This window comes from Alligator mississippiensis, chromosome 4, assembly GCF_030867095.1.
Source record: "Alligator mississippiensis isolate rAllMis1 chromosome 4, rAllMis1, whole genome shotgun sequence".
In the NCBI taxonomy this organism is placed as follows: Eukaryota; Metazoa; Chordata; order Crocodylia; family Alligatoridae; genus Alligator; species Alligator mississippiensis.
In genome coordinates this window covers 241,810,581-241,954,759 of record NC_081827.1, presented here as the reverse complement: position 1 = coordinate 241,954,759, position 144,179 = coordinate 241,810,581, and positions in this window count along the sequence as shown.

Sequence of the window (144,179 nt, the reverse complement as noted above, 5' to 3'; positions counted from 1 at the left end):
GTCCGTGATGGACTGTATAACAACATGGGTTACACACAAATATTGGCCAAAAATTGCAGCAGCACAAAGCTACAGCTAGAAACTCTGAATCCGTTGAAATCTGAGAAATGCTGTTGTCCAATATGGCTTTGGGGGTGGGGGAGGAAGGCGGGGAGGAAGAACTCCTGAGTCTAATTGCAGCTCTACAGGGTGTGTTTACATGAGACACTTTACTGCCAATTAAACTAATCCATTGGGCAGTAAAGAGTCACTGTTTACATGTGTGCAGCAATTACTTCACAGTAAATTAGTCTAATATGCAGTTTGCTAGTATCTGTAGATACATGTGGGGACCCGAGCGGTGCTCACCTGGGGCACACCCCCAGCCAGGAGCATGGACCTTACTGGATGGAGATGTCTATGCTGTGGTGAGAGCTCCCTATCTGCCCCTGCCTGCCTTTACCACCTTGGCAGGTGAAGCGGATTGGTGGAAGCCCACAGCTGGGGCAATATCCAGAGGCCAGAGACAGAGCAAGGGGAGAGAGGAAACCGGCAGCAGATGATCAGGAGAAAAGAGCTGGGGAGCCCAAGATGCCGGGAGAATGCCCCATGGCCAGGGTAAGTGTCTGGGAGGGCACTGAAGAAGCAGCGATGGCCCCGCTGTGGGAGTGAGCAAGAGGGGAAGAAGGAAGATAAGAGGTGGCCTGGGGAAGGTGGAGAAGGTGGATGCCCCAAGCAGCCAGCTCCTCTTTTTTTTCTTTTAATTTCCTTTGATCCAGCATTTATCCAGAGGCAGCGGATCATTTGCCGCCAGAGTGAGAAAGGCAGAGACAGCCTTCCCTCCAGCCGTTCAGCTGATGATGGGAGTTCCCAAGCTCATTAAGTGGTTGCGCACCACCAATTAAGCTGGGCACAGCCGCAATTAGAATAGAAGGGCTGGGAAGCATGGAGCCATGGGGGAAACCCAGAGCCACAAAGAAGCCACCAAGGAGCCCCAGGGGACGTCTGGAACCCATTTCCCACTGGGAATAAATACCCCTTCTGGTTTTCACTGGGAAAAGGGGCAACAATAAATAAAAGGAAAAAAAAAGAAGAAAAGAAAGAGCTGCTTCAGGCTGGTTATTTTAGGTATCATCGCTTCTCCCAAAGCCTCAGAAACCGGGGTGGAACTCAATGGTCAGTCTAGGTGGAAGTGGATAATCACCACCTCCCTCTCATTAATAGCTTTTAAACATCAAAGTCGTGGCAGGTGGGAAGAGAGAGCACTGGATCCCACCTAGACTGATCAAACTGGGTTGCAGTCACCCTGAGGGGGCAGGTGTATGTCATTGGGACATTAAAGTGCACGTCTATACCTGGTGGCTACCCAACAATGCAGTTACTAGATTAACCACAAATTAAGTACTGTGCAGTAGCACATGTGTAGACAGCTGACTGGGAGCAAATTGCTCTGAGTCAGCCCAGGCAACAGGGGCCAGGGAGGTGTCTGGACTCTCCAACTGCTGCTTCCCAGTCCCATGCCTTGATCGGCTTTGGTAGCTGAGAGGATCCCAAAACTCATCCAGCCCACCAACCACTACCCTATGCTCCTTATCCATGTGGGCATGAATGACACGGCTCAGAGCAATCCCAGCCAGGTCATGAGATGCTACAGGGGTTTGGGACCGGGGCTTAAGGAGTTGGGGGCATAGGTGGTGTTTTCCTTGATCTTCCCAGTTTCAGGCTGTGGGCTGAGGAGGGAGAGGAGGATTAAGGTAGTTAACCAAAGACTGTGGTGCTGGTGTCATCGTGAAGGCTTTGGCTTCCACAATCACAGTCTACTCTTTGGTGAGAGAGGCAGTGGTCTGCTGGGAAAAGACAGCTTCCACCTCATTGCACTGGGAAGGAGGCTTTTCTCAGCCAGACTGGTTGACTTGCTTGACCAGGCTTTAAACTAAGCCCACCGGAGGATGGGGGGACTAAATCCCACTAGGTAACTTTTGCAAATCCAGCAGGCTAAGGCACTTAAGGAAACCCACCCCTACCCCAGCCCCAGAATGATATGTAGGGAAGGCAAGGGCCAAGGGGGAACTGGTCCTCCTGCTAAACAAAATGGATTATGATCTCATAGGGATAACAGTGACCTGGTGGGACTCCACTTATGACTGGGACGCAGGTATAGATGGCTATACCTTGTACAGGAGAGATCATGTGGACAAAAGGGGCTGGGGTGTAGATCTCTATGTCAAGGAAAGTTACACATCCCTGCAAGCCAACATTGGCACCCAGAGTGGATTGGAGACTCTCTGGGTTAAAATCCATGGTGAACATGGCACAGAGGACACAATGGTGGGAGTCTACTACAGACCTCCTAGCCAGAATCAAGAGCTTGACCAGGAATTCACCAGGGAACTAGCTGAGGCTGCATGCTCCCAGTCCATGGTTGTCATGGGAGACTTCAACTATCCAGACATCTCATGGGAAGAACACTCAGCCAAATCTGAACGGCCGCAAAGCTTCCTCATGTGTGTGGATGAGCTCTATCTGACTCAAGAAGTCTATGGGCCAATGAGAGGCAAAGCACTGCTCGACCTGGTACTGGCAATGGGGGATGACTTAATCAGCAACCTAACAATCAAAGGGAAGCTGGAAGACAATGACCATGAGCTGATTACCTTCACTATCTGCCGCAAAACTGGCAAGTAATGCAGTTAGTAAATAATGCAGTTAGCAAGTAATGCAAGTTAGTAATGCAGAAGTCCTCAACTTCAGGAAAGCTGACTTTGACAAGTTCAGGAGGCTTGTTGGTGAGGCCGTAAAGGACCATGACCTGAAGGGGAGGGGAGTTCAGGATGAGTGGTTGCTCCTCAAGGGAGTGATCTTGGAAGCACAAGCAATGTCTATTCCGTCTCAGAGGAAAGGCAGCAAAAGTGCACAGCAGCCCCCTTGGCTCTGCAGGGAACTAGTGGACCTCCTGCATCTAAAAAGAAACACCTATAAAGGATGGAAGACTGGATCCACCTCAAAGGAGCCACAAGGTCGGCTTGGAGGAGGAGTATTCTGCACTGGTCTACACCTGTGGGGCAGAAAACAACGGAATGCAATTCAACAAGGAGAAATGCAAAGTGCTGCACTTAGGGAGGAAAAATATCCAGCATACCTACTGCCTAGGAAATGACCTGCTGGGTGGCATGGAAGCGTAAAGGGATCTTGGAGTCCTAGTGGACTCCAAGATGAACATGAATCGTCAGTGTGACGGTCATCAGAAAAGCTAATGACACTTTATCGTGCATCAGCAGATGCATGACGAACAGATCCAAGGAGGTGATACTTCCCCTCTATCGGGCGCTGGTCACACTGCAGTTGGACTACTGCTTGCAATTTTGGGCGCTGCACTTCAAGAGGGATGTGGATAACCTGGAGAGGGTCCAGAGAAGGGCCATTCGTATGGTTAAGGACTTGCAGGCCAAGCCCTATGAGGAGAGACTGGGGCACCTGGACCTCTTCAGCCTCTTCAAGAGAAGGTTGAGAGGCGACCTTGTGGCTGCCTATAAGTTCATCATGGGGGCAGAGAAGGGAATTGGTGCGGCTTTACTCACCAAGGTGCCCCTGGGGGTTATAAGAAATAATGGCCACAAGCTAGCAGACAGCAGATTTAGATTGGACATTAGGAAGAACTTCTTCACAGTTAGAGTAGCCAAGGTCTGGAACGGGCTCCCAAGGGAGGTGGTGCTCTCCCCTACCCTGGGGTCTTCAAGTGGAGGTTAGATAGGCATCTAGCTGGGGTCTTCTAAACCCAGCACTCTTTCCTGCCTATGCAGGGGGTCGGACTCGATGATCTATTGAGGTCCCTTCTGACCCTAACATCTATGAATCTATGTAGGGAGTGAATCAGGAAGACCAAGGATGCAACTAAATTCCAACTGGTTACACATATCAAGGACAATAAAAAGTCTTTTTTTAGATATATGGGGAGCCAGAGGAAAAGCAAGGGTAACAGTGGACCCCTGCTAAACCATATGGGACAACTGACAACTGACGCCCAGGAAAAAGCCAACCTGCTTAATGGGTACTTTGCATCAGATTTTCACTAGCCGCAAGGGACGGCCCTGTTCAATACAGTATGGGAAGGCCAGGGTGAGGGAGAATTGTTAGCCTACGTCAATGTAGACTATGTAAGGAACACCTTGAGAGGCTGGACTCCTTCAAGTCAGCTGGCCCAGACAGTTTACACCCCAGAGTACTTAAGGAGGTGGCAAGCATCATAGCTTAGCCACTGGCATGGATCTTTGAGAACTCCTGGCGCTCAGGCAAAGTGCCCGAAGATTGGAAGAAGGCCAATCTGGTGCCTATCTTCTAGAAAGTAGATCTAGGGAGCTACAGGCCCATCAGACTGACCTCTATCCCAGGGAAGAACTTGGAAAAAATTATCAGAGACCATTCTTGATAAACTGGCTGGTGGCAACATCCTGAGACAAAGCCAGCATAGGTTTGTTGCAAGTAGGTCTTGCCTGACCAATCTCATCTTTTTCTATGACTAGGTGACCTATCACCTGGACAAGGGAGATGAGATTGACGTGATATATCTTGATTTTAAAAAAGCCTTCGATCTGGTATCCCATGATCATCTCATAGAAAAACTGGCCAACTGTGGCTTCGGCTACATCACAGTCCACTGGCTGGGGAATTGGCTCCGATGTCAGACCCAGAGAGTGGTAGTTGATGGAAGTCAATCATTGTGGTGTGCCGTGACCACTGGGGTCCCCCAAGGCTCCATCCTTGGGCCTATCCTTACCAACATCTTCATTAATGATGTGGACATTAATGTCAGAAGTGGACTGGCCAAGTTCACCGATGACACCAAACTTTGGAGTAAAGTGTCCACACCCAAGGACAGGATGATGATCCAGGCCAACCTTGACAGGCTCAGAAAATGGGTGGATGAAAACCTGATGGTGTTCAACATTGAAAAATGCAAGGTACTCCTCCTTGGGGAGAAAAACCCAAATCACGCTTTTAGGCTCGGCAGTGCTACGCTTGCTAGTACCACGTCCGAAAGGGACTCGGGGGTCATGATTGACCACAAATGAATATGAGCCGCCAATGTGATGTTGCAGCTGGTAAAGGAAGCAAAACTCTGGCTTGCATCCATAGATGCTTCTCAAGCAAATCCCAGGATGTCATTCTCCCTCTGTACTCGGCCTTGGTGAGGCTGCAGCTGGAGTACTGTGTCCAGTTCTGGGCTCCAAAATTTAAAAAGGATGCAGAGAAGCTGGAGAGAGTCCAGAGGAGAGCAATGCACATGATCAGAGGGTAGGAGAACAGGCCTCATGATGAGAGGCTGAGAGCCATGGAACTCATCAGCCTGGAAAAGCGCAGGCTCAGGGGGGATCTGGTGGCTATCTATAAGTATAGAAGGGGTATACATTAGGATCTGGGGGAATGCCTATTCACCAGAGTTCCCCAAGGGATGACAAGGTCAAACAGTCACAAACTCCTCCATTCCACTCCTCCTGACCGTTTCAGGCTGGACATAAGGAAGAACTTTACTGTCTGAGCCCCCAAAGCCTGGAACAGATGGCCACCAGAGGTGGTGCAAGCACCTACTCTGGACTCTTTTAAGAGACATTTGGACATTTAACTTGCTGGGATCCTTTGACCCCAGCTGACTTCCTGCTCCTGGGGCAGGGGGCTGGACTCAATGATCTTCCTAGGTCCCGTCCAGCCCTGAAGTCTATGAAAAAATCTATGAAATCTCTGTGGGGCAGTGGGCAGGGAGCTGTCCAGGCTGCCAGGCTGCTGTGTCCCAGTACTGCACCCCACCACTTTATACAGGACCCAGGATAGCTCCCTGCATGCCCTCCCCACCCTGCCCTGTGCAGATTGTGGATGAGGGCTGGGAAGTAGCTGGTGGGGAGCCTGGACAGCTTCCTGCTCCCTACCCCATGCAGATTACGCTGTGCGGCTGAGAAGCAGGTGATGGAGAACACAGACAGCTCCCCATGCCCAAGATTGCAGATTGGGACATGAACTGGGAAGCAGCTGCCCAGGAACTTGGACAGCTCCCCTGACCCAAGAGCCCAGGCCTGACCCCTGTGCCCCTGCCAGCCTGAGGCTGGAACCAGGGGAAGCCTGGAGTTCCCCCTGGCTGCTGTAGTGGGGCAGAGAAGGGCAGGAGCAGCTCTACACTGAACTGCTCCCATTGGAAGCTCCTGATGGATGCATGTGTAGACATGTTCCCAGGGAAAGCTTACTATGCCATATTTTACTGCGCAGTAGCCCTAAGGTGCATTAGTAGCACAGTTGATTGATTCTAAGTCCTCTGAGACTTAAAATGTACTTCTTGATGGGGCAGACAGTCCAGTGGAGGCAAGGAGGCATACTGGCAGATGCATATTCTGCAAAAGACAGCCTGGGAGTGTAGGACGGACTGAGGGGAATGACTTGTGCTGCTTCAATGAGCATCAGTCAAAAACATTCTTACCTGCTCTTTTGCACAGTGAAAAATGGTGTATTTAGCAGAGCGAGAGAGAAAAACCCCCAGAAGGTTAGGGTAAAAGGCCCATCATTTACCTAAGGAATAAGGAATCCATGTCAGCTCTATGTGTGTGTATTTAGTAGGAACAAACAATATAATTTCTATACTGGATCAATTCAACCTCTAAGTGTTGCCAATGTTGAGTTACCGCAAAAGAAGGTGTAATGTCTGCCCAGCTACCTCCATGTACAGCTCTGGAGTATTCACAACCTATTAGAAGAATACTATACCATCCTTGTACGTTAGGGTAGTTTGTTATATTTTATGCTTTAAAATTGCAGCTGCTTATAGAATGGTAAATTTTAGTATAATTTAACTTTTTTTATATATTCAGCCTTATTTAATCATTGCTTCAGTTCTGTATAGTTTCATAATTATCTGAAATTTTTCATTTTGTTTATCAGTTGGCCTTGAGTTGCTTTTTGTAGAGCTCATAGTGCTCATTATATCTTTTCTTTTTTTTACCATTGTGAGAAGATCTTTTAACATAACATAGCAATGGCCTTGTTACCAGCTCAAATTAATTGAATCTGGCACTAACCAGCTGACTCAGAGGGATGAAACAATTAGATATGCTAATGAAAGGTGATAAGGGAAACCAATGGGCAATGCCCAAAGTACGACACTGGAAAAAGGCCAGATTAAGGGGTGTGCTTGTGATGAGTCTGTTGAACAAAGGAATATGCTGAAAGGATGAATTATGGGCAGCATGCTGACCGCAGAAAGACCAATCCAAAAGCAAGGAGTCAAAGGAATGAAGGTGAAGAAAAGCATAAAAGGGGGCAGCAAGAAGATTAGGTGTTGTCATCGTTATCATAAATCCAGCCTTCAACACGTGTCTGGACCGGCCCGGCCCACGATATACCCTTTGCTTTCAGGAAACCTTGCTTTCTACTGAGCAAAGTAACATCTGGGATTGGGTAAGATTATTGTATTGAATTTTTTTTTTTTATCTCTGAATATAGAAACTGCTACTAATAAAGTTAGACTTTAATTTTAGGACACTGAGTTGTCTGCATGCGTATTTAAGGGTTAATTGTGCTTTAAAGATCCCTAGGCATTATCTGGTGGACAGTGGTGTTAACATGTACACCATGCCCATAGTAGAACATTTCACACTAGCATTTTTTGTGGGAAGTTTGTTTTGAATCTTAATCAGTTAGAAATTGGTTCTGAAAAGAGGGTAGTGCCCTCAACACTTATGTCTGTGGGACCTGCAGGGGGTCCATGAAAAGGGAAATAGCAAAACAAGAAACCATCCACAAACTAGAGTATGGTTTAAACAGGGAGTATGGATTCTTATCTCATTACCTGGATCACTTTTTGCAACCCCTTTTCTTCCTATAGGTTTACTGCTTATTACTTTTTCTCTCCTAGGACTGCTCCTTCCCCATCTTTCTCTGGTCTCCCACCACCCCCTTCAAACCTTATGTGGGCACATAGGCTGACTCACAGACAAGCCTTTAACAAATTACTCCTGTCCCGCAGTATGAAGGTTGATATTCCATATAACATTTTTAATCCACTTCGGGTTAACCCTGGATGATGAACTGATCATGCAAATAAAGGTCAAATCCTATTTTTGAAATCTTTTTAAGCTCTTTGTTTTAGCATCATATTGCAGCACTGATTTTCACAGGATAATGATGGGAGGTATTATAAAACCCTGTTGCATCTTAATTGCATTAAGCACAACCTTTTCTTGTATTAAGAGGTAGGGCAGATTGTGATGTCTACCCAGACTTTTTTGATACCATGTCATGTTTTGTGTTATGGGGAGGAAGGATGGTCTGAAACTGGAGATCTGTAGTTCAGTTCCTTATCCTGCCTCTGATCACTTGAGTGACCTTGAGCAAGGCACTTATGGGGCCCATGGAGGAAGCATTCATATTGCAGATTCTACCAGGTTACTTGTAATCTTCATGTCTTCTGCCACCAGTGTTACAATGGACACATCATGGATGAACCATTTTTAGATGCCTGTATAAAGTTACCTCTGATTTGTCTCTTCACTAAATGAGTCTTGCTTCATATGTGAAATATTCTTTTCTTTTAATTACTTACATTAACTGTATCTGGTCCTTTTCTGGTCATTAGAGTTATGATATTATGTTGAATAAAACTAGGCAGTATATTCAGGGTGAAAGTGCACCAGTAATCTGATTTATGATGTATTTTAATATTCGTATCTATCCATTTTGATCATATGATCCCATCTTTTAGCCAGTTGCCTATCACTGCACATGAAAGACATATTTTAATTGCTCTGTCCACAAAGTTACATGTGTAAATAATTCCATTTTAAAAGTTTTGATATTAAACATTTCATAGAAAAGTAGGCCTGGAAGGAACCTCAGGAGGTCACCCAGTCTAAACCATCCTAGAAAAGTGTTTGTCTCACCTGCTCTTAAAAACTTTTAAGGATGGAGAGTCCACAACCTCCTTAGGTAGTTCTTCCAAATATCCAACCTAAATTGTCACTGTTGTGATTGGAGACCACTGCTTCTTGTCCTGTCCCTATCAAACATAGAGAATATAACTGTTACAGTACCCTCAGTCTTATCTTCTCCAGACTAAATAATCCCAGTTTGTCCAGCCTTTCCTCATAAAATGTTTCCCAGACATCTAATGCTTTATTTATATTGAGTTATATTTGTGCATTTTTAGCCTCAGTTCAGTAAAGCATCTTATTCAAGGAAGGGCTTTCCTGAATCAGGGTCACAATTGCCAATCTTAGCTTGTCTCATTTAAAATGTTTCATAACACTCTCCAGATCTCGCCTAATAATTCTGTGATGTACAAATTTTGCCACTTCACTGTATACCTCTTCAACCTCATTAACAGCCATATTAAATAATGCCACTCACTGTATGAATTCTTTTTGCATGTCTGTAATCCACATTCTTAGCTATTAATGTAAGGTCTTACCAGGATGAAAAATAACCAATTATTCCCCTTCTCTTCTTTCTCTCTTTCATCCAATGTCTGATTCACGACAGAACTCTACCTTGCACCTTTTACTACTTAGTTTAGTAATTATCTTATCTCCTGAGCTTCCCATGCATGAATAAATCACCATAATTCATATCACTACATCATTTATTAATGAGAAATCCTTAATTAAGTCAATAAGAATTTCTGCTTAAAAATGGATGTCGTGATTACCCCCTTGTGCATATACAGACATATACATAATGAATACACAAGGCGGTTAGTACAGAGAAAGCCACAGTACGTATTTTCAGGTTGCTGGCTATTAACTATCAACAGTGTGCTGCTACAGCTACTCCTCGCTTAACGTTGTAGTTCTGTTCTTGAAAAATGTGACTGTAAGCGAAACAATGTTTAGTGAATCCAGTTACATCACAGTAGTTACCTACTAGCAGGCAGCAGCCAAACAGTGTTATAACTGAACATTGCATAACTTTAAATGAGTATGTTCTCCAATAGATCTGTGGCGTAAAAATGAAACAACGTTAACCGGGACGATGTTAAGTGAGGAGTACCTGTAACTTCTTCTGTGGATACTATTCTGCACTATTAGTAGCTCCATGCTAGTTGTAGTTCCACACTAGTTGTCCTGCTCTTGACTGAGATATAGATAAAAAACAGTAGGTTTGTTCTCCTTATTTTATGTTGCCCCAGATAAGAAATTTCTGAGTGTATTCTCTAATGTAGGTGAACCACTGATATAATTTTTCCCTTGAAATTATTATTTAATTATAGAAAGAAATGATTCAATGCATTGAACTCTTGCCTTAACAAACAAAAGAACATACAAAGTTTTTTATTTGCCCTTGACAGGCCAAGTGTATAAGCTATACTGTTAAGTAGGAACCTTTTACATTATAATTTTCAATATTACCGTTTCAACGTAATGTGTTTTGCAGCAATATCAAGATGACTGTGTCTGATTGGTATCAATCTCATTTAAATATGAGCTCTAGGATTAAAGATATCATTAAAAAAGAAAATATGACAGAAGGATGGAGAGGTTGCAGGAATAGTGCAGCAAAGAAGGAAGCCATCAGAAGCAGTGAAGATACACAAAAGCACAATTCAATAAAGACTTCCTTTCCTTTTTCATGTCTCTGTGACAAGGTATTTAGCAAAATTAACAGGTTCTTTGGAATGTGGCAGGGCCACCCCATGCACACTTCTGTGTCCTCAAGTTTACAACCTCTGGGTTATCAACTGTATGCCTTAGCACCCATGTCACTGCAGCCCCCATAAAAGACTTAGTGACCTAAAAGATTTGACCCTTGGTGATAAGCTAGGAAAGACTGATTTCGGTTCCTAAGGGAAAAAAGACTCAGTGAGGCGCGCACACAAAATGAAAAAGAAGTCATGGTTGCTGCTTCAACAGAATGACCAGAGCACGCATGGAAACACTGGGCACGTCTACACGAGGTGCTGACTGTGCAATAGCTTTATACTACTGTGCAGTAGCATCACGTGGCAAAAACCATGCTGAGATGCTATTGCACAGTTGCATTAGGCTACTGCACAGTAGCGTCACTTAAAAGGCATTTGCCGGCTGTACCTCACAGTAACTTTATTTAGTGCTTGCTTATATAAGTACTGTACTAAATAAATGCACAATAACCACTGCACAGTAGTGTCTTGTGTAGATGTGCCCGCTGTGTAGCTTATTCTAAAAATGGTCATCGCTGGACTGTACAAAGATGGGAGAGACCTGGGGCTGCAGAGCTGAGTGCTGACATCCAGGAACAAGGGACCACTTTGAGCACAGGCAGGGAGGGAATACAAAAAGCTCACTAGGTTGTGTTTGCAAGAGTTTTTAGTGAACTTTTCTGGCAGGCCAGTTTTCACACATTTGCAGCCCCATGAGAGTCACTTATTTTGCCACAAAATAAAAAAGAAACCTTGAACTATCCTCATAATTTTTTATCCTCAGAAATTGTAATAACTCCTGTCTCTTAACTGGCCTGACTACCTTTCCTAACCTTCACTTTTTCCCTGGGGAATGTCTGATGGCTTTTGTTTGTTCTCACTCCAGTCATCTTTAAAACGTTTTCTGTCAACCAGCAGTTTCCCAGTTGCTCGAAGGGCAGCTGGCAAGCTCCTTTCAATCCTACTTATCCAGGGACTGGAAAGGTAACTGTGGCCCACGTTCTGGGGAAATGGGGGATATGCTTCTGGTCATGATGCTGCTGTTGTTGTTCTGTAAGTCATCTAAGACTTTGGGGATGAGATAAGCCAGTATCAGAAATCAGTCTCTGAGAGAGAAAGGTTTCCTGGAAGAATGGTAGATATTTTGGGAGTCTACTTCAGAGCATGGTGAGCCTCAGCAAAGAGGTGTTGCTCCAGGGTGAATGATCTGGTACCTGCAACAATTTCAGGTTGTATGAAAACTTGGAGGCTTCAAGTTGTAGCTATACATAAAGAATCCATCTCTCTTTTCACATTTTTGGATGCTAGTAGACATATTTGAAACATCTTTTGCAAAGTCAGGACTGACAGGGTATGTTATGCCACAGGGTATGTTACACCACGGGGTATGTTATGCCCTGAGAATCCTTGGACAATAAAAGAGTTTGGATGGGCCAGTTCAATGTGCTTTCCAGTTTTTCACATTATACCTGCAAATGGATGTTTAAATTCCCAGTTGTACATGCATATAAAAGTAGGCATGGAATTGCATGTTTCTTAGACATAATCTGAAACATCTTTCTTTCCTCCCTGTTCTCCTCCCCACTGAAAACTGAGCAAGTCTCATTCATCATACATATATATTTGAAATATTTGACTCTAAAAGCTCATTGCTGGGGTAGACTGCTGGTCTTTGAAATGCTCTTTTTGTAATCTGTGTCCTTGAAAATACAACCTTGCTTCAATTTTTATTCATGGAATCACTATAATTAGCGTGCGCAAGGTTTTAGAAAGCTAATACAGAGTTTTAAACCTAGTTAGGGTTCAGGGATAAAATATTCCATGGCAGATTAGTCTAGTGGCCTGTATAACAAAAGACTAATCTTCGTTCTTTAAGAGAGAATGAAAATGTTCCCTTCTCCTTGCTCAACAGATAAGATGTTTCCTTCCCTTACCCTTCAAGCCTTTCAATTGTTCATGAGCAATTTGAAATAAATCTCTGTATAATAACACAATTAATGAATCATGAATTAGAGTGGAAATTCTGTTAATGTTATTACAAGATGTAAGTTGAGGAGGCTGAGCTTTAAAATAAAGTAACTGCGAACAGCAAAGCTGGAATGAGAAATGATGAGCAGACCCAGCCAAAGCTTTTGCTTCAACATATTTTTGGAAAAATATCTAGTCTTCACTGCATTTTCAAGTTTCTGTTAAAAATATGAAAACTAGAATCAAGTTTCTGTTAAAAATACGAAAACTAGGAAACTTTTTTGTTTTTCAGTGGAAACTTGAAAAGTTTTGGAGGAAAACAAATTGAGGAAATATATTTTTTAAAATCTTTGGCAGACTTGTCACCAGAACAAAAACATTTTCCAATCAGCAGTTGCAATGAAAAAAGTCAAACACTGTCTCTTACGTAGATGATTTGCAAGGTCACTGTAGCTTGGGATGCTCCAAATGTGTCATATTAGTCCTCAGTGTTCTTGATATTTTAAAGCTGGCCGGAGTGATAGCTGGTGATTTGGTTTGCATTTTCAGAATCGCCTGTAAGAGTTGGATATTCAGATGCTGTTGACTTTCATACCCTTGGAACTTGGAGTTCCTTTGAAAGTCCTAAGTGTACTTAGAAACTGAAGTAACAATGTTAGAAGAACATCGCTTTGGAAATGATGGAAAGCTTCTTATGAGTGTATTTATATTTAATGTACTCCTTTTTTTCATTGAGAAATCAACAGTAACAAGAGTGATGTCAGTTGACATTATTCAAGAATGCAGCAGAAGGATCAGAATTTTTTTTGGTCATTTGTTTGAACCAAGCATTGTTCATACCCAAGTGCTGAAGACTGTAGCTTTCTAAAACTTTAAAGGAAAATATCAATACTATTCTGTTTACTTTTTAAATTTTATAATTGGGGAAAAACTTGGAAAAGAATAAATTATCCAGGGGCTGTTTGTGCGTTCTTTTGCACTCCTCTGTGAATGGTTTCTTTCTTTACTGGGTGCAAGAGAAAAATAGGAAGGAAGCTCTATGCTTAAAGAAGATGACTGCAATATATGAGCTGAATGACTTTACTTAGCAAGTACAACTGAATAGTATTATTCAGATGTGTATAGAAGAATATTCAAGAAGATAAGAGACAGTCTTTATTGTGAAGTCCCAGGGAGCCATCGATTGGTACTTATTATTTGTTTTCCTTTATTTCCAAGGAAAAAAATAGAATAGAGTTGAAGCTTTAAGAAAAAAATGTAATTATGTTGACATTTCAACCCAACATTCTTGATAGTGAATGTTTACAAGTAAAAGACTGTAAGATACAGAAGCAAGAAATTGGAGCAAAGAATAAAGCCTTCAAAAATGATATTTTATTACTTGTAAAGTAGATCAGGATCAATGCTGTTGGTCACTCTCCCTATTTCTTTCCCAACTGTAGCCTATGTCACTAGATTTAATACCACAAGAGCTCATAAGAGTTAATTGATGTCTGCCATAAATCTGCCTAACAGATTGGAACTTGTGTTCATAGAGTTCAAACTTTCTAAAATATATGATGTGTCCTATAGAAAAAGAATTTCAAACATAATAAATAATGGAATAGAGAGTTGGAAAGGTATGGAAAGATTTAACAATTGCACTCACAGGGAGTGTCCACATGACCGCGCACGTGCCTCTTGCCCACCCCAAACCCCCTTGAGGTGGGGCAACAGGCATGTGTGGGAACAAAAAAATGTTCCCCACGCTGCAAACTTGCAGCATGGGGAGAAAATTAGACGTATAAAAAAATCGATGTTTAAAAAACTGGGGGAGGGCACGGTTCTGGACCATGCCCTGAGGCAACTGGAGGCTGGGTCCTCCATGGAGACACTCTGGCTGCCAGAGCGTCTCTATGGTTGGCTCCTTGCCCTGGTGCTGAAACAGCGGCTGGCCAGGCTGCATGTTTCAGCACCAGGGCTCCAGTGCCAGTGAGTAAGGGGTCGGGGGTGGGGGGAGGGGACCATGGGGGGGACCCCGATGGCCCTGCCCACTCCCCCAGCCCCCCCGAGGCCCCGACCACTGCCGCAGCTGGCCTCTTCCCCCACCAGCCCCCACAAGGCTCCTGACCCCTGCTGGGGCCGGCCCCTCCCCCTGCCAGCCCTCCTGAGGCCCCTGACCCCTGCCAGGGCCAGCCCCTCCACTGCCAGCCTTCCTGAGGCCCCTGAACCCTGCTGGGGCCAGCCCCTCCCCCTGCCAGCCCCCTCGAGGCCCCCAACCCCTGCCAGGGCTGGCCTCTCCCCCTACCAGCCCCCCGAGACACCCAACCCCTGCCCCCCCACTCCATAGTTTAAAAAAAAACAACCCCCCCAGAACTTACCTGCAGTCTGGCTGCCTCTGGCTGCCTGGGACCTTGCCTGCACAGTGCAGGGAGGGTGACAGCCCCAGCTGCCCCAGCCCTGCTGCCCCAACTGACCTGTGCTGCCTGGGGGGCTCTGCTAGGAGCCCTGGAGCCCCCCTCCTCCACGCCTGCTTCTAAGGTAAGCAGAGGGTTTTTTCCCCCTTTTTTTTTGTTTTTTTTTCTAGGTTTTTTTAAAGTGATGGTGCCTGGGTTGTGGGGGTAGCCATGAGGGTCTGGGGGTGCAAGTTGTGGGATGAGGCTGGGTGGGGCAGCCATTGGAGGGTCTGGGGGAGCAGGGGTGGGGCTGGGTGGGGCAGCCATTGGGGGGGCTGCAGCAACTGGTGGGGGATAGGGACAGGTAGGGCAGCAATCAGGGGGCTGGGGTGGGGCATGTGGGCCTTGCGAGGGGGGTGGTAGCCCCTGTGGGGGCCATTTGGCCCATGTTGGTGGGCTGAACCCCCTGTTGGGGGTGCAAACCCCTTGTGTTGGTGCTGAACTCCCTGTTGGGAGGCCAAACCCCCTGTTGGGGGGGAATACCCCTTGTGTGGGGGCTGAATACCCTGTTTGGGGCCCATACCCCTTGTTTGGGGTTTGAATCCCCTGTTGGGGTGCCAAATCCCCTGTTGGGGTGGCATACCCCTTGTGAGAGGGCTGAACCCCCTGTTGGGGGGCCAAATCCCCTATTGGGGTGGCATACCCCTTGTGAGAGGGCCGAACCCCTTGTGTGGGGACCATCGCCCTGTGGGAGGGCAGCAGAACATGTATTCATGAATTCATGAAACATATATTTAGAGTTCACTGTAGAGAGACTTGCTTTACCACTGTAGATATATCAATAAAACATTGTCCAACTGATCGCTATCTCTGTCTTGCTCTCTCTCTCTCTCTTTATAGTGGCCTGTTGTTTTACTTGTGGAGGAACATGGATTTGGGGGTATTTTACAGAGTGACTTTGGGATTTTGTTTTTATCAGGGATTTTTCAGTTTTCCAATAGGGAACACCAGAATTCCTGCTAGGGAGGCCAGTAGCAGGACCCTACTTGCTCAGAGCTGGCATCTTGGACCCATCTGACAAATGGGGCCAGGAGGACATGCTTTGACAGTTCAAAGTAGGCCACCACACCCAGAATATCTTCCAGGTGATAGCTGCCCAGATGGCTGGGCAGGAGGCACACATAGCAGTTGTGCCGCACAAAGGCCAACTCTGCAACCGCAGTCCACTGGCAGCTGGCCCAGAGGGGCAGATGCCTCTACTGGCTCTGCAGTCCCCATCCAAGTCTGGCAGGTGCACAGAAGGTCACAGCCAGGCAGCATCCCCCACTGCCAGACTTCTGCAGTGGGTAGAGGGTGCAGGGAACTCTCAGGGCTGCTTCAGCAGTCCAGCTGGCACAAGGGGTAGTGTCCCCAGGTACCACTTGGATGGGCCCCAGAAGCTCCTGAGAGCTAGTAGCCCTGAGCTACTTGCCAGGGTGGCTTTTTATACTGCTGGGGCCAGCACAGGTGCTGGCCCTGGGCTCTAGGTCCCCCTGGCTGCAGATCCAGGAGGAGCCAGGCAGGGTTATTTTGCCCCAAGTGGCACAATTTGCTGCACAGCAAAGTGCATGTCTGAGCACGTGCACTGAAGCAAAAAGCCCCAGCTCAAATTTGCACTGCTTCTATTTGAGCTGGTGCAAGCACACATGCTTGTATGTGTGGACGCACTCACAATAGAGAAAAACACTTAAAAGCCTGGAGTCAATGGTAGGCCACAGTTTAACATTAAATAGGTGCTTAAATATTTTTCTGGCTCGGGGCCTAAATAATGTTTGGCCCATAAAACATACAGTCAGTCAAAAAGCAATGTTTTCTTGACCATGCATGATATTGCAAAATTACTTCATTGTGTTTGCTGTGAAAAACAATGTATATTCCCCAGGTCACCAGGGTTAATACACAACCAACCTTTTCTTAGGTTCCTGCTAAATATGTGCACTATAGTCTCTGAATTACTTACAGTATACTTTAAAATAGATTTGAAATGGTTACCCAGTTTCTTTACTTATCAAGATATATCTGTTGCTGTCTTCCTGGTTGGTAATTGGTGTCCTGAAGTCTGGTTTGCAGTAATATTATCTTTGATATGTGAAATAGTGTCAGGGAGTCAATACATAATTGCATGCCATTTTAACTTGCTGCAAACATAGCTTTCTTGAGAGAGAGCTCCAAAATATTAATATTAGATTTTGGGGAAGAAAGATTTTGTGGACTCCTTTGTTCTCGGTACCAAAAATATGGAGGATCACAACAAGAAAATATTAACACAGAGGCTTTTAAATTCAGCTTGAAGTTTAAGTTCACATGGAGTTTCCCATTATATGAGGAGTTACTTATACTGTCATGTATCCAGGCCTGTTCTAGGATTATACAGCAATTATCAACCACATCACTGACCCTGCACCACATAAAGACAATAGCAAATTTTCATTGACTTTTTTGGCATAGGATCCAGCTCCAATCCCTCAGAGTTTCTGGAGTAGCTCTAACTCCCATTGACCTCAGTGTTAATATGGGACTAGGAGTTGACAAGGGAAAATGAGGTTCTCATAAAGAATAAAACTGAGGATCAATGAAAGACACAAACATTTTGTGAAGGGCCAGACCCATGCTCTTTTGCTCATTCATTTCAATCACATAATTCAAAATGTACAATCATAGGTGCCAACTTTTATTTTTGCCGGGGGGGCCTAAAATGATGGATGTGTGGAACCACATGAGGGATGCCTACTCTGATGTGCTGTAATTACAATGCGTTAGAACAGACTTGATTAATCAAGTCTGCTGGAGCATGCTAATTAGCAGTGGCCTTGGCATCTCAAGAATTCAATGTCCCCACACTTCAAACTGGAGGTGGGGGTGCTAGCTTCTCAGATTTTAGGCCCCGACAGCTCTTTTTCCAAGGGGGGGGGGCAGAGCCCTTGGGCCCCCACGTACTCGATGCCTCTAGGTACAATATAGTATAAGATCCACTCCCAAGCTCTCTACCCATACCAGTGAGTTGGTTTCCCTGTAATTATAAGTAGATCAAGTACCTTAATATCTTCTTGTCTCTCATACTTGCTTCCTGAATCCATGGTTGAGGTTGCATTTCTATCTGTCCACCATTAATATTCAATCTGCTTTTTCTGTGTTACCTTGAGAACTTGTTTTTGGTTGGTTTTGTCCACCTTGGGCCTATTTAACTGTCATTCTCTGACCCTTTCCATTTTGATCATTTTTTCCTTCCCTGAGTTGCTGAACTTTCCCTTCATCCTTCCCTTCCCTTCATTAGATATTCCATTTTCTGGATTCTTTTCTCATTTGTGGGCTATCACTTTGTTTCATTATTTTCTTTCAGCCTCTCGTTCATTTTGAGTAATGTGTTTTTCTCTACCTCTCCTCACTGCAAAATAGAGAAAACAGCAGATGGGGATGAAGGAGATCTCCTTTTCTCCTGCGTGAAAATCAAATCCTCAGCTTGACTGGTTCCATCTATCTCTGATTCCTTTGCAAAATATCAGGGTATTGCCTGGAAAGAAATATCTCAAATATGATAGACACCCCCTTGAGTCCAAGAGCATGATCAAATCCACATTTGTTGTATTAGTACTGGTCCCCATAATCCCTCCTTTATATCATCGTCTTTTTTAAGAAAATTAATTCCACATGATTATGCTAATATTTCCTTAATGAATTAGGAATGAAACCTGTGCAGAACATTAATGAGTCATTTTAACCCTCCCTGCTGTGAAATTTCAAGCTCATTCTTTCTATAAAAGTATATGAATATTAATATGCACCCTGGTAATTGGTACAAAGTTAATTACTGTAACTCTGCCACCATAAAAAATCTGTGTAATATACAATAATTGCTGGCTATTAAAATGAGAAACTTGAAGGTAAAGTATCAGTGATCCATGTACAGGAGGTGATACAAGAATACAATGAAGAAACATTTATTTTTGTATTAATAATCCAGTTATGCTCAGGGAATATAATTTGATTTTATATGGGTATAGTGACTGATTCAAAGACCATTTAAGTCCATTTTAGTCATTCAACTCCCCTCAGGGGACTTCAGCATCTGACAGGACAATTGTAGTAATTCAGACATCTTTGTGCAAAAATGAATAGTCAAGGCGTTATACGAATAGTTGAAATTAAACAGGTGGTATTATCTTTGAACCTTTTCGTGAGCATTAAGTAATTACCCATGCTCAAATGCTTCCTAGAAAAGGTGGACATATGGGGCACTTGTACACATGACAAAATTCTCCCGTTTTTGTGGTTTATGTCACGCTGTACATGTGCAGGTTTTTGTTTTTACAACTTAAATGAGTTTGTTACATTGCGAACTAAACCACATCTGCATGTAGTTTAGTTTGCAATGTAGCTATTTGTAATGTTGCAGCCTTTTGACAGCTTGCTTCCCTGCCATGGGAGAGGCGGGCTGAAGACAGAAGCAGTGAGGGGCCTGATCCTTTTTGGTGGGGGGGGGGGAGGGAGGAGCCTGCCCACCTCTCCTGTAGCTGGGGGGTGAGCTGCCAGCCAGCCCTGAGTTGCAGGAACCCCAGGCCTTCCCTCTGCAGTGGCGGTGCCCCCCCGGGGTCATCCAGATGGGCAGCCCACCCAGCAGCACCCAGCCCAATCCAACTGTTCACCGAGCCTGAGCTGGGGCAGCACCTGCACAGCTAGCAACCCGCCTGGCCAGCCCTGAGGGGGCACTGCTGCTGCAGAGGGAAGGACCAGGGCCCCCCACAGGCAGCTCGACCCTCAGCTGTGGGAGAAATGGGCAGGCTTTGCAGAAAAAAAAAGAAAGGGTTGGGCCCCCCACTGTACCAGTGATGGATGCTCCTAAATTGAAATGGTGGGTTTTAAATTATTGCAATTACAAACCCACCATTGCAATTTAGGGCTCTAACCCCCCCGTCATGTGTACAATTGTCCACAGCTTCTAGGTGTTACCACAATACAAGCAACAATCCTCTGGCACATGTGCCAGAACATGGCACGTGAAGCCATTTTGCTGGGCATGCCACAGCTTGCCTGGGCTCTGGACAGCTGCCTCTGGCCAAGGAGCCTAAGATGCTCACAGTGAGTGGCTGGGAGGCTGCAAGCCCTGCTTCAAGCAGCCTGGGCTCTGTGGTTGGCAGCAGCTGCCCAGCTGCACCAGGCTCCAGCCAGCACTGGCTCCACAACGGTGGTGGTGACTGCATGCATGCCTCTGGGCAGATGGTGGTGGAGGGGCCTGGGGGCATTGCAACCCCATCCCCTCTCCGGCTGTCTGCCCAGAGTCACTGGTGCACCCACCACCACCACAAAGCTGGTGCTGGTACTTTGGAGCTCAGTCCAGCTGTTTGCAGCCTACCAGCCATCTGCTACAGCTGCCCAGAGTCTGGGCGGGTTGTGGCAGGCAACTGGGAGGCTATAAACAGCTGAAATGGGCTCCAGAGCCCTTGGCTGGGTTCTGCAGTGGTGGCAGCTGCATGCACACCTCTGGGCAGATGGCAGGGGAGGGCCAGGGTTGTGCTGCCTCAGCCCCTACCCTGCCTTACATCCCAAAAAGTGTGCGTAGTCGTCTCTGTCACCAAGCTGATACCAGGTCTCTAGAGCCTGGTGCAGCTGTTTGCAGCCTCCCAGCTGCCTGCCACAGTTTGCCTGGGGTCTGGGCAGCTGCAGCCAGCAGTGGGCAGCCTGCAAACATCTGCACCAGGCTCCAGAGCACCAGCACTGACTCCATGCTAGTGGCAACTGCATGCACATCTCAGGGCACCAGGGTGGGTGGGGGGGGGGGTCTGGGGTTGTGTTGTCCATGCAACCACTGCCACCAGTGAGGAATGGGTTCCTTGTGGCTCTCCTGCAGTCTGCCCCTGGCATGCCAAATCAAAACATGGGTCAGGGTTGGGGTATTCTTGGCACTCCGGTCAAAAATGTTGCTGATCCCTGCCCTAGATGATGTCTCCCCCTCATGCTCTCGTAAGTGTCTCTGGTCTCTGTCTTCCACTTTTATGAGTCTACCAGATTTAGAATAGAGTATGAATAAAATGATATTGTTCCTAAAACAGCTTAAGGTAAAAGCTGTATAGCTCAGCAAGCTAAGATCCTGAACCTTCACCATTGCTTTGCATGATACTTTTCTGTGGACATTAGAGCCTTGGGTTCCATACTTTAAAGTAGCACAGTGACCCCCTGGATTTCTTCAATTGCAGCTTATTCCTGTGTCACTAAATTCCACCTTTAGATAAGTACAGAGGATGGAACAGGTACTGCTAATTTAGGAATATTTTTGTGCCAGTAAAACCGTTATGTAGAATTTTAATCCAGCTACTTTTGTTCAACTACTGTTTATGATGTTGCTGTCTAACCTGATATTAGCGCAGAGTTTTGAGTGGAAATTTCTATGCCTTCGGTATGTCTTAAGACACATAATTATTAACCAATTCAACTTGAATATGATGTTTCCTTCTTATCTAAAGACTATATATTTTCTACTCCTACTATAGTAACATTTAGTGGCTTCCTTCACGGCAGGCTTTTTACTTGTGCTAAGCCTACAATTTTCACATTATGTTACGGACTGTAATTAAAGAAACATCCATTTATTAATTTTCTATTAGAAAGTATCAACACAGTAGGACAAGACGCCCTATACAGAAATAAATGCATCTTAGAAAAAATGTTCTACATATTGAATATTAACTGGGGTGATACTCCCAAAGCCTTTCATTCGAGGATGCTATCATATAATAAAATGCTGGCTTAGGCTTATCTCTTGGCAGTTCTTTGCAGACAAAGATGTTAGGAAGGTAAATGCCCATGCCAGTTGTAGGCCTGCTGGTGACTAATCAGTCCAATTGCAGAGTGGCAAATCCTGCTGCAGTGGTTACACATGCATGGCTGATTGCTGCTAGATGAGGGTGTATCTTTCCACCTGCTCCTCTTCTCTTTGATGCTAGCTCTACGCCGACATTCAAAGAAGGCTGTTGCCTTTTTGATTTGGAGCTGCCAGGCATCACAATCTGCAGCCTGTGTTTCCCACAGTTTGTGGTCAATACCACAGGCTGAAAAGGACCTCTTCAGAGTGTCCTTGAAGTGCTTGTGTGGGGTCCTGTTGTCAGTTCCCTGTACAGCACGGCCTTTGGTAGGCGGTTGTCATCCATCCAAGTCATGTGGCCTGCCCACTGCAGCTGAGTTTGCAGGATAATCATTTCAATGTTGGTGGTATTGGCTCTTTGTAGCACCTCCACATTGGTGCCAGCAGAACTTAAGAATGGTGAGGAGGTAGTGCTGATGAAAGCACTCAAGGCAGTGTACATGGAAGTCATATAAGACCCATGACTTAGCACCATGCAGTAGGGTAGAGATAACAACACCTCTGTACACCTTGACTTTGGTCTGTGTATGCAGGCTATGACTATTCCAGACCCACTTATATAGTCTGCCAAAGGCACTGCTAGCTTTTGAGAGTCTGTTGTCTACCTCCTTGTCGATCGTGGCATCATACGAGATGGCACTCCCCAGGTAGGTGAACTACTTGACAGGATTTAGCTGGCTTATAGGGATGTTAAAAATAATATTAAGCAGGAGTTGACTTTGGATATTCAATTGGAAGTGTCTTGCCATGTCCTACATGGCCACATCTGGAGGCACTCAGGGAATCGAGGTGCTGACTGGGGTCAGGTGGAAGAAGCAGATTCCAGGGACAAGCCGGGTCAGCCAGGCACTCAATCTGAGAACAGCGTCTAGGATCAGGCCAAGCCAGAAGCCAGGGGATCAGGTGAAGGCAGGAGGGAAAATGAAGCAGCCTAGAATCAGATTAAGCCCTAATGCCCAGACACTTCCTGTTCCTGTTCTGGGTCTGAACTTTATATGGGGGAACTGTATGGTCAGCTGACCTTTGCTACCCACTCTAGTGTCAGTGAGTGGGTGGAGGGCTAGGCTTCAGAACAGCCTTGACCAACCTGGGTGAGCAGCTGTAGCATAGCAGGCTGGGATGAGCAGCTATGATAGTCAGGCAGAGGCTCTAGGTTTTGGGCCATGGTCTGACAGCAAGCCCCAGCACTGGAAAGATTACATTGACAAGGAGACAGGAGAAAAGACAGTTCAGGGAGGTCAAATGCAGGGTCTTGTTACACCTTATGTTGTGAGCCACACAAATGTTGACTGGCTTAGTGCTAGCTTGGAGTTTGGAGTAGTCACACCATCAACTTGAATGGCACATCCGTGGGGAGTGACCACGTCTTAAAGGAACAGGAGCTGGCTAATGCGGATCAGAGATAATCCAGGCCTGGAGTGGTGTAACTTTAAGCCATGTAACAAGTGCTTTAAGCCACTTTAAAGTGTTAATGTGTAGACAATTCAGGGGTTAGGAGCTCCAAGAGCTGCCCAAAAGTACTGTGAACCGAGGCTCTTACATAGATGAGCACATCACCCTAGTATATTACTGTATTCATAGTTTTTTTGTTTAGAATAGATTTATTTTTTGTTTTTGGCAATGGTATGTTGTGATGCATACAAATATATTCATGAAAATGGGAGAAATTATGAAAAATATGTAGGAAGACGGTTACTGAAAGGGCGTGGATCCTGATTTAGCAGTAAACCTATATACAATAAGAGGATTAAAGGGTTCTGTTAGAGAGGGCTGTGATTTTGATCTCCCCTCAGATTTCTGCTAGAGATTTTGACCTCTGATGAGGATTGTCATGGCGGGGTCCTCGCGGAGGGCCGTGATCTCCTTGAGGCCCTCTCACCGCGCTACTTCGGCCCGAGGGCACCCTCCATTCTCGCCCGCCACGTCTTGCTGGAATATGTAATAGGGAGGCTGCCTTGTGCTTCCTTGGGCACATAAGCTCCTGGACCCCTCGTGGGTCACCCCGTACGATGGGTGCTACTCAAGCACCCCAGCCTTATGGGCTATGCGTGGCTCCTACCAGCCTCTAATACCACGCCCCAAGCCTTGCAGATGTAACAGACATTGTTAGGTCTGTATGCCCGCTTCCCTGGCCTCCTCTAAAGTGTAGCCCACTCTGGGCTCTCTCTCTTGCACCCAGCCTCTCACTGGGACTCTCCTGATGGTGCGGTCCCGCTCAGGGACTCCCTAGCGGGCCCCGGCCCTTCCCTGGCCAACCGCACGGATACCCTCTCTGACCCCGGCTCACCGCGCTGCTACTCCCTGTCTTCTCGGGGGCAACCGCAGCGCCCTGCCTCGGTCTGAGGGGTGTTGCCGCACTAGCCTGCGGCCGGGCTCACTATGCCCATCTCAGGCTCCCCAATATAGCCCCTCTCAGGCTCCTCAATATCGCCCCACTCTAGGGCATGCCCGCCTCGGGCTCCTCACTATCTCCCCTCTCCAGGGCTGCTCAGTAATTGCCCCTCTCCAGGGCTGCTCAGTATGGCGCTCCCCCTCTTTGGGGCTCGCCGTGCCCACCCTGGGCTTCACAATGAAATCGCCCCTCGCTCTGGGGTCTATGTACCCCGCATGCGATCTGGGGTCTATGTCCCCCCGTCTGCAACCTACTGGTTGCACCCGCGACCCACTGGCCGCGCTCCTCGCCGTCAGTTGCTCCCGCACTGGCGTGCAAGCTGCGCCTTCACTGGCGCTGTGAAATTAATGCACCCTCTTGGCGCTAGGGCACCCCACACTCCCTGGGGTCCCTATGATTGAGGCCAACGCTCCTCTCTGAGCTCAACTGAGCCCACAACTCCGCCCTGTAAATCTCAGGGCCAAGCACGCCCTCCTGGGGCTAGGGCACCCCACACCAGCGTGGGGCCCTCTATGAGGCCTCCTCCAACCACTACAGCCTCACCCAAACCTCCGGGTGTAATATCACAATGTCAAAGCAAAACCACAAGCCCCTAGGCTGTAACACAAATGCAAGCTCAAGCCGTCTGGCTGTAACTCAAACCCGAAGCCCTATGGCCATAACAACATTGCTCCATATGACCATGGTACTTGCTGCTAGGCTCCTTTCCACATCCTCCCTCCCAGGCTGCTGGCAGAGAACTGCTAGCCTGGCTTCAGCCCTGGGCTTCATAAGGGCCAGGCCCTGCCCCCTACAGGCAGCTGGCTCCCCTTAGTTGCTCCGGCAACTTGCAGCTGTGCTCAATTGGCTCTGCCAGGGCTTTCTCCCTGGCAGTTTCTCCTCTGTAGGAGCAGGCACTAAGGTGCCCTGCGACAAGGATGAACTCTGTAATAGCAGAGTTGATCTTGCAAGACTGGATATAGACTTGTGAACTCACCTCAGCCACGGCTTGCAGACTCCCCCCCCCCAACACTTTCAGTATTTAATAGTTACTTGAATTTCTTTGTTTTTAAGGAGTCAGTTAATTTAAACACTGAAAAGTAACAGTTTCAAAAGCATGTTACTTTCTCTTATTTTAACATTTTTTCTCACTGTGTTAAGGGAAAAGTAGGGGGGAAAGACGAGGAGAGAGAGAGAGAGAGAGAGAGAGAGAGAAGGATTATCTGGCCCACAGCTTCAATATGAGAGGAAAAAAAAGGAAAATATAGAAAATATCAGTTTTCCCCCAACATTTTGTTTTGAAACATTGGAAGAATTTTTTTTTGTCAAAATGGTGAAAAATGGTTTCAGATTAAAAAAAAAAATCATGGAAAAAATGGTACTTATTCTGCTGCTCCCTAGTTACAACAGTTTACAAGCACCAAGAGAAAAAACGTCTCCTTGGCAGTCTGCCCCCACATTGCCTTTCCCTATGCTTTGGTTTCCTATTTAAGTTCTTCTTGCAAGATGCCTTTCCAAATTGTATAGCATTCTTTGTATCTTCCAAAATATTTTCATCTCCACTAAGTGACTGCCATGTAGGCGTGCCATTAGATACATCCAAATGACTGTATCTGTTATGCCAGGGGTTAATTTAAGCTCCCAAAGCAGCCAAGATTGACAAGATACAAATCTGGCTCATACCATTTCAGCTCCCTCCTGTCCTGGACTTTTAGGTCTGTGCTGCACATACTATGCCTGCACTGTCTTTGTCTGCTTGATTCCTTTGAGCTCACAGCAAATCCTGGAAATGAGACAGTGAAGATACCTTTGCATAGTCGTTCATATGTTCAGACATGCCAAGAAGTATGCCCAGGACTTAGAATGGTGGTGTAGGGTGAGCCCACAACTAGATAGAGTGCCTCATTTCCTGGACTTGGAGCTGAGCAGGAACAAGTAACCAAGGTGTGCTTCTTGGTGGCAGCCTTGGGCATGGATAAACCCAGAAGAGTAGATACATGGCACAGAATTTACCCACAATGCTTTGTATTCCATTTTTGAATGGGTGGAGTGACCATAACGCCTTTACATATTTTGCTACAGTCTGTACTACTGTTTTCAGTGTTTGCCTTGTACTGGTTGCTTTGTAGTTACTCAAGTCTGTGGTTTTTTTCCGGACAATAAATAGGGTACCGTAAAAACTGAATCCTGCCAAAATACTTGATCACTTGTTTGATTCAATTATGCAGTTAATGGCTTAAGGGGATACAGTCGATGTAATATATCCTGATTTTAGCAAAACATTTGACAGTGGCTGATGAAATGCCACTTAAAAATAATTTAAATTGGCTTGGCGATGAGAACTGACACGTGGATTAAAAGTTGTTCTAAGGACCTCAATCAAAGGGTGATGACAGAGGGGTCTGTGCTAGACCTAGTCTGATTTAACATTTTCATTAATTACCGGAAAGGGTGAAAGCATATTAATTACCTACAAGTATGCTACTAAATAGGAAGGTGTTATAAACAGGGGGAGGATGAATGATGGATGAAAACTACCAACAAGTATATTAACTGAAATTTCAAAAGGATTCTGCTTCAGCTGCATTTACATTGTGCTGGGCTTGGATTCTGTGAATGCTTTAATTCTAGTGGGAGGACTGGTTCAATTGAATGGTTTAATTTGGCTACTCCAGTACATTTCAAATTGCATAACAAACCAATGAGGCTTCCCCCATTTGAATTGTGGATTTTGAACCTTACATTCAAATCTGGGGTTCAGAATTCCTTCCCTTAGGCGAGGTACAGACATGCAATAAGCCCAAGGTGGAATGGACCAAACCTGTGTAGCTTTCTGTAAGCAGCATAGGTTAGTTCAAGAGTGAACAGAGCACACAGTCGCCCTTTGGTGGCGGGGGGCATGCCGGCTGCCTGCACTGGCAGATGCCAGCAGGCTGGGTCACTCCTGCATGCCCCCCAGTGGGCTCACTGGGATCTGGTACAGAAGTCAGATGCACCGGTCTAACATAAACTGATTAAGTTCAAGTGCACATCGATCCAGGTCTATCTTAGACTGGGTTCCACCATTTTTAGATCAGTCTATGTGCACTGAACTTCTGTGCACTGAACTTCAGATTGAGCAGCAGTTAAGGTAGAGGAAAGAAAGTTTGACCTGAACACCTAAATAAACATTAATGACCAAATCCTATTTCACTTTGCATCCCTCTATAGCTATATGGGGGGACTACCGCCACTGCTGGCCTGCTGAGCAATCCTTGCAAAGCCAGTGGGTCAAGGCACTTAAGGGAGCCCAACCCTGCCCCAGCCCTGGTAAAATCTGTGGGCAAGGAAGGAGCCCCCCAGGGGACACTTGCCTGCCTGTACACAAATGCCAGGAGCTTGGGGAATAAGCAGGAGGAGCTCATCCTCCTGCTCAATGCAAATAATTATGATGTCATAGGGATAATGGAGACATAGTGGGACTCCACCCATGACTGGAGCATGAGTATAGATGGCTATACCCTGTACAGGAGGGATTGTGTAGATAAAAGGGGCGGGGGTGTCGCTCTCTCTGTTAAGAAAAGCTACACATCCCTGCAAACCGATATTGGCGACCAGGGTGGACAACTGGAGATCCTCTGGGTTAAAATCCATGGGGAACATGGAACAGGGAACACAATGGTGGGAGTCTACTACAGACCTCCCACCCAAAGTCCTGAGCTTGACCAAGAGTTTGCCCGGGAACTGACTGAGGCTGCATGCTCCAGGACCATGGTTGTCATGGGTGACTTCAATTACCCGGACATCTCGTGGGAGGATCGCTCAGCAAAATCTGAGCAGTTGCAAAGCTTCCTCTCGTGTGTGGATGACCTCTACCTGACTCAAGAAGTCTATGGGCCAATGAGAGGCAAAGCGCTGCTCGACCTGGTACTGGCTACTGGGGATGATCTAGTCGGCGACCTAGTGATTGAGGGGAAGCTGGGTGACAGCGACCACAAGCTGATCACCTTCACCATCCGCCAAAAAGCTGGCAAGTCAGTCAGCAACACGGAAGTCCTTGACTTCAGGAAAGCCAACTTTGACAAGCTCAGGAGGCTTGTCAGTGAGGCCCTAAGGGACTGTGACCACAGGGAGAGGGTAGTTCAAGAAGAGTGGTTGCTCCTCAAGGGAGCAATCCTCAATGCAAAAACTAAGTCTATTCCATCTCGGAGGAAAGGCAGCAAGAGGGCACAGCAGCCCCCCTGGCTCTCCAGGGACCTAGCAGACTTCCTGAGGCTAAAAAGAAAGGCCTACAAAGGATGGAGGATGGGAGTCACCTCCAAGGAGGATTATTCTGCACTGGTCCGGTCCTGCAGGGAGCAAACCAGGAAAGCCAAGGCTGCAACTGAACTCCAACTAGCTTTGAGCATCAAGGACAATAAAAAGTCCTTTTTCAGATATGTGGGGAGCTGGAGGAAAAGCAGGGGCAACGTTGGACCCCTGCTGAACCAGATGGGGCAACTGACAACTGACGCCCAGGAAAAAGCCAACCTATTAAGTAGGTACTTTGCGTCGGTCTTTCATCAGTCCCATGGGACGCCCATGCCTGCTACAGGACAGGGAAGTCCAGGTGAGGGTGATCCCCTGCCCTTCATTAATGCTGAATTCGTGAAGGAACATCTTGAGAAGCTAGATACCTTCAAGTCAGCCGGCCCTGACAATCTTCACCCCAGGGTACTCAAGGAGCTGGCGAGCATCATAGCCCAGTCTCTAGCACAGATCTTTGAAAACTCTTGGTGCTCTGGTGTAGTGCCTGAAGACTGGAAGAAGGCCAACGTGGTGCCTATCTTCAAGAAAGGGAGGAAAGTGGATCTGGCTAACTATAGGCCCATCAGCCTGACTTCTATCCTGGGGAAGATCTTAGAAAAGTTTATTAAAGAGGCCATCCTTAATGGACTGGCCGACGCCAACATATTAAGGGATAGCCAGCACGGGTTTGTTGCGGGTAGGTCTTGCTTGACCAATCTCATTTCCTTCTACGACCAGGTGACCTATCACCTGGACAAGGGAGAAGAGATTGATGTCATATATCTCGACTTCAAAAAAGCCTTTGATCTGGTATCCCATGATCGCCTCTTGGTGAAACTGGCCAATTGTCGCCTTGGGTCCACCACGATCCACTGGCTGGAAAATTGGCTCCGTGGTCAGACCCAGAGGGTAGTAATTGATGGAAGTCACTCATCATGGTGTCTTGTGACCAGTGGGGTCCCCCAAGGCTCTGACCTTGGACCCATATTGTTCAACATCTTCATTAACGATGTGGACACTGGAGTCAGAAGCGAACTGGCCAAGATCACCGATGACACCAAACTTTGGGGCAAAGCATCCACACCAGAAGACAGGCGGGTGATCCAGGCTGACCTGGACAGGCTCAGCAAGTGGGCGGATGAGAATCTGATAGTGTTGAACGCCGATAAATGCAAGGTTCTCCACCTTGGGAAGAAAAACCCGCAGCATCCTTATAGGCTCGGCAGTGCTATGTTGGCTAGCACTATGGAAGAAAGAGACTTGAGGTTCATCATTGACCACAAGATGAACATGAGCCTGCAATGCGATGCTGCAGCTAGTAAAGCGACCAAAACGCTGGCTTGCATCCATAGATGCTTCTCAAGCAAATCCCGAGACGTCATTCTCCCCCTGTACTCGGCCTTAGTGAGGCCGCAGCTGGAGTACTGTGTCCAGTTTTGGGCTCCACAATTCAAAAAGGATGTGGAGAAGCTGGAGAGAGTCCAGAGAAGAGCCACGCGCATGATCAGAGGTCAGGGAAGCAGACCCTACGATGACAGGCTGAGAGCCCTGGGGCTCTTTAGCCTGGAAAAGCGCAGGCTCAGGGGTGATCTGATGGCCACCTACAAGTTTATCAGGGGTGACCACCAGTATCTGGGGGAACGTTTGTTCACCAGAGCACCCCAAGGGATGATGACTAGGTTGAATGGTCATAAACTACCACAAGACCATTTCAGACTGGACATTAGGAAGAATTTCTTTACTCTCCGAGCCCCCAAGGTCTGGAACAGCTTGCCACCAGAGGTGGTTCAAGCGCCTACATTGAACACCTTCAAGATGAAACTGGATGCTTATCTTGCTGGGATCCTATGACCCCAGCTGACTTCCTGCCCTTTGGGCAGGGGGCTGGACTCGATGATCTTCCAAGGTCCCTTCCAGCCCTAATGTCTATGAAATCTATGAAATACAACAACCTCTCTTCTGTGGCAGAATCCATTTCACCGAGCCACCCTCCCTCAGGTTTCTTCTTCTCCTCATTTACTCACATACCACACTTTTTTCTCGCTTACAACATGCCCTGGAATAAGATACACACCTTGTTTTAAAATGGTAGAATGAAGAAAAAAATGATCGTTCTTTGTTGGAAGTAATTGAGTAGTATCAGTTAGGGAGCTGAGCCATTGTTCTGCTTCCTGTTGGTGTATGTGGGTCACATGCAGACTTACTTTTGCTTTTTCCCAGCAGAAGCTTAAATGGCAGAAATGGCCATTACTGTATTTCCTTACTTAAAACACGCATTCCAGCAGCCATTTCTGGGGGGGGGGGGAATGCGTGTTATATGTGAGAAAATATGGTATCTTCCTTTCTTATTGCCCAACCATACAAACCTTTTCCATCTCTTTTTGATGTTATGCATGCACCAAATTGTAAAAATATTAACCAAAAACAATGCCCTTGTGCCTTTTTCTCTCAAACAAACAATGCAGAAGGTACAACTACATATCACCTTTCCTAGCATACCACTTTTCCAAGCTCTGTGGTTTACTTTGAGTTTGAGTATATAAGCAATAGCTTTGGGCCGTGTAAGAGTTATGCCCACTGTCCATCTCAGCCCACTTGTGAACTCATGGTATTTCAAAGCCATGTTTTCTTAGCTTACCACACCAAAGGCCTAGTGCTTACTGTGAATTGTCACTTTGCATAGTCTAGACACATATGCTTTCAAGCTCTGACAGGCTTACTGAGAAAAACCCAATGGTGATTGTACATCTTAGAAAGTAGAAAAACTTGTGAACATTCAGAAATAAGACACATTGACAACATGACAGAACCCAGAACATTGGTAATAAGAATAAAGACAAAGATAAGTACTGAATTGAGACAAATATCGTTGCTGTCTGTCAGCTCACACAGAGATAGTAGTGATTAATATTTGTAACTGAATACGGAGAGGAAAATCAGACATAGAAATTTCTAGCATAATAAGTAGGCCCCCTTCCTGTGTAGAATTAGCACTTTGGTTGCAGAAACACAAAATTCCTCAGTTCACATTCTCCCAGATAGAGGTTCGGTCCCATTGCCTTTCGATTCAAATTCTATTACGAAGGACGGAAATTCATTGTTTTGAGGGAACTTAATATTTTCAATATAACTCAGGAAAAAAAGGAGTATCTTCAAGTCATGTGGAAATTTACAGTAAATAATATTGACTGGTCTATACCTTTCTTTTTAGAACAAAACTGTTAAGTGCTATTACATAGCAATGTTTTATAAGAACTTATTTTAGAAAGTATCTGATATATCAGAAGGTAAGTATTGTGATTGGAGATCTCTATGCCTTTTTTGTACCAGATTGTACACATATGTTTGGGAGTTCACCTTAGGTCAGGGGTGGGCAATTATTTTGACTGCAGGGCAGCTTAATGAGTTTTGGTGAGATGACAGGGCCGCAAGAGTAGCCCCATCCCTTGACAGGCGCCACACCCCCTGGTTGCTGTGTTGGGACTGGAAGTCTAACCCCTAACCCCTGACCTTTGCCACCAGAAGTCCCTCCCCATTTCCCAGAAGTACTCTTTTTGGGAGTGGGGGTTGCCAACTTGGAACCAGAACAAAAAACCCACATCATATATTAAAAATCAAACACCTCCTAAATCATAGTCATTTGAAAAATGGATAAAATTCAGAATTTAGAAAGTAACATACAGAAATGGAAATCCATAAGGCTATGCTTATTTTGTGACATTCATATGGCAATATAATAAGAGTAGAAGTACTGGAGGAACAGGGAAATTAAGTAAATTTAAAAAAGGATTTCCTTTTGGTGTGTGACCAAAGCAAGTGATAGTTGTTTGATATAATTCAAGAAACATCTTCTCTCATATGGCAGAGTGACTGGAGACATTAATTATTCCAAAACCTACTTTTTGCTTCTGGATAATCCCCAAACTGTCACAATAGCAAGCAAACACAGTCTGTTGGTTTTTATTTAATTGTGTATTAACAGATCTTGACTTGTCATAGCCAGTTTGTACATAAAGGGAGGACAATCCACGAGAGGAGAACAAATATAACTCACAAAAGGCAGAAAAGAACCTGAATGAGGATTACTCTGAGGAGCCAATCTTTTCTTGGTTGTCCACTATAGTATGAAAGCAACTTTCAAACTGCTTAACATTAACTGAGCTCCCATTGAAATCCTGTGACTTTAGTTGGAGAAAAGATTAGGCTAATCATGGGTACTTCAGTGTTGCCAACTCTCATGATTTTTGGCATTGTTCTCAAAGTCTACCCTTTGGGAATATGAAAAACTTAGTTCTTTCATATATATATATATATATATATATATATATATATATATAAGAAAGAGCTAGGTTTTTTACATTCCTGAAGCATAGACTTTAAGAACATTGCCAAAAAGCATGAGACTTGGCAATACTTCTACTTTTAAAATGCCCACCCAGGATGCAGAGATGAGCATGAGTCTGGGGGTTGAATCTGGAGTCAAGCCTAAATATCCACTAATGATTCTGGAATTCAGGATGCTGTATGTCCTCCTCTAGTTTCTGACTACTTGTAGTAATCTGTGCATTAAGCTTTTGTTAAGTTTCCTTTATTCTCAGTTACTTTTTCATCTTCTCCCTCCATTTTTCCAGTTACCAAAGTCTAACTAAAATGAATATTCACTAACAACAACAACAACATAAAAAGGTCATCCAAACCCATTGGTTTGTTCATTACTTTTTTTTTTTTTACTCTCACCCTCCCTCATTTAAAACACTGCAGGTTACCCCTCCAACTTACATTCCTTACTTCAGTTACTAGAGCAATGCAAAGCTTCAGTCCCTGATTCGATTCAGCTGAGATTTGGCCTGATTCAGTGGCCAAATCTCCAAACTGAATTGAATCAAAGGAACTTTTAATATCTCTGAATCAGATCAGAACCTTCTGAATCGATTTGGCGAGATTTGGAAAAATTTGGTGATTTGGACAACTTTAAATCCCTGTAAGCAAAGACGCCATGTCCACTTGGAGACGAGCTGTAGGCAGCCAAAAACATCATCCATCCTGAGACAGTAGAGACAGAAACGTCCTCCTGTTGGAATGGCACATGATCTGTCATCGCTCCCAGGGAAGGACTGAGGTCTACGATATGTTTTCTGCCATTTCTAATTTTCAAAACTTCTGCCCAGACATCCTTAAACAGTCTGCAATGCTAAGAGCTCTTCACTGATCCCATGACCGAGTTGAATGAAGAGTTTGGGAATTACCTAAGGATGGGGAAATTGCTTTGGATAAAGTTTTCACTCTACATTTGGACCATTTCTCCACATTTTTTCCTCATCATATCTAACCTCTACACTTCTGATCAGAAGCAGAAAATATTGGTGGTCTTGCAAAAAAAACAATCGACTCTATATCCCCAACTAAACTTTTAGTAAAAGATTCAAATACATATTTTTGGCTGGATGCTTAGCTGGTGTCAATTAGCATAGCTTCAGGTGTATCCTACATGTGACAGGGTTTGTTTGTTTGTTTTTTTTGTCTATATATATATTTTTAAGCCTTACTGAGAGGTATTGGGTCTTGGCCATAGCCAAAGCTGAGGGTTTTTACTGGGTTGTGCCAATGTTTCTGCTGGGATGTAAAGCCAGAGGTTCCTGGCTAGAGGGTCTTGCTCCTCTGCTCAGGGTCAGACCAATACCAGTCTGACACCAGTCTGACCATGGGGTAAAATTTCTTCCTGGCCCCAAACATGGCATCGGTCTTTTATAGAAGCAGGATGTTGTCTGCCGTGATCCCCCACTGTATCTGTGGCAGGTTCGGGTGTGATGCCTTGTGTCATGTCAGGGTTGACGGTAGTGTTAATAAGACATTAAATTATGCATTAGGATGGCCTGGATAAGGATGATCCTGCCTCAGGAAGGGGGTTGGACTAGATGACCTCTCGAGGGTCCTTCTAGCCCTGCTTCTCTATGATAAGTTGCTGTACATAAAGATGGCCAGCATGCCATCAAAATACTACACCCACTATAAAATACACACAGCTGCTTTAATGTCAAGGTAATGTCTTCCTTCTCATGATTTTCCCCTTAGGTTTTACAACTACTGCCCAGGGCAGGCGGTCAGACTCGATGATCTACTAAGGTCCCTTCTGACCCTAAACATCTATGAAATGTTTTTTCTACATACCTCTAGGTAGCAAGCGCTTATGAGTACTGCAATGCTGGGGCGCATGGAGTGACCCACAGGAGCATATGCGGGGGGGGGGGGGCAGGCTCCCTAGCACGCTTGGCAGCAGACCTGGAAATGAACCAGAAGCACTATTGGTCCACTTCCAGATCTGCTGGGGGGTGCACTGGAGGGCTCCCTGTACCCCTCCCCCTGGTTCAGCAACTGGTGCCTCCTGGGTCTGGGGAGCACCCAGGGGTCTCCCTATGTCTGATCACCGGGCACATGCTTCCCGGCAGATCTGGAAGTAGACCAGAAGTACTTTTGGTCCACTTCCAGGTTTGCCGCCAATCATGCGGGGGGGGGGGGGCTCTGTGCTCCAGCATCACAGCAATCTTGAGCTGTTCCTGCTACCTCAAGGTATGTAGGAAAAACTTTTAAAGTTGCATCTATGTCCAAATCACTGATTCTCTGAATCATCATCAAATCTTCAGATTTGGATTTGGCCAAATTGAATCAGGGACAGTGATCCAAATCAACAAATCAAATCACTGTCTCCAATTTGGGCCATATCTGAATTGAACAGGGGCCGTTTCGCACACCCCTATCAGTTACTTCCTGAATTTTAATGTTTGCCAGTTTCATATTTACCAGTTCTAACATTTTTTTTTCAGACAGTGTCACCTTAGTACCAGCACTGGTGGCAGTTAATATCAGTACTGATGGTTGTATAGTAGTGTTTCTGCCTTCCATGTAGGAGATCTGAGTTCAAGTCCCAGCTGGGGTGAGTGATGTAACAGGGAGAAATTCTTGTTGCAGTGGAAAGGGGTCATTATGTATTTTGGCTCTCTAGGGATCTAGCAGACCTCCTGAGGCTAAAAAGAAAGGCCTACAAAGGATGGAGGATGGGATTCACCTCCAAGGAGGAATATTCTGGACTGGTCCAGTCCTGCAGGGAGCAAACCAGGAAAGCCAAGGCTGCAACTGAACTCCAACTAGCTTTGAGTATCAAGGAAAATAAGTCCTTTTTCAGATATGTGGGGAGCCAGAGGAAAAGCAAAGGCAATATTGGAACCCTGCTAAACCAGATGGGACAACTGACAACTGACTCCCAGTAAAAAGCCAACTTATTAAATGGGTACTTTGTGTCGGTCTTTCATCAGTCCCATGGGACGCCCATGCCCACTATGGGACAGGGAGGTCTGGGTGATGGAGATCCCCTGCCCTCCATCAATACTGACCTCATGAAGGAATACCTTGAGATGCTGGATACTTTCAAATCTGCTGGCCCTGACAATCTACACCCCAGGGCACTCAAGGAGCTGGTGAGCATCATAGCCCAGCCTCTGGCACAGATCTTCGAGAACTCCTGGCGCTCTGGTGTAGTGCCCGAAGACTGGAAGAAGGCCAATGTGGTGCCTATCTTCAAGAAAGGGAGGAAAGTGGATCCAGCAAACTATAGGCCCATCAGCCTGACCTCTATCATGGGGAAGGTCTTAGAAAAGTTTATTAAAGAGGCCATCCTTAATGGACTGGCCAATACCAACATCCTGAGGGATAGCCAGCATGGGTTTGTTGCGGGTAGGTCTTGCTTGACCAATCTCATTTCCTTTTACAACCAGGTGACCTATCACCTGGACAAGGGAGAAGAGATTGATGTCATATATCTTGACTTCAAAAAAGCCTTCAATCTGGTATCCCACGATCACCTCTTGGTAAAACTGGCCAATTGTGGCCTTGGGTCCACCATGTTCCGCTGGCTGGGAAATTGGCTCCATGGTCGGACCCAGACAGTGGTGGTTGACGGAAGTCAATTGTCATGGTGTCCTGTGACCAGAGGGGTCCCTCAAGGGGTCCTTGGACCCGTATTGTTCAACATCTTCAATAACAATGTGGACATTGGAGTCAGAAGCGAACTGGCCAAGTTCACCGATGACACCAAACTTTGGGGCAAAGCATCCACACCTGAAGACAGGAGGGTGATCCAGGCTGACATGGACAGGCTCAGCAAATGGGTGGACGAGAACTTGATGGTGTTTAACACTGAAAAATGGAAGGTTCTCCACCTTGGGAGGAAAAACCTGCAGCATCCTTATAGGCTCGGCAGTGCTACACTGGCTAGCACTCCGGAAAAAAAGAGACTTGGGGGTCATCATTGACCACAAGATGAACGTGAGCCTTCAATGCGATGCTGCAGCTAGAAAAGCGACCAAAATGCTGGCTTGCATCCATAGATGCTTCTCAAGCAAATCCTGGGACATCATTCTCCCCTTGTACTTGGCCTTGGTGAGGCCACAGCTGGAGTACTGCGTCCAGTTTTGGGCCCCAAAATTCAAAAAGGATGTGGAGAAGCTTGAGAGAGTCCAGAGAAGAGCCATGCACATGATCAGAGGTCAGGGAAACAGACCTCACAACGACAGACTGAGAGCTATGGGGCTTTTTAGCCTGGAAAAGCGCAGGCTCAGGGGTGATCTGGTGGCCACCTATAAGTTTATCAGGGGAGACCACAAGGATCTGGGGGAACGTTTGTTCAACAGAGCACCCCAAGGGATGACGAAGTCAAATGGTCACAAACTCCTCCATGACCGTTTCAGGCTGGACATAAGGAAGAACTTCTTTACTGTCTGAGTCCCCAAGGTCTGGAATAGCCTGCCATCGGAGGTGGTTCAGGCACCTACATTGAACACCTTTAAGAGAAAATTGGATGCTTATTTTGCTGGGATCCAATGACCTCAGCTGACTTCCTGCCCTTTGGGCTGGGGGGCAGGACTCAACAATCTTCCGAGGTCCCTTCCAGCCCTAATGTCTATGAAATATGTGAAATCTTTGGGCTCTTCTTACTACAAAATTTACTGGCCACATAGATTCTCAGTTAAGGCAGGGTAGCTCCTTTGAATTTCTGACAATTATGCCATCCAACCTTGTTTCTCTATACATTTTATTAATCCTATTGTAATTTAAAATCCTCTATATTGGGTCACCTGAAAATAAATAAAAATTTCAGCTCTCTTAAATTTTGTTCACAAGTTAGTTCACAAGTTAAATTTTGTTACAACTTGGTAAATCTTGATGGAAGACTATCCTCAGTTCTTAGGCCAATAAAATATAGTAATTATGGTTCTAGAAATCTGACACCTATCTTGGCCATCTTCTAATACCACCTGGTTTCTTTTTTAAACTACAGTTGTGCATTGCCTGATGATTGCAATGATTTTTCAACTAAGCCTCTTTAACCCCTCTTCTAAGCTAGTGCATAGGGTGATTGGTTGCTTGTTCCTACAGATATCATATTGTTTTGTAAGCTATCTTGAACCATGCTTTCCATCTGCCAGGCCAATGATGTGAATGGTCTGAATCTGCTAAAATCTGGTTGCTTTGTTTCTTATTTGTTCTATGTTCAGTTCCATTATGCACGGATACACAGTTCTTGGGACAAATTCACCACTTTCTTTCCAATACCAGCAACCATAGGAATAACAAATAAAAGAGGTTTAAAATATACAACACTCTTAAGTCCTTTCTCACATACCTGATTTTTTGTTTTGACAACTACAATTGATCTCATGTTCTTACACCAATTTCCTGTGTAGTAACCCCCCCTCTTTCAGCTGCTGTTGCATGACCCCCTGCAATTAATCTTTCATGTGAAATCTCATCAAATACTTTTTGAAAATCCAAATATACTTAGATGAATTTCTATTCAATTTCCACTCTATATAATGGCTGTAATGTCAGAAACTTAAGGAGATTAATTAAGCATGGCCCCCACTGCCTTGATACATGCTTGCTAAATCTAGCCAAAGTAAATTTAGAGCTACTCTCAAGTAGGTGGGTTTAGTGATTAAGACACCAGTCAGGGCTTAGGAGGTTTATAATGCCCATCTCTGCCACAGACATTTTTGTAACCATGGGAAAATTACATAATCTTTTCTCTGTTTTTGTTTTCCTCTATGCAAGAGGTGAAAATACTTTCATCCTTGGTCTCTTTTTTTCCATTTAGGCTACAAGGGCAGGTGTTCCCTTATTTTATGTATTTGTCTGATGCCTAACTTAACAGGGACCTAATCTCAGCTGGGATCTGTAGATGCCACTGCAATGTAAATACTATCTCAGGATCAGTTCCCTTAAGACATTTTCAAAGATTTTCCTGATAACAGATATTTTCAGTTAATTTTTGTTATAGTTTCCTTGCCCCTTACATAGGGATTCATACTTATTAAATATTGGGCTTATATATAACACCTTTAAGAAATTCATTCTCTGTCTAGAACTTTAAAAATCATGCTTCCAAAAATGATCCTTCAAAAAATTTACTAGCTTCTTAGAAGATTTTTGCTCCTAGAAGGTTTTTTTTACCAGTGATATCAAACTGATTAGGGAAAGTCCAATTTGAATACATTAGATTAAAGCAGCAGTAGGACTAACTTGATAAAACAACAGGCCAGATCCTTATGCTAGGCTACAGCTGCTTTAAACTTCCTAGGGGTTGTAAGGGCTCCATAAACCATCTGCAGATGCTCAGTAGAAAATACCCTTGGAGGACAGCTGCCTATTGACATATCCACACCATAAGTAGGCCCTGCCTGTCCTCAGCTCCCAGTTGACATTAAGGAGCTCTGCCCTCCCATGTTAGTTCTCCATTTAAGTACATTAAGGACCCTAAACCAGTAAGAGAACTTTGCTGACTAACCAGCAACTGCTCTAAGCCATGTCAAGACCAGCCTGATGTCATTAAAACAGTTTGCCAGTGTACCATTAACCCTCCAGATCAGGTTCCAAGTTTTCAACATCTGGGGTAGTCTGAACCAGAGATTTGGTCTGCTGTTAATAAAGATTATCTGACAAGGGTAAATGACCTCTGCGTGAGGAAACAAAGGGTTAATTTGGCTCAGCTGCCTCTGCCCCTTACACAGGTGCTCTGTGGAAGGGTAATGGGAACACCCATTTAGGAGACAGAAGAGAGAAATGAAGCTTTGCGAGTGGCAGTTTGCTACTCAAGGTAAAAGAGGAGCACTTTGACACGCAGCCCGGTATCATCGTGTAAGCCGTTGTAGTCAGTACTTTTGAGCTATGTCAGGCACAACAAATGTCCATTGAGGAAAAGAGGTAAATGTAGTATAATGTTATATGATGTATGAGTCTGTCAGAGCCAAAGCTCTGATTGTACTTTGTCCTGCCCAGAGTATCAATTGTCTTCAAGTTACAAACTCTAGTGATGAAATGATTAAAAATAAAATAAATTAAAATAAAAGCGACTAGGCTTGGAAAAAGGATTGCATCTGTCTCTCTGAGCTGTGCCTGTGTTTGTCTTAGAACAAAAATACCCTGGGAGTGGCATGTATGTGCACTGCTCTTCTAATCAGGGTTTTGTGAGCAGCTGAATGCAGTGCTGCTTTTTTTTTACCATGGATTAAGTGATGCAATCCCATGGAAACAGTGGATGCACTTTGCAATATCCTGGCATAAACTGATGCTACCTCTTATGCAGAAACCCTTTTTAGGGTTTATTTTGGGACAATAGATGCAGTACATTTGTATTTTGTCCTGCGATAAAATGGTTCATTTCAGGTTAAACATAATGTTGGTTTGCAGCCTTTGTTTAAAAGAATTGCATTCTGATCCTGCAACTTGCAGTGTGCAGCATAGTTTGATCAGGAGACCACTCTTCCTGTTGAATAATGCTGCCTTCTAGAAACAGTCCCCCTGACATCAATGTGATTATATTCTCTGTAAGGCACTACTTGCCTGTAAGAATATCACAGTCTAATGCTCAGATTATGAGACTGAACAGCTGACTTTCAAAGTAGCATTATTATTTGTCCTGCAGAAGTGCCTAGCTGCCTCAGGCCTGGATCAGGGTTGACTTCTGTACAAACGGAGAAAGGGTGGCCCAAAGAGGTCACAGCCTTAAGGGTATGTCCACACTGCAGTGACAGCAGGGCTGTATAAAACAAATGCATCGTGTGGCAGAAGGCCATGCCTGTTTCTCCCCAAAAACTGCTCTGTGACAAGTTGGTTAGGATGGGCCCAGCAGAGGATACACACCTTACCCTATCTCTTTAGGTAACCTGAGCTGGATACATTCCTGATGGAGGGGGCAAACCTGCTCCCTCTGCCTACGTGACTGGCATCACATACCTGGGTGAGGGGCTTGGGCTCCCTGGGGAGCTAGGAAATGCCAGTCTGCCCAGCAACCAGTGATGCATTTCAAACTGGTTGGCTGACAGCCAACAGGTGCTGGCCTCCATTGGACCAGGTAATTGAGGTAATAAGAGCTGTATAAGTTAAGGACTGCCCGGGAGGAAGGGGTAGCAGCCATGAGGAAAACTCAGAGAGAGAGAGAGAGAAAAGAGCTGAACCCTCTGAAACTTGCTCTGTCTCCCTAAACTCATGATCAAGGAACTGTCTGCCTCCAGAGGGAATCTCCATCTGCCTCTGGATGATATTTGTGGGTAAGCTACCTGAGATCTAACTAGATATATAGCTTGCAGGAACTCAGATGTGTGATCAAAGGCTACTCCAGCCACTCTGTTTGCTCTACGGGATTTCTCTGATACTACTCAACTCTGTACTCTATTCCAACCCTACTCCTTTGTACCTAGCATGGGAGACTTATTGGGAGTGGGCCTAGATTATGCTTTGGGGTCCCCTTGGTTTGGCTGACTAAGGGAGACCACTACTTGTGCTTCTGACTGAGGGAAGCATCCCAAGTTCTTGAAGTGTCAAGTACCCTCGAGGGCTACTAGGCCTGTGTTTCCAAGGGGACACTGTGCCAGAATCAAGCCCAGCCCTGGGTGGTGGCAGCTCTATCCCCATAGTGGGTGTGCTCCAGGAAGGGGGTCGACCAGACGTGAGGTGCTCTCAGGGAGGCACTCGGAGCCTGGAAGGTGGTCGGGCACAGTGAGGTGGGTAGCTCGACGTGGGAGCACCCCCTACTGGCCCGCCACACATCTGATCTAACTTTAAACAAGCGATACCTTTAACAGGCAAGCTGCAGCAGTATGGAGCTGAGTGCAAGTTAAATTACCCCGTTTTGGGGTGGGCTTTGCTATCACAATCTGCTGTAGTCCCTGCTGTTGTAGCTAGACTGTTGAGAATAACAGGCAGACCTTATTTATCATACAAGAAACAACAGAGGTATGAGGGAGCACAAAGAAACCACTCCTAATATATCAGGTCAACTGACACACTTCTAAAACTCATTCTGGCTTTGGAATGCAAATGCCAGTTGACACGTTAAAACAGTTTCCTTGCATTTTTCATAACCTATCAAGAAAAGCTTTGCAGCGTGGGCTCAAGAGCCTTGTAAATTATTGCAGAGAGATCCATTTAGCAATATGCGTTGTTGTTAATAATAATGATGTAATATTCAAGTTTGAGTTAAAAGTCAGTTATGTGACTACTTATTGAACAGGGAGAAATCAATAAAAATGTTGCTCGGCTCTTGTGCCATGTAGGCACAGAATGCATTTTTCTGCTGTGCTGTATTTAAGATGTTCACATAGAAGCAGTATTTTGGGGAAGTAGTTTAAGAATATGTTTCAATGAAGCACTGCCTCCATATTTGAACTGTGGTACAAGTGCATTTTTCTGGCTGTCAGTGATGATGATAATCAAATCTGAAATGCAAAGTGTTAGCGCTGTGCAGGGTGCTTAATTCATATTGCATAGTAATGTTTACAAGATGGGTTCCTTGGGGATATTTTACAGTGCTGGACAATGTATAAAAGCTTATTGCTTTTCTCATCAGCTTCTGTTTCTGCTTATAAATTCTAGGCAGGCTATATACCCGCAGGAGAGTATCTTCATTAAAAACAAACTGCTTGATAAACAAGACTTTCAGTTACAGTCCGAAACATGTGTCATTAAACTCATTGGGAAGGTCAAAGGATGCAAATTTTGCAGCTGGTTCACGCTTTATTTTGTGCATTTGAGCCCTGCTTTCACACTAGGCTTTTTCTAATGTGACCATACAAAACTAGGCCAGGCAATACACTTTGCAATACTGGAGTACTTTCCTAAATGCTATTCATCAAGCCTCACCTCTCCTCTCGTGGTGTTTCTTATCCACGTACCTTACCGACCAACCTGTATCTGATGATCGCAGATCCCAGGGCATCTATATCCTCAATATGCACAACCCAGCACCAATGTTGTATCATGACCTGCCATCACACCATTCCACAAATAATGTAATGGATTTTTTTGTACTATAATTAAGCTCATATTTTATAGAAATACAAATGAAAATCACGGACTGCAAGGGTTTGTGGTTTGAAGCCGAAAAAGAGCGTAGATTGACTTGACATTAAGGCAACACTGCTCTGAACTGGGGTATACATGCATCTCCTCTACATTGTGTTCAACAGTGCTTTTTAGTGTGACTTTTATGTTATTTAATGTTTTGTTTTTTTTTTCTAAAAGATCCAGCTCCTGATGTCACACAGTGGTGTGTGACTTCCAGCTTTCATTTAAAGGTAAAATAATGTTCTACCCTTATAGATGGTGTGGAAACACTTGAGGATATGGCAAATAAGAAATAATGCAAAAATATTTTTGAAATCTCATGGGCTTTTTTCATAGAATCTCAGGCCCAAGAACAATATTATATAACTTATACTTACTTTTGATGCATTACAGATCATTAAATATCATCTAGTTACCCCTGCGGAGCCCAATACCTGTATTTTGTTAAAACATACTGTGCTATTCTCAAAACACCAAGGAGTTAAACTTATAAAATGATAAAGCTTTATTCAAAGAGCTGCCTTGGCCTACTGATCTGCTGTTCCCTCCTGCAATCCCAGGGCCAAAGTAACAACTTATACATGACACTCTTAAAGGCATCCACACGCATACGGACCAGAAATGTATGCAGTATTGATCTGATGACATGAAGAGAGAGAATTCATCACTTCCCAGTTCTTAATTTTGTGCTTGGGGAGTGTTGGCTGTAGCCGTGTTTGTCTAAGGACACGGGTCTTGGGGTAAATGTGATAGGTTTTAAAAAGATATCACATTTCCCCAAAGAACCTTGTTGGCCTCATTTTGTTTTTTATTTTCTATTTGAATATTTCTTGCCTTAGCTTCTAAGAGCCTTTGGTTCTTGGTTTGTCCTTTTCCCCACTAGATTAAAAAGTCCTGTAGTACCTAGTTTTTATTCCCTGGATAAGTATGCATGCACTGTAATCGTCAAACAGATAAACAGATCAAACTTTAAATCTCTCACTGTAAGACATTTGCACCATCCATCAAATTATTTTTGTAGCTTTTCGCGCTGTTTGGTTCTTGAACATGCTTATTTAAAATGTAAGTGCCATAATTATATGTGGTGTTCTTGTGTCAATCTCCTTAATTTTTTTTCACAGAAATAAAAATTCCCTTTCCAGTCCCCTCCTATTTGCTAGTCCCCTGTTTATCTATCTGAGGATGGCACTGGCTTTTGTAGTCAGAGCATCACACTTGAAGCTCATTTAGAGCCGTGTGTCCTCTGTGACCCCCTAACTCTTTTTCAGAGTTACTGCTTTCCAGAATAATCTCCCAATTTGCTAGTTCAAAGGATTGTTCAACATTTGGGTTGTTCAAACTTTGGATCCTGGTCCAGAGGGCAGACTATCTCTTGCTTGGGGCATCAATGAAACTTTAACATAAGGTCTTTTTTTGGTCCTTCTGCTTTGCTTGGAGCAACATCCAGAAAGCTGAATTCCCCCAGACATCTCGATTTGCATTAGGAATCCAGGCTTTGTTTTAGAAGTATTATTTTCCAGGATCCTGTTGAGATGACCTACATTTCTAGATGGATAGGTCTGTGCATTTGTCTATTTGCCACTCCTGTTCCAAACACACAACTCAACAAGGCCCTCTACGTACAAACACAGGATTGCCACTTATGCTCTCTTAATCTCCCTTTTTATTTGCTGTTCTTGTTCATATACTCAGAAATTCATCTAGCATCTTGCTGCCTGATCTTAGATATATTCTGCTAAGGTGTGTATACAGGTCTCTCATGCTCTTTCTTGTATGTGAACAGGGGTCCTAAAAAGAAGAGAAAATATATCATGTTATAGTTAAATATTAACTAATTTTGCCATTCCTCACCTTCTAGCAAGTCCTTATCAAAATTCAAAAGAAGCATTCTCTTTTACAAAGTGGAAGGAGGACATCTACCATGTAAAATATGCTGGTTCTTATCATGTTTGAAGGTGAAAAGTAATGAGTTATATCTACTTGCACACTACTACAGGCCTTAACCCAGACATTTTAATCTCCGAGGCTAATATAAACTGCACTTGTGTGGCATTCACATTCATTCAAACAAATAAATGTCCAAGGTTATGCGTGAATCTTAGTCCATATCTTCTTTGTACTTGATCATTTTAAAATAAGCATTTATTTTCCCTTGCAGTACACTCTGCCACAGGTCAAGAAGCTGGATCACACTTTATGGTTTTCAATTTTAGCTACTTTATTTTTTTAATTAAAAGGCAGACCGAGTTGATGGTACAAGTTATTTTTGTACATAAGCTATATGGAGAGGGCACCAAAAATACAAGATGAGAGAGTACAGTGTATTTGAGTCAGTATAAGTTATGGGTTATAATAGGTAAAAATACTGGCATTTTAAACGTCTTATTTCTATACAATATAAAGATCAAATTTTGGTCTAAGACTTCAGTGGTACACACAACTCCACCTAACCCAAAGTTTCCATTGACCTTCCTTGAAGGATATTGTAGGGCTTGTACCAATAGGACTGCGTTGTGGACTGCGGCAGTTTGTGGTCCTTGAGGGAGACTTTTATTAAGAAGAAAGCACATATTTGAAAGTGTGCTACCTGAACCATTTCTGAGGTTAAGCAGACACGGTCATTCTTTTGCTAACGGGCAGTTATAGGGAACACCTTATATGTGTCCATTTTATCTTAACCTCAGGAGTGTCTCGGCTGTAATTTTGGAGCACTCTCGTAGCAGTCACCTTTTCCCTTTTTACTAGTGTCCGAGTAGACCTGGTGGATCCAGCCAGAGCACGGATGGCCCAGTTCTCGCTGAGATGCTGTAATACCATAGTGAGCAGACCAGGCTCTTCTTTCAGAGCTAAAATAGAGATTGACCCCTCAGAGGTAAAGTAAATGGCCATGGTTTAAATTAAATTCAAATGAGTCAGTGATGGTTGAGATTTTTCTTTCTATCATTTTTTTAAATAGAAAAAAATCTCCTCCCCGCCCTACTTTGTTTCTAACTCCTCCCCCGCAGCTTTGTTTCTAACTTTTTTTTAACAACACCATTTCCCCATTGTTTTGATTTTTGGAAAAATACTTTTTGGCTTGTTTTGATTCATTGTGTTTCAGTTTTTTAATAAAAATCAGGTTTTATTTTCTGTTAATGTGCATGTTGTTTGTTTCAAAACAGTGCCTTGCCTGAGGAGCTCGGCTTGGAAGGGATAAAAAAACATGTTTAAAATACATAAATAGCAAGAGCATAAATTAAAAATTAAGAGCGAGGATCCAGAAATACCCATGTTAGCAGCTTTGTTCATATGCCCTTGAAGTCATGGAGGTGAAATTCCTTTCAAGAGTAAAGTAATTTCTTGCAAGATCAAGCCCTTGGTTTGAAACTAAAAGCATTTTGTTAATGTATTGTAAAAATGCACAATGACATTAACATACAGCTATTCAGTGATTAGAAGTCCACCAGACATCATGTATTAAAATAAACATTATCGGGTTATGATGATGGTTTCAAAGTATGTGTTCATGTGCTCTCTCATCCTAACTAACTAATGTCCTAAATCCTCACATGCAGAATCAATCTTTTAGCCCTGCACAGTCTCTTTAGAAATCTATGGCATCAATTTGTTACAGTAATTACTGTTTAATATCATCTTCACCTCTGATTGATCAGGCTGATCAACATTTTAAATCAAAACCTGCCTAATTCATACCAATCAGCTGGCAGATTAGTAGAGGATTCCAGTCATCTTAAAAATGTAAAGCTCTAATAAACATTACCTTTGAGTCAGACTGCTAGTAAAGTCTGTCAATTTATAGCGGTGACCCATTATTAATTGTTAATTCTACAGAAAACATGTCCTAAACAGTTTAACCATAGGTATGTTGAATTGTAGTATATGATAGATATAATTTCTGTAACTTTCAATATGTGTATGTATGAGGACATGGATGGGTCTAGGATTTTGAGAAGGGGGGTGCAGGCAGCGTGGCATATCATCACATATAACACAGTATATTTTTCTCCACTTAAATTGAATAATATTAATACTAGACCTCTAGCATATTAGTAATGCTTCTAGTTTCTGTTTAAGATTGAGGTGAGAACAAATATAAATTTACTGGAAAATGCACTGATTTGCTAGAATATACATCAAGTTTAAAAGGCGCAACAAAGTAGGCAAAAATAGTCGGAAGTTCTTGTTTAATTGGTTCTGTTGGCATTATAGCTGAATGTACATCTCTTATTCAGAATCATAAAACAAAATGTAGCCTTTTTGAGTGTCTTGATAGTGCCTCCAATATTTCAGTGTCAGTCACTTCTACATCTGAGTTAAGGTTTTTAGCTAGAGCTAAACAGTTTTCACGGCTGTGAAATGAGAGAGGCACATTATCAAGAATGGCCAACAAACAGAAAAAGTGCAGAAGAAAGGACAATTTTAATAGTGGAACATCAAAATCATTGAAAAGGGTCATTAACATGTGGAGTAGAGAGAGATTAGCAGGAATTGGGAAGTTTTATAATGAGTCATAAAATCAACTGACTTCCTCACTGGTGCCTGAATAAAAATGGCATTGTCACTGTTAAAAGGCAATCAGGACTCATAGTAGAGATGATATCTTTTATTAGACCAACAAGATTTTTACAAAAAATTCTTTAATTACAAACTTTTGGCCACAAATCCCCTTCATCGGGTATTGGAGAAAAGATTGTAAAAGTTCTCCGGGGCTCAGTCCTCGGGCCCGCACTGTTTAACATCTTCATCAGTGACTTCGATGAGGGGGTTGAAAGCACATTATCCAAGTTTGCTGATGACACTAGGATGTGGGGCGAGGTAGATGCACTTGAAGGGATAGAGAGGCTGCAACTAGATTTAGACAGACTACAAAAGTGGGCAGATGAGAACAGGATGGGGTTCAACGTAGACAAATGCAGGGTGCTGCACCTTGGGAGAAGGAATCCACAGCACACATACAGGCTGGGGAGTTCCCCTCTTGAAAGCACAGAGGCAGAAAGGGATCTTGGAGTCATTATTGACTCCAAGATAAACATGAGCTGCCAATGCCAGACCGCAGCCAGCAAGGCCAGCCATACCTTGTCATGCATCCAAAGGTGCATCTCAAGCCAGTCCAGAGAGGTGATGTTCCCCCTCTATGCGACATTGGTCAAGCTGCAGTTGGAGTACTGCGTCCCGTACTGGACGCCACACTTCAAAAGGGATGTGGCAAACCTGGAGAGAGTTCAGAGGAGGGCCACCTGCTTGGTGAGAGGGCAGCAGGACAGGCCGTACGAGGAGAGACTGAGGGACCTGAACCTGTTCAGCCTCAGCAAGAGGGGGGACCTGGTGGCTGCCTGCAAACTCATCAGGGGAGATCAACAGCAAATAGGCAGAGCCCTTTTCTCCCCAGCACCACTTGGGGTGTCAAGGAACAATGATAATAAGCTGATGGAGAATAGGTTTAGGTTAGAGATCAGAAGGCAATATTTTACAGTTAGGGTGGCCAGAATCTGCAACCAACTTCCTAGGGAAGTGGTCCTCATCTCTACCTTGGGTAAATTAAAAAAAGGTTGGATGATCACCTGTCTGGGGTCTTGTGAACCCAGCATTCATTCCTGCCTGTGGCAGGTGGTCAGGCTAGATGATCTGTTCAGGTCCTTCCTGACCCTAGCTACTATGAAATGAAAGTTGGATTTGAAGTTTGGGTGGAGCAAAATTCAAAGGGAGGTGTGACTGTACCGTCTCCCCCGCACGCCCCCCTCCCCCCGGGCATCCACCCATGCACAAGGGTTAGTCAGAAAGTAATGTTTCCTATTAAGCTGAGAAAAAAATAATATAATTGCAAAAATAGTTGTAGTTTTTATGTTTATTAAAATGTGCACCCAGCCACAAATATGAAAGGCCCTTTGCAGGTACAGAACAGTATTTGATTCCTGCCTCAAAACTTAAATGGAATTGGGACTTGCCTCTTCCCTTACTCCTCACCATAGCTGACAAACACAATCAAGGTCGCTATTTAAGAGCCAGAGGAAAGGAAAAATGTGTGGTTTCTTGCATAGAAACAACTGATGACTGAAGTTATTTAATTAGTGCCTTTGTTTTGAAATGATGGACAAGTTAAAATCCATGATTATTATTATCCTTGCATATTTAGGTTACAGTATCACCAGTCAGTGTTGAGACCCCATTTATGCTGGGTGATATATACAATGTAGAGTCCCTTCTGATGAATTCATGCAATTTTCTTCTATGATTAATTTAACCCAAATAGATTTCTACTTTATTTCCTATATTTTCTTTTGCTATACACATGGGTTTTTGTGCATTAGAAGAGCTACTGCAGAGAAGCTTTAATTGATTTAAAATTCTAGTAAATAATATGCATCTCCTGAGTAGTGCTCATGAAATCTTACTTTCTGTTGCAGTATTTTAAGAAGGTGTGTATGTTAATCTGGGATACTGCAAGGTTGGTATAGAGCCCATTCATTCTTCCTATCACATGGGCATTTACTGTGGGTTGAAGTGGTCTCGCCAGCAATTTTTTCCTACTCTTCCATTTTTCAGAGTGCTGAGCCTAGAAATGATTATACAGGGAATTAAGTAACCATAATCATGTGCGTGTAAAGCAAAAATGTGCTTGATGGAAAATTTCTATGGTTCTCCTATAGAAAGCAAACAAGGAGGTAAAAAAAAAACAAAAAACCCCAAACAACAAACCAACCTTCCCCCCAAAAGTCCATTTGAGAAATCAGTAGAGAATATTAATAGATTTAATCACTAAATTCTGTCAGCAGCTACTACCGAATATACTGAAGATACAAGAGGGGACATTTTAATATTCATTTGACTGTTTTAAAATAAGTTTCCACATTGTTTTTGTTTTCTGTTGGATAAAAGCCAAAAGCTTTGTCCTCTATTGAAAGCAATGCATAGCATTTGCATATGCCATGATCAACATGCTATCCTCAACTTCTATATAATGCTACATTTGCAGTAATTACAGTTTTGAACCATTGATTAGGACCAGACAGAATCTGTGGATCAGCAGCACTCTTTCAGGTCCTTTCTGGAAGAGGTAGCATTGATTCATGTGCTAAAATTCATTGAGCCAAATTCATCCCTGCTGTAAGCCACTGCTTTCTATAAACTTAAGCAAGTATGGCTTTGGCCCCATGTAGCTTTACCATTCATAGCAATGTTTTTACTTTAAGCAACAGGTACTGTGTGCACACAATTTCCCAAACAGTTCACACCTTTCCTGTTACTGTATTTATATGAACATTTTGCCCTGTTTTACATTTTTACCTAGAGATGTGCTACATGATTAGGAATCAATGGGCATGTCTATACATTGCCCTAGTGATGCACTACCTTTATAGATTCATAGATATTTGGGTTGAAAGGGGACTTAGCAGATCATCGAGTCTGACCCCCTGCCCTGGGCAGGAAAGAGCGCTGGAGTCAGACAACCCCAGCCAGGTGCAGGTCTAGCCTCCTGTTGAAGACCCCCAAAGTGGGGGAGACCACTGCTTCCCTTGGAAGCCCATTCCAAACTTTGGCAACCCTTACCATGAAGAAGTTTTTCCTGATGTCTAAACTAAATCTTCTCTCCGTTGCCATATTGTGTGCTGAGGTGATGTAGTGATCACGTGGGTCTACACATAACTGGCAGCTACACTTCCATAGTGGTGCACTCCCCCATTTTAGCATGCCTCTATGGTGACATAATGACAAAATCTAACAGTGCGCCGCATGCAGGGTGCAGTTTGGGCGCTTACTGTGCCATGCGTTAGTACTTCCAAAAGGTAGTAAAGCCTTGTGGGTGACTTGAAGTACTTCCCATAAAAGGTCTCCTGGGTAGAAATGAAAGTTGGATTTGAAGTTTGGGTGGAGCAAAATTCAAAGGGCAGTGCGACTGCACCCCCTCTGCATCCACCCATGCACATGGGTTAGTCAGAAAGTAATGTTTCCTGTTAAGCTGGAATGCTAAGGAAGTACTAAAGGACGCCGCCATAGTAACATCGCCATATGGCAACATGTAGACGTACCCAGTGTGGACAATCAGAAACAAGCTCACTGCAGTAGTGTCAGTATAGATAATGTCACCTGTTCTCCTTCTCCTCCTGTTTAAATCAACAGCAGAAATGCTGAATGAGAAGGCTCTGCAAATGGTTCATGACCATTATCTGCCTCAGAAGTTACTCTGACTGACGTCTTTCCGAAATTGTAGTTTCTGTTCTAATTTAGCAGTGACTTGCTACTGGAACAGAGGATTCTCAGGGTTTGACAACCAGAACATGGTGGGCAAGGGAGGCCAACCCAAAATAGGAACAAGACTATTGGATTTTTTTTTGATCTTTGGCTTTAGGTAGCTGCTTTTTCTGCACATAGATAGATAGATAGATAGATATAGATATGTATCTATATGTATAGATGCATCTATATATCTATATCTCTATATATCTATAGATATATATAAAATCTAGTAGCATGGGTGTATAAACCTATTATAAATTAAGGCACAATATTATTAAGTTTCTTTAACTACATATTTAAATTTTATTTAGACATGCTATTGCACCCTTCCTAATTATTACTATACTTGCTTAACTTATTTTGGGTAAGCGTTAAAAAGTAAAATTAAGTTTAAATTCTGCACCCAGCAAATGAATCTCGGAGGCATCTGTGGCTAGGCAGGATGTCACAGACACCATCTATGTGGCAAGAAGATTTCTTAGTCTTCCTTGATAGTTTTCAGGTCCCAGAAATGTCTTTAAATTACTTTCTTCTTATGAAAGTTTTAGGCTTCCAGATAGGATTGAGAAACCACATTGTGTGATTTACTACAACTAACAGACAAAGCTCAGATTTTAAACTTGGTCAGGTGCCTTCTATCATGTCTGGAAAAGAAGATATTAAAGTCCAAGATAAAAACTTACCAGACCTGATGATGGACTCTTGGTTCCACAAAGCTTGTCTGACATCTCTACCTGCACAAGTTGGTCCAATGAACGATATTAATGTGTTTCACTAATCTTGCTTCTTTCGTACTGGACTGTTCTAACTACCACCGCAACCTACCACAAAGAGATTAATGCCTTGAAAAAATCTGAAATCTATACAGCAGATGAAAAATGAATAAACTGAAAGAGCAAGTATATTTGTACAATATCTACAAGCGGTAATGATTATAATTTTGGAAAATATAATTGCTCCAAGTTACTTTCTCTCTCCTAATCAGTGTGTAATTCTGGAATGACCCCAAATCAGTACAACCGCTTTCAAATCTGAAGCATTAACACAGCATTTATGGATGATCATATTGTTCACACTCCCTTCCCTTCCCCCCCACTTTCCCTTTGTCTGTCTGATTGATTTTCATTGTAAGCACTTAGGAAAAAGGGCTTGTTTCTTCTCTGTGTTTCTGCAGTTTTTGGTCCCCAAAGGGCCTTGGTCTTTGTTGTGGGCCTCAGGCGGTATCATAATACAAATAATAATCTGATTCTATTTATATGATATCCTGCTGTTTGAAATGATGAAGATGTGTATTCTCTCAAATTCAGGATTTGCTTCTATTATATCGAGAGTGAGAACATGCTTTACTTTTTTGAAAAGTCAGGTGTTGTTCAGCACTATTCATAACTACAATCTTTGTCATAAACTATTGTTCATATGCTCTTTGCTCACATTTATGGGTAGGATTCAAGGATGGCTTAGGCATTTCCTTAAGAGCAGTGCATTCTCTTCTATGAATTTTATGGGTGAAGTTTTCAAACAGTATTGCCCTTTTGGCATCAGTGAATTACTACAATGAATAAACAGACAAAGCTGACAAAGTGCTTATTTGTCAGTGTTTCTCTAATAGTGTGCCTTAAAATAAAAAGGTTAGGCCAGATCCTCAGCTGGCATAAATTAGTATTGCTCCACTGATGCTAATGGAGGTCACAATAAGTATAAACACTTCCAGGTATTTCACTACAATGACAAGACTTGTATGAAAAAAAGAAGCAGGATTAGTGCCTAAAAAAATCTTTTCATGTATGCATCCATATGCCACTGCAGTAAACCAATAAATATTGCACCAACATATGAAGAGGAGGAAACAGACCTCCTACTGAGTTTAAGGGTGACATTCTGGCTAAACCTTGGCCTTGGACTTCAGTAGGTCAATGGCTGCCATGATTCCCCTGCTTTACCTGTGGGAGGTTAAGGTGCTAGGTCTGTTTTGTGTCAAGGTTGAAGGTAGTCTTATGTAGCATTTAGATTATGGTTGTATGGGATGGTTTGGACAAGGATGATCCTGCCTCAGGCAGGGGTTAGACTAGGTGACCTCTTGAGGTCCCTTCCAGCCCTTCTCCCATATGACTCTATGGACTCCTATACACGTGCAGGGAGGCTGTGCCGACGTGCTATAATTACAGCACATTGGAGCAGACTTGATTAATTGAATTTGCTGGAGCGTGGAAATTAACACGCTTTAGCAGCCTCCAGCGTCATCTGCATCAGCGTGCCCATACTGAAAAATGGCCATGGGTTGCTTTAAAATAAAGCTTGTTGGATGAGCTTTAGTTCAAAGCACCTCATTGCCATTTTTCAGTGCTGGATGCTTATACATGCGATGCTTTAATTAGTGTGGCTCTTGGTGCTGAGTTAATTAAACTGCCCCCTCCCCCCCAAGCACATCTATAAATGCCGTATGATATCAAACTCAGTCCTTTATGCCAGTGTAGGCTGCTTAAGGTTTTACACATTTACTTTTCCTTTCAATAGACTTCAGATATTAAGGCACGGAAATCAAAGGTCCCTAATCCTGCATCCATTTGAACATACCCTTAGCTTTTCTGTGGCGATGCTTCTGTTGAAGTCCAAGAGGTTGTGATGGCATGTGCATAACTGTTTATGGAACAGGATGGTTGCCATTGAAAGGTTTTTTGAACTGTGAACCAGTAAACAAAATAGCACTGGGCTGGATATAAACTCTGAATATTAATTTATAGTAGAAATACCAGATCCCCCAAATATTGGGTTTTCAGTTGTAGTTTTGTCAGAGAGAAAATTTGCAGGATTTTTTTTAAGAAACAGAAGTAAGCAAATTAATATCAACATTTCTCTTTTCAGTTTTCTATCTGTCCATATCCAAATTTTAGAAATTGGCCCTGCTTTCATAGTGCAATGACCTAAAACCCAAATCCAGCTTTGTTTGTATCCTGCTGCTAAATTTTCTTCTGGAGCTTGGGAGCAGTATGAACCTGCAGTGAGTCAAGACAGCTTCTTTAAAACCAAGTATGATTTACTGATTTATACAAGTGCATCAAGAAGAAAGAATGTAAACTCACATGTTTAATATCTTAGGTTGGATCGAGACGTGCAGGCCAGATCCAGACTTGTTGCACATTAAACCGTGTGCAGCACTGCTAATTAGCATCACTGGGGCAAAATTTGTTACTGGGAGTTGCTGCAGTGTGCTTCAAGATGGGGGTTTCATGTGCCTCAGTGCAGGGGCTCTGCAGTTGAGCCCTTGCACTGATGCATGCACAGACACAGGAGCAGCCAGCCCAGGGCTGCCCGCTCCCTGATCTCAAGGCACTCTGGGGAGTGCCTGGCTGGGACGCAGAGTGCCTCAGTGCAGAGGCTTTGGAGCATGCAGAAATGTCTCCATGTGTCACTCCCAGGCTGGCTGGGGCACAGGGTGCCTCAGTGTGTGGGATACCTGCTGGCTAGCCCCACACAGAGGCACCCTGTGTCCCAGCTAGGCCCCCCTGTAGCACATGGAGCAGCACAACAATGTGTCCCACTGCAAGCCATGTGATCAGGGGTGTACACTGGAGCACAAATTTGTGCCGCTACTATTTGTAATGCTGCAAATGCACATCCCTACTCCATGTGGATGTGGCATTTGGGTGCAAACAAACATTCACTGCATGTGCTCTAGGTGTAGGGAGATTATTTTAAGTAAGGCGGTGTAAATATACTGGGGTAGAGAGAGGGGTGGGTAGCACCTGGGAGTGCAAGCAGGTTGTTGGCTCTGCAGGAAGGTGAGGGAGTTGCCTAGTCAGAGTGCCCAAAAATAGGCTAGTGGGGTGGGATTAACACAACTCCAGGGCTAGAATGAGCATCTGGGCTTTTCCAGCCCTGGGGCTGCACTGAATGTGCACAGGCATTTGAGAGATTGGATTAACCCTTTCCTAGATCCCAATCGCAATCTAAGTTAGATCTACTCAGGTGAACTAATTTAGATTGGGGGTGCCATTTTGTGTCTGATTTTTAACCTCTCTGAATACCTGCATGATTGGGCATTTAACTTGACTTAACATCGGTTAGGTCCATCAAAATGTAATGGGTATATATATCCTTAACTAAACTTTAGACTGGCAAGTTTAGATGGGTAGTGGCTTGTCCCAATCATTCTCCCCAGAGTTGGGCTACATATGGCATACAGAACCCATGGTTGTCTTTTATTCCTTTTCCAAATCCTTTTTTCAAGATTTCAAAGTTCACCTGTGTGACTCAAGACCCTTTACTCAGTCCAAACTGATTTTCATGTTTTTCTTTAAAACAGGTTTTGAGGTACTTTTCATTTGGTAGATTTCTGGTATTGTTCCACTGAGTGCCAAACGCTTTATTTTTGTGAATATTTCTTTATATAACTTTGGGCGGATAGTTATAGTATTGTTGGGTGAAAAGAAGTTAAAGATTAAATCCTGGAGGAACCCCGAGCCCAAAAATAATAATTCCCACATGTATAAAAGTATTTTGCAGATTTCACACCTATCTATATTGCAAGAAGATGGAAAAATATCTTCCCTGTTTCTTGGGTATTTTTTATAATAAATTGAGATATAGTCTTCTCTGGTATTGTCTGAAAATTTTTACTTTCCAGATTCTGAAAAGAGTTTGTAAAGATTTTTTTCTGTGTGACCTTGCTCTCTTCCTTTAGTTAAAATATTTGTCACTTTTTTCATTCTTGAGATATTGAAAGTAGAAATTCATTGTGCCCAGTGATGCAGATTTGTCACTGGCATGATCTCAGTTGAATCACTGGAAGGAGTTCTGGCTTTAGAGGAACCGTGGAACAGATCTGTTTATAATATGGAAAGTATGTAGTATTTAATAATAACCAGTTCTACTTATGTTGTTGTTGGAAGCATCAATGGATAGGATTTCTTGAAAGCCAGGTGTTTATAGCATTTTAATACAAGTATATCTGTCAAATAATGGGCTTAATATCTTGAAAATCCTTATACACATGAATTGGCCTTCCTTATATCAGTAATCCCACTGACAAGAAAAGCACCTATGTCCATATAGGCATTACAGAATTCCTAGACCCTTTAAATGAGGCAGTTTCAGTTGTCCAGTAATGGACCAGGTGCACATCATCAGGACCTAGTGGGGTGCATGGTGGCGGGTGGGCCTAATAGAAAGGAAAGGCATTAGGAGGTTTGTAGGACTTCTGGGTGGAGTCTCCCACCTGGCATTTTATACGACTTCCTTGGACAGTGCTTGCATTTCCTGAAGAATACTGATGATGGGGAGAGCAGCAGAAGAATATGCCTGTAGATCTACCAGGGCTGGAAAAGGCTGAAATGAGGGAAAGCAGCAAGTAAGTCAGCTTGATGACTATTCCATGGCAAGGAGCTAGCTGACCAGAGAAGGGAAGGAGTATAGGAAAACTGCACAAAGTGCTTTGCTATGAAGGTTCACCTAGGTTTGACAGCAGGAGCTGGACAGTAGGGCTGTGCAAAATTTCTCCAGCTGTTTCATTTTGACACTGTTTTGACTCATTTCAAGGTCAAAACAGCAAAACTGAAGTGAAACAAAGGCTGTTAAAATACCCTTGAAGCAAAATGAGGCTAAACATTTCAACCATAGCACTGGGGAAGGGAAGTCAACCCAGCTGGGCTGATTTCCCATCCCCAGCCCTAGATTGCACCAGGAGCAGGGAGCCAGACCAGCTGGGCTGACTCTCCATTCCCTGCACAATCTAGCGCTAGGGATGGGGAGTCAGCTCAGACTCCCACCTCCAGTGCGATCTAGCACGGGGGGGATGGGAAGTCACCCCAGCTGGGCTGATTTCCTGCCTCCAATGAAATGTTAAAACAGCTTTGAAACAGCCTTTCTGTTTCGATGGAATGGAGCAGTTGTTTCAAATCGAAATGAAATTTGAAACGGAATGCTGTTCCTTCAAACTCTCGTAACCCAAGGCGAAACGGAATAGTGCTGTTTCGCACAGCCCTATTGGACAGGTGTGAAAGCCTGGGCATCAGTGGAGGGGATTACTTGCTGATTTAGCTAAGCTGGAGATATGAAGTCCTAGAGGATGATGAAGAGACATTTACCAGGTAGTTCCTGGTGAGAAGAGCATGGAGGGATTCCAATAGACGTGCCAGGGTGGCTGGTTGATGCAAGGGAACTGAGGAAAAGCTCTGTGAATGGCAGAAAATAGTAGGACTGAGAAAACTAGTATTGATGCGGTGTCTTGGGAAAATTTTAAGGACTGTGTGTGATTGGGGAGGGACTGTAGTAAAGAATCCTACAACTGAGTTCTGCAAAAATTGGCTGTTAACAAAACACATCTATTATTGCCATCTATCTTGAAGGACTTCTGTTAGTCATATACTAGTGCAAAGTATGAAGCCTTGTGAAAGTGCATAAATAGTCATTGTTTCTCCACCCATATGGAATACACCAGGGTTTTCAAAAATGGAGAAATCAAAATAAAACTGCTTGTGCATCCTCCTTCATAGCCTGCACCTGCCTCATAATAGAGCCATTCTGTGAGTAGACCAGGAACTGCAATTCATACAAAAGACTTTAGGAACTAGACATTCATAATGCTATACTGTTTCAGACTCCAAGCTCTTGTATGATAGATATGAGAAAAACATGACTCAATTTGAACTTCAGCAGCCAAAATGTGCCTTTAATCCATCTTCAGTCAACTTGAAAAGTACTTTGTTTTTAATAAACTTGATCTGAAGGGAACAAAAATAATCTTGCTATTGTGACTAATACATAAGGTTTTGTACTTCTCCGTGTATAGTTCACACACAAATGGGAAATAATTTTCAATTTAGAAAAGGTTTATTTTTTTGAGGCCATTAACATGACGTGAGTGGCAAAGTTCTGGAACTGATCCTGGAAAAGCAGATGAACTATCCATTTTAATAAAGCATTTCATTCTCAGTGACCTCATCAGTATTGTAGTTTGGATGTGCAACAATAAGATCTGAGTGGTACTTGTTATAAGTGGCTAATTTATGAAAATTATAAGGGGCATAGTTGATTCAGTGGTAATGGCATTCTGAAGAATTAATGTAGTATAAATGAGGGAACCTGCAGTATCTTAGTATGTCAATATTTTTATAAGCACTGCTGCAGTGAAATAGTACTGCCTTTCATAAACAGCTTTGGATGGACTTGCGCAGTATGTTTGTTGAGGATTCATGAAGCTTTAGGATTCATACAGGGCTACAAAAGAATAAAAATGCATCGCACACTGAATGTAAATGTTTGGTGTTCAAAAAGAAACTACAGAAGTCCATTGAAGTCAATGGGCAGATCACCACTGACTTTACTGAGCTTTAGATTAGATGCATAGAATACAGATGGTGATTATTTGTGAGTAGTTCATTTCTGTGATGCAACATATTGGCACGTTGCCTATATCGGACAATGTGTGCCAGAACAGTTGGAGATGTTTCCTTTGGCATCTCCAGGCCAACGATGATGGATGGCTGGCTGGGTTGCCAACTGTCCACAAAATTAGGGACAGTCCATAAAAAGTAGGTGAAAAGTGCCTGGCTGTAAAGTGTGGGTTTTTTTTTTTTTTAAATAAAAAGCAAAAAGATGGAGGCAAGTCTGGATTGGCAGAGAGCGGGGAAGTTCTACCTGGTCTCTCAGTGGCAGTGCAATTCTCTCAGGACTTGGTAGCCCACTGGGACCTCCACAGTCCCCTCTACCCTAGCTGTATGCTGCTGCTGTTGCTCACCTCTAACACTGCAGGGTCACAGGTAGGCGGACCATAGTCCTTCTTTGTGGGGCCTGGGCCAGTGAGGGTACAGTGAAGGGACAGCATGGTACAGGTTGCAGTGGAGGGCATCAAGTATGGGGATGAGCAGGGTGGGGGCAGCACAGTACAAAACCATTGCTGTAGTCAAGCACGGTTGCCAACCAAAGGATTTTTTTAATGAGCTGCACATTTTTATCAATAATGACACTTTTTTTTAGTGTGATTTGGTGTTAAACCCCTACATTTCAACCCAGCCTGGCAGAAGTGTTGCATTTACATTCTGTAAAACATATATCTGTAAAAAAGTTTGGATGTCAGTAACAGCTTTCAAATTGTCAGTTAAAAAAAAAAAAAGTCTTGAGTTGGCAGTCTTGATGCCTAGAAGGTTGATGAACAGAGGATACATCGCTCTAGGTATACTCGGTGCAGTGCTTTCCCACTAAAACTTGCAGTTCTGCCACTGTCTGAAACAGGATACTGGCTCAGTTGACTGTTGCTCTGACTATGAGGCTTATTAGGACTGTGCAAAACTTCAGGTGGTGATTTGATTCAGAGGGGATTGGCCCAATTTGGTGGCCGAATCTCTGAATCTGAATTCAATCAGGGGACCAATTACAAGGTCCAAATCAATTCAAAGCTCTACAGATCTTCAGAAAAGAGTGGGAGATCTTTGATTTGGACAGTCCCTGGTGGCTGCAGCAGGGAGCTGCAGCCAGACTCCAAGCTGGTAAGTAAAGTAGGGGTGGGGGAGCTGGAGGCCCCAGGAAGGGAGGGAAGGGACCATAGGGGGGACCCCTGCCAGGCCGCATCCCCTCCCTGCTCCCCCAGCCCCCACCATGGCTGCCCTGCCCGCCCCAGCTCCTGGTGCTTTTAAAAAAAAAAAAGCCCCACTCACTGGGTGCTATTGGTAGGGGGGCAATCCCCGCTGCCCCCCACTGCCCCATGCTTCATGGGAGGGCTGTGCCATGAGCCCCCCCCGACCTCCGCTTGTTCTCCCAGCCCCCCACCCCGCCATGGCTGCCCCGGCCAGCCCCACTCTGACCGTTTAAGAAGAAAAACCCAAGAAAACCCCTGGGACTTGCTGCTCCTGCAGCAGCCTTGGAGCTTCAGGGGGGCTCATGGAAGAGCCCCCCACATGGTGCAGGGCAGTGGGGATCTCTCCCACCGGCAGGAAGAGTGAGTCCAGGGTTTTTCCTCAGGTTTTTTTTTTCTTAAAAGGCCAGAAGTGGGCTTGGCGGGGCAACCATGGGGGGGGGGCATGTCTGGGGGCTAATGTAGAGCCCCCCATGCAGTGTGGGGGCAGCACAGTACAAAACCATTGCTGTAGTCAAGCACTGTTGCCAACCAAAGGATTCCCCTGCCCATCAGCACCTGGTGAGTTGGGGCTTTTTTTCCCCCCAAGTGCCGGGAGCACTGGGGCAGGCGGGGCAGCCCTTGCTGAGCTGGGAGAGCAGGCGGGGGATGAGTCTGGGTGATTTGGAGATTCAGCCAAATTGATTCGGGACAGTGATTCGAATCACCAAATTGAATCACTGTCCCCTGAACTGGTTGCATCTGAATCCAAAGCCAATACTAGCTGCTTCGCACAGGCCTAATGCTTATGTTCTTATGTGCCAGAGTATTTTGAATAGTGTGAAGCTGAGTACCCATTGCCTTTATTTTGTTTATTATTGTAGGTGCCTGTCTTTTCTTAAATGTATACATTTATCTCCTAGCTATTTTATTACGTAAATTAAAGACATTAAAATGTTTAGTGTTTCTGAACTACTTGTGGAGATCTATTCAGTTCAACCTGCAATTATGTAACCACATGGGGCATTTTTACATATGCTCTGTGATGCAGCACCGGGCTCTTTAATTAGCAAACCGTGCTAATTAAAAGAGCCTGCACATCACGTGTGTCAGCATCCCCAAGCATGCCTGCATTGAAAAACTGGCAGCAGGGCCCTTTGAACTAAAGCTTATCAAACATGTTTTATTTCAAAGGGCCCTGCTGCCACTTTTTCAATCAGTGGGCGGCGGGGGGGGGGGGGGGGAGGGGTGTCATGGGGATGCTAACACATGTGACGTGGAAGACTGCAGGAAGGTGTCCATTTCTTTGCCCCAGCAGACTCAATTAATTGAGTCTGCTCCAACACACTGGAGTGCTGCTCTCCGCATGTCTACAAGAGCCCACAATGTCCATGAGTAACATAGAAAGTAGCATAGTTAAGTTCATGTGGAGTGTCAAAGGGCTATACTTAACCAGAAGGGTTCAAGTCACCTGCGACATAAGGGGTGCATCTACACCATCAAAAAAACTGCACTAGGAAGAGCCATCTACACAGCAAAGGTCTCAGCGTCAGGATTGCACCAGTCTCTAATCAGCTCTGCTGTGGTCTTGGGGCTGCAATCAACAATCAGCTAATTGTTAGGATCATGCCAGAATCTCCAACTGACTCCAGTACAGTCCTAGAGCTGGGACTGATGATTAGCTGATTGTTGTTCCCAATCCCGGGACTACACCCATTTACTGGGCACTCCTCTTTCTACTTCTGGGTGCAGGAAGAGCCCAGGATTCGGATTATGGTCTCCCCTACTGGCAAGTAGTAATCGCACAATTAGGAGCTAATGGGTCAATGGGTCCCAAAATCGCACCTCCTACCATGAACATGAGGCATGGCAGGCGACATGATTATCTGGATCGGGGAACAGATCTCATTGTGCTGTTCAGTGACATGTGCCAGGGGCCTCAGAGTGCTATAGCTCCATGTCCTAGAGCTCTCTGAACATTTTAAATTTGCTCTCAGAACACAGATAGTTCATAATTTCCCAGAAAGAGCATGGGTTGCCAGAAATGATCTAGAAGGTAAAAGAAACAGGATAATTAGGAACTGCAGCAGCACAATCAAATGAGGTACTTCTATTTTATTTTTTTTTTTAAGTCTGTTAAACTTCTTATGCTAACCACCTGATCCACAGAGTATTGACCAGAAATATTTTCAAGAATTGACTTCTATAGTAAATGAGCCACATATCCATACTGTCACATTTATGTGATGGAGTAATCAAATTATTAATCGTTCAGATCTTGAGTTTCTGAAAGGCTGCTTTGCATGAGTCTTTGATCACTGCCCTGAGGAAGAGGTGGTACATGACCATAGTGGTTCAGGAGGAGCACAGGGGTGGAAACATGTCTCTGGAGATAGCTGGTGGTAGATTGTGGGGGCATGTTGAGCCCAGGCTGAACTCATTCCTTCCTTGGAGGAGATGAGCGGAGAGGGAGATAGGACCCAGATTGCATTTCCTTTATGCGAGTCAGGGTGCAGCAGAGGTGTAGGAACTTTTTTATTGGTGTGGCCTTTCTGCCATTCGCTTTAGTTTTACCTCCAAACTGTCCTTTCAGAGTAAGAAGAGAGGAAGCATTTCTCATAGGGAAGTTTCATAGTTGTTAGGGGTTGGAAGGGACTTTAAATCATTGGGTCTAGCCCCCTTGCACTTGGGCAGGAAAGACTGCTGGGATCTGATGTCTCCAGCAAGGTGGGCATCAAGACGCATTTTGCCAAATTGTGAAAGCTCCAGGACTGGCTCAGGATGGTGCATAAAGTCTCAGTTTGTCCCAGAATCTTAAATTCAGCTGGAAGTTGAAATGTCTAACTAGCAATAATTAAATTTGGTTTCAGAAAGTTATGGCTCCTGTCTGAATGTTGACTAAAGATGTATTGCTATAATGTGATTATATTAATAACCATGTTTAGTTTGTCTTAAGGTCCTGATTAGTAAAAACATGTTGAGCTATTTGCCAACCTGCTCAATTATCTGCTCCTTGTATTAAATGGAAAAATTATGTAAACTGAAAAGAGGGGAGTAATAACTCTAAAGAACAATCATTTCAATGGCTTGCAAAGAGATGTCCAATTATTTAATGACCTCTTCATTTGGAGAGGAGTTGTTCTGTTAAGTACGTGGTAAAGAAGTCAGATTTATAATGCACAGATGTACAGGTTGAAGTAACTTTTTTTTAGAACGGGAGTAAAGACAAGAGGGGCAGGATAATATGCAGGCAAGCTTACCCTAAAACTACACCGAGAGAGAACTGATTTCATATTAGATCTTAGAGACGCCAATTGTAAAGAATGTTAGTGTTAATATTTGCATGTACTAGTGATCGGTGGCACATTAAGGGTTGACTTCTTTAAGGTGCACAGCTCTGACCTGCTGCTAAAAGGCTGGTGAGCAGGGATGTGGCTCAGGGCTACAAGTCTGCTCCATGCCTGCCCTGCTTGCTGGCTCTCCAGCTGCAATATAGGCAGGGGGGAGGGGTAATTCCCCCCCCCCCATGCCCTTTGGATTCCTGACCCCTGAATATTCCTCCTGCCTTCAGATCACTAGCCTGATACCCCAATTTCCTCACACACCTGCCAGATCACCACCCCTTCACCTCCTGATTTATTGGCAATCCTCCACTCCTGGATTGCAAACCTGATACTCCAATCAGCCTGAAAGCAGTGGCAGCAGCAGGGAGGGAGGTTCACCCTTCTTGAATACACCTAGTATCCCTGCCAGCCCATGCCTGGATCCAACCTCCACCAGGCCCTGAAGCTACCAAACAGCTCATCACCCTCCTTCCCTGCCCCATCCCCCTTGCAGAGCCCAATAAGTCCTGGATGGAGATCCATGAGGCTGCTGCAGGGAGCCTGGGAGCAGGCAGGGAGGTGAAAACCTTTGCCCCACCTCCCTCTGCTGCTGCTGCTCAGGCTAACAGAATTGGAGGGGCTGATGGGGCAGCAAGGGCAATTTGGGGGTCAGAGGGCAATCAGTGGTGGAGGGGGGTCATCCAGGCAGTGGGGAAAGATTGGGGTGAAAGGGGGAGGCAATCCAGGGATGGAGGGGGAGATTCAGGGGCTGGGGGGACCATCCTGGCAGCTCCATGCCTACCCACTCCCTTTTTTCCCCTCCATTCCTGTCCCTGATTTCCACCCCCATCCTCCCTCTGATCCCCTGCCCCTTCACACATTTCCCCTCCTTCCCTACTCACCCCTCAGACCACTTGTTTACTGTCTAGCTGTCCCCAGCAGTCACTCCACAGCTGTAGAGTCCTGGATGACAGTCCACCTGGGTGCAATGCCTCCTGGGATACTGAAGGACCTGATATTGGTAGTTTTATCTCGGGTGAACAGCTGGAAGTTAATTCAATTGGAGCTTAGTAGCACAGCTCAAAGATAATCTCACCTGAAATGGCATAACTTTAAATCACTTACAGGACACTTAACATTTGTTAATGAGCCTTAATGTGACTTTAGCAAGGCCATTGACACTGCAAGGTTCAAAAACAGAGTAAAATAAAAGCCATCAGTGGTTCATTGTCACAATGTGCCCCACAGAATCTGAATGCATTCCTATGGGGGCTTCTGGGGACAATGTCAACCCCATGCAAGCCTACAGGTTTTATTACTTATTTATTTACACTCATTTATGTTTTTAAGTGTCCTTAATGTGGTCTGATTGTAAAGTGTAACCTCACTCTGAGATGTCATCTTTAACTGGACCCAGTTTTGACTTCAGTATCATTTCATAATTCAGTGAATAAAGCAGGTCAAAATTAATCACCTAAATTTTTTGATGAAAAAGGTATTTTATTATAGTAGGAAAATGCTGAGTTCTGGGACTGGCGGGGGGATTGTGAAAGACATGCAGTTCTTGTAGAAGAAATACAAGATGAAAAGGTAAAACTTTCAAAAGTTCTCTCAGTTTTTTGAAGGAGAAAGATAGTCTTTTTTGGAACCTCTTGAGATTTAGACTTCCCAGACATTTGGGTCACTCCGCCTTCCTCCCCCCAGCCCCCCTCCCCCCCCAAAAACCAAACAAAAAAGACTCAGCCTAAAATTGTTCTTTATCACAATTTTTACAGGAAAATATTTTTTGCTGACCAGCCCTTATAGTTAAAATTGATACCCCAAGTTACATTTTGAAATGAAGAAACAGAGGGACAAATGATTGTTACATTTTTCTAGATTTCCCTTGAAACGCTAACTAAGGACCAGATTCTGACTGCCTGTAGCATGGCTGCATAGCCATGTAAGATCCAAAGACTATAATAAGAACTAGTCTCTTTAAAGAAGGAGAGGAGATCAGAGACTGTGGTGGCTGAAAAGGCAGGATAGAGTGAGTGTGGAGCATGGACAGCTCTAGCCCTATGCATTACTTATCATACCAGCCACCTACCCTGGATCTATATTGCTATGTAAAGTATCCAGGCCCCCTAACCCATGCTACTTGGGGCACAGAAGGGCAGCACAAGACAGCAGTGAGCAGCTGGAGCAAAACTGGAGCTGGTGGAAAGTAAGTAGTAAAGAGAAAATCCAGGTAGGGGATATAGGGCTGCCTATAACTAAAGGCTGCCTACTGCCTGGCAGTAGGCAAACAGGGCATAGCTCCAGGCAGGTAGGAAGGACTGCAGCTCAGTGGGGCTAAAGGCAGCTGAGGAGAGCATGTTTCTCATTGAGTAGATGGACCACATGAGAGGTGGGTCAAGAGCACTTGAATGAAAGAGGTGAAGCCCTTGGACATGCTCCTGAACCAGAGTGACAGTCTGGCTCTGGCTGCTTCAGAGAAAGTGTCTCCAGAAAACACAAGCTGCAAGAAGAAACACTGCATCCGTGAAAGCTACCTTGAGGGCCAAGAGGGAATCCTCTGAGAGGGGTAGGGCTGTGTAGGCCCGTGTGAAGTGGCTAGATTCACTTCAGATTCGAATTTGGCTGATTCAGGGGACAGTGATTTGATTTGTTGATTCAAATCACTGTCCTGAATCAATTTGGATGGATCTGATTCATAAATTTGGCTGTTGCCGAATCTCCGAATCAGCCAGGCCCATCTCCCACAGCCCAGCAATGGCTGCCCCAGCTCCCGGCACTTGGAAGAAAAAAACCAAAAGCCTCGACTCACCGGGTGCTGCTGGGCAGGGGGGCAATCCCTGCTGCCCCCACTGCACCACGCTGCATGGGGGAGCTCCCCATGAGCCCCCTGAACCCTTCCTGCTGTCCCACCCCCCCATGGATACCCCACCTGCTGTGGCTCCGGCCCTTTTAAGAAAAAAAAATGAAGAAAAACTCTGCACTCGCTGTTCCTGCCAGTGGGGGGCTATCCCTGCTGCCTCCAACTGCCCCATGCTGCATGGGGGGGCTGTTGCATGAGTTCCTGAAGCCCTGAGGCTGCTGCAGGAGCGGTGAGTCCTGGAGTTTTTGTCTGTTATTTTCCTTAAAGGGCCAGATCTGGGGGTGGGGTGCTGGGACAGCAGGCAGGGGTTGGGGGGTGGGGGGGCTGGGGGAGCAGGCAGGGGCTGGGGACTGTCAGGTCCCTCCATGACCCCTTCCCCCTGCCTCCAGCCCCCCTCCCCCACCCAATTACCAGCTCGGATTCTGGCTACAGCTCCCTGCTGCAGCCACCAGGGACTGTCTGAATCATCAAAGCTCTCCAAATCTTTTCCAAAGATTCAGCGAGCTTTGAATCAGTTCAGACCTTTTAATTGGTTCCCTGATTTGATTTGGATTTGGAGATTCGGTCACCGAATTGGGCCGAATCTCCTCCAAATTGAATCTGCACCCAAAGCTTTGCACAGCCCTAGGGTTGTGGTATAGCAGAGACCCAAGGTGGAGGTAAATCTTTAAGGTAAGAGCCAGTTGGTTTGGTGTTTAAGTTTGGTTCCTGACCATAGGGTTGGGTTGTGACTGTAGAGCAGTTTGGAGGCTGCAGGGGAGGATATGGGTCAGGGACCCCGGGGCTGGAATAGAGTGAGTGAGAAAGAGCAGCCTTACTAGGGTCAGGATTGGAGCAGGATCTTGGGGGTTGGAGCAGGAAAAGATAGCATCCTTGTCTGGAGGTGGAGAACCCATAAGGCTGGAACTGTGAGAGAGGCGGGGCTAGGGGCCCAAAGCATGCAGGAGAGAGGTGGGGCCCAGGAGGCAGTATGGGAAAAAATTGGAATCACACCTGTGAATCATGGGTATCACTACGGAGGTGGCAGGAGGCTACAACTATTGCCCCTAAGGCAGAGATATGGCCATGATGTGGTGCCCAAGAGATAAAACTGGTGTCAGCAGAGGTGCAGTGAGCACTCTCTAGGTTCCTGGGGCAGCCTCCTTGAGCACCTGTCATCATGACATGTGGCAGGTGAGGCTGAAGAAAGGGGAGGGTACTCTGAGAAGCTGGAGTGGTGCAGGACTAACTTGGCCCCCAGGGGGCATCATGGCTAACCCTATTCTTCAGTGAGTGGTTGGAGCAAAACTGGAGTTGCTGGAGAGTATGCAGCCAAAAGAAAACCCAAGTATGGGGTATAGGGATGCCTATAATGACTTAAGAGCTAACTTCCTGGCAGTAGGCAAACGGATCAGAGCTCCAGGTAGGCGGGTAGGAAGGACTGCAGCTCAGCGGGACTAAAGGCAGCTGAGGAGAGCATGGCTACCCATCCTGCCACACACACTCATTGGAAGGTTAAATGTGATTTTCTGTGACTCCTTGGTAGCACCACCAAAAGTTTTTTAAAAATACTTCATCTACATATATTCCAAAACTTCCCTCAGATAACCTTAAGCAAAAAGTTCTCAAGACATGAAACATAAATCATAGCAAAGAATAATAATTACTAGTTCCTTTCTCTGTTCGAAGGATTGAAAAAAGGAAAGCAATAATAATACACCATTACACTCAATTTTTGACACATGAACTTTATGCAAAGAAAACTACTGGCAGTAAAGGAAATATTAAAAAGAAAAAAGGGGGTTGGGGAAGGAGTTGAGTTAACACTGGTATTCAGCAACTGTCTTTAGAAGTTATGGGAAATTTGATATTGTCAAAAATCAGGGCTTTCTTGACAAAAACTTATGCTCATTTACATATAATTTCCCATAGTGCTTTATCAAAGGACAAGTATTTAAACTGTGGGAATAAGCTTAACATTTTGTGAGGGTGCATTCATCCTTTCAGTCATCTATCCATCCATCCACACTGTTTGTATGGCTCCTACTTCCATACTGCCTGAGCACCAGGCAATTGTTAATTTGCAACTGTAACACCCTTGCAGTAAAGCAGTAATGTTACCTTCATTTTACAGTTAGGGGACAGAAAAGGATAAATATTTTTCAGAAGGTCATATTTGGCAGAGAAGTCCAAGAAGTCCCAGGCATTCTAAAGTCCAAAATGACAGGCTACCCACTGGACTAGCATTTATTTCTAATATATGTGTATACATGTGCACATATTTACTGCACGGTAAACTGCTCTAATTGTGGGTAAACTTGCTCCCTGCAAATGCAAGCAGCAAAAGTACTTGAGATTAGTTACTGTGCAATACTGTTCACATAGATGCCTGTCTGAGAGCAAATGTGCTCCTGGTCAGCTGGACAACAGGGAGCAGGAGATTGGCCCCTGCCCCTGGAAGCTGCCTTCTTCCAGGGCAGGCAGTGCCACCAGAGCCTGGGCAGGGACTATGTCCCCCTGCCCCGGCAGCAGGGAGCTCCTAGGCCCCTGCTCCGAGATTGAGATTGGAGAGTGGGGGCTGGGAGATCCTTATTTCGGTGCCCCTGCTTCATCATTGTGATCTCCCACCCCCTGTTCCCCAGTCGTGGAGTTGGGTCTGGGAAGCCCGGTCTCTGCCCAGCTCCAGAATTGCAGAGCTGGGTGGGGAACATGCTCTCCAGCCCCTGCCCCATGATCATGAAGTGGAGGTTGGGAACTGTTCCAGTTAGGGGTAGGCCCTAGCCCCATACCCCAATTGGGCAATTGAGGCATGGGGCTTGGAAAGTGCTGCAGGAGAAGAGGCCAGTTCCTCCCCACCCCATGCCAGTGCTGTGCCCCAAGCATGCCATTGCTGCATGCCCTGGGGGCTGCACAAGGAACTGTTTGCATGGATGGAGGGGTGCCAAATCCACTGCGCCCTGCTGCTGCTCATTGCTCTGGTCCCTCAGGCTCACATGTGCACCTGGCATAGGACCCTGAGCTTCAACAGTGAGGAGGGCAAGCCCAGGTTGCCTTGCAACCTCCACTGTTGCCCGGAGGGCTACCTGTGGTTGTGGTACACATCCCTGCCCACCACAGTCAAGGCAGACATTGCTTAGCATGTGGGTGGGGTTGGCATGCCTGGTGGCTCTGATTGGTTCCAGCTGGCGGCAGTGGTGTGCAGCTCCTGGCAGACTCATAGGGCAGTGGGGTGCAGGTGTGGGTGCCTGGCCAGGGGTTCACCCCAGGGAGGAGCTGGCACTGCTGGCAGCCAGCAGTGACATGGCCAGTCACACTTTGTGGCTGGGGCTGAGGCTGAGCCTGTGGAGCTGTTGGGTAGGTAGTCGCCTGGGCTTCCTGAGCTGCTGGTGGAGGCTGGGGGTGGGGAGTTTAGCATGATGGGCTTCTGGCACCCTGAGAGGCCCTCCCCTAGTGACACATCACCACGGGTGCCAGGATGGAGCAGAGGCTAGGGTAGGCTTCCTGTGCTGCTGTACACAGCATGGCTGTGGCCTAGGTCCTGGGGTGCAAAGATGGCATCCATTTGCTGCATAAAGTGCATGGACTTGTGGGCACTCCCTAACCAATGATTGTGGTCAGTGATGGTGATCCACTGTGCCTGCAAGACTTTGACCTTTGTGGCACAGCTACTCTGACTGGTCATGCCCAGACTCCTGCATCCAGCCTGACAGCCCCTTATGTGGGTGTTGGAGTGCCCACCCCACATGAACTGCTGCTGCACCTCTAGTCTCCTTCTGTGACCAGGTGGGGCCCCAGGTGATGGCATATGGCATTGGTGACAATGTCATTGGGGCTCCTGTGATGATGCTCCAGGCCTATATGAGGCTGTCTCTGTGCTGCCAGGCCTGGGCAGTGGGGTATAGCACGGGACTAGGAGCCATGCGATGAGACAATGCCCTGCAGCACCTGCAGGGCACAGACAGGCTGCTGGGGGTGAGATGCTGGCACTGGCCCCAGTGGCCACCAACTGGCTGCAGCTGGGCCCAGGTGCTGTCAGGCTTGCCAGCAGCCTGCAACAGCCTACAGGTCTGGACGGCAAGGGCCTGGCAGCCACATGGCACTGTGGTGTCAGGAAGTGGTACCAGGCTGCAGGCAGGCTGGCACAGGTATTTTGTGGCCTCTGCAGGGGCAGCAGAGACCAAGAGTCCCCCCAGGCTCCCTGCTGTTATGCCCCAGGGCTCAAATGCCTTCAGGTTTTTAAAGAACCTGTGGCTGGTGATGCCATAGAGACAGCCCAGCCTTGGGGCAGGAGAGGTATCCAGCTGTGGGGCCCTGGGGTTGAGCTCAGGCTGGGTGTCCAGTGGCAGGGCCAATTGGGAGCAAATCTGCTCCCGGTTGGCATCTAGATGTGCTTTACTGCACACTAACTACTTGTGACTAAATTTGTTACTTGCATTTGCAGATAGCAAATTTACTCACGAGTAGCAAAGTTCACTGCACAATAAGCATGTGCATAGGTAGACGCACACACTTACTGCATAGTAAACGATGCTACTTTGCAGTAAAACATCTTGTGTAGATGCACCCAATGACTGACAGGAAGCTGTACTCAAGCACTCTACAGCTAGACATATATCTCTTTGGATGGTCACAAACTTTTTTTGTGGACCTTGAAGCCAGAAAGAAGATTATTTTAGGTCTCAAGTTTATAATGTTGTTTAAGGGACATTTGTGACATACGTGTATAGCACCTTGTAACTTCCTGGTGTGACTCCCTCTCAAGGGCATTCCAGTATCAAGTTATTGGATAAGAGTGTGCTGGAAGGAGACACTACCAGAAGACTTGTATAGTGTAACTGGGTAAATGGAATTTTCAATGAAAATGTCATTATACTCTGAGTTAATAAAGGCAAAGTGGTTAGAAAATTCCTCACATTCTTAGCGTCCATACTTCTATTAACCAAAAAGTTATTTTTTAGATAGACAAATATAGGTATTTTGCATTAATGTTTCATACATCCCATTTATAATGTTGAAATACTCTTGGATGCATTTATATTCAGAGATGGAACAGGATGAGTTAGGGCAGGGGTGGGCAAAATTTGGCCTGCAGGCCAGATCTGGCAAACCATGCACTTTAATATGGCCCACGGTGCCCACCAACTAATTGTACTCTGCCCAGCCCTTCTGCCTATGAGGGTGGGTATGAGGTGCCCACATATACACATACTTCACAACATACCCTATTGCACCTCACTCCCACCTTTGTGGGTAGAAGGGCCCAGCCTGGCCAGCACACAGCTTCTGGGTGGGACTGCTGCTGCCATTTCTGCAGCTGCTGGGGGATGTACTTGGCTTCCCTGGCATCCTGCTTGCTCTGGGCAGCAGGTAGGGAAGCAGCAGGGGCTGGGTGGGAGCATGGATTGTGGGGTTGGTGGCATTGGAGCCCAGACCCAGGGGGGTGGTAGCAGCATGGAGCTTGGGTGGGCACAGTGTGGGTGTGAGAGGGTGGGGACCCCCCACACACACTCCTCCCATGGTGTGAAGCCCCTGACGCTGGTGGGGGTGCTTGCGGGACTCATGCCTGGTGCAGGCACTGCTGCCTAGCGGTGTGTGGTTCTGGCCAATGCTGCACATTGTGGCGAGGAGCACAACCCAGCTGGGCCACCTCTATCGCTGGGGCTCCCTGCCACACACATGCAATTCCTGTATTCACACACTACCGGAGGGAAGCTCCATGCACTGGGGCTGGCTGCCTTCATCGCTCCCTGCCACACAGGGCCCAGGACTCCATGGGGGAAGCAGGGGCTGGGGCTCCCCTCCACTTCTGGCAGTGTCCTGGGACCTGTGTGGCAGGGAGTGGTGAAGGCAGCTGGCTTCTCTTCAGTGGTGCATGAGTGCAGGAGTTGCATGTGCACAGCGGGGAGCCCCAGTGATAAAGGTAGCCTGGCCAGGCTGTGCTCTTCACTGTGATATGCAGCGCTGGCTGGAGCCATGCGTTGCTGGGCAGCAGCATCTGTACCAGGCACGAGAACCCTAAGTAGCGCTGCTGCTGTTGCTGCTGCCTGCAGGGGCTGTGCATCATGGGGGCAGTGTAGGGGAGGCCCCCACATGCTCCCACCCTCCCTCACACCACACAACCACCCCACATCCACACCCTGCCCTCACATACCCCCCACATACTCCCCCAACATACCCTATTGCCTCTCACATGCAGCCACACCCCTCACAACCGCCCCCCCATACCCCACCATACACTTAATAATAATCTTAAAATATGTTATGGTTTTGGTTTGTTTTTGTTTTTTTTGTTTTTTTCTGGTCCTAAGATGGCAACTCCCCCCCCTCCCCACCCCCACAAAAGAGTATTTCCAGGGCTGGGGCAATCGGAGGGACTGCTGGTGACAGAGGTCAGGGGTTAGGGGCAAGACTTCTGGCCCCAAGAAGGTGATCAGTTGGCAGGGCAACTATCAAGGAGCAGGGCTACTGATGTGGCCCTTAAAAGCTCACCAAACCTTGTTAAGTGGCCCTTCAGCCAAAATAATTGCCCACTGCCAGATTAGGGTCAGGTACATAGCCAGGAGTCTCAATAATAATATATTGGGGGAGAATTTGATGAGAGGCAAACATTTTTTTTTGTTTTTGTTTTTTTAGATTGCCAAACAAGTAAGCGTGCTTTTAGCGGGGTGAATGTGATAGGTTTTTATATACAGAAAAATAGAATATATTGTAACAATAAATCGGAAACAAGAGATCAAGGCATTAGGAACATTTACTACAAGAAAAAACCGTCAGAAAATTTAGTAAATTAACAATAAAAGACAAGTATGTATGATTCTTCAATAACTACAGTGCCACCCACCTGAAATGTTATAGTAATGATTAGGACAAGGTGTTTTATTATTATAACCACATAATTATATTATGCAATATTATACTTATTATACCATGTTATCTAATATATAGATAGATTACTAATATTTTGCAAGCTCACTGCCCATAGCAGAGGATTGCATGTTTACTAACTCCAACAGCAGCTAAGTCCAGCTGTCAACTGATCCCAGTAGAGGGAAACTCAAAGATAAAACCTGCATCTTAAAGGAACAAGATTTTTTACAATCAGATCCACACAAATAAATCCCTATGCCCTTGTGGGTCTGATCAGTGTGTCAATCAGTGTTTAAGCAAGTAGACATTTCCATTTGTCAAAGTGTAGGAAAATAAATAATAATAAGTCAAAAAAAATAAGTGTAATCCAGAAACTTTTATCAGAGGATTAAGGAACTCTTCTTGTCACCCATAATCAGGTGGATATGACAATGTCTTGTCTGTGTATAATAATTATAGAAATTATCACAATTGTTTGGAAGCATGCAGTGTCGACAGTGTTTGTAGAAGGAATAAAGAATTTAAGATTTTTCTGCTCAGTTTCCATCTTACCTCCCCCCCACCCCCCCAAGTTCTTACTTCAGGTCTATCATGTCTGTGATAGATACCATAACTCCCAGTATGGTATCTTCTGTAACCATTGGAAGGAAAAAGTAGGACCTTAGCAAATATATAAATATATTCCTTCTATTAGTTGCCTAAGTGGAATCCTATTCCACTGTGCTTGAGTCTCCGAAAATTACACTAATGTGTTTGATTTGTAAAATGTTGATTTGTAAATCGTTGTCTTAAGGAATGAATCAGGGGAAAAACAAAACAAAACAAGGACGGTGAACAAGAGGAAGACCTGTCTACCTCCTTTATCAATAAGTTTTCAGGGACTTTAGTAGGACTGCACTCAGCATCTTAACACAGTGGGTGCCAAACCGTTTTGGCAGACATGCTACAAATTAAACCCCATACCATCCCTGAATGCTGCTTAGATCCCCTTCCCCTGGCTGATCTGCCACTTAGAGCCCCTTACCTGCATATCTGCTGCTGTGCTGCCTCTCCCATCTGCTACATGCCACACAGAGTGGTTGTCCTTGCCACTTGTGGCATATAGGTCAGGGGTGGTCAACCTGTGGCCTAACAGAAGAGACACCCACCTGTAATTAAATTAGAGAAGGCATCTACGTCTACTTGATATAGGGAGAATATTGCAAGGATATTTACATAACCAAAGATTGTGTTCCTTTGCTAGCCGTGGTAAGAAAGGTAACCGTCCTTTTCCTTCTCCCATGTTCATTTAGGGATGAAAGAAAATGGGCAAAATCCAGACATCAGGTGGGGAGTTGTTTTGGAGCTATAACTGCTCAGACTGAGTCTGAAGTGTGGTCCAAATGGCTTTTCCTTTTCATCTCCATACTTGGTGGGAAGCCACTGTGCCGCTAGTCATTTTTAAAAGCACAAAAATCTGACTTTCAGCCTACTTAATGATCAGGTCTGTCATTGATGTGCGTTATGGTTAACATAACTTTTGGTGTCTTTCATTTATGACATGCAATGCATAGCTATGTGTGCCCTACTAAATTATTCCAAATCTACATACTCTTTGGCATGTCCAGTGTCATTTATCCTATTTTGCTTGTTTTGCATAAGGCTCTTTGGCTTCTCTTGGAAGTGTGATTTGCAGATTAGTTTGAATTAAATGCTTGTTGCCTGTATTCATTCACTCAATAACATATTTGATTACGTAAATCAGTGCTGTTACTGCTATCTCGTTCAAAGGGAGCAGACAGCGAGGTTCATCTCCCTCCTGTAGAATTATGGGAACTTTCTCTCTCCATGCTTCCCAGTTCCTGTTTTTGATATACCCCTTTTTCATTTATCTTGTATGTGTTCTCTTTTCCTAACTCAGCGGTTCCCAATCTCTGGTACGGGCACCACCAGTGGTATGCGGACAACCTGTCAGTGCTGCACGTTAACAGGTTTATTATAATTATTTTATATGACAAAAATTTGCTGGTGATACTTAGGGCTGAACCAAAAAATTTGCTGGTGGTACTTAAGGTTGTATCATTTTAAATTGGTGGTGTGCCATCTGTCAGAGTTTGGGAACTGCTGCCCTAACTCATTCATCTTGAAGGGCAAGTGAAGCTGTGGATAATAGCAACAATTGGTCTGGACTTCCTCTATCTGGCCTTCCTTTAAACCTGTTTCTCACTGGAGATGAAGACCAGGGAGCTGAAAATCAGTGGAGAAATGTTAGGCAGAAGGAATATAAACAGGTGTAAACACCCAGGGCAAAAAGTATGTGGTGAAGAAACTGCCCCAAATAGTCAGTCCAATCCTGCTCTGGAAGATGGAACATGTAAAGTAGGGTGTACTTCTGCTAACACATCCCTAAGGAAAGGGAAGGAATCTTTGCTGATCTCACCCAAACTAAATGACAGACTCTCACTTTCAAATACAAGCAAGATGAAGCACTGAGCTTTGTGTAAGCTCTGCTTGGATTGATTGTTGCACCCGCTGAACTGGGAGACTCATTGAAGCCAGTGAAGCTCGTCATGAACAGATGGGTTCTCTCGCACATAGCTTTTTGCAGGACCAAGGCCAAAATTAGTGACTAACAAATTCAGGAATGCAGACTTTGCAATATGCCTGGTTCAATATAAATAGAAATGACATCAGCTAGTGATCTTCAGTTGTTCTTCATAACCGTTAGGTTTTGGGCGTAATACAGTTACAGCGTAACTGTTAATTTTAGCAGCCACATGGATACTATCCATAGTATTGGAAGACTAAACATTTTCAAATATGACCTGAGGATATGTGGACAAATGCCATAGCAAAGGGCAGCAGCCATCATTTATACTGTTGTGTGCATGAGGCAGTGGAGATGAGAACCGTTCCTGTGATATGTGTACTGGTAATAATGTAGTAATTATTTGGTATTTGATACATTTTATGCATTCCCACAGGCATGATTTGAGTAGGTCATTGGAATAGTGGGCATCTGCTTTATCTTACACTTTCTAATACTGTGCTGGTAATTTGGTTGCTTTCTCTGCTACAATCCTTCCCTTTTGCCTCTTCAGCAAATATATTTCACCAGTCTATACTGTGTTATGCCAAGGTGTATTTTGTCTTGGATGGTTGAGACGGACATGATTCTGCTGAGCAGCAGGTTAGTCTAGATGACATCTGGAGGTCCTTTGCAAGTTTGGTTTTCTGTGATTCCACATTGTTCTCCCTCTCCCACCCCGGCCTTCACTTTCCTGGGTTTTAGCAGGAAGTTTGGCCCTGAAAAACACAGTGACTGCACTATCTTTTAATATTGGTGATGAGAGGACTAAGCAGCAGAGAAAACAGTGTTGGTTTAAAACCTGTCTCCTACTAATTTCAGTAGGTTCCCCGCAAATAGACCTCAATCAAATCCCCCTTCTACTTTTCAAATTTGAAAATCTCTCTTAGTATGACAGCTGCTCCATACCATTGATCATCGTGGTTGCCCTTCTCTATATTTTTTTCCATTTCTACTACACCCTTTTCTGGAGACCAGAACTTCATGCAGTATTCAAGATGTGGATGCACCATGGATTTGAATAGTGGCTTGATGATATTTTCTGTTTTGTTTTAAATTCTTTATTGGCATTTTTTGTCACTACTGCACATTGAAATGATGTCTTTAGAGAACTATCTTCCACTACTCCAAAGTCTCTTTCCTGAGTCATAACAGCTAGTTCAGAACCCAGAATTGTGTGCATGTATAATTGAGGTTATTTTTCCCCATGCACATTATCTTGCACTTGTCAACATGAAAATTCATCTGCCACATTTTTTTTTGCTTAGCCTCACATTTGTGAGAGCTTTCTGTAACTCCTCTCTGTCAGCTTGATATCTGGCAACTGGGAACAATTTAGTATTATCTGCAGACCTGGAGATTTCGCTGTGCACCCCTATTTCCAGGCTCAACTGAAAATGTTGAACAAATCACTGATCCCTGTGTGAACTAACATTTGACCCCCCTCCATCCTGAAAAGTGATCATTTTAGCCTTACCTTTTGCTTCCTATCTTCTAATCAGCTCTTAATTTGTGAAAGAACCTTCCTACAAATCCTGAAGCCATAGGTGACATGTAGGAGGGAAACATGGGGGCGGGGGGCACATGCCCTCCCTAAAATTGGTCCTCACCAGCCAGGAACTGTTGTGTGCCAGTCAGTGCCTCCCTCCCAAGAAGTGTCTGCGGCACTTCCAGTTTCAACTGCTGGGGGACCCCCCCCCCCACCCCTGTTGGCTATTGGCAGCTGGTGCCCCCCCCCCCGCCCTCCCAGAGCTAGGAGGCACCAGTCGCCCATGCCCGGAGCAAAAGCTTTTTGAAAATCTAAATATATTATGTCAACCAGATCTCCCTTGTCTACGTGCTTGTTAAAACCCTCAAAGAACTCCAGAATATTGTTGAGGTAGGATTTTTTTTTCTTTTTTTTTCTTTTTTCTTTTTCTTTTTTTTTTAACAAAACCACACTGATTCTTGCCCAGTGGATTACATTTATCTATGTGATTTGCTGATTTTATTCTTAACCATAGATTCTACCAACTTGCCAGAGATGGAAGTGAGACTCAATGGTCTAGTTCCTGGGTTCACCACTAGAGCTCTTCTCAAAGAAGAAGTATCTATGGGTGCTATGTTGGAAATTTCCCAGTCCTTTGGTGCAGAGGCTGTAACAATAGGTTACATACTATTGCCGAACAGTTCTGCAATTTCACATTTGAATTCTTTCAAAACTTTTGGGTGAATGGCATCCAATCAAGGCGACTTATTAATATTTATTTTATTGACTTGTAAAAATCTTCTATTGTCACTTCAGTGTGATTTAGCTCTTCAGACCTATCTGCTTGGAAGAACTGATCTGGTGTGGAAATTCCTCAATATATCTTTGAGGCACCTCCCCCACAGTCTGTCTATACCTGCAACTTAGGCAGACTTTGGAGTAAAGATTTAGGATTGAATTAAATGATGCTGCCTAAAGATGTGGCATCTAGGGAACTGGTTGGACACCATGAACTTTTGCTTAAGCTGGCCTACTCCTAACCCTTGCAAGCCCTTAGTATTCCCTATATAGTTAGAGAGATGACCGCCATAGTTAGGCCCCTGCTTTGTTTGATGTAAGGATCCTCCCGGGCCAGGGGAGGTGGTAGCAATGATTGAAACTGCTGTTTTCTGTCACTTGGATCATTTTCCTTGAAGACTTTCCTGATGCTTATGTGGATCTGTGCATTATCTTGAAATGGTTTTGTTTCCATTCACTGAAGGAGATTTAAAAAAAATGTTAAATTTCACTTGCTTTTCCTATTACAGAAAGAACCACTGATTTCAATGGATTAGCTCTTTAATGAGCATGATTAGCTTGTTTTTCACCAAGGTGTCATGTTCACAGGATTTTGCCAAAGCAAAAATTCCAAAAAAATAATAGGCAACTTGGTCAAATGTATTTTTACCTATTTGGAGAAGGTGAGGAGAGAAACGATTACTTCTACTCTGTCATACAGATACCTCTGCAGAAAATCAGCAGTGGGTTATGTGACAGATTAAAGTGCTCAATAGATGTGTGGGAAGGTGGAAAGAGCCCCCTTTTCCCTCAAACAATGGGGAAGAAATTGCTGTTTTCCACAGCAAAGTTAGAATAACTTTGCTAAAACATATCAAGGAAACCTGAGGGCCTCTTCAAGTATTTTTTGGAAGTATTGGATTCTTAACCATAAGGGATTATTAAAACAGCTTAGTTTGATGTCCTGTTTAACATAGCCCATAGAATTTCACCAAGTAACTTCTGCATCAAGTCAAATAACATGTTGTGATTTCTTTCCTTAAACCACCACCTGCAGCACCAAGCACCTGGGTCTTACTGGGCAGTTTCTCATGTCACTGCTGACCCAGAATAGAGATGAATCAGGCCCAGGTTAGCATGTGCAGCAGACAAAAAATTGATTTCTTTGTGCACTGGGTCAGGCTCTATGACCTCATTCCTGCAATCAGGTTCTCCTAGGCTGACTTTCATAGGGCCTTGTTGCCTTTAGGGCTAAGTACAGACAGTCAAAAACCCTGAGTTTGAATTGATTCAGTCTTTTCAGATTAGTCTAAAATGTAGAGATTAAACTGAGAAGCAACTTGACACACTTTATTTTTGATTCATGAAATGTAGCCACATGCCTGCAGTAGCTCAGGCCAAATGCTGGGGGGGTGCTACAGCATGGTTCTCTGGCATGTAGTCAGCAGGGGTTGTGTGTTCGCTTCCTCTTCCTGCTGCCCCTGAGGTCTCTGGGACTTGCAATTCTGAACTGCATCAGCAGGACTCTGCAGGGTTGCTCATCACTTCCTCTTCCTGCTTCCAGGTGTCTCTGGGATTTGTAGTCCACAGTTACAGCCAGCAATAACTTTCAGTAAGTTTAGTAGTGCAGAACAACTCTGTACTCAGAGGAAAAAGGGTTAACTGGGGGAAGAGGGGTTTAACTGGGGGAAGGAGGTGTTTAACTCCCCCCCCCCCCCCCCGGCCCCAGACCCCAGCTGGGGTTTGCCTGGGGGTGGGGGGCAGTCCCTGACTCTCCTCCCCCTTCCTCTCCAACTCTTTTTGCTGGAGCAGGCAGCACAGTCCAGCCCAGGGCTGGAAAGCGTGCTGGGATGCTGGGGGACTCAGATTTAACTTAAACCAGGAAGGGGTCTAGAACAGTCGTTTCATTAACTGGTTTGACCACAAATCAGTTAAGTTTTAATGCTACATTCAATTAGGTTTATCTTAAACCAGTTCCAGCCATTTTGAAACTGGTTTATATGTACTGAACTACTGTTTTGTTACAGGTATGAACCTATTTCTGATGACTTAAACTAGTTTATGGTTTATGTGTGTGATGGGCTAGCTGGCAGTGACATAGCTCAGGGGTTTTGAAGGGGTAAAAGATGATTGGAGGACTTGGGATTCCCTTTCCTCACCAATCAGGCCCCAGAGACTCACCCTCCATGTCCCCTGATTGGCCCCTTGGGTCACCTAGAGCAAGATAAAATGGGCAGTGCAGCTGACTCAGGAGATACTAGCGAGGGACCACAAGGAAGAAGTTGCAAAGAGCTGGGCCAGCACAGTGGGAGCATTTGCCCCAGAGGAGACTGAAGGAGTGGGACCTGCAGGCAGCAGTTGGACTCTCGGCAGTGCGGTGTGCAGCTGGCAGGAGAGGCTCCCCACTGGGCTCCAGGATCCCCTATGAGAGGCTGTGGCCAGCAGGAGAGGCTCCCCAGCTCCAGCAAGGATCTGAGCTGTGACCTGAGAGGTTCCCGGCTCTGCTTCCAGCTCCTCCAATAAGAGGCCAGGCAGCTCAATGTGAGGCCTGAGCTCCGGAAAGGCCAAGACCCCAGCAGCCTAGCACAGCACCAGCACTGGTGGCTGTGTGGTAGAGTTTCTGCCTAGCACGTGGGAGATCTGATTTTAAGTCCCAGCTGGGGTGACTTGGGGTGAGTGAAGTAACAGGGAGAAATTCTTGTTGCAGTGGAAAGGGGCCAATGTGTTTTTTTTCCCCCTTTCTTCCCCTCCAGGTACCTAGGCCCTATATTTCCTCGTTATTTGACAGTTTGTATTTTGTGCCTTTTATATTTCACCAACCAGCATTGTTCATTCTGCTGTTTGTGTTTTATAGTTTGGTTAACCCTGTCTTTTGTCAACTGGATGAATATGTCTGTGATTGTAAGTGTCTAATCTTTTGTTGAATCCTGCCCCCTCGGGGCATTGTAGTGTCCCCTATACCCCCTGGCTTATACTGGTTATGTTCCCAGTACTGTTCTCTCATTAAAAGGTATATGGTTAAATCCTCACTGGTGGTCTGGCTCTGCTCTATAGGGGAGGAGAGTCCCTACACTTACCATAGCACTTGTGCACCTGCTTTGATCCTTTCAATTGGAGAGGGAGTACTGCCCAGGTTACCCATGTAACATAGAAGGTGTTTCAATTCAAAAGTGCACTGCTGCCATTTTCTGCACTCTGACACTCATTTCCCCGCTTATACAACTGCATGTGGTGCATTGCAGTTCACATCAGCTTGCGTGCGACTACTCGAGTCTGCCCCAACGTGGCAGATCTCTAGCATATCATGGGACAAAAAGTTATGTGTATAAATGCCCTGCCCCCAGCCCAAGAGCTTTCCATTGGCAACTGGTATACGACATGCACCGCCTGGGGTTCAGCTGCTAAAATGAATTGGTGTTCTGCCTCTGTCTGAAAGCTTCATGCAGTTGTTTCTTTCTGCAACACTGGCATAGTGTTAATGAGGTAATATTTGGATAAAAGATATTTTTGATTGTCTCTACAAGAAGCTTTGGACCCCTAAGGAACAGAACAGTTTTGGGTTCAGCATAGCCACTTCCTACAAAATGTATTTAGACCTCAGCTGTCTGACTGGCAAATGGTTAAATTATTGGCACGGCTTCTGCATTGGCATAGCTCTAGAAGCAGGGGGGGCTGAATGCCCCTGCTGCTTGCTCCTGCATCCCCTTGCCCACCCCCAGATTAAGGGTTTTTGGTCATCACTGGTGACTCAGATTGACACTAGGGGACAACAGGGGTTGAGAGGCAAACATGGTCACCCCTTGCATTTCAGAGGCATGCCAGTGCAATGGCTATGGTAGCTGCTGCTGTCCTGTCACTGAAGATGGCTCATCCAACCCACAAGCCGCATGGTCTGGATCCAGCCTGTGAGGCCAACTAAGTTGCACAGTTCTGATCTAGAAAAAGGCAGGGTTTGGGGACATTATTTGTAAGGCTGATATAAACAGACAGGAAGACTTTCACAAGAGCAAAGAGAGAAAAACGCAAAGCAAACAGGCAAACAACAACAACAAATTACAACCTGGTTTTATCTCCTTGTTTTCTGACCAGGGAAGGTGCACGTGCATTTGTGTATATGCACAGTACTTTGTAAGAGTGATTTTAAGAGGCTGAAAATGCACAGAAACTTCTGACCCAATCTCTGGTTTATTCACTGATGAATTGGCATTAGCTTTGCTTTCTGTTCCTTGTTGGGTCAGTTAATCTGATGCTTCTAATGTGGTTAAACTAAAAAAAACAAAACCCTTTTCTTTTCCTGTCCCAGTTTGTAGCCTTCCAAAATGTATTCAGTGGTACATTATACCAGTTTTTGTTCCAGCATTGGCATTTGTGCTCAAATGCTAGTGTTCACTTTCTGCTTGGCTGCCTCAGGCCTGATTCTATCCCTGTCAATCAAAGAGTAATATTTGCTCAGATTAGTAATCCCATTGAAGACCATTGGGAGTACTTCCATGTACTGCTGTCTCTGAGTCGAGACAGCAGAACTAGGCCTTAGGGTAAGAAAAAATGATTGTTCCTGGACTTGTTCTTCATTATTTCCTGAAACTTTAAACCAAACTTCTCTACCTTGTAAATTAGAAGCGTGAAACTTCAGCCCTATTGATCATTCTTGGTCGTTCCAATCCAGATGCAAGTTTATCCAAAGCTTGGGGCTGTCAAGGTGCAGAGTTTTAGTTTGATGCCATCCAGACATGAAGGCAAGCTGCAAACTTTAGATCTCTTTTCAAAGTATGTGGTTCCCTGACCTGGACTGTCTTAATTTTATATACATTGATGTATACTGCTTCACATTTTGCTTTTAAACATGATGGGATTGCAAGCATATTGGATGAAGTAGTGACGTTTTAATTCTGTTCTGACAAGGTGGATGGTCATCCTGATATTCCTTGGGGGAATGGGTTCTGGATTTCGGGGCTCGGTTGCTGAGACATGCAGAGAGGATGGACCTCCATGTTCCTCTCTGGAAGTTGATAGTATGGTGAAGCATCTAGAGAAAGTCATGATCACCTACAGCAGGAGTGGCGAACCTGCAGCACAGGTGCCACAAGTGTCAGGGGCAGCCTCTGTGTGGCATGTGGCCATTTGGTGTAGGGACAGGCAAAACAACAGCAGAGAGGGCCAGAAGAAAAAAATGAAGGAGTGGGGTAGGGAGCACAAAGATAAGAGCAGAAATCAGAACAGCAAATCAAGCGGAGAATGAGTCTGGAGTGGCACTTGAGGAAGGTGTGGGGCTAACTTGTGCCATGCAAAATAGTTTAGTGCTGACTGACATAGAGTATTGGTGTCCTAAAAGTAATGCCTTCCTGTTGAAGGTAAGAACTGGATACTTGGCAATAGGCTGATGTTCCACGGAGAGCTAGTGAAGAGCACTGGGCTAATGAATTGATGATGGCCTGCTTTGCTAGGTAGATGAATGCTGTTTGAACTAACTGCAGCCTTTTCTAAGGCTGTTCTGTACTTTAGTCTGCAGAATTGTCATAATAAAGACATGAGGTTATAAACATGTAGATCACTGTGACCAAGTCCAAACCTGATGCGATCTTGCAGAAAACACAGAAGCTGTGATCCTCAAAGATACATTGGTATCTAATTCTCATTGAAATCAATGGGAGGTACCAAAAATCTCTAAGTATCAAGAGAACGGTCAGTTTGTGCTTATCCATGCCTACCCTACCTCAGTGCTATGCCAAGGAAGTGCCACCATCGAGCACTCCCTGCCTACTCTTATCTACTGCCAATGCATCGACTCCTCCAAATTAAGCAATGTTCCCTTAAAGCAATGAAGAACTTGGGCTAATAATCACTCCCAAGACAGGGAGGCTAAGAGGGGTGCTGGATAGTGTAGTCATGACCTTACTATTGTCAACCTTACACAGTGTTGTTGTCAAGATAAATTAATTAAGGAGTGTGAGGTGCCCAGAAACCGGCAATGGAAGCCATATAGTAAAGGAAGATCTAATTTAAGATAATATATGTTTTTATATTTCTCTTTTTTTGAAGAAGATTGTTTACCTTTAAATGCTCTTGTGTCTTTGCGTTTGAGTCTTTTTTGCATTAGGACTTGTATTTTGGACACTTCCATTTTAATTTCAAATACATGCATACATGAATAACTAATACATCCATATTGTACCAAATGCCAAAATAGGAGTGCAGTGTAATGCCATTTAAAGCAGCAGAGCCTAGTAAACAAACCAGACCTTTCACCTTTTCTAATTGTACCACATTGTCAATTCATTATAGTCCTAAATTCTTTGATAACAAAAAGTGCACGTTTTCAAAACATCTCTATTTATATGTGCCCTTTCTGCTTTAATTGGGTCTCATGGGGAAACTTCTAGTCATGTAGGTCAAAATGAAAATTCAGAGCAAGATGACTGTTAAGTAGTCACATGTTTCAATTTCATGCCCAAAGACTGGAAATATCTGAGAGAATGCAAAAAATAAGGAAACAAAGCTACCATCTGAATAAGCATAGTTGGAAGCATTTCCTTTAACCCCCTACCCTTACCTCAAAGGAGAATCTAGCAGTACGAGGTGACTGCGTCTTCACTCTGCCCATAGCCAGCTGCCACATTTCAAGGTTCATTGCCTATTTAAGACCTCTTCTGGACAGCTTCCGCCGGTGGGGTTCCTGCCAGGGTTTAAAGCCAGCATTCTTCTCCAAGCACTGGCCCAGTGAATATCAATGTTTAGAAACTGGTGCTACTGCTCAGTAGTGCTGGCACATGGGTGTTTACAGATGCTAACTGTGCAGTAGTCTAACACTACTGCACAGTAGCATATTAGCACAGGTTTTACCTGGCACAATATTGCACAGTGTTATTAAGCTACTACACAGTTAGTGTCTTGTGTAGACACACCCAGTGAGTAGAAGAGACTTTTACTTGAATAAAGATACTAGGAAAGCAAAGCAATTCTATTTCACAACCAAAATGCTGGGATAGCATTCACTGGACAATAAAAAGTGACTGAGTCACATGTACATAGGTACAGGGAATGCCCAGGGGCACAGCCCTAATTGCTTCTTGCTTACAGATGGCTCTAGCTTCACTACTATTTCAATTGGATACACAATGCTTCTTCTGTGCTGCTTAGCGCAGAGTATAGAAGATACTTGCATATAAAATTACACTTATAATTAGGGCCTGGTTTAAACTGTGATTTTGTATTTTTCATGAAAATCATGAGATTAAGTGATTTTCATGAAAACTTTTTTTTTTTTTTGCAATGAAATGCCATCATATGGTCACTTGCTGGGAAGTTCCCCAGTAAGCTGCCGTATCACAGCATTTCATTGCGATAAGCTGGCTGCTGCAAGCCAGAGAAAGCATTCCTCAGCCAGCAGCAAAAGCCTTAGCAGTTCGGGGGAGGGGGAAAGGCGGTCACAAAAGGGACAGGGGGAAGAGAGCTTGGGGATGTGTAGAGGAGGGGCTGGGCAGGGGAGTATTTGCTCTTCCAGGAGGGAAGATAACACATGCACACAGGATCAAACCTGGTACCCAGCACCAGGGCTTTCAAAGGAAGCCAGGAGCTTCCAAGGCCAGGAAAAAGCCTCTTGCCTTCAATGCATAGGAGCAGCAGGAGTAGCCCAACCAGGTGGAGAAATTGAGGACAGGAAGCCAGAACTCGCATGTGGATATAAGAGCAGCCAATCAGGGAAGCAGGATGTTTTTGGCATGATTATTCAAGCAGGTACATCATTGCCTGCCTGCTTCCCTGCTCCAGTCATGCTGCTCTCTGCCTTCAATAAGGGGATAGCAAGACAAGCCAAGACCATCTCAGACCAGGACCATGTAAAGTAGTACCCTACAGAACCCTCCATGCTGATTGGCTGATGCTGAGCTCAGTGTTGGACTTGCTGGTGATTGCCTGGGAGTCTGGCAAAGCAGCATTTTTGGAAAGGGAATTTCTTCCCTGCCTGTCAGAAACAATGTGGGGCGGATGGCTGCTGCTGCTTTTCCTGCCTCTTCCAGTGGAGGGTGGGAGTGGACAGTCCAGCCACAATCAGATGCCTTGGGAGCAAAGCCTTCACTGCTGCAAATAAACCTGGCCCTAAACCTGCGCCCTCAACCAATCAGGGGACATGAGGGGAGAAGAAGGGCACGAAGGGCCCCTTCCACAATCAGTTCATGATATTAGTGAGCTGCGCCTATGATTTAAACCAGGCCCTACATATAATACATCTACTAATACATATAATATTTTCCAGCCAGCTTTACATACTTGTTGACTTCAATTACCAAAGCCAATTAAATAGCTGACATGTGTTAGTGTTCTGCACAACTTGTTCGACTTGCACATAAGAGATTTTTTTTTCTTTTGCAGTTTGCAAGTAATTTAGTCCTGCAATGATTACTAATGCCATAACTCTTCCAAAAGGTCCTAAATTTGATTAAACATTAAGCTATAAATGAATGTGCAAAGCTCAGATAACTTAGTTTAGGTTTCCTACCTTTGATTGTAAATGAATTCTATTATGGGTTCTTTCTAAAATCACAGACATATTCATAGAATCAATCAAAAAAAAAAAAAAGAAAAAAGAGAGAAGTGGAATTGAGAGAGAAATGGAAGTGGTTCAAACTTTTCTGCTCTTTTATTTCATTATGCCTCACTTCCAAATTTCTCTTCATAAGTGCCACAGATTCAGGGACTAAAGCCCCCCAAATTTCACAAAATAAGAATCTCTTTCTCTCATATTCATATATATGTGTGTGTGTGTGTGTGTGTGTGTATATATGTGTGTGTGTATAAATAAATAAAATTTGTTGTAAACCAACAAAAATGTATTTAACTTGCTATTAGCTCTTCCTATTTTTACTCTCATGTTAATTTCTTCATTAAAAGAAAATAATTTTTAAATGAATTTTGCTTTTTGAGTGAACCATTTTTCAAAAAGTACAGAATTAATGCAGAACAGTGTGGGGATTAAACTGTTTTGACAACTTAAGACTATGAGAAAGTTTTTATTACAAATCATTATACAATATTCTTTAAAATAAAATGTAGGCAATGTGTCTAAAATTCAGTGACACGTGCCTTTTAGAATGGAACATCATATACTGCATGTCTGTTATATAGTATCCGGGACTGCTGAAGAAGCTGTCTGAGGTCATCGTGGAACCTCTGGCGCACAGAATTCGTGGTGCATGGAGGAAATCCCTGAGGATTGGAAGAGGGCCAGTATTGTGCCCATCTTCAAGAAAGGGAAGAGGGAGGACCGAGGCAACTATAGGCCAGTCAGCTAACCTCCATCTCAGGGAAAATCTGGGAAAAGCTCATTAAATAATCTATGTGCAATATGCTTGCAGAAGGTAAGATTCTGAATGACAGCCAGCATGGCTTTGTTGCAGGTAGGTCTTGTCTTACCAATCTCATCTTCTACAACCAGGTCTCTCACCATTTGGACATGGGAGACAAGGTAGATGTTATATACTAGACTTCCAAAAGGCTTTTGATCTAGTATCCCACAATATCCTTGTGGGAAAACAGGAAGATTGTGGGCTCAGCTGCTCGATGGTTCAGTGGGTGGGAAACTGGTTACAGGGTAGGACTCGGAGAGGTCTCATGAATAGATCCGTGTCATCCTGGTGTGAAGTGGCCAGTGGTGTCCCTCATGGGTCTGTGCTTGGACTGGTGCTTTTCAACATTTTAATAGATGATTTGGATAGGGGAGTGAAAAGGTCACTGGTCAAGTTTGTGGAGGACACCAAGTTATGGGGCAGTGTGGTCAATTCAGAAGCTAGGTTGCAGATAGAGGTGGACCTGGACAGGTTAGAGAGTTGGAGAGACCAGAACCAGATGAAGTTTAATACTTCCAAGTGTAAGGTGCCTCTGGGGGCAAACTACTCTCCACATACATACAGGCTTGGTGGCGACAGCTTGACTTGCACCACAGCTGAAAGGGACCTAGGGGTAATTACTGACCAACACATGAATATGAGCTGTCAGTTTGGGGCGGTGGTCAGCAGGGCAAACAACATGCTGGCGTGCATCAACTGATGCATCTTGTGTAAAACTAAGGAAGTGATACTCCTGCTGTACTCAGCACTGGTGAGACCGCAGTTGGAGTACTGCATCCAGTTCTGGGTGCCGCACTTCAATAAGGATGTGGAAAAACTTGAGATAGTCCAAAGAGCCACCCGTATGATCAGGGACTTGGAAGGCAAACCATACGATGAAAGGCTGAGGGACCCAGGCCTCTTTAGCCTAAAGAAGAGAAGGCTGAGAGGGGAGTTGATAGTGGCTTAGTGCTGTATCAGAAGAGTGCATCAGGAGCTCGGTGAACAACTGTACATTAGGGCACCCCCAGGGAAGACCAGGACCAATGGATACAAAATCCTGGAAGGCCACTTCAGGCTTAATACCAGGAAAAATTCCTTCACAGTAAGGGTGACCAGACTGTGCAATAAACTCCCTCCAGAGGTGGTACACTCACCTACCCTGGAAGTTTTCAAGAGGAGACTGGAAAGTCACCTCACTAGGGTCACCTAACCCCAGTTGTCTTCCTGCCTAGAGCAGGGGGGCTGGACCCCATGATCTGCAAGGTCCCATCCAGTCCCTAACAATCTATGAATCTGTATCAATCCCAAGGAAAACTAAAAACGGATCATAAATATGTGTTCTTTGAAGTACTCAGTGGGATCTGATCAATGTAAAATATTTTTGGAATGGGACTGTAGACGAGTGGGAGCTTGGTAAGAATGGGAAGAGTGATATGTTTAGTAGTGAACTAGAACCAGTATTATCTAGTTCTCTGACTACTCCAGAAATCAGTCATACCCATAAAGCTCTGCTTCCTACCTTTCGTGTGAACTTTGCAGCACGTTAATGCTCTGATCAGAGTTTTAAAGAAAACATTAAAATTTTAGAATAATTGAAAATTAGGGCTCGAAGGGATCCCAGGAAGGCACCTAGTCCAACTGCCTGCTCAAAGCAGGACCATCTGCAATTATATCATCCAGTCAAGGCTTTGTCTACCTGGGTCTTAAAAACCTCCAAGGATGGAAAGTCCACAACTTCTCTGGGTAACCTGTTCCAGTGTTTTACCTGCTCCTAGTGAGAAAGTTCTTCCTAAGATCTAACCTAAACTTCCCTTGCTGCAACTTGAGCCCATTGATCCTTGTTCTGTCATCTGCCACCACTGAGAATAGTCCAGCTCCATCCTCTTTTGAACCACCCTGCAGGGAGTTGAAGACTGCTATTAAATACGTCCTTAGTTTTCTCTTCTCTCAGCTAAATAAGCTCAGTTCCCGTAGCCTCTCCTCAGAAGTCCCACCCCCACCCCCTAACCATTTTATTTGCTTTCTCTATATCCTTTCTGTACTGAGGTCCCAACGCTGGACATAAGACTCCAGATGTGGCCTCACTAGTGCAGAGAAGAGGGGAATAATCACTTCCCTTGATCTGCTGGCAATGCTCCTACAAATACAGCCCAGTATACCATTAGCTTTCTTGGCAACAAGGGCACACGGTTGGCTCATTCAGCTTACTGTTCACTGCAACCCCCAAGTCCTTTACTGCAGAGCTGCTGCTTAGCCAGTGAGCTCCCAGACTGTACTGGTGCATGGGATTGTTCCATTCTAAGTGCAGGACTTTGCACTTCTCCTTAACAAACCTGATGGGCAGTTGCCCATGTTATGCTTTTCCTGTGTCCACGAGGCAAAAATCACCATTGAGCTAGCTAATTTGTGTCTGTGTATTTGCGATGTCAGCTGATTTTATCATTTTAGATTTTTTTTTTAATTGTGGTAATTGAAAACATCTCTGACATGTTTTATTTTTAGCTCCTGCATTTCTTCCAGGAGAGGTTTTTTTTCCTATTAAATTTTCAATGTGTATCTGATTTACACATGAAAATGGAATTTTCCCTCCTTTGCAACAATTTCACCACCAGGTGCCACTTGGGTTCACTTGGTAAACCACGGGAATCCATTGAATTTCTATTGCAATACTGCAACAAGACTCCAGTTGCTAATCTTGCAAATTTTTACTGGTGACTTAATGTTCATGGTTCAGTTTAATGAAAAATACAGCTTTTTTGAATTCTGAAAAAACCTGTTCCCTGTGTTCACATGCACTTCATGGCAAAGATCAAAATGTTATGGGTCAGGTTAATTAAAATTACTTTTTGTTAGCCTGGGTTTTTGTTTTGGCAGGTCTGGGAGGGTAGGGGTAAACCCAGGTGGTAAATGTAACCCAGGTTGTGCTCAGATGAGGTACTCCCTCACCAACTGAAGGGATTTAGCAGGTGTTAGTGTGCTATGGGAGGGGTAGCTGCTTATGGGGGAGAAGCTCTTCTCTTTTCCCCTATAGAGTAGAGCTGAGACCAGTTGGAACTTAACCATATACAGGTTTAATAGGGAAAGAACAGGGTGGAATATAACACATGCGGGGGCAAGGGGTCCCTGGGAGCTAATGGTACCCCCCTCCGGGCACCTGTGACGCAGGGAGGGGCAAACCATGGGAGCAGAGGGCAGTCAAAGAGATTTTAGGTGAACATACACACATAACAGACACGAATCAACAACAGACTTGAGGCGCAAATCAACAAGAGATGAGATTTCTTTTGGCTCAATTCTCCAATTTATCACAGTCTCCCTGAATCCTAGTTTTACCCTCTAGCGTATCTACTACTCCTCCCAGCTTGGTGTCATCTGCAAACTTGCTGAGGGTGCACTCTATGTCATCTTCCAGGTCACTGATGAAAATATTGAACAAACCCAGCTCCTATTAGGCTGGAGTAAACTAATTTACTCTGCAGCAGGATAATACTTGTAAATATAAGTACTCTCCTGCTGTGGAGTAAAAAACTGCAGCAGTGCGCGTGTAGACATTGCTTGGCTAGCTGGGGCACAAGGGTGTTTCAGTGTGGGGGCTGCCTACTGGCTAGCCTCACATGGAAGCACCTCCATGCCCCAGCCAGCCCCTTCACAGCACATTGGGCTGCTCCCCCAGCTCCAGGCTGACAGGCTGCTCCCCAGATCCTCTGCCAGCCAAGGCTGCTCTGCCCTGGCTCAATGTACTGTTCATGAATAAACTGCAAGCTTATTGCTCTGCAGTTTATTGCTCATGGGTGCACGTTCAAATGGCACGCCTGGGGCAATTACCTGTGGAGCAATAAGCTCCATAGTTTATTCATGCACTGTAATTGCATGTGTAGACCTGCCCAATCAAAGTGTCTTCAATCCCTCAAGCCCATTTTACCTTTTAGTCATTATTTACTCTCAACTGACTTGAAAATGCATACATTTTTATTCTTGCTATTACTGTCATAAATTTAGAGGTCACAAATGATGCTAGGTTGACAGCCCTGATGAATGAACTTATCCAATTATCCACAAGGCAGTTAGTTAGTTATCTGTCTATGCTATAATGGGCGCATCTACACGTGCGCCCAACTTTAACAAATACTAAATGACTGCACAGTATCTACCATTACTGAGTGGTCCCAGCAGCACGTGGGTCATTTTGCACCCTACTGTGCAGTAGCTCAGTAGCTATTGCACATTTGCAGTGGCCTCATAGTCCATGCCTGCTGATGCTATGTTGCCATCTCACGTAGATGCACCCACTGTCTCCCATATTACTCTACCCTTGTCTTTGACAAGCTACTTGGAAAACTGGGATTCTTGACCCCTCTGCTGAAGCTGCCCTCAAATATATTACTGGACACTAAACTGACCCTGCCTATTCATTCTGGACATTTTGTGCTGTTTATTGAGATAGTCATTAGGAACCTGAAGTCACCTTAGGAGACTATAGCATCATTTCTCAGCTGCAGCTAAAGTAAGTCAAATGGAGGTTGTGGTCAGGTCGTATTCTGGTGCAGTGTTCCTTTGTACTGTGCTAGAACAAGATGATAATTGTTTTGCCTTAAATCTGGTGGCAATGGCTACCAGGAACTGAAAATGCAGCCCAGGATAGGCCTGGCGTTTGGGACTCCTGGCCATACTACTTGTCCCCTGGCTCTACCATTTCATTGCTACATTGGCAGCAAGGAAATCAGTGTTTAAGAACAACAGCATTGGCTCTTCACCTGAGCACTTTTACACTTGACTGATCCTACCAGACTCTCTTAGCTATGTTAAGGCCTGACAATGCCAGTAGTACAGGGGAAGGTGAATGTATCCTGCTGGAGAGTCTGCCACCATATGTGTCTGTGTTTAAGCTCTTATTGAAGTCCTTGGGCCAGATTCTCATGTTAGGAATAGTGGGCTCAATCTGGACTAACTCGACTAGGAAAAGAGTTCATTTAAGTAATGTTGAATAATGTTATGAAGCATGACCTATGTCTTTATGTTCCACCGTGTCAATTTATGTTCTGTTTGTTCTTAAAAACACTGAATAGCAGAGCACAATTAAAACATGGACCACAGTTTCTATTATACAGTCTGGGCTTGGTTTCTTTCTGCCATTCATGCTGCAGAAGTGTTTGTTCTTTGGTATATCAAGAGGCACATCGTCTCGCTACCCATTTGCTGCACGCAGCTTGCAACAACCATCTGTTCAGATCTCCTTCCTCTTTCTCATGTAGCCTATCCAAGATTAAAATATCGATAAGCAATTTATGATGCTAAATTAAAAATAAAAAAAAAATACTGGGTGGAGGATGATGAATGTAAGCAATAATTCCCCTGCATATTTGTACAGGATGTGCTTGGGTTCATATCACAACAGAAAGGAATTAAAAAGAAAAGATAGGGTGCATGTATTCATTGTTTCCTAATGCTACAAAGGACCAAATTGCAGATAGTACAACAGAAACCCACTGCCAACACATCTATCCACAGAAGTCTGAGTGACCTGTGTTTGTTAATACTAACACAATGCAAGATGCTGTCACTCCTAAGTGGCCTGTTGTCGAGGATGAACTTTCCAAGACTTAAGTAGCAATTGTGGCTCTCAAACTTCTTTATTCTCTTGGCCATTCTGTTAGAGAGGGGTCCCCTTTGGGATATGTCCCACAGAACAGCCACCTGCCTTTTGTCAGTAATGGAGAATGGGAGAAAAAAGACCTACTCCTGTTGTTCTCCTGCTTATTAGAGGTTTTCTTTAGTGCCTCTAGTGCAATTTAAGGCACTGTAACAGCATTGTGAGAAGCGGTGCTTCAAAAATGGTTGCTTTCTAGGATTGCTGTCCAGTTCAATTGGATTGCTGTTTGCTTATATTGTATGAACTGGGATCAGCTCCCTACACAACACTTATAAGCATGTCTGCACTGCAGTGAGAGGTGTGACTGTATCTCACATAGAAAAGTGGAGCTGGTTTTCAACTAGCTACCAAAGGTGCAGATAAGTGTCACTGCAGCAGCAGAGCTCAGCAAGGGCTGCAAAATTGGCTTGAGACCCTGGATAAATACAAGGACAACTAGCCTGACCTGTTGAGCTCTGTGCTGCTGAGCAGATATTGCTATCAGCCTCTGGTTTATGCCTTGTCAGGCGTATCTATATGAGCTGCATTCACACTTGACACACCGACGCAGACATACCTATAACCAATATAGACATGCTTATGACAAGAGAACATTTTTATAGTAACAGTCTAAACGGACCATGTTGTGGGAGGGGAAATGGAGACACGGTAATGAAGGGTGAAGTTGTCCACACTTACACACAGGTTATCAGCAGAGTCAGATGCAGAACCCAGACTTTGTCGGCCAGGAAAGTTTCCTACCTACATGTCCATGAAACTCCTATCAACACTACATTGACAAACACCTGTGTACAGACATTTTCTTTATAGTCATCGACTGGCAAGCACGGAGTTCAGAGATACTCCAGTCTTTGTCAATGTATGTACAAGAGCTGTGTTATCCTGTGTCAGAAACAGGCTTTTTGCAGTAATTCCCATGTCGTGTGCAGGCTGCAGCACTCAAGGAAAGTGAATGTACTGGCTGTAATTGAAAAGAAGCAACCTTGAAAAGATGACTACTGAGGAGAGCACCTGCCATGGCAGCTTCAGTAATAAAAGGATTTGCCCGGCTATATTCCTCCCAGCATCTAATACCTTGAGTTCAGCCACCCTATTTTCACCCCCTGTGATTTTTATAGTCTGTTTGAAAGCTTTTTTCCATGACCTTGTAACGCCTCTCCAAATTTTACGTGGATTCACCCCGTGCACAGTGGTAGCAGCTGACAAGGCTTATCCAAGTTCAGCTACCATTCAGTTTTAAATATGAGGACCCTTTGGTTTCAGTGTTATTCCCAGAGTTTCTTCTACTTTATCACTCCATCTTGTGTACGGACCCTCCCAAGTATTTTGGTATAGTTCTCCACTCTCTTAGCTCCCCTTTGATGTAACATCCCATTAGTTCTCTAGTACCCCAGTACCTTCCTCTTTCCCAGTCTTTCCTTTTTTTTTTTTTTATAAGTGAACCAAATGCATTGGTTTCTATTTAAAAAGTTACCATTTGCCTGCAGTTACAACACACTATTTATATTTAGTCTAGACCATGGCATCCCAAATACCACTAGAGCAGTGATTCTCAACCAGGGTCTTACAGCATCTCAGGGTGCCTTCAGATCCATTTGAGGGTGCCACGGGATGCCACACAATGATCATGTGCAGGTGAGGGACCCCTCCGGCATCCCCACCTAGCACCGTTAGGTGTCCAGACATGATTTGCATGATAACCCCAGATTTCAAATAGGAATCCATAGCGATTAAAATATTCTGACATGTTGTGGTCTTTCTGAGTTGTTTGCAGCAGAGGAATTCTCTAGTATTTTTCTGTACTGGAAAAAAAATGAGGAAAAATCAAGACCTGGCACTTTCTGAGGGGTGCCTTGAGTCTAACAAGGTTGAGAACAACTGAACTAGAAGGTAATGTTTGCTAAATGCTGACTTTTTGAAGGTAAGCATTCTGTCCTTGGCTGGCATCCATTTACACACCTTTTGAAGCTGGTGGAATTGCATCACTTTACAACCAATGAAAATTTGGCCCTACAGGTAATATTAAGCAATGTGCAGATTGATATTAGTGCTTTATATTCAGAGATCTCAAAGCATTGTAGAGAGAAAGAGGCAGCATACTACAGGCTAAGCTACTTTTATACCGCCGGATGTAATGTAAAATTGTTCTACATAAAATTGCCATGCCTATTTGAAGCAAAGCAGCCAGTTGGAAGCAGTAGAAAATATTGTGCCTGTAGGTTTTTTCTTTGCTGCTTGGCTGCTTTGCTTTTCTGCTGTTTCAGCATATTCCTGGCTAATAACAATGGGTATTTTACATCACTTCAGGGAAATGGAACATTGGTATTGTATGACTGAAAATCCATATTGCCATTTTTCATTTTCATTGTTACTCTTTCATAATTAAGCAATAAATACAACAAGGCATGCTGATCAGGATGATTATGACAAGGCTTGTAGATGGCCACAAGGGATAAGACTGAAGGCAGCCAAGGAGATTTCAACCACTCAAGAAGTCAGATATAAAATAAATGTGGTGGGATATTCAAAAAGTTGGCTTGCAGGGAGCTTGGTCTTATCTTGCTATGGATGCACATGGATTTGGATTTAAGGCATTGTTGAGTACCCTTGAAACCCCCAGCTTAAAGTTTAGGAACATAGAACTACCATTCAGGTCAGACACGTGGTCTATCCAGCCCAGTATCCTGTCTCCAATGGTGACAGGTTTTTAATCTCCTAGAGGAAAACTATCAAAATCAGGATGTGCTTACAGTGATTCATCCTCTTTCATACCCTCCCATTTACTAGCAGTAACAGTCTGGTTGTGTGCTGTTTCAACATTTAACCTGTGTATAAACCCTATAGCTGGTCATGGATGAACCTAAAACATTTCCAAATTCTGGTTTCAATGAGAACCAAAGTCTGTAACACTTGACTGCAGACCTTGGGTAAGCTTTTTTGTTTAAATGAAATTATTAGTGTGTCCTATTTCTGTTTGGAAAAGGTATTTGTACTTTGCTTTCCTGTCCCACATGGGAAAACACAAATACCCACAACTTTTAAAGGTTCACTGCTAACAGCTCCATGACTATAGCTCTAAAAAAGAAGCCATTTGTAGCACATAATAAGATGACCATATTTTTATTCTACAAAACCTATGATCTGTATGCTTGCATACCTGCGGATAGATAATCTACTAACTATCTCTTATATGTGAACACACCCACACAACTAGACCAGTCTCCTTTCCTTCCACGTTCATGTGGGAGGACTCTTTGCTCCTTGTTACATGGTAATTTTGGGCAGCTCCTGGACCTCTTACCCTCTAGACTAACTGCACGGTAACACCTGAAACTAGTTTTAAGCACTCATTAGACATCTCAAAATTGTGTTACCCAGCTTGTGTAATACAAGGGGTTGGCAACGTTTTTGGGCAGAGTGCCAAAAATACCCACAACTTTCACTTGTAAGATGTTGGTGTGCCAGGGGTGGATGGTGGGGGAACCACGAGGGACCCAATCCTTGTTGTGGCAGTGCATCCCCGGCCCCTTCCGCACCATCTGCCCCAAGGCACACATGCCAAGCCAAAAGTCTTTGTGTGCCATGCTGTGCTACCTGTGCCAGGGGGTTGCCTACTCATGTACTAAGGTGTAGCCATTCTAGGCTATACCTTGATGTAAGTACCCTACCTGCCTCCCTTTCCTGCTGGCCCAAATTGGGCCCATTGCCCTCTCCTAGCACCCCAGATCTCCACTAACTACCCTCCTTACTCCCCACCACTACAACCCCACTTACTTTTGGCTGCCCATACTGCCTGTCTTGTGGCTGCAGGCAGGGAAGGGTTAACCTGCCTGTCCAGCCACTGCTGCTCTCTGGGTTGTCTCAGCTTGGAGAAGAGCTACAGCTGAACAGCAGCAGCCCTGTTAACCCTTCTCTGCCTGCTCTCTGGGGACACAGAGTGTGGCCAGCCACAAGTAAGTGGGGGCTGATGGGGGTGGGGTGGGGTGGAGAAGGGAACTGGGGGACCCCTAAAGGGCAGGGGAAGGGGGAATTCTCACCTTTCAGTCCTCCAGGCCCTGCTGGCCTGAACATGTGACTGCTTCAGACCGGAGCCAGCTCTAAAACTGATCAACATCTGTGCGACTAACGGAGTAATGTGTACCAAGGCCCTTTGAATGTAATTGTTCATGTAATTTGTTGTCATAGCAGCCCTATGTCTGTACTTAATCTTGTATGACTTGGCTCGCTACTCCTTGCCTGTCCCTGCTCACCATTTCTTACCTTCTGCATTAGGTGGTGCTTTTAAGTTTACCACCTCTATACCATGAAATTCAGAGAGCTCAGTTGGTTTGCTGCCCCTGTCATTGATTTCTTTTGTCACCTCCACAACGGTTGGCTTCAAAGGTTTATTCACTGTAGGTAGTAGGGCCCATGTGGGGTGTGACATGAGATGATGCCTTTGCCTTCTGGTGGTGTATTTCTGTGATTCAGTAGGACAGTTCATATATCTCTGGCAATCTTATGGCAAAGCAGATGCAGCTATTTAGACCGGCAGGTTACCAGTGTGGTATGCTCAGATTTTACTGAGGCTGCAGTCTTTGCCCATTCTTAACAGCCAAATGTCTGCTGTGGTGGTTTTTGTTGTATAAGATATAATACTTGGGCATGATTCAGTCTATTACATTTGGTAGCAAAAGCAGAAAAGAGGGAGTAAGGGGGGGGGGCAGGAAACCTTTTTGAATCACTTTGTTTCATTTTTTAAATTGATACTTTTTTATTGAGAGATGATTTTTTGGGCCAACTATGCAGGTATACAGAATGGAGAGCTCTGGTTACATTTTGCTTGTAGCCATGAGCTGCTCACACAGGCACAGTGCTCGCACGTACTTTTAAAAATCAGATTTCTGCCTTAAAAGTTCAGATTTTCAAAAGGGCCTTAGGGAATCAGGCGTCTTACTCCTGTGAGCTTTTGAAGGGAGGTGAATGCCTAGCTTTAGAAGTTAAATGTCAATAGGGATTCAGAGAGCCATAACTGGTGTGAGATTCAATGCCTACTGCAATGCAGGGAGCTAAGGGAGCTCTGGTGTATTATTTTAAAATGGGAATTGTACACTACATTTGCAGTATTAAATTACATGGGCAGTGGGGGATAAGGGACAGAGCACTGGCATGGGATTCAAAAGACCTGGAGTCTGTTTAACTCTGGTCCCTTGGTGACCTGGGGAGGCCTTTTTTTTGTGCTTAGATCTCTACAGATGAAAAGGCCAGGCATTATTCTTTATCACTTGTTGGTCCACTAAGCAGACGTATACTATGCACAGTCATAACTGAGACAGCTGCTGCTCACTAATAGTCACACAAGTGCTAGGAAGACCCTGAAAGTTGCTGCCTCGTGCTGTTTCTTCATTTTAGCTCAGTATTTTCAAGGTCCAAACAGCCCTCACTACCCATGTAAGCAGCTATCAACAGCCTTATATTACATGTTTAAAACTTTAATCGTTATGTACATTCTCACATATGAGCTCCCCTTACTTTGTCTTCTGAAACTTTCTTTATTTCCTTGTGTTATAATTATGAGAGCAAATTGCACACAGACAGCTTAGCTCAAGAGAGAGAGAGAAGTTCTTCTGACACGTGCTGAACAGACACACCACTCAAACGAGATGCAGTGTGATCTGTTGGTAAAACAATATTTTTAACAGGCGTGTTCATTTCCTAGGAACACCTCCAGCTATAACTTTGTCTTCTCGAGTTCTGATTAGTAGGTGCCAGTTGCGTTCGACACTGCAGTCTGGCAAGTCATTTCAAACGATGCCTTATTTATTTCTCTCTTGCTACCGCATGACCCTTCTTTTTACAGAACAAACCTACATTTAGCTTAAAACTTCACTTCCTAAAATACGAAGCTCTCTGATGTTTTGAAGTATTGAAATGTTTGACTGCTCTATTGAAGTTCGAGACTGGTATGGCTATTTTAGTGATAACCAGAATATTGCTAATAAGCCTGACGCTGATTGAATGAATTCTCTGTTCTTGCCAGAATTGAAGTCTAAAAAAAGGGATAATTCTGCGATCCCATAATGGTTTTCTTTCTTGAGAGCCTACCCAACTGAAGACCCTCCCTAAATCTTGGACTTGGTATAAACCAGCCTGGAAGGCTATAACTGTTGATCATGTGGCAGGACAGGCTTCTGAGAATTGATTCATAGATTCATAGATGTTAGGGTCGGAAGGGACCTCAATAGATCATCAAGTCCGACCCCCTGCATAAGCAGGAAAGAGTGCTGGGTCTAAATGACCCCAGCTAGATACTCGTCTAACCTCCTCTTGAAGACCCCCAGGGTAGGGGAGAGCACCACCTCCCTTGGGAGCCGGTTCCAGACCTTGGCCACTCGAACTGTGAAGAAGTTCTTCCTAATGTCCAGACTAAATCTGCTCTCTGCTAGCTTGTGGCCATTGTTTCTTGTAACCCCCGGGGGCGCCTTGGTGAATAAATCCTCACCAATTCCCTTCTGTGCCCCCGTGATGAACTTATAGGCAGCCACAAGGTCGCCTCTCAACCTTCTCTTGCGGAGGCTGAAGAGGTCCAGTTTCTCTAGTCTCTCCTCGTAGGGCTTGGTCTGCAGGCCCTTGACCATACGAGTTGCCCTTCGCTGTACCCTCTCCAGGTTATCCGCATCCTTCTTGAAGTGTGGCGCCCAGAATTGCACGCAGTACTCCAACTGCGGTCTGACCAAAGCCCTATAGAGGGGAAGTATCACCTCCCTGGACCTATTTGTCATGCATCTGCTGATGCACGATAAAGTGCCATTGGCTTTTCTGATGGCTTCGTCACACTGCCGACTCATGTTCATCTTGGAGTCCACTAGGACTCCAAGATCCCTTTCCACCTCCGTGCCACCCAGCAGGTCATTCCCTAGGCTGTAGGTGTGCTGGACATTTTTCCTCCCTAGGTGCAGCACTTTCATTTCTCCTTGTTGAACTGCATCCTGTTGTTTTCTGCCCACTTGTCCAGCCTAGCCAGGTCTGCCTGCAGCTGTTCCCTGCCCTCCGGCGTGTCCACTTCTCCCCATAGCTTTGTGTCATCTGCAAACTTGGACAGAGTACATTTCACTCCCACGTCCAAGTCGCTGATGAAGACATTAAAGAGTATCGGTCCAAGGACCGAACCCTGCGGGACCCCACTGCCCACACCCTTCCAGGTCGAGACCGACCCATCTACCACGACTCTTTGGGTGCGACCCTCTAGCCAATTCGCCACCCACCAGACTGTGCAGTCATCCACATCACAGCCTCTTAATTTGTTCACCAGTATGGGTGAACAGTATTGGGCTGCCTTGTGTTGGGAAAGTTTAAAATTAATTTAAAAATTAAAAACACTTAAAGGCAAACACTTCAAGAGAGATGTGAATAACCTGGAAAGGGCTCAGAGGAGGGCTACTTGTGTGATTAAGGGCCAGTAGTTAAGATCCTACGAAGACAGATTGAGGGACCTGAATCTCCTCAGCCTCCACAAGAGAAAGCTGAGAGGTGATCTCGTGGTTGTCTACAAACTCACTGGGGGGGTCAGCAGGGAATAGGGAATACTCTGTTTACCAGGGTGCCCCTCGGGGTTACTAGAACAAACAGCCATAAACTGAAGGAGAGTAGATTTAGATTGGACATCAGGAAAAAATTCTTTACAGTGAGGGTTGCCAAAATATGGAATGGGCTTCCAAGGGAGGTGGTGCTGTCCCCGACCTCGGATGTGTTTAAAAGGAGATTAGACAAGCACCTGGCTGGGGTTACTTGACCCCAGAGCTCTTTCCTGCCCAGAGCAGGAGGTCAGACTCGATGATCTCATAGGTCCCTTCCAACCCTAGAAAGATATGAAATCTATGAAATAGACTTGAGAGTGGTGGAGTTGAGCAATACAACCAGGAGCTCATGTCCATGTGTGCGTGGAGAGAGTTATTAACTTTGTAGAAGGTAGGGTAGATATGCATTTTATGGACTAACTAAATAAGATAATAAAGAGAACGCAAGCTTTCATGAGCTCAAACTCACTTCATCAGATGCCTTTTCCAATTCTAGTCTTCTATTTTTTTTTATCTTTTTCACTGAAATTTACATCATTAGAGAGGGAAAGTAATCTTTATCCCCAATCCCTATTTTAATTTCTTCCTTTCTGGACTTCCTATTCCAGTGTTCAGGATTACAGAGAACAGTACAAAAGTTAGGAACTGGATCAGTAACCTATTTATTAAGCACTATGATTTGGCAGAAGGTTGATGGCATTGTTTACCTACTGGGTTCATAGGCAGAATTTAAGGTCTTAGTTCTTGATTTTTAAAGATATTTAAAGATTTTCCCACCTATCATTGTAAGACTTAAAGGGGTAAGTTAACTTGTCTCTTGAGTGTTGACCATTTCAGAAATTCTATTCTGTCCTTACGAAACAATTTCAGCGCGAATGCATGTTGCCACAAAAGTGTAAACTTCAATAAACTGGCAACTTCTGAAAAACTGCTGTGCTGGGGGAGGAGATGTGGGTAGGGAGGGAAATCCTGGATAATTGTGATGCTCCCTGTATAGCATATGGCATCTTCAACAACACTACATCACCTAAATTTAAGGCATTACTAGTATCATGTTAACCTGAAGGCAACATAACACCCACCAAATTCCCAGAATACTATAGTTATTCCTAGAGAATAATAACATTTGTTCCTATTTTACCTTGCCTTTCTCTAATTTCATGAGATCCCTCTGTGTCCCGGAACTTCTTTTAGGACATTCACGCTATTCTGATTTTTCATTTTTCATTTTGCTAAGCAAAAGCTCATTGTTGTGGTTTTTTGGTTTAAAATAACTACAACCTGTCCAAAACCTATTTCTTCACTAAGTGTCATGTTTTCTGGCCATCCAGGAAAAGAGTTTTACGTGACGTGTTCAGCAAAACAAAAAGTCAACATTATCAAAGCAGTCATTGCCCTTCCCCCCCGCCAAAGTAAAGGTTACCTAATCCGTAGTTTTCAGTATTTCATGAAAGATTTGGGCAGTATTGCTAGCATTCCAGTCTTTTCTGGATGTCATGCTGACCTGGCTTGATATGAACAGTTTGGCACATTGTGTTTCTGGGCATATATATAGTTGTTCACGTGTATAGGGCATTGCATGTAGCATTGAGTGTCTACCCATTTGTAAGTGGGACTCTGAGAACTTAGACAATCTTGTAGATGACCAAATATTGTTATTTAGGCCTTTGGGAAAGGAGAGGATGCCACGCTAAGGGCCAGATTCTATTCTACCTGTTCGGCATGTAAGTGGATTTAGGTGCCCAAGTGCAATCCTATTCCACTTTGCTAGGGTCATTGAAAAACAGTTAATGTAACAGGTAGATGGTTTCCCTCCCCCTTCCTCCTCACTGCTTTATTGTGACTCAGTTTTAAGGGCTACAATACATCTGCTCATATATTCGCAATACCATAGCTTGTTACTTCGTAGATGCGTTAATAGGTTTCAGGACTTGAACAGAGTAGAAACAGAATTACTTAAGGACCTCATTCCACTTAGATGCCTAATAGCAGGGTATTTTGGATGAAAAACCCTTGTCTGATAAGCATGTGCCTGTTGTTGCTGAACTGAAATCAGAGCAACCAGTATATTTTTTTAACGAAGTTTATTTATGATCTAATAAATGTCACCATAAAATTATCCCAGTGTTTGAGTTTGAAAATATAGACCATTGGTAAGATCCTTAGCTTTAGCCTTAATGATGATTGACATCAGCTGAAGACCTCCAATCCAAGCTCATATTAGCTTGACTTTGTTTAGCTTATTCACTCTGATGAGATCACAGCTGGAGGCAGTATGAGTTTCATTCCGGTTCCTTTTTGCTCTATCTACTCCATTTGTTTGAAATGCGATCAAAATGGCACACAGCATGCTGCCTCACTAATTATATATGCAGTGCTGGAATTACTTCTTCGGGCTTGCATGTCGTACCTTGTCTTCCCGCACTGTGCTATGGGGCTCAGACTTGGATCCACCACATTGCTTAGATACTTCATGCTGTGTTTTTTTTTGTTTTTTTTTTCCCTTTCATATTTTGGGTCCCAAGCTCATTACTTTGTAATACAGTTCTCTACCTAGTAGACATCTTTCTAAACCCTCCATTCTTTCTTTTGTTGTTGCTCCTCTTACTTTTTTAGCATTGGGGAAATATGATTATTCTATCATTTCAAACACTCTATTTTCGCCTGCTCTCTTTTGGAAAAATCCCTCTGCATTCATTGAGTTGACAAATGTACCTAGACTATTTTGGCCTCCTTTGAACATAATGATATTAGGAACAGCTTTCTATTAGGAGCAACTTTTTCATAAGGATCCTTTTTCTTCTGCTCTGCAGCAGCCATGGCATGAAATATCTGTGAAGTAGTTTTGGAGAAATGTTGCTTTCCCTTTGCATGGCTGTCAAAGCTCCTGATCCCAGAAGAGAAGTTCTTGCTCTTTATGTAATAGAACTGGGCAGAAAAATGCTGCACCTTCATCCTCCTTCTAATCAGAATTTACCACAATTAAAACATTGTGGAAGTGGTACTGATTTTTGATACAGGTCGGATGGAAGTCAGGAAGGATTTCAGTGGAAACTTATTAAGTTTCTGAGCAGGATACATTGTGCTCAGAAACGTGAGTGCTTTCCTACCAGCTCTCCCATGCACCTTCTGGCTGCCTCACCATGTGGAGGGCCTTGAACTCACAGGCACCCGGTTCTTCCAAGGCCCACAGTCCTGGGGCAGCCTGTCGGCAGCTGTCTCAGAATTGCAGCCTTTGATGTTTCCAAGGACCATGACTCCAGGAAAGCTCTTTGCGCCCCTTCCCCCCCACACCCCCCAAGCTGGGGATCTTTTCCTTGACAAACCTCAAATTTTTTGGTTTAGAAATGTCAAAATTCAGATTCCAGAAGATCCAAATCTTCCAGAATGACCTTTCTCTGCACAAGTTCTACTCACTAGGCAAGATTGTCTAGGCCAGATATCCAGTTTGTAAATGGAAGAGCTTCATTGACCGATGTGCCATTATGTTAGCTGAAGATCTAAGCTTGGTTCATAGTTCATAGGTTCATAGATGGAGGGTCAGAAGGGATCTGAGCAGATCATGAAGTTCAACCCCCTGTCCAGGGCAGGAATGAATACTGGGCTCATATGACCCCTGGTTAAGTTTAAGCTCATATGACCCCAGCTAGGTAATTATCAAGACTCCTTTTAAAGACCCCCAAGGTAAGAGCCAGCACCACTTCCCTTGGAAGCTGGTTCCAGATCCTAGCCACCCTGACTGTGAAGTAGCGCCTCCTGATGTCTAGCCTGAACCTACTCTCAGTCAACTTGTAGCCATTATTCCTTGTTACTGTGGGAGGTGCTCGGGGGAACAGGGTCTCACCCATTCCCCTCTGGTCCCCCCTGGTAAGTTTAGAAATGGCCACCAGATCCCCTCTCAGCCTTCTCTTGTGGAGGCTGAACAGATTCAGGTCCCTTAGCCTCTCCTTGTAGGGTCTGCCCTGCTGCCCCCTGATCATGCGAGTGGCCCTCCTCTGGACCCTCTCCATGTTATCCACATCCCTCCTGAAGTGCACCACCCAGAACTTGACACAGTATTCCAACTGCGGCCCGACCAGTGTCACATGGAGGGGGAGGATCACCTCCTTGGACCTGTTCATGATGTATCTGTGGATACATGACAAGGTCCGGTTAGCCTTCCTGACTGTGTCCTCACATTGATGACCCATATTCATTTTAGAATTGATAATGACTCCAAGATCCTCTTCTGCCACCGTGCTTTCGAGAAGGTAGTTCCCCAGCCTGTAGGTATGCTGCTGGTTCTTTCTGCCCAAGTGCAGTACCCTAAACTTGTCAGTATTGAATCCCATCCTATTTTCATTCACCCACCCCTGTAACCTGTCCAGGTCCAGTTGTATCCTATCCCTCCCTTCTAGCATGCCCACCTTGCCCCAAATCTTGGTGTCATCAGTGAATTTGAATAGGGTGCTTTTCACCCCCTCGTCCAAGTCACTAATAAAGAAATTGAACAGTGTGGGCCTGAGGACAAAGCCCTGGGGGACTCCACTGCCCACATCTCTCCGGGTCAAATATGACCCATCTACCACCACTCTCTGGGTGTGGCTCATCAGCCAGTTGGTGACCCATCTGACTGTGTAGGCATCAATGCCACAGTCAGCTATCTTTTTAATAAGAATGAGGTGGGAGACAGTGTCAAAGGCCTTCCTGAAGTCCAGAAAGACTACGTTCACCGCGACACCTGTGTCGAAGAGGAGACACCTACGAGGAGACATTGAGGGACCTGAACCTGTTCAGCCTCAGCAAAAGGAGGCTGAGGGGGGAACTGGTGGCTGCCTAGAAGCTCATCAGGGGAGATCAACAGCAAATAGGCAGAGCCCTTTTCTCCCCAGCACCACCTGGGGCGACAAGAAACAATGGTAATAAGCTGATGGAGAATAGGTTTAGGTTAGAGATCAGAAGGCAATATTTTACAGTTAAGGTGGCCAAAATCTGGAACCAACTTCTCAGGGAAGTGATCCTCACCCGTACCTTGGGCAAATTCAAGAGGAGGTTGGATGATCACCTGTCTGGGGTCTTGTGAACCCAGCATTCATTCCTGCCTGTGGCAGGGGGTCAGGCTAGATGATCTGTTCAGGTCCCTCCTGACCCTAGCTACTATGAAGGAAATCAGGTTGGTCTGACAGGACCTGCCCCTAATGAACCCATGCTGGTTGCCCTTGAGCATCATTATCCCTGCTGATCCCTCATAGATGCGATCCTGGATAATTTTCTCAAAGAGCTTCCCCAGGAGTAATACTAACAGGCCTATAGTTGCCTGGGTACTCCCTCCTCCCTTTTTTGAAAATGGGGACCACATTGGCCTTCTTCCAGTCTTCTGGCACCTGGCCAGAGCACCACGAGTGCTCATAAAGCTGTGCCAGGGGTCCCACAATGATCTCTGCCAATTCCCTCAGCAACCTGGGGTGGAGAGCATCTGGACCTGTTGATTTGAACATATCCAGCCCCTTCAGAAAGTTCCCTAACTTGGTCCTCCCTGACCCTAGGCCTGGCAGAGTCTCTTCTGAGGCCATTCTGAATCCTGGTAGGGGAGATGTCCCAGTCCCTGCTCAGAAAAATGGAGGCAAAACATTTGTTAAAAAGGTCTGCTTTTTCATCTGGTGCAACCACCAGATTGCCATGTATATTCTGCAGGGGCCTCACATTGCCTGGTGCCTTCTTTTTACTCCCTATGTATTTAAAAAAGGACTTTTTGTTGTCCTTGATCCTTGTTGCTAGCCCTAGTTCCATCTCTGCCTTAGCCTTCCTAACAGCCTCCCTACAGCCTCGAGCAATGGAGGTATAATCCTCTTTGGTGATATCTCCTCCCTTTCACTGGATGTACACCTCCTTTTTGGCTTTCTGACATTCCTGAATGCCTTTGGTGAGCCAAGGGGGCTTTTAAATGCTCTTGCCTCCTTTGACTCATGTTGGGACTGTCACCCCTTGGGCTCTGAGGATTGTCTCCTTAAGTGTCCAAGACAATTGACCACTCATCTTGGACACCTAGTTCCCCTACTCTCCAGGGCCACAATGACTCTCCTACCAGTCTCCTCAACTTGTTGAAGTTGGCCCTCCTGAAGTCAAGGCCTACTGCCTTGCTGCAGGCCCCTGACACCCTGCTTGCACTGTTAGCTTTGTGGACAGAGGAATAACAATGGCTTTCAGTGCCTGGGGCAGATGTGCGGGGAGAGGAGGTGCAAATTATGCTGATCACTGAAGATCTAGGAGGACAGGGGCCCTACCTGCTGGGGCTTTTCTCACTTGGATAGCAGCTTCTACTGCTGTGGCTATAGCAACACTGGCTTGGGCTACTGCTGCTAAGGGATAAAAAGTGGTGTGGGCTCCTCAGGGGCTGCTTGTGGTACCCCATTTGCCTTCCCTGCTCCCAGGGACAGGGCTATGCCCCCCATAGCAAAAACTCCTGGGGGGGGGGAGGGTGTCATTCCACCTGTTCCCATGACAGATGCTCTACTGGGTATGGGGCTGCAACTACTATGGTCAAGACTTCTGCGGAGAGGGGGCCATACTACGACCCTCTAAATTGGTGCCCAGGGCCCTGCTCACCCTCCCTCATTAAGCTACTCTTTCTGGATTCCTCGCTTTGTAAAGCCTGTGGCCTGAAACTAGAGGGCAGGGAGCTCACCACAACTAGTGGGGAGGGTGAGTAGAAAGAACCTGTTTGCCTTTATGTCTTGGTGAACTGGCAAAAGTGTGGGTGTAGTGTGAGAGGTCATTTGATTGAGCTCTCTATTCAGGGCTCCTCCATTTGGGGCTTTAAGTAGTCATCAGAAATGCAAGTAAACTCTGCTTAGATTATGTAGTGGGGCAGAGATGAGGGAGATGCAATTCTAGCCATGTTGCAAGAATTGTGCCCTGTATGTTACTAATTGCCCTTCCACAGAAAGACATTGGGGTGACAACCCAGATACAGTTTTGTCATGAGAGGTTTTGTTGAAGTGTTTTTTGGCTGAAATTATAGAGGGGTAGCAGTAGGGATGAATTAAGTCTTTAAGACCCAGTGCTATTCATGATGAAATTACTATAGGTGAGTTGACTGGTAGAATCCAAGAACAAGGCCAGGCAACACTCTCCCTGCTGACAGCTAAATGGGCCTACTCAAGGGTGTCCCTGGATTTTGCAACTATGCTACCTACTACCTCTCTGTGAGTATGGTGTAGTGAGGAAGGGAAAAATGGCAGGTAGTTGCTTATACACATTTGTCTTTTGGTACTCAGACCCTAACCCTATTGCCATGGGTTGGGGATTGTACTTAAGTTGTTAGTTTATATATAAATCTTTGCTGTGTACTCCTAGGGTGATGCTTTGTTCCCTAATAGAAACTCTCCCTGTATAAATATGGTCCTTGTTTAGGTGCAGACTGTTCCTAGCGTCTCTTCAAGTCAGTTGATGGCTATGAAAGCTCATGCTTCCTTGAATCAGTTGCTGTCTAAGGTGCCAGCTGCCCTACCTTGAACCTGACTTCTTGGCCTGTGATTAGAGTGAGAGGAAGGCAATTGAGTTATGTAGCATAATGGTGCCACCCTATGCCCTGAGTAGCTGTGGAGCATGGGGCTGTGGCAGTGGCTGTTTTTAGCGGGTCCCCAAAGGCAGTGCCCAGGGCTGCTGCCCTCCTTAACTGCCAACCTTCTCCTCCCTGTGCCCCTGTTAGTTAGGTTATTGTTTTAGTTTCCCTAAGTTTTCTGCATGAGGACTGAGCATGCATCGTGTGTAAATTCTTGTAGGAACTAGGGCTGTGCAAAACAGCATCGTTCTGCTTCAATTTCCATTTCAATGTTTCGATGGAACAGTGTTTCATTTCAAGTTTTGTTTAATTTCAAAAGCACTGTTCTATTTCATTTTATTAAAAATCTTTGGCTGTTTCGCCCATAGGTTATAATGGGGAATCATAAAATGTGGCAGACAGGAAAATTGGGGGATTGTCTGCACTCCCAGGAAGGCTGTGGGGGCTGTGCTGGAGTCCTCTTGGAGCTGCAGGCCCCCAATCTGCCTGCCAGATGACAAAACAGTGCTGGGCAGAGCCCGCATCTAGCGCCGGGAAGATCGGTGCTGCCACTGGCCCCAGGCAGCAGCCTCTGGTTGCCTCCTGTCATCCAGCAGGAAGACTGCAGGCCCGCAGCCCCAGGAGGACTCTGGCACAGCCCCTGCAGCTCTCCTCAGGGTGTGGGCAGACTCCTGATCTGTGTGCAGGATTACAGGAGGCGGGTGCTGCCACCTGGGGCCAACGGCAACACCGATATTCCTGGTGCTGATCCCAGCCGGCAGCACCTGCCTCCTCTCATTTGGCAGGCAGATTGTGGGATCGCCTACACCCTTGGGAGGGTTGTGGGGGTGTGTCAGTCTTCCCAGGTCTGTGGGCCCCTGATCTGCCTGCCGGATGACAGGAGGCAGCCAGGTGCTGCCCCCTGGGGCCAGCAGCAGCTCCGATCTTCCTGGCGCTGGGTGCGGGGTGCACCCAGGGCCAGTCTGTCATCTGGCAGGCAGATTGGCGCCTGCAATCCTGGGGTGTGGGCGAGCTTCCAATTTGCCTGCCAGATGAGAGGGGGGTGGGTGCTGCCGGCTGGGATTGCCGCAGTAAGCCTGGCTTCAAAACTTGAAACGTTTTGAAAATTTTGGAACATTTTGAGTTCCCTTGTGTCACGGTGGGGTCCTCACGGAGGGCCGTGATCTCCTTGAGGTCCCTCGCTCCGTGTCAGGCCGGCCCAAGACACCCTCTAATTCTCGCCCGCCACGTCTTGTTGGTCAATATAATGTTGGGAGGCTGCCTTGTGTCTTCCCTGGGCACGGCTACTCGGGACCTCTGTCCCCGCGGTTCTTCCGGACCCCCTGGGGGTCTCCCGATATGGTGGGTGTTCCTCGGACACCCTAGCCTTATGGGCTATGTGTGGCTCCTACCAGCCCCTAATACCATGCCTCAAGCCTCACAGATGTAATAGACGTTGTCCGGTCTGTACGCCCGCTTCCCGGGCCTCCTCTCTAATGTGGCCCACTCTGGGCTCCCTCTCTCATGCCCAGCCTCTTGCTGGGACTCTCGTCTAGCCCACTCTGGGCCTCCCCTGCCGGTGTGGTTCCGCTCAGGGACTCTCTAGCGGGCCTCCGGTCCTATGGGCCAACCGCACGGGCAACCTCTCTGACCCTGGCTCACCGCGCTGCTACTCCCTGTCTTCTCGGGGCAACCGCAGCGCCCTGCCTCAGTCTGAGGGGTGTTACCGCACTAGCCTGCGGCCGGGCTCGCTATGCCTGTCTCGGGCTCCTCAGTAATTGCCCCTCTCTCTTTGGGGCTCGCCACGCCCCCACGGGGCTTCTCAATCATATACACTGGTGCTCCCCCTCTTTGGGGTCGCCGTGCCCGCACGGGGCTTCTCAATCAGATCGCCCCTCTCCCTGGGGCTGGGGTCTATGTACCCCGCACGCAATCCAGGGTCTCGGTCCCCCATCTGCAACCTACCGGTTGCGCCCGCGACCCACTGGCCGCGCTCCTCGCCGCCAGTTGCTCAAGCACTGGCGTGCGAGCTGCGCCTTCCCTGGAGCTATGCAAATAATGCGCCCTCTTGGCGCTAGGGCACCCCACACTCTCTGGGGTCCCTATAGTTGAGGCCTCCTCCAACGCCTACAGCCTCACCCAAGCCTCCGGGTGTAATATACAGAGCCAAACCTAAACTAGAGCCTCCTGACTATAACACAAACATAAAGCCCCCTGGCTAAACCATAGTGCCCATCCTCTCAGGGCTATCATGAGCTGTACTTGCCCCTCGGGCTTCTCCCCATATCTCAGCTGAGGGAGCTCCTGCCTCTCCGGCTGCTGGCAGAGAACTGCCAGCCTGGTTTCGGCCCTGGGCTTTATAAGGGCCAGGCCCTGCCCCCTTCTGGCCAGCTGGCTCCCCTTGGTTGCTCCGGTAACCCGCAGCTGCGCTCATTACCTGAGCAAGCCTCAGCTGGGCTCGTTATGTCAGGCCAGGGCACGCTCACTCGCTCCCTGGCAGTTTCTCCTCTATAGGAGCAGGGGCACCGAGGTGCCCTGCGACACCTTGTTTTGTTTTGAAGTTGTTTCAAAGGCTTTTGTTTCATTTTGATTTTGCTTTTCAAGCTCAAAACGCATCAAAATAGCTTTGAAATGAAATGTTGGGTGAAATTCCGCACAGCCCTAGTAGGAACCCTTAGACAGTTTGCTTCAGCCCTCACTGCTGTTGACAACATCACATGGCAGGGGTGCCAGTGACAAACTTCACCCCTGGTATGAAGGAAGGTTTGCCACAATCTGCCACCACCTTAATTGCAGGGTAGACCCTGGAGTTTTTAAGGGAGCTTTACAGTAACTTCCTGCCCCATTCTGGATCTTGTTCTCAAATGTTTAGGGTCCAGGTAGCCTCTTTAAATCTCACATGCCAAATCCTCAGCTGGTTCAAATAAGTTGATGTCAAAGGAACATCAGCAGCTGAGGGGCTGATTTTGACTGTCTCTGCAGCTGTTTCCACCGTAAAGCCAACTGTTCCCAAAGCCCAGATTTGTGTGTGGGAGGGGAGGGAGAAGCAGAAGGGAACTTTCTGATAATACTAGGGTGCAAGACATATGAGCACTCCCCTGGAAGCTGACAAACTTCACTGTCAAGCTGCAGGGAGTAGTTTATAAACAACATCTTGAAAACCAAAGCCGTTTTCTCAGTTGTACACACCTGCTCTTCTCAGTATGTTTTTTTCTTTCTAATGGTAGCTATAGTGCACACACAAGTTGATGAGCCTGCTAGAGCCTTGGTTAAGAGAGGCTTTTAGTTCAGAGAAGTGGCTTGTGCTTTTATATTTCAAGGTCGCAGATGTGATTCCCGCTGCTGATAACCTACAGAAAGGTGCAGTAGTAAAGCTTTCTATCTTTCCCCCTTGATTTCTTTACAATACATTGCATGCGGTTTTCTGGACCTGAGCTTTACTCATGAGAGAGGTCATTGAAATTAGTTCAAATTATAACTTTAAAGGAATGTCCCATTCTCTGGTTGTGATTAGTGATCTTATATTTTATTCTGTCACTTAAGTTAACTGGGGAAGTGGCCAAAATATCATTGCTGCTAGGTATAAGATTGACAAAATGTGTAAAAGAAGAGCAGAAAAAGAGAAAATAGGGAAGAAGATATTTTTACGATTATGAATAAAGACTTTGGTGGAAGGAGTTAAGATTTATTATTTGACTTCCAGTAGCCCAGTAGTTTTAGACCTTGTCATACACATGGTACCCCTTGAAAATGCCATCTCCTAGTTTTCACCACAGAAAAATTAAAAAAAAAAGACATTTTCTATTGCAGAAAGACCTCAGCAGGTTGCAATATTTTTAATGTTGCAGATTCGTATTTTAAATATCTGGGTTTATCTTGTGATTCATGTTGGCACACCTAATAATGCTAACACAGCATGGCACCCCATGGCACCCTTAGAAGGATCTCAAGGCACCCCAAGGTGCCGTGGCAGTCTGAGAATCATTGCAGTAGCCTGCCAGGCTGTGTGCTCTCCCTCACCACCTACTGGCAGAAGAGCAGTAATGCCACTTGGGATACTTGTGTGTGTAAAGGGCTGTGCTGCTCCTGTTTTGATTCAGGTCAAAACCCTGGACAATCCACCTCAAATAAGACATCTGCTTACAGCCTAGTAGACACAACTGTACGAACACATAGCAAGAACCAGTCCATGCTCTGAAGACCTTAGTCAGGCAAAGGATGACCACCTTTGACAAGACTGCCCAAACTCCCATGTATTTTTAATCAGGAGTTTCCATCCTACCAGTGAAATCATGGAGAAGCAGGGTTAGAAGAGACCTCCGGAAGTCATCTAGTTCAGCCCCCTGCCTGAGGCAGGTTTATCACTATTCAAACCGTCCTATAAAAATCCATTATCTAGCCTCATAACAAAACCAGACAGTCAATCCTGATACAACACCAGACATAACACCCTGACCTGTCATGGGTAAAGCTGGGTGGGGGCTTGGTAGTCAATGTGATGCTGACAGCAAAGGTTGTTAATATAGGCTCAAGAGATCCCAGGAAGAGGGCCATACCCCCTCCCACAGAGGAAGGCAAAACCCCCTGCAGTCCATACCAATCTGGCCTTGGGGTAAAACTTCTTCCTGGCACCAGATATGGTGATCAGTCTGACCCTAAGCAGAGGGGCAAGACCCTCTAGCCAGGAACCTCCGGGTTTAAGTCCCAGAAGGAGCATTAGTACACTCTGGTCAAAATACCTGGCTTTGGCTGCAGCCAGCACCCAATGCCTCTGAAGAAGGTTTAAAATAAAAAACAAACCTTGACACCCAGCATTGTGAGGAAGGAAATGGGGAGGGGGAAATTCCCTCCCTGCCCCAAATGGCAGCCAGTAAAGCCCAGAAGCATGTGAACTACCCATTGGAGAGCATAGGCACAGCTATGGAGATCTAGCTATGCCTAGATTGTCCTGGACCAGTGGCTGTCCAACTTCTTGAATGCCGCCAGCGAAGGAGAATCCACAGTGTCCCTCAGCAGCCTATTCTCCTGCCTCACTTTGTTGCAACTACAAACTATTGGTCTGCGTCCTACTCTGTAGCATGAGAGAAAAGGTGTTTTCCCCCTTCTTTATGGCGGCCCTTCAAATAGTTGAAGACTGCTACCGAGACTATTAAGTGTCTTTTCTACAAGCTGAACATGCCTAACTCCTTCAGCCTCCCCTCATGTAACTTGCCTTCCAAGTACTTTCTCATTTCTGTCAAAGCACGTCTGGATTCCCTCTAGCTTCTCCATATCCTTTTTAAACTGTGGAGCCCAGAAGTGCACACAATAATCTAGATGAGGCCTAACCAGTGCCCAGTTGAGAGGCAGTATCACCTCCCATGTCCTGCACCTAATGCTTCTATTGATGCGTCCCAAAACTGCATTTGCCTTTTGTGCAGCTGCATCACACTGCAGACTTAGGCTGAGTTTGTGACCTACCAAGACTCAGGATCCTTCTCCACAGTGCTGCCATCTAGCCAGGTGCCACCTATTCTGTATTAGTATTTTTGATTATTCTTCCCAAGGCGTAGCACTTTATATTTCTCAGCACTGAACTTCATCCTATTAGCTTCAGCCTAACTTTCCAGTTTGCTGAGATCCTTCTGAATTTCACTCCTATCTTCCAATGTGTTTGCAGTCCTTCCCAATTTTGTGTTGTCTGGAAATTTGCTCAAAAAGCTTTTTATGCCAATGTCCAAATGATTAATAAATGCACTGAACATCACTGGGCTCAGTGGAACTCCACCTGAAACCTGGCATGGATTTATATATAATGATCCTTTGCTTAAAGCTATTGAACCAGTTTTCTATCCACCTTATGGTAGTTTTGTTTAGCCCACTTTTCCCTGGGCTAAACATGCAGTAAAGAATTTAAGATTCACTGGGGCCAAGGGAGAGGCAGACAGAGAGCAAGCATGCATCAGAGGGAATATAGTGGCAGGACTGTTTTAATGTGTCACAAGAGGCATTGGATAATGATGGCTAGAAAATGGTATTTAGAGGTTTAGTTTTTTGGGGAATTGGCTTGTAGGTAAACTAGATATTGCATTAGAATAATGGTCCTGGGCAATAGCAAGAGTTAATTAATTTCTAAAAGCCTGTTTGTGAAAAAAAGTTTCCCTTAAGGCCCACTGTCTGACACAGGCAAGTAGCAAGCAGAGAGACAGGCTGGGAAATTGAAGATGTATACCACATTGTTCCATAACATGAGATAAGAGACTCTGCTGCATTGGCCAGGTCACAGTGCCCAACTGTAGGGCCTCAAGATTTCTGGTGTTGGGAAAAGGACCAAATTAGGAAAAGACTGGTAAGGCTCAAATTAGGATGTGTGCATATGATGGGTTTATGAGACAAAGGAATATACTGACAGGAAAGAATGTGGACAGTATGATGACCATAGGTAGACCGATCAATGACGCTCAAAGATGAAGAGTCAAAGGGACTCTGAGAGGGGAACCTGAGGCCACCATGAACAGAGGGCATACCACCAGCCCATCTCGCCCACCCCATAGGGTGGGCGACCTCCAGACTGATGACATCTAACCTCCAAACTCCCAACTGCTGACATCTAACATTCAAGAGAGAACCTGAGAGTGAAGCTCACATACTGGCTAGACGTACCTTGACTCTGTGAACTCTGCGACTGATGGATATAGAATTGTTTGCACTACTCTTATTTGGTATCACTATTTATCAATAAAATTTTTCTATTATTGAATGGAGAGATCATGGTCAGTCTGAGGGTTTGGGTCCACCTGGAACAAGGGGTCTGGGTCATAAATCCAATGCCAACAGATAAGATACAGAACTAATCCTGGGAGTAGGACCACAACCCAGGACTGCCCCTCACCCCCTGAGTGTCATAACCACTGGGCTACAGGCACTGTAAAAGCAGCTCAGGTGCCTTGTTAATAGTTCTGGATTCCAATCCAGAGTAAGGATTTCTAAAATGTAGGTGTTGCACCACCTAACTTTTAGCCACTTCAGTTATTCATTAGACTTAGTACTGTCTCTTGAAAGGGCAACTTGAGCTCCACTCTTTTTTCCTGGCCTTAATTTCCATCCACTGATGCTATCATCCTACTGGATTTTGCTGAAATTTCAAGTGATTATTCAGAATTCCACATTTAGAGCATTTTCAGTCCCCCACAGAAAAGAAGCAATTAAGTGTGCTTGGTATTATTGTGTGTGTATGTCTGGATATATCTATGAGAGTGAGGGTAACTGCAGTGAGTGTTTATTACCCTTGGGCAATCATCTCATGAGTTATTTTTCTGAATTTCAGGTGTTTTCTGAGTATGTTTTGAGGTGTTCAGGCATCATAGCAACACAGGGAGGGCATGTGAGCAGGAGGCAGACCGACAGACAAACCACTGCAGAGGTTAAAAGAGGAGGTTGTAATTTTAGGTTACCTCAAATGTTTAAAACCAGTGATTTTTTTTTTCTTTCTATTTTAAGGGTTAGATAAGAATAGTTTGATATGAAGTTGATAACAGCAGCCTTGGAAATGTATGGCCAAAGGTTATAAACTGTAGCCCTGGCTTGAGAGCTCTGTATGTTCTTAAGGGTTTGCAAAGATTTCCAGATGCCCTAAACAGTTTATTATAAGCATAAGAACTACACGCCTGTGGTGCTTTATTTAGACCTTGGCTCTAATTGTGCAGAAGGTTGGAAAGTCCTGGAGCTGTGAAATAAGCAGGACTGAAATACTTTCTTTTAAATTTGTCATTTAACACTTCAGAGGCCAGCATCTTTTGGGATTCAAGCACCGTACAATGAGAGTCAGTCACCACTGCAGTTTATTAGTTAGAGTGTAATCTTTCATGCAGCAGATAATTCAACTGGTAAAATAATGTTGTTTTGAAATGAGTTCGGTACTTAGCATTTATATTCTTCTCTTTTGCTCTGCAATTAGTTCTCACTAATGTAATTTAATCTATTTGTAACATTTCTTGAAAAATCATAGGAGTAGATTCGACTTGAAATGAAGCGAAATCTCTTGAACTTTTCGTTACGTTAATTTCAAATGCCAACCGGGCACCAACTGCTGTGAAAATTAATGAATGAGCCACACCAGACTGTCTTTCATTTCATTTGAATGACTTCACAGTCAGAGAGCATATGTGACAAACAAACTATACTCCAATAATACAGATGATACTGGAGCAACAAGAATTTTGCAGCTAGTTTTTGCTGTAAAGTTAGACTAATAGCTCTTGATTTTCTTTTTCTATGTAACAAAATTACATTTTGACCAGAGAGGAAAGACCCCCTCAGGATAACGGTTGTTTCATGCAACTGCAGCTTTGAATGGACTTACTTTAAAAACAAAAGCAAACCTGAGAATTTTTGCTGTGATAGTATTTAACTAACAATGTGGACCACCAGAGTAGCCCATTTTCTGTAACAGCTTCCCAATCTAAAAATCTTGGATTATCACAGGAAAATGACAAGTGAGAGCCAATTTATCTGTATCATTTCATAGGCATTTAACTCAGCTAAGACTCTCAGTAATGCTGCATTACTTGAACAGATTTGGGCTGAATGAACTATCATCACCCAGAGAAATTCCATTCAAAAGCTTGAACTGCATTTTCTTCTTTGTTCTAAAGAGCAATGAAAGATGTCTGAATTTGCAGTAAAAAAAAAAAAAACCCCAACAGTTTTTCTTTGTAATGTAAAAAGATCTTTTCAAGATGGGTATTAACTCACTAAGGCTAAACCTCCTTAAAAATATTTCATAGGCCGAAAACCACCTATAAGGTTAAGACTTGTACCAGACCCCCAGCTTGTGTCAATCACTGAATTTCTATTAAAGTTCAGTTATATCATTGGAGGACCTGGCATATTGTTTTTTGTACTGCCAAAAATGCTTCACTGAGGACTTGTGGTCCTGGCATCCTTATTTGGTTTAAATTCCTATTAAATTCCACTTGCTCTAGTCCCTTTTAAATCCGGCGTAGTTTTGTTGGAGGTAGGAATCCACTATAGTTATTTTTCAGCAATACCATTAAGCATGTTCTTAATTCCATTAAATTTCAACAAAATGTTTCAAGGTGCTTAAAAGAAAGCACATCTTTCAGTCCCATTATAGTCACTGGGGCTTAAGGACATGTTTAAATTCTTTGCTGAATAGGAATGATTTGCTAAATTAAGTTGGAGGCTTGAACTCCTTTAGTTTTAACTCAGCTGCATATGTAATTTTTTCTTTTACCATTAGGAGTTTCTAAGAACAAGTTAAAAAAAAAATCAAACTCTGTTACCACTCAAGCCTTGACAAAATGCTCGCTCCTAAATAAGTGATCAAATAAGCTATTTTACTCATGCCCAGATTAAAGAAGTGGCACCACAAAATAATAAATTATTTTTTACATTCTGCATTGCAGTCATATAATGAAAAAACTAATTGGATTTGGACTTGGAAAAGTGCCACTACTGTTCTTCCAGAATTGTACACGGAATTGAAACATTGACTAATCTGAAATAAAATAAAACAAAGTACTGGAGCAGATGAATTGTGGCCATTGTAATGCAGATTTGCAAATTTTCCTTTGACTTGCACTTATTCTCAGATGGACATAACGGCAGCATTGTGTGGAGAGATACGAGCTGCAAACCTTGCTTAATGGAAACAAAATAATAGCATGTTCAAGTGCATCTTTAGAAGATGAAACATAAAGTAACTTGTAAACACAAACTGTATAATAGTGGGAGAATTACCATTGGACTCAGTCAGCTGTACGTCTTTCTATCCGGGGTCAAGTCCGGGCAGATTTTTTTCACTTTGCTTAGTGCAGGGCAGTTATCTTTGATACTTTTTTTTTGCCTGAGTGTTGTTCAAGGAAAGGAAAGATCTTTTTAGTGTCATATTTTCTCACTTTTCTAGATAAGTGGCATCCTTATTCTCTGTTCGTTGTCAGACACCAAAGCAGTTTCAGACATAATTTATGGCCATTATTTATATGTCTAAACCTTTCAAACTGAGCATTGAAAAAGTAAATGTTTATTTCTGGATAGGGATGAATAGTATTTATAACAATGAAATTTCAGGTAGGTTTGTTTGTAAAGGTTTTTAAAAATGGCCTTGGGTTTTTGTTTTCTGATGAACCACCACATATTTGGATTATTATGCAATACAGCTCTGATTCTCCAAGCACCAGTTATTCAGTTATCACTTATAGGAAAGAAAGAGGTGGATCTCTTAGCATCTAGTAATCGCACTGAAAATTCCCTTGATTATGCAAAATGGTATTATTCTGTATCATCGATGAGATGGATAATTAATGTCCTGCTCTTACAAAGCATTTAATATGGGTTTAACTTTTAGTAGTCACATTGATTTCTATGAGTCTGATCCAGTGCTCCTTGATTTCAGCAGGCATTAGGTTAGGCCCTCAGAGAGTACTTATATACTTCAGAGTGAGCATGCGATTAAGTTTAAAACTGGGAGAAAAATTGATTATTTTTTGTTTCTTAACGGAACCAAAATTGGGGAAAAACAAAACATATTTCAGGTTAATCAACATGCCTTTTTATTTTTATCTTTTAAATTTCTCTCTCCAAGACACAAAACCCAAGAGATTTCATTTTGCTTTAGGCCTTTTAAAGATCTCATTAATTAATAAAAATAAATGTAGGTACACTCCAAAACTTTGCCTTGAATTGAAAAAAAACTCAAAATGTTTCATTCTAAAAATGGCCAAATGAAATTTTAATTTTTTTTTTTACTTTGTCCAACTTGATGACTTGACAAATTTAGTATGGACTCACAAATAGTTTTAATTGTCCCAAATCTACATGGGGGGGCAAAGTGTTTTGGTGAACAAAAAAATCACAATGTTTTATTTGTATACTTTTTTTTATTAGAGTGTATTTTCACTGAAAATGGAAGATTATTCCACATATATGTGAGTTATATGAAGTTATAACTATAGCTAAAATATTCATAGCTAGTGGAGTGCATTCAATGGTATTAATGGTGATATAGTCTAACATGTTGCTGTTGAATTTCCGCAAATGATTCGTGTTCCACATTGCAATAGAGGCAATACATGACTCGAGGCAAAAAAATATATGCTTAAGAGACATTTCTGTCTTATTACAAGGAGCCCTATTCAAACCAGAGATTAAATTTTAAGATTTTGAAAATTGCAGCTTGTTACAAACAATCTACCTTCATTTGAATGACTGGACCTGTCATTTGCTTTACTCAAATGTGTTTGAGTTCTTTAATGATCTGACATCTCTCTGTTAACCAAGAAAACACAAAAATGCTACAAATGACAAGGTTGCTAATGCTATGGATAAGTAAAAAAAAACAAACAAACCCCACTGATCCTTTGCCAAAGACATCTGAAATACACATTAACTTTTTTTTTTACTTGATTACTTGGTTTAAAATTATGCATGCAAAACACCTGGGTATAAATTGGGCAAAGACTGCATTTCATTTGAATCCTAACACCTGCCTGACAGGTTTCTGTCTTGAAATCTATATTGAAATACTCTGTATAAATAAAAAAAAAAAAGCAGAAAAAGCTATTAGGAAGGGAATTGTCATCCTTCTGTTGGTCAAGAGATGTGAGCTGTTGAATTGGTGCTGGGCAAACATGACAGTTTGATTGGTTTCATACCACTGTCATAGGTAAGGGTCTGTCAACATTTCCTTTATTAACCTCAATGTTCAGGCACTTACCACTTTCATGATGAAATTTCATTCTCAACTGGTTCTCATTATTTAAGTTGTTTCAGCTCACAAAAATAGTGCCAGCTATTTTCCTTGCACATATGAAGTTTTAGGAGAGCGACAGAGAGAATATAATAGGTTCTTAGTTTCCAAATGCATACTGTTTCGTGCAGCTCTTTTAAATGACCATTGTTAGTTTCTGTATTGTTATGACCGTTTTACGTAAGTAAAGGTATCGTGACAATTAATACCAATTTTTTTTTTGTGATGAGGTTCTCAGAAATTATATTCCCTTTTTTCATTTTTGTGAATGTGTTAGGGTACATTCATCTGCCTGCACAAAACTTGTAGTAACCTAAACAGAAATCAAATAAACATATAATTTGGAAGAGAGAGATTTCACTTTAAAGTGTGACTCCATAATGCTCGAGTTCAGGAACTGTTTTGGTCGGGCATGCTATGAATTATGCATGTAGCGCCCTTCTGGAACCAGAATATTCTGCCGTAGTAATAATCATTCAGCGCATACAGCACGACCTGAATGTTCACAACATGACTATCTTCTGAATGTAGAGCTACTAAAGGAAGCTGGATGCTGAAGGGCCTATGGAGATTTTAGTTCAGAAGCATAACAAGGCAACCAGGCATCCAAAGTAGTGGGGTGCATGTTGGCAGGAGCAACTTTGTGCTGCCACCATGATGCCAGAGTAATTGTGCAACCACGGTGGCAGTAGGGTTGCCAACCCTCCAGGATTGCCCTTGAGTCTCCAGAAATTAGAGAGAAACCTCCAAGAGACTGCTGAGAGTCACCTGGGAGATAAATGATAGGGTATTCATTGAAATTAATATTAAATGTTGAATCTGATTTATACAGTTGTCCAGGAGGGTTCTAAAATGTAATAGTAATGTGCATTTGCGTTTCTGACATAAAGTCATTAATGTCATTACATCATGTGATGAAACCTCCTGAAATAGATTAAAAAAGAGCTGACAACCCTAAGTGGAAGATGTTAGTCCTATGCCCAAATTTCCCCTTTCCTTTCCACCCCCCAAGTCAACCTGATCACCTTGCCCCAGTTGCACTACTGCTTTGGTCCTACTACTCAAATAATGATTCAAACTAATGTTTAAAGCTCCTGTCTTGAGCAGTTACCAAAATTCGGGTCCTGGGAGTTGCTTCTGTCAAAGAGAAATATCAGTCAGTTATGTCTTAGATGCAAACCCATTTATAAAGTGTGCGCAATGTCCTGGTTCCTTGAACACAAGATATTCAAAACCTTTGCTGGTTCATTATATAGGTTAAGGTATATTTCTCTTTTCTCTAACTGGAAGATTCATGTAACCTATTCACCAAAGAGTGGATTTTAATATAAATGTTTGTTTGAGCAGTACCTCTTCAGCTTATACTGACAACATTGTATAGAGGCATGACATTGGGTGCCATGTTTCCCCTGCTTTACCTGTGGCAGGTGAGGGTGTTAGGGCTATGTTGTGTCAGGGTTGAGGGTGTTTTATGCAAAGTCGAGAGTATGGTTGTATGGCATGGTTTAGATAGGGATGATCTTGTCTCATGATCAGATGTTAGGGTGACAATATTTGGATCTTAGGGAGCACTGGATTTGCAGCTGTGTAAAGGCATGACCTGTGGCCTAGCAAAGCTCCTGACCACGAGGCAGAATGATATATTAAAATATTGCACGATGCTGAGGCAAACAGATTTTGCTTATGAATGCTTATGCTAAGCCAGCCATTTGCTTACGTTAAGTAACCATTTTAACTGCGTCTTTGAAGTGAGTCTGTGTGAGTCTGCGTGCCGTGAATGAGGTGAAGCTTTAGGAATGTGAAAGATCATACAATCTGAGACTAAAAACAGACTGGAATGTGAAAAATAACACATAATTGGTAACAGAATCTGAGATGATCATATGCAAAAAGGTGAATGGTCATTGGTGAAGAAGTCTCCAGAAGCTTCCAGGTTTTGGTCAAAGTCCACCCATTGACCCAAGAAGAGAAGTCAAGGTCTTAGACATGCGCTCATAGCAAAAGGACATATATACATGAGTAAAATGCATAGGCAATTCCATGCTGATGAAGCAAACAATAAATGGAGCCGGAGCTTGAGATGGGAGGAGAAATGGGTGGAACAGGAGAAGAGACGAAGGTGGAGTGAATATTAATGAACCTAAACCAAAGTGTATAAATGTGAGAGAAACTATTGCTCAGTGCAGGTGCCCGGTTTGCTGTTTTTTAGGACCTTTGTACGAAGCTGTCTCCATTCTGAATTAAGCTGTTGTGAGCAATGTGTGCTGGTGTTTGCTCCCTGCTTGCTCTGGCTAATGAGTAACAGGACTCATGAGCAATTGGATTGTCATCTCCCTAGTCATTGGGTGCCGCATGGAGTTGGAGTCTAACACTAGGTAGACCATTTCTTTGTGTGTGTGTGTGTGTGCGCGCGCGCACGCATTTGTGCATGCATGTGCACCCTGGCCCCAGCTGCAGCCCAGTGCAGTGCTGAGACACTCTTGGGGTATTCTCACACCTTCAGGAGTGCTTTTTATTCCCAAACCCTTCTCTGCTATCTGCTGCTTGACCACTGAAAACCAGCTGAGATTTGATGAGAACTAACTCCTTGGCCTGTCATGCTTTCAGCCTTATCCATCTCACTCAGGTGTTGCCAATTTTAGCAGAGGGGATTTTATCAGATCAGAAAAGACAGATCCCCGCCTTCTTTGGTAGAGGCCTGATTGTATGGTCAAATGCTCTGAGATCATAGTTATAGCTGACAGTTGACAGTAAGCGTGTTACAAAAGATAACAAAAATGCATAATGAAAATAAGAGCAAACTTAAGAAATTGGTAACCATATACTGAGATACAGGGAGATATAAGAATGACCAAGCAAAATAACAAAACAATTTGATTTTACCCTGCACCTTAAACCTGAGTATGTATGTAGCTTCTACTCAGTCTGCTAGTTGAGGGACCAGAACATTTTATGTCCAGGAAGCTTTAGATAAAACCTTCCTCTCCTGGCAAGGCCTGAGTATGGGTTCTTATCTGGCTATTTACATATATTATCTATTGGATACTTTGGAAAGCCCATATCAGACCTTTGCATGCTTGTGCACACCACATCTGCCCTACCTTTTATTTAACACCCATGTCAGTTATTTATTTTTGGTGATTATTTCTCTTCTATACAGTTGGCTCAATAGAAGTTATCACTCAAAAAAAAATTAAATATCCTTGCATCTCACATAGTTCCTGGACTGTCACAGCTACAATATTATTCTAACACTACTTTCCTTCAGTCATTTAATTTTTGAGCTTTCCCCCGGTGAGAGAGAAACACATTAATTAGGGAGTGACTCTTGAATAATTTCATATTATTCATAGTTTCATAGTTGGTAGGGTCAGAAGGGACCTGAGCAGATCATCAAGTCCGACCCCCTGCCATGGCAGGAAAGAGCGCTGGGGTCAAACGACCTCAGCGAGGTGTTCATCTAACCTCCTCTTAAAGACCCCCAGGGTAGGAGCCAGCACCACTTCGCTTGGAAGTTGGTTCCAGATCCTAGCCATCCTGACTGTGAAGTAGCGTCTCCTGATGTCTAGCCTGAATCTACCCTCTGCCAGCTTGTGGCCGTTATTTCTAGTTACTCCTGGTAGTGCTCGGGGGAGCAGGGACTCTCCCAATGCCTGCTGGTCCCCTCTGACTAGTTTGTAACAGGCCACTAGATCCCCCCTCAGCCTTCTCTTGTGGAGGCTGAACAGGTTCAGGTCCCTTAGCCTCTACTCGTAGGGCCTGGCCCTGCTGCCCCTTGGCCATGCGGGTGGCCTCCTCTGGACCCTCTCCATGTTGTCCATATCTCTCCTGAAGTGCGGTGCCCAGAACTGGATGCAGTACTCCAACTGCGGCCTGACCAGTGCCACATAGAGGGGGAGGATCACCTCCTTGGACCTGCCTGAGTTGCGTCTGTGGATGCATGAAAAGGTATGGTTGGCCTTCCTGACTGAATCCCCACACTGTTGGCCCATGTTCATTTTGCCATCAATAATGACTCCAAATCCTTTTCTGCCTCTGCACTGACAAGAAGGGAGTTCCCCAGCCTGCAGGTCTGCTGCTGGTTCTTCCCCCCAGGTGCAGTACTTTGCACTTGTCAGTGTTGAAACCCATCCTGTTCTCATCCGCCCACCCCTGTAACATGTCTAGGTCCAATTGCAGCCTATTCCTCCCTTCTAGCATGCCCACATCCCTCCCCCCCCACACGCACACATCTTAGTGTTGTCAGAAAATTTGAATAGGGTGCTTTTTCTACCCTCGTCCAAGTTGCTGATGATGTTGAACAGCGCAGGTCCGAGGACCGAGCCCTGGGGCACCCCACTGCCCACATCCCTCCAGGTCGAAAATGACCCATCCATCACCACTCTCTAGGTGTGGCCTTCCAGCCAGTTAGTGACCCATTGGACTGCGTAGATGTCAACAGCACAGTTCCCTAGTTTTTCAATGAAAATGGGGTGGGAGACAGTGTCGTAGGCCTTCCTGAAGTCCAGAAAGACTATGTCTGCTGCTATCCCTGCATCTAAGGATTTAGTGACCTGGTCATAGAAGGCCACCAGGTTAGTATGACAGGACCTGCCTCCAATGAACCCATGTTGGTTGCCCCTAAGCATAACCTCCCCTGCCGGCCCCTTGTGGACATGCGCCAGGATAATTCTCTCAAAAAGCTTACCCAGGATCGAGGTAAGACTAACCGGCCTATAGTTTCCTGGGTCCTCCTTCCTCCCTTTTTTGAAAATGGGAACCACATTGGCCCTTTTCCAGTCCTCTGGCACCACACCAGAGCACCATGAGTGCTCGTAAAGCCGTGCCAGGGGTCCCACAATGACCTCTGCTAATTCCCTCAGCACTCTGGAGTGGAGGTCATCTGGACCAGCTGATTTAAATACGTCTACTCCCTCCAGAAGTTCCCTGACTAGATCCTCACTGACCCTAGGCCTGGGTGCGCCTCCCCCAGGGCCTGAAGGGGTCCTGGCAGACGGGCTGATCTGGTACCTGCTCAGGAAAATGGAGGCAAAGAAATCATTAAATAGGTTAGCCTTGTCGTCTGGTGTGACAACCAGATTTCCTAGCGTGTCTTGCAGAGACCTCATGTTACCCGGTACCTTGTTTTTGCCCCCTATGTATTTGAAAAAGGACTTCTTGTTGTCCTTGAACTGGGTAGCTAGTCCCAGTTCTGTCTCTCCCTCCCCAGTCAAGGCATCCTTAGCAGCTGGCAGTTTGCTAATTGGGGTTTGGGGAAATGTTCAGCCCTATCTGTCAAATTGCACAACCTGGCATGGCAGGTCACATGATTTTGAAGATGGAGTATAAAATTCCTCAAACGCCGGTTGTGCAATTGCCTTCTGGCAGCCCTTGGCTAATCACTGTCACTCATATTACATCCGCACATTACTTCTCATTTGAATTTGTCTGGATTTAACTTCCACCTACTGGTTCGTGTCATGCTTTTTTTGCTGCCCGACTAGCACCTTGGGTGCTGCATGGAGTTGGGGTCTAACTCCAGGTAGACCATTTCTTTGTGTGCATATGTGTGTGTGTGTGTGTGTGTGTGTGTGTGTGTGTGTGTGTGTGTGTGTGCACGCGCGCCAAACTAGCACATTATATTTTCCTCCCATATCCCCAGATTTTTTACAAATTCTCCCAAAAGAACTTTTACAGGGAAGAGTGCTGAGCTGGCAGCTTATCCATCTGACAGTGAGGGATAACAGAGGGTTTAGCATTCATTTATTTTATGGTCACATGCCATTGTTTACCAAACCATTTATGACCCTTTAAAGGTAAAGCCATTAATAATAGTTTAGATACAAAGTCTTCTGACCAGGATTTTAGCCACAAGGGTTGTCATGACGCAACAATACTCTGAGGCCATATAGAAATAGAAAGAAGGGATCAGGCAGTGGGGAAAAAATGCAGCATCCAGAGATCTCAGCTTTTTTTTTTTCTCTTAGGCTGTCTCCTTGGTAAACTCCTACAGAAGCTGTGGATTCACTATATTTTGACTGCTTCAAAATTAAATGTTTCAGAAAGGGACAAATCTTTTGTAGTTAAATACAAATGATTAGATTGGGTGTAGCATGACATTCTGTGGACTGGAATATAGCAAAGTTTGATTGTCCAAGATATACAGAAGAGGGAAGGCTAACCAGCATGAAAGCCCTAGCATTGCCTTATGAAGAGGTTGGTATGATTTTCTATCCACTAAGCTCTTTGAGATGCATGTTAGCTTGTAATGGGATGAAAATGGGTTTGTCTCCTGTGACAGCACAGCCTACCAACACATTTCTGAAGCATGGTAGAAAGAATATAGTTCAATTACTGGAAGATATTAAAGGAGAGAGTAGTTGGCACTTGAGAGTCTCAGGTCTGTATGACATTATGTACCTGTTGGTGCTGAAACTGGAGATAGGCTTTCTTCCATTTCTCTTTCACGATCCAATTCACAGTTGGACTGTGTTCAGAACAAATCCTACAAATCATTATTTAACTGCTTCTTGGAATCCAAGCATATTTCTAAAGGTGTAATTTGTGATTCTCTGTCTAGATCTCCAAACCCCAGTTATCATATAAGATATCCCTTTACCTCCACCAGTCACTTGAGTATCTGCCTTTTCCTATAAATACAATTCATTTTTTTTCCCCCAGGAAACAGTCTAGCGCTTGCTTTATGATAAGTCCTGCACCCTTCTTTCTTCTTTTAAATGAAATTGTGGCATTCTATGGGTTTCAATGAAGAAATAACTATCGACGTAGGCAAACATGGAGGCCTCTAGGGTCTCAGATTTGCTGTTCGTTTTCTTTGGAGCATCTCAGCAAAGGAAAGAAACACTTTAAATCATTCTTATCCCAATGAATTATTTCCAGTGTATCTTATAGGATGATTTTTTTTCTGGCACATTAAGCAGAAAAAGCCTTTATGATTATGCTACTACATCTTCTTGAACAGATGCTTTCTGCAGACAAAAGTTGTTATGATGCTGCCTAAATTTTCTCCTACAAATGCCCTAATGGTTAAAGCCAAGACAGAGGTAGTTGTACAAACTGTGCCAAAGCATCTGCATTTTGGTTATTCCTAGACATTACCATAGAGTAATAGTTTAGTTCCCACATGATATCTTTCCATGCTGCTACCTAGATCTCAAGATCTGATTAACGAGGTCCTAATTAGAGAGAGAATTAACTGTTAATCTTTTTTGTAACTTGGGTTATGCCTAATTGGGATAAAAATTTGGCTCATCTCCCTTCAGGTTTTCCTTCTACTCCCCTAACCCCTTCCTTTTCTTTCCTGCCATTTTGGGGCCTTTATTATTTGTTTGACTTTTTAGTGGCATTTCTGGATCATTAACAATGCATGTGAAATACAAGCTGATGAGCTGATGGTATCAAAAGTCAAGCCATCAGTGGGCTCATATGCCTCAGGATTTTCAGGTGAAGCCTATATACTGGTGTTGTAATTAGAAATTTGCAATTTGCACACAAGAGTAAAAATGGTTATATCTTTTTTGCCAAAACTACATTTGATTGAAGCTCCTCTTGTTTCCATTGTCCACTTCAACTTTCTGATGCGAGGTGGAAAGGTCCAAAGATTGTTGATGCACTGGCCTGGAACTTGAATCTTTGTTCTGCCATGGCCTTTCCCATATGGCCTTTGTTGAATAATATAGGGGTAGGTTTTTAATGCTGTTTGGGTGGCTACGGATGCAGATAAGCAGTGGGAAAGGGTTCTCAAATGTGGATAGGTGCCAAACTCCAACTGATGTCAGTAGGAGCTGTGCACTTACCCAAGAGAATTTTTTTTGTTGAAACACAGGTCAGAGCTATGTCATTTCAGATCTGTTGTATGCAAAACCTTGACTTTAGATATTACCCTCTCTTGGTCAGGTTCAATGTGCACTTTGGCAGAACAAGTAATTTCTGCATCACTTTCCTTGACCCCATAATGGTTTCAAGGCTTCTTTGCCTGTCTCAGAATAGATTGGTTTAGTATAGATATACACTTAGTGACATGCTGTCCAAATATTGTGTCCCAGACATGACCTTCCTTTCATGGATCTTTGGATGCTGGCAAACGTTGTGCTCTGGAGAAGAGGGGTTTTCTTTTTTCAAAGGGAATAGAGATGAGAGCCCTAGTCTGGGGTATTGAATAGTCATTTAATTTGCTATGGGCACAAGCTGGCACATCAGATTCTTTTTTCCTGTTCTGCTTCAGGTATTAGCAACAGTACCAGCCACTCTTAAGACAGAACCAGATCTTGAGTACTGTTTTGGTATGGAGGAAAAATAGCTTTACTTGAAGTAGGCAATCAGGACTTATAGTAGAGATGATATCTTTTATTAGGCCAACAAGATTCTTGCAAAAAAAATATACTTGAAGTAGTACTTCTTTTTGAGTCTTCCTACAAGATTTTAACAGATGCACACCAGTCTTTTTATTTATTCATTCATTCATTGATTCATTTTTGGAGAACGCATTTGAAATGCTTCTGAATAATTTTTTAGAGCAGCTTTCAGGTTGAAAATATTTTGTGTGTGTACTTCTACAAGCTTGAACCAAATTGTTGCTCTGCTATAAACTTCAATTTAACATGGGCAGACAAAACATGTACACTTATATAAGTTTGAATGAGCGCATCTATGAACACCCCCCCCACCCCCAATCTTCTTACAGATATAAATTCTTAGTAACGGTAGTATGTCTGTACAATGTAGTGTTTATTACTCAAATTCTTCATAGTTTAAGAATTGTATTTACTTGTGCATTTTACCCCCCCCTTTTTTTTTAAAGCCACATGGCCCTTCAGAGAAAAGAAGAGCTCGCAATTTCCATTTGTTTTCTGAACTCCTTCCTTAAGCAATTGTCAACTTTCTTTTCAAAATCCTTCTGTGTTCCTGTCCAGAGTGATTTTTTAGGTGCAACAGGCTTTTTGGAAAGTACAGCTTTGTACTTCTGAGTGACTGAAATATTTGCAGGCATCTACCATGTGGAGCCATGCAGTGTGATCTAATTCACAATTAACATCTGTTATGCAGTTTATTCCTCTGGCATGCTTCCAATTTCTTCTAAAGATCTGAGCATGAAATAAGCCAAACCAATTTGTCCAAGTTCTTCAACCAGGTCAAGGCAGCTTGCAAGGCACTTATGAAGTTACATTTATTTATACAGGCAGAATTAGCAGTAGCTGGTAAAATAAACATTTTTGTAGCACGGCAAAATATTGAAGCAGCATTATGCAAACTTCTCTTAGTTGACTTATGCAAGGAAATCAGAGGATGCTGCCATTTTCTAAAGTTTGTCAAACTGTCTGGTTCATTAGAGTGGGGCAAAAAACGTAATGAGATGAAGGGAGAGAATAGCTAATTAAGAACACGGACCCAACTGCGCTGGTTCTAGTTTGCACCATATTAACAAAAATGTATTTCAGTGACTTCCCTCATCTTTTCACCCATTTAGAGTCGCAGAAAGTTTTGAGATGAACTTCTGTGCCCCAATTATGCTAGGCTGTTAATGAAACAAACACATTTTAATTAGTTACTGATCATTCAATGACTGTCAAGTTTACTGCTGAGAACCAGTGACTGCCCTACACTCCTGTAGCATTGTTAATAGCAATGCCCTACTTGGCTGCTTTAAGGGGTTTTGAACCTGAGGGCTTTTGACTAGGAGAGAATAATTCACTTTTTGAACATCCTATTCCATTTCCTGTCCACCACCATTGTACTTACCAACATGGATTCTGGTATTCTCTGATTTAAAAAAATCTCCAATTGTTGGTTTAATAAAAAAGGAACCCAAAAGCCACATTTTTCTGTAATCAAAATGAAACCACTAATATATCTATATCTATATATCTATATCTATTAGCAAACTGCTGGTCAAAAATGATGGGGAGGGGCCGTGTAGGCATCCCTCCTCATCCAGGCCTCTTCCCCCCCCCCCCCCCTTCCATCCCTCTGTCCCCGTCACTTAGGGTTCAGCTCTGCACGCTCCCTTGCACGCTCGTCCTCTCTCCTCTGCCTCATCAGGCCTGAGGCCCAGGGCTGCTCCGCCCCTCCCCACCTGCCACCATTTGGGATCCGGGCCTATTCCACCCACCTGTAAGACAACCAATCACACTGCAAATAAAGCATGACAGACCGACAGACTAAGGCTTTTATAATATTAGAATATATATATTTATCTATATTTATAGATCTATATTTATTTATCTATAGATATAGTTAGTTATTTATCTAGTGTGTGTGTGTGTGTGTGTGTGTGTAAAATATATAATATAATATATATGCTGCACTCTAAACCGATTGCCTTGGCTCCTGCCCTTTGCGGTAAGGGAGAACATTTGTTATCTCTCTTCCATATGGCAGCCTTTTAAATAGGTACGATATCATGCCATCATGTTCCCCCTAATCCCCTTTTCTTCTGACTGAACACACCCTGTTCTCTCAATCTATAGATCTTTAGATATCTCTATAGATCTATATAGATATAGATATATATGGGAAAGTTTCTAGACTGTAAGAACAGAAGTACAATGAAACAAATACACCATGGAAGTTGAAAATCGTGGAGGTTTTTGAGAAGAAGTTGGATAGGTATTTGTCTAGGATTGCCGATGGATAGGATTCCTTCATATTTCAGGGGGTTGGATTAGATGATCCCATGAGCTGGGATAATGCCTTTCCCAGCCTATCTTACTTTCTCTTTTGGGATTGGGAGAGTATAGCTTACTGGTTAGAGCATAATGTGAAATGTGGATGCTACTACCATTTTTTGAATGAAAGCAGCAGTGGCTTCTGTATGCTGAGTACCCATCAGTACTGCAGTTGGGCTTAAGCATGCATATGAGATTGGGTTTGTTAAGAGACTTGGCAGACAAGGTTCTTTGGGTAGATGTGATGTCTTTTATTAGACCACCTAAATAGTTGGGAAAACTGTTCTTTGCAAGCTTTTGGACAAAAACGCCCTTTTTCAGGCATGTAGAGAGTCTGCCAGTGAATTGTGTGCTCTCCTGTGTAGAACCAACAACCCTTAAGAGATTTGGAAAATACTCCTCCTACTATTACTTTTTTGATGCACAAAATACTCCTCCTTCTACTATTTTTTTGATGCACATAGTGCTTAGGCAGAAGGTTACCTGCTTCAATCAAAGCAAACCTACAGGCATCTAGACCAAAAATGAAGACATTTGCAAGCTTAGGAACCTCTATGGTTAGGTGGATGCTGAGCAAAGTGGAGAATTTTGTTTTGGATCATAATTTTAGACTGAGGCACTTGAAATCTGCTTAACTCTTGGTCTGTGTGCTCCAGTACCCTGCTATATCTGGCCCTATGCCAGTAGTTAAGCCACTTGATTAATTGTTTTAACCTAATGACAGCCCTGATGGCATCATAATTTCTTTGCAGCTAGATGTGTTATAATTAAAATATTAATCTTATTTTCTTGTGATGTCCATTTGCCCACTTGCTGTGTGTGACAGAGACTGCATCTCGAGGATGTAGTCTAGTAGTAGTAATATAATCCCTTAAACAGTTTGAAACTAAAATATGCTAGTGCATATGTGCTTCATTATAAAACGAACTTTCAGGATTTCTTTAGCATCTGGTATGCTACTCAGTGTCATCTTGCTAAGCTAATTAAATGTTACAGTGCTATGACAAACCATCTCATCCGATTTACCTCCTTTGAATGCCCACTTTTCACCATGGTGGCTAAATTTGTGGCTAGTTTACCAAGGTACCATGTACATAATGCCCCTGGAAGTCAGAGGAATCTGCAAATGTTCAGTGCTTATGAAATCAGGAGCCTAATAGCACTTCTTTCTTAAGTATAAGGCCCCCTCTACATGTACAGGTAAAGGCACAATGGGATCTAATGCACAATCTACACAATTGCGCCTCCTGCCATGTCACACATGCATGGCAGGAGATGCAATTGTGAGATCGTGCGCTAGATCCCATTGCAGTTTATTGCTAGTGCAAGGGGAGCGTGATCCTGGGCTCTCCCTGCGCTAGCAAGAAACAAGCTCCTGCACATAGAAGCCCCCTCAGTTGAGGGGCTCATAGCTGTGGGGGTGCCCCCCCATAGCTGAGAGACAGCTTCTGGGATCTCCCAGCCCAGGGGTGCATGAAGCCTGTGGGCTTGGGGTTTTACAGCAGCTGTATTCTTCAGGGGTCCATGAAACCGCCCCATGGCAGCTGCTGCAATCTCCCAGCCCCAGGGGTTTCACACACCCATGAGGCTGGCAGATCGCAGAAGCTGCCGCCATCTAGCCCCAGGGTGTTTGAAACATCCCTGAGGCTGGGAGATTGCAGCCATGCTTGCAGCTTCTGGGAACCAGCTGGATCCCAGCCCTGGGAGCCACGCTGCTGGGAACCGGTGGCTGCAGCTGCTGGGGCTGAGAGTCCTCTCAGTGGTGTGACTCTCATCCCTGGCTGGGCATGGTGTGCCCCAGCAGCTGGGAATACCATCAGTTGCCTGAGCTCCCAGCCACAGAACAGACCCTGCTACATGTGCAAATTAAAGTTCGATAGCAACCAGCTGTAAAGTTAGAACACATTTTGAGGTGTAACTTTATAGCTGGTTGGAGCTTTTCTCTGCCCTGATAGCTACTTTGCACGTGTAGCTGGTCTCAAGGTATTCGCACAATTAACGTTAATTATGTGATACCTGTAATGTGTAGAGGGGGCCTCAGATGATCTCATGCACCTGTTAGTGCTTTTAATATTGAAAGATAAATTTCTCATGCTTCCCACTCCAGTGCCTACTATTACATATCATAAATACTTGGGGACTAGCTGAAACCCACAAAAAATTGTGTTTAAATTTTTATTGCAAAAGTATTTCTTTAAATACAGGACTTTTAGTTATCCTTTGACTGAATACTTTAATAGAATCAAAACTTCTCCCCCACTTGCCTGGGAAGGGGCTCCCTGCTTGCATTGAGCCCTTTAAATAGGTCACAGCTGGCAGGGGGTGAGCAGGGCATGGCCCCTTGGCTGCGGGGCACCCTGTGGCCACAGGTTCCACAGGACAGGACAGGCTGGCCCTGCTGGACAGTCCCAGGTAGCAGGAAGGCAGCAGAGACAGTGCACGGGGTGCTGGAAGCCTGTCAAGTCCCTGAGCATGCCTGAGCTTCCAGCGCCCCGTGCACCATTGCATCTGGTGGGTGCGGCCTGCAAGCTGGGGCTGCACCCGTGTAGCTAGCACCCTATCCAGGTGGTCCCAGCTGGGTCCCAGGCTCTTGGAGCCTGCCTATGTTTCCTACAGCTGGGGAATGAACTGCTGGTGGGTCGTGCAGCTCCTGAGCTGTGGGGGACCCTGGTGCTTCCCTCTGTGGCAGCAGCACCCCCGGGCAGCTCCCACCTGCTCACACCTTGCCAGGGTGATCCCAGGGGGTGCTGCTGCCATGGAGAAAAGCATCGGAGCTCCCTGCAGCTCAGGGCCCATTGCTTGCACACTGGCAGCTTGGCCCCCAGCTGTGGGAGAGGTGGGCAGGCTCCAGGGGGGAAAAAAAAAAGGACCAAGCCCCTCACCGCTTTTTTTCCTCCATTCGGCAGAGCCTGCCCACTTCATTGACGAGGGGGGCGGGGGGACATGCTTCATTCTAGCTCTGGCCTGCCTGCATATCTGTTTGAAATGCCTCAGGATCTATAATAACATGCTTATTCTGTCTGTCCAGAGCACTCTGATTGGTTGTTTCAGTAACATTGGCAAGACAACCAATCAGAGTGCTCCAGACAGACAGAATAAGTTTATTATTCTTATAGAAGATGGTCCCCTTGGGCTGAATCCAATTCTCTGTGTAAACAGTATAGATTTTGCCGTAGTTCTTATTGAAAGCCAAGCTGGGTCATATAGATCTTCACCCAGTGGAGTATCTCCATTGATGTCACTAGGCTACAGATGAGGCCCCCGGTCAGGAAATTTTTGATCTCTTAACTTTAAAAATGAAATCAGAAGTCAAACAGCCCACAAGTATTTACTGATCCTGTAAAGAGATGAAATATAACTGTATCAGACTAGTACCATCATATCACAGAAGTATCCAATCTGTCTTATGTATAAAGTTAAAAACATTCTAATGTCTGAATAGAAGGGAAGTTAATGAGGTGAACTGATTGGCCTGTTATCCAATAAAAGTCTGAGTACCCATGCCTCTGGTCTTTTTTTCATTGCCAGGCTTGTATGAACATTACAGACTAAAAATCATACAGCAATTTCTAAGACTTTGCAATACCCAATATTTTGCAATGGCATCATTGGAAATTTGGCCTCAGAATCACAGATGGTTTGTGCAGATTTACCAGCTCGTATTGTGGTTGCTACTGGGAACTGAAAATTGAAAACTTGACTGAAAGTCTGCATCCCATAGCTGCCTGTGAGAGTCTTGTATTTTTTGAAGACCAATTGAAGAATAGGGCTAGTCCAATGGCCAAGTGAGACAGTACAATTGAAGTGGTGCATTTGAAGAAGGACAGTTCAGTGGAATTTGAGAAAACCTGGGTTATACTCCTTTTTCTGCCTCAGACTTTCTATCTGTCATTGGCCAAATCAGTCATTGGCTAAATCCCACCGGGGACTGGGGAGGCAGCCAAGTGGGGCTGCTTCCCCAACCCCCCATGCTTGATCATAGCGGGGGCAGGAGGCAGCTGAGTGGGGCTACTTCCCCAATCCCCACGCACCTCAAAATGAAATTTGAGATGATGCACTGTACCTTTGAACCTTCGAAACTCAAGGCAAAATGAAACAGTGCCGTTTTGCACAGCCCCAGTGGCCAGCACCATTATCTCCATACTCTGGAGGCTAGAACTGGGGTCTAAAATGACCTGGATTAACTGGGGAAATGGTCTGCAATCAATCAGCTGAAATTCAACATGGACATGGACAAAGTCCTGCACTTGGAACAGAATAATTGCATGCACAATTGCAGGCTGGGGAGTGACTGGCTAAGCTGCAGTACTCCAGAGAAGGACCTGGGGGTTACAGTAGAGCTTAAGCTGAATGTGAGCCAACAGTTTACTCTTGTTCCAAAAAAGCCTACAGCATCCTGGGTTGTATTAATAGGAGTGTCATTTGCAAATCAATTCTTCCACTCTATGCAGCACTGGTGAAGCCTCACCAGCAGTGGGCCTTCCACTTCAAGAAGTATGTGTCCAGATTGGAAAGAGTTCAGCAGAGAAGAACAAAAATTATTAGGAGCCTCAAGGGAGGACTAATGATTAAAGGCTGAAAAAACTAGAGTTATTTGGTCTGGAGAAGAGAAGACTCTTTGCAGTGATAGGGCAATAATTGATGAGTCTTCAAATACCAAAGAGCGATTGGAGACAATGGAGTTGGGCTCTATTGCCTCTTTTTAAGGCTGCCCTCCAGGTATATTATATCTGTTATCAATTCCTGTCTCAGTCTTTTCTTTTCCAAACTAAATACTCCTAATTCTTCTATTGATTTGCTAGTGACATTTCTGTTAATCAACCCAGTATGCTGCTGGCCTTTTTGCAGCAAGAGCGCACAGTTGGCGTACAGTCAGCTTATGGTCCACTGTGAACCCCATGGCCTTTTCTTCAGTATTGCAGTCTAGCCATCTGTTTTTGTGTATAGCTCTTAGTTTCTTTATGCTTCATTTTCCCTTTTTTAAAATGGGGATAATAACTAATTCCCTAACTGATAGGGATATTATCAGGATAAATATGTTGACAATTGTTAAGCCCTCAGCTGCTGTCATTTTGGGGGCTATATAAGAAAAGGGGTCAGATCATTCTCACTGGACATTAAAGCATGTTCCTATACTTACTTTTATAAAATAGACATTTATAACCATGATATTTACTTCTCTAAGTCTTTGACAGAGGAACAGAAAGTATTTATTCATTGGGTCTGCCAGCACTAAAAGCTAAAATACCATAGCAGTTCCAGGTGAACTTGAAAGAAGAGATATAGGATCTTGCCTAGCAGAATAATTAGTTTCTGCAGTTTCTATCCCCACAGATGACAGAAGAAATTCAAGAGGATCTTGTAGGCAGCATTTTTTCTGTAGGCTACACTTGGGGACGCTTCTTCTATACTGTCAGGCTAATTAGTGTAGCAGTATCAGTAGCTTTAGTGTTTTTCGACTTTTACTAATGGAATTGTTGTACAATAAAATAATATACTAGTCTCTTATTGCACCTTTTATTATATTACAAATCAAAAGCCTGGATATAGGAAACAATATATTATAGCTGGTTTGATTGTTGCCTTTTTCTTAACTTTGCAAAAAAATCAACACACTAACTATGAAATTATGATAGCTTCTGTTGAACTTCAGTTGGAGTGCTATGGCACCTTTTTAAACACATCTTCACACATTTCTCACTGTGTGCATTTAAAATTGGCTAATGGGAGCTCCATGGTTGAAGTGGAAGAGAGAAGATACTAGAAGCTAAAAACAGGTATAAATAGCAGAATAACATTGATACTATTCATTAGGAAGGGAAAATATTGGCAGTCCTGAAGAACAACGAAATAGGAGTCAAGTAATGACACTGTTGGGAGCTTGGCAAAAGTGGAGCAAACACCCTGGCAAAATAGTTAGAGAAAGCATTATGGAAATAATTTCCAGTTACTGGCTTTCATGGAGCAATTTGAGGGACTACTTATGAATGTAAGGAAGAGTTTCATGTTCTGGCCTGCTGTAGTGAAATGCTAGCTGCAGTTCACCAGAGATCAAGGGTATCAACATTGTGGTTGCTTTATAAGAGGACTATGTGCAAGCAAAGGAGCACAGTGTTATGAGTATATTTAAGGACAGGAAGTCAATATTTTGTTTCCACTTTTGACAGCTGTGCATCCCCAACACCTCTTTCTGTTTCCACATCTGTAAAAGGGGAATACTGTCCTATCCTACAGGAAGACCAAATTCATCAGTCAAGACAGCTCTCAGGATGATCAGCTAGTTAATCCTCTCTTCAGCCCAGCCCTCCCAGTGAATTTGCCTTAATTTTCATACAAAGCTTACTTTTAGCTGAGGTGCATGCAGGCTGATAATCCAGTGTCCTATGTTTTAGTTGCAGTGGGCATGTCTACACACGATGCTATGTTGTCATAGCAACACGCTACAGCAACGTAGTATTTGCAGGGAAGAACCGTGACGCGACAGCTACATCGTCATAGCAATGCATTCCCCCATTATAGTGCATTGCTATGGCAATATAGTGCCTAAAATTGGGTGTTACATAGTGTCTATTTAAAGGATGTTACCGTGCTGCCTTTTTAGTACTTCCAAAAGGACAGCGCAGTAACAACATTGCCATAGTGGCACATGTAGATGCGTCCAGTGTGTAGGTCTATTTTTTTTGTCTGTGAGTAAGAAGATAAATGGTTTTGAATTGTCTTCTCGGATGAAGACACTAGATGAGGAAAAAACTGTTATTTTTTCATGACAGCACATGCTTCATTGGAGGTTATATTCTCTTTTATAAGAAAGATATGGTGGTAGTAGCCTATCCAAAATAAAAGACTTTGGTTTGGGGGAAGTGAAGAGGCTCTTGCTGACTTTGTGGGGCAAGAGGGGGAGAGAGAATTGAACAAGAACATGAATAAATCCTCCATCAGAGCAGACAGGACTCTCATTGCATAATCTGCTGCTGGTAGAACCTGTCCTCCCTTCCACAACACCCCCTGCAAGGATCAGGTGCCTGTGAGATTTTCATCCCTCACCATACTACCCTGTGTTACTTTACAGTTAGGGCTGCCAGGCTCTGGAATGGACTCCAGGTGCTCTTTCCTATCTTGGGGGTCTTCAAGAGGGGGCTGGACAGATATTTGGCTGAGGTGTTATGGCTCTGCACTCATTCCTGCCCGAGGCAGGGGGTCGGACCTTATGATCTGTTTAGGTCCCTTCCAACCCTAAGGACTATGAAACTATGAATTTCAGTGAAAATATGAACTATGAGTGATGGGATCTCCCAGAGTTTTAAAAAGGAGGATTTCTTCAAAAGTTCTGAAACTTAATCGACAACGGTGAACTGATATGCCCAAAAGGGCAGTAAAATTGATGGGAGTGCTTTTGGCTTAGTGGATGGCAAATGATGCAAAAGCCAATAAATGGATTCTACAAAAATGGAAAGGATGTGTAGTTTTTAGATGTTTAACTAAATCAGTTGTGTGTCAATTTTAGTATCTTCATATATATGTAGGGACCTACTGAGTCGGGATTTTTTGGATTCCACAAAATCCGGCATTGTGAACGAAATCCAGGCGATGCCCCACAAATCTGCAGAATCCACAAAATCCATAGAAAAAATAACTCACTAAATGCTGTGGCCGCTTGCAAGAGTGGAGAAGAGAGGGAAGTGGGGGGTTGCCAGCAAGATAGCTGCTGCCCCTGCCTCTCACTACAGATTGGTGGTGAGAGCTGCCTCTTATGTGGCCTGGCCCCTCTCCAACAATCAATGCTGATGGGTGGGGCTGTATGATGGACAGCCCTTGCAACCAATCAGTGGTGAGGGACAGGGTCTGGGGTGCATTGGCAAATCAGAGGCATGGGGGTCCTCGCTGTATGGCTGCCTGGGCCCTCATTCTGCCCCCAACTGGGGGGGCAGCTCCTGCAAATTAGGTAAATCCCTATATATATGTCATCTTCTGAGAGGTAGGTGTACGCTTCAGAGGAGGGGAACTGGACTTGCTGAACAAATAACCTGTAGGATTCAGAGACTGGAAAACAGTTTGTGTGCTCTCCGCTCCAACCTTGGTAGTTGTGTTGGCTTGTGGCAACTGGGGTTCTAGACTGGAATATTTTTCTATATGGTAAATCCCACCAAAACAGTCTCCAGTTTCTCTCTGCGTCAGGACTTTCTTACCTGATCTTGGAGTGGTTTTCCTGAAGTCTGCTCCTGATCAGAAATCTTCTGTTGAGGATGGGATGGGACAAAGATAAAGATTCTGATTTTGCTTGTTCTACTACTTTACTCCATTTGATTTCCATTGAATGATTCCTGGTTTACAGCACCATACTGAAAAATCTGAATTGGGCCCAAAAGACTTGTACTTTATGCAAGCTTTTATACTACCATTTGCAATGTATCTGTACATCTCTGGTGTGAGCCTAAACTTTTTCATACTGCTTGGTATGTTATGGCTTTTGTGCTAGTAGGTAGCAGTCAGGGTTTTTTACTAATGATTTCTGATGTCCTTTAATACAGGGCACATCTACATGCAACATTTATTGTGCAGTTGACTAATTAGCTGCACAGTAAACATCTCAGCATCTACACGTGCACCCTGTTAGGCTGGAGTAAACTAATTTACTCTGCACCAGGATAGTACTTGTTAAAAAATAAATCTATGCAGCAGTGCATGTGTAGATGCTGCCCTGGCTGGCTGGGACACGAGGGTGCTTCAGTGAAAGGGCTGACTGCTGGCTAGCCCTGCACTGAAGCACCCTCGTGCCCCAGCCAGCTCCTCTTCAGCACACCGAGTGTGGGGAGCAGCCCTGAGGTGGCAGGCTGGCCCCCTGAACCTCCTGCCAGTGAGGGTTGCTTTGCCCCAGCTAAATGCACTGCAGTCCCAGGTGCACGTTCAAATGGTGCACCCAGGAGCAATAAACTCCAGAGCAATAAGCTTCAGAGTTTAATGCTCTGCGTTAACTGTACATGCAGATGTGCCTACATTTTCTGTTTTTGCTCACTTACTTTTTTCCAGAGTGACTCCAGAGAAAGATAAATATGTTACAGGAATCTGTCTCTTGATAGTTTTGTTTAATGTATATTGGAGCATCAATAGGACTAGTCATATGTTTGTGAATCAGCTATGGCAAGGTATTTAACTGTGGTGTGAATTTTCTTAAGCTGAGAATTAGATAACTAATAGTGTTATTTACTCATTTTTTAATAGGGATCTGGGAAGATTGGTGCAAAAGACATAGTGTCCAGGACTGCTGGTGCGGTCTCCATTTGGACTGCTCCCCACCAGATTCTCTTCCTGTCCCATTTGTTTCACTCCTATATACGAGGGTACTTAACTTAAAGCTGCCTTGCAAGAACTGGATTAGCTTCCTGACGTCATCGCAGCATCATAGAAAAGTAGGGCTGAATGGGACCTCAGGAAATCATTTAGTCCAGTCCCTTGCTCAAGGCAGGATCATTCATAGCTAAACCACCCCAGTAAGCTTTAAAGGATGGAGACATCACAACTTTCTTGAGTAACCTATTCCAATGCTTAAGAGAAAGAGAGTAAGAGAGAATTTAAACCTTAATGTTTTTAAACAAATTTCTCAGTGCGGTAGGGCACTAGATATAGTGTGTTGGCTGCTTCTGTAATTGAAGCTGTATTAAAGTTCTTTTACTTGTTTTACCCAAGTGTAGTGAATTTGTCATAATTTTACATATATATATATATTTTTTTCCTGATGAAAAACCTTGACCATTTTTGTACATGATCAATATACACAGCATGTTAACACGTCTAACAGGCAGCCCATAAATAGACCTTTCAAGATGTGTGACAGCGTATGTTTGAGAAATTATGATTCAAAATGAGCAGATGAAATTAAAATTAGCATTCATCTCTTCTAGTTTATTCAACCTTTATTTGGATTTTATATACCCCTTAGTTGATCAGTTAGGTTATGTTCACAGAAATAATGTCAGCAATACGTACGCATCATTTCCATTCTTCTAATCTGTTGTAATAAAAAGTTATTTTTAGATCTCCTAGTGCCCTGAGGAAATAGTAACTTTTAATTTTAATTATTTTATATCTAATATTACAATTTGACATGATTACATATAGTTTAAGAGCTTAAGCTGTAATAGTTAAGGAGGACCGGATGTTGACTCCACATTTTGAGGTTTAATTTTAGGACCCCCCCTGAGCTTTTTCTCTAATAGAATTACAGGTAATGTTCTTTAGCTGCTGTAATGCCTACAATATTCTACAGGAGAATGAGATAACCAAGGAAAAGACCCAACAGGTTAGCTGTACTAAAATAACTTAAAGAAAAACAGCAGTGACAAAAATAATTTTGTATTTGAACGCATGCACAGCAATTCTGCAAGTCCAAGGGACAAGGTTGTTGATTAACAGGTTGACCCTGGGTGTAAGTCAAGTGAGATTTTTATGCCCCTTCTGGAGAGAAAAAAGAAAGGTCAATTTATAATCAGAACAATATGGTGTGTTTAAGAGTTTGTATTAATGTATTTATTGATGGCTACTTCGATCTTTGCAAAACTGGTTTCTTGTTGAAGTGCTCAACTGAGGCTCTAGAGATGTGACAGGGTCAGGATGTCAGCACATAGACTTCCTGCATGACTATTATTATTTCACTGGAGCTAGAACTTTCCTAATGCTCAGAGCTATTGTGAAAGTTAGGAGATTCTTTGGGGCCTGTGCTTTCTCTTTGTTTTGCATTTGTATTTCCCACAAAGGGATCCTGGTAGTGGATGCTTGTCATGGCACTACAATATCATAATAAATAATATTTATTAAGGCACCCAATAATTGGAGGTCATAAAGATACCTAGATACTAGAGTGGTGTGAAGCTTTGGTCGCTGATTCAATTTGGCGGAAACTCGGCGTGATTTGGCGGCCGAATCTCCGAATCCAAATCGACTCAGGAGAATCTATAATATCTCTGAACCAAATCAGAACCTTCCAAATTGATTCAGAGAAATTCAGAAAGATTCGATGATTTGGACATACACATAGCTTTAAATGTCTTTTCTACATACCTCAAGGTACCAGGTGGCTCGTGAATGCTGAGACAGTGGGGTGGATGGAGATCCCTTGGGAGTCCCCAGTGGGGGGACTCCAGTGCGCTCAGCAGTGGACCCGGAAGTGGACCAGAAGCACTTCCAGTCCACTTCTGGGTCCACCAAGGAGTGTGCGAGAGACCTTCACTGCCCCCCGGCTCAGTGACTGGTGCCTCCTGGGTCTGCAGCCAATCACCGAACCGTGGGGGCACAGTCGGGGGAGGGGTCTCCCACGTGCTTGCTGGCAGACCCGGAAGTGGACTTGATATATTTCCTATCCACTTCCAGTTTCACTGCTGAGCACGTGGGGGCCCCCCCCCATGCTCCTGTGGGATACTCCATCTGCCCCACCATCCCAGCATTCACAAGCCATGCTTGCTATCTCAAGCTATATAGAAAAAACCTTTAAAGCTGCGTCTATGGCTGAATTGCTTATTCTCCAAATCAGCATCGAATCTTCAGATTCAGATTCGGCCAAATCAAATTGGGACAGCGATCCAGATCAACTAATTGAATCACTGTCCCTGATTTGGGCTGAATCCAAATTGAATACAGCCCGTTTCACACACCCGTACTAGGTACATTACCTAATGTAGGGTGCTGCATTGCAGATACCATTTTTGAGAATGGTATTAGGATCTGTTTATCTGTTTGAAGCTTCTGGGAAATCTGTAATCTCGCACAATGGCAAAATAAATGCAGAAGAATAAGTTCCTACTTTGGATTGAAGAGTCTCATTAATATTGAGAGAAAAGTGATAATTTATTACATAAATGGTAATTTATCCATTAAATTACTGTATTGTTTTGTTATTGTTCTTTTAGGCACAGGGAAGGAAAAACAGGTGCTTCCCATAGCTGATTTATACTCATCAGCTATTGCTCTGTATATCCTATCACAGCATTTACCTTTTCCATCTTTTGTCATTTTATCAAATGTTTGAAAGATGCTGATTGCATACTTAATTCTACAAGAATAGGTATAGCGTGGAAGAATTGAATCCAAATACGAGAGCTATGGACATATATGTAAAACTGGACTGGTCATAATGAGTGCTGTGTATTGTGAATGTCTCAGTCCTGCATATAGGGTGGTCCAACAGCATGTGGGTCAACTCAAAGCAAGGGGCAGCGTTCAGGGCCCAATGATGGGGCTCCATGGGCTGAATCTTTGACACCACTGCTGTTAAGGATATGAGGCTCCCATATCTTTTGCCTACTCTCTTTAACTACAGTGGTGGAGGAAAGCACTTGATAACGTCTGACTCCCTAAAGAAACATTCAATATACTACATAAGTAAATGTGATGGGATGTTATATACCTATACAAAATTGTGGACTTGCCACCCCCTTCTCAAGATGTACATAAGAATTCTTGTATAATCCATCTATTTAAGATGTATATCAAGTATGCAAACCTGTTGGCATTTTAAAAGGAAAGCTTATTCAAGTCTTGCTTGTTCTAGTTCTCTCATAATTCTCCAAGGTATCCTAACTTTTTATAGAAGCAGGATGGAAGTGTGCTGAAACATACCTGTTAGTAAGTCAGCTATCAGCCAGAACTCTTGAGTCTGCCAATCACTGTCAAAGCCTAATACCAATGCTTAGTCTAACACACTGGGAGCAAATGCATTCTCACTGCTTTTCAGGAAACTCAGAAATTTTTTCTTCTTCTTTTCTTTCTTGGTATAAGTAAATAATTAACCTTGGGATAGGAAAAAAAAAAAAACCCAAAAAACCTTTTTGCTCTTCAAGAAGAAAAAGATGAATATTCCACTATTATCCTTAAAGATATAGCATTGGATTATCCACAGCAAAATAGGAAGAGAGGCACAATACCAGATTTACAGACCATACACCCAGCTCTTAATCTACTTCAATGTTTTTTCCTGTGGTTAGTACACAAAATATGTACCTTGTCTCAGTGGTATAATTCTAATCCACTGCAGGATGATACATAGCTCTACTCTTTTCTCAGTGGGCAGCCTAGTGTATCCCCAAATCCCAATCTACCCTGTGTAATTGCATAGCTCTCCTAGTCTCACAATGGGTAAACTTGTTTGTCCTAATCCATGGGAATAAGTATGTATCTCTCTCCTATTGTTTCTGAGGGGATAATGTCAGTTTTATGTCCTACAGAAATCCAGCTTACTCTGAGGAAGACATCTGCAGAAAAGGAGCACTAGCACATCATTTACACAATAGCCTACTGGTTAGGGCTCTTGCTCAGGAAATGGGAGGCCTATATTTATATGCCCAAGAGGGCCTGGTAGGTTCTGACCCCTTGACTTCCAGTTCTCACTGGAACTAATCACTAGGCTCTAGGTTAGGCACTGCTAATAGGACTCTCCTCTGCTCTTACTGAAGTTGGGCCTCCAGGCAGCCAAGAGGGAAAGAATTATTAGGCCAGAAAGACAGTATATAAAGGGGAGTGTGATTATGGCCCATTGTAGTAAGTTCCATCCTGGGGTGATGAAAGCCCTTGGCTCTGGGTTCTGCTCCCAGTGCCATTTGCACAATTTATCCAATACAAAATGAGCAGAGTGACTGCCATTTACACAATTTACCCTATATACAATGAGGAGAGTGACTTCGGATAACTCTGAGTTTTCTGGCTTTTTCTGAGGTGCCTAATGTACTGTATTCACTGTATTAGGTGCATAGATGCCTCGCTCAGGGTTTGGGGATGTAGACCTATAAGTTAGGTGCTATAGGATCTGGCCCTCATGATGCATTCAAGGTCATACAAGAGGTCTGGGGCTGTTGGCATTGGATTTTAGACCCAGATGCCTTGTTCTGGGGGGCATTCTGAAGGCTCTCTCTTAGTGTCAGCATATCAGCAGCCAGGAGGTGGGATGCTTCACGGAGTGGATAAGAGAGGCTGGTGGTGTGCCCTCTGTCCATGGTGGCCTCAGGGAACCCTCTCAGGGGATGGGGACCCCTCTCAGGGACCTTCTAATGGGGGAGGACCCTTTGTTATTCTCAGTCTCTGTTTTTGTATTCCCCTTCCCTCCTGATGATTTTCCATCCATAGCTGTCACTGATTGACCTCTCTGTGGTCATTATACTGTTCATACGCTGTCCCATCAGCATATTCCAAGCCCATTGCATGCACACC